This window comes from Gouania willdenowi, chromosome 14 (genome assembly GCF_900634775.1).
Source record: "Gouania willdenowi chromosome 14, fGouWil2.1, whole genome shotgun sequence".
In the NCBI taxonomy this organism is placed as follows: domain Eukaryota; kingdom Metazoa; phylum Chordata; class Actinopteri; order Blenniiformes; family Gobiesocidae; genus Gouania; species Gouania willdenowi.
In genome coordinates, this window is record NC_041057.1 from 27,989,167 (window position 1) to 28,101,052 (window position 111,886).

General features: G+C 37.7%; 5 protein-coding genes across 12 annotated transcripts; 2 read left to right on the forward strand and 3 right to left on the reverse strand.

Annotated features, from left to right (window-relative positions):
- Positions 1-10,450: 10,450 nt before the first annotated feature.
- nherf4b (NHERF family PDZ scaffold protein 4b) lies at positions 10,451-17,749 on the reverse strand. Of its 4 annotated transcripts, XR_003675499.1 has the most exons (12): positions 17,679-17,749; positions 16,613-16,640; positions 15,114-15,172; positions 14,822-15,033; positions 14,517-14,718; positions 14,295-14,431; positions 12,486-12,687; positions 12,218-12,414; positions 11,971-12,150; positions 11,679-11,900; positions 11,508-11,602; positions 10,451-11,192 (listed from the first exon to the last, which is right to left on the reverse strand). XR_003675499.1 is itself a non-coding variant. In XM_028466678.1 (11 exons), exons 1-11 carry the CDS (start codon positions 17,692-17,694, stop codon positions 11,579-11,581), a joined length of 1,476 nt encoding a protein of 491 aa, XP_028322479.1. In that variant the 5' UTR covers positions 17,695-17,749; the 3' UTR covers positions 11,311-11,578. The 4 variants fall into 4 exon arrangements, 3 of the variants coding, with proteins under 3 accessions (XP_028322479.1, XP_028322478.1, XP_028322480.1); XM_028466678.1 differs by lacking the exon at positions 10,451-11,192 and having other exon boundaries at positions 11,311-11,602; positions 11,679-11,897; XM_028466677.1 differs by lacking the exon at positions 10,451-11,192 and having other exon boundaries at positions 11,311-11,602.
- A 14,426-nt stretch (positions 17,750-32,175) lies between these two features.
- On the forward strand, positions 32,176-81,057 carry LOC114475167 (clathrin heavy chain 1-like). 4 transcript variants are annotated; one of them, XM_028465798.1, is made up of 32 exons: positions 32,177-32,495; positions 47,215-47,422; positions 47,810-47,812; positions 51,033-51,301; positions 52,635-52,796; positions 52,900-53,013; positions 53,637-53,810; positions 55,758-55,955; positions 56,096-56,296; positions 58,247-58,399; positions 58,503-58,625; positions 59,572-59,709; positions 59,801-59,965; positions 60,060-60,240; positions 61,745-61,908; positions 63,660-63,785; positions 63,864-64,006; positions 65,422-65,656; positions 65,735-65,857; positions 65,971-66,116; positions 66,206-66,389; positions 66,469-66,661; positions 67,610-67,767; positions 67,845-68,117; positions 69,779-70,096; positions 71,394-71,525; positions 71,615-71,725; positions 71,805-71,975; positions 72,797-73,018; positions 74,296-74,316; positions 76,521-76,596; positions 79,888-81,057. In XM_028465798.1, exons 1-32 carry the CDS (start codon positions 32,454-32,456, stop codon positions 80,019-80,021), a joined length of 5,061 nt encoding a protein of 1,686 aa, XP_028321599.1. In that variant the 5' UTR covers positions 32,177-32,453; the 3' UTR covers positions 80,022-81,057. The 4 variants fall into 4 exon arrangements, with proteins under 4 accessions (XP_028321600.1, XP_028321599.1, XP_028321601.1 ...); XM_028465799.1 differs by lacking the exon at positions 47,810-47,812 and having other exon boundaries at positions 32,176-32,495; XM_028465800.1 differs by lacking the exon at positions 74,296-74,316.
- A 3,218-nt stretch (positions 81,058-84,275) lies between these two features.
- Positions 84,276-87,772, reverse strand: ptrh2 (peptidyl-tRNA hydrolase 2). Of its 2 annotated transcripts, XM_028466763.1 has the most exons (3): positions 87,687-87,772; positions 85,753-85,883; positions 84,276-84,976 (listed from the first exon to the last, which is right to left on the reverse strand). In XM_028466763.1, exon 3 carries the CDS (start codon positions 84,964-84,966, stop codon positions 84,451-84,453), a length of 516 nt encoding a protein of 171 aa, XP_028322564.1. In that variant the 5' UTR covers positions 84,967-84,976; positions 85,753-85,883; positions 87,687-87,772; the 3' UTR covers positions 84,276-84,450. The 2 variants fall into 2 exon arrangements, with proteins under 2 accessions (XP_028322564.1, XP_028322563.1); XM_028466762.1 differs by lacking the exon at positions 85,753-85,883 and having other exon boundaries at positions 87,687-87,757.
- A 635-nt stretch (positions 87,773-88,407) lies between these two features.
- Positions 88,408-93,213, forward strand: atp5l (ATP synthase, H+ transporting, mitochondrial F0 complex, subunit g). The gene is made up of 3 exons (XM_028466687.1): positions 88,408-88,568; positions 88,874-89,034; positions 93,034-93,213. The coding sequence occupies exons 1-3, from the start codon at positions 88,517-88,519 to the stop codon at positions 93,130-93,132; spliced, it is 312 nt and encodes a 103-aa protein (XP_028322488.1). The 5' UTR covers positions 88,408-88,516; the 3' UTR covers positions 93,133-93,213.
- Positions 93,214-98,687: 5,474 nt separating this feature from the next.
- ftr82 (finTRIM family, member 82) lies at positions 98,688-109,602 on the reverse strand. The gene is made up of 7 exons (XM_028466994.1): positions 109,007-109,602; positions 106,053-106,148; positions 105,729-105,962; positions 104,546-104,705; positions 104,397-104,453; positions 104,148-104,216; positions 98,688-102,045 (listed from the first exon to the last, which is right to left on the reverse strand). The coding sequence occupies exons 1-7, from the start codon at positions 109,595-109,597 to the stop codon at positions 101,525-101,527; spliced, it is 1,728 nt and encodes a 575-aa protein (XP_028322795.1). The 5' UTR covers positions 109,598-109,602; the 3' UTR covers positions 98,688-101,524.
- Between the last annotated feature and the right edge of the window lie 2,284 nt (positions 109,603-111,886).

The window sequence follows — 111,886 nt, forward strand, 5'->3', positions numbered from 1 at the left end:
AGGGACTGGTACCAACCCAGAGTGTGGCGGTGACTCTAATCTTTATTCTCAAGGAAAAATCAGTCCTTTACGTTGTTATTTTTCTCCTCTCCTCTCATTCTCATCTGTAGCCAGGCTTCACTGTGAGCTCATACAGGCTTCTGCATACATTGTGTGAAAAGCTGAAACTCAACAAAATTCCTGTTTATGCAGGTGAACACTTGCATTGTGTCTGATCTGCACTGGACCCAGCCTGTGATGTGAAACACCTTCCATGGAGCAAAGTGTGTTTCTAATCCCTTGTCGTAGCTCATGGAGCTCATGGTGATGTCCTTCAACTGGACTCAGCTGCAGAATCGCTATTCCAGTGATTATCAATACTCACATGGTGGGTCGGGATCCAAAAGTGGGTTTTGGTTCTGTACTGAGTGGGTTGCAGACAGCTGGTGAAAAATGAATTAAGTACTTAATGTCTTTGGACTTGTCTTTTATTTTGAAAGAAACTTTCATTTTGACAGACATGCTGTTAAAATTGCACAGGAAAATATATTAATTTATGTTTTAAAAAAAGATTATGTGTGTTTTCAACAGCTATTTTTGAAAAACTAAATTTGGTTGGTTGAATGAAAAAAAAAAGTGGATTGCGATTTAATGACTTTACACCACGCCTGATCTTTTGGGACATGCCTACAACAGTGCAAAGCGCTACTCTGACAAATCAGTTGCTGTGATAAAAAAAAAGCACAAAGCTGCACTTTAGGTCACCAAAATAGGGGCCATAGAGTCCATGCAGTGTGATTTCATCAACCCATGATGCTTTGAGGTAATTCAAGATGGCAGATGACAGACTCTTAACTGTAAATAAAGCTCACTTTAAAAGGCAAGAAAATGAATATGGTGCCTAATGAGGCTTTTTCTCAGGCGCATAGCATCTAATAAACACATTTAGAAGCTTTTAGGCTACACTTATAAAAAGAGTGGAGGGTTCCTTCAAGTAGTCACACTTTCAATCAGAGGAATCAAACACATTTTGATAGAGACCAGTGTGTTCTCAAGGGCCGCAGATTTCAGGTGTGAAAAAGAACAATTTCAAAATGTTTATAGCCTAGTTTGTCTCTTCACATTACTGCTACCGTATGTAAGGCACTTCTCTAAGCAATAAGTGACAGATATCAGTGTTGGATCTTCTTTTCAACATTTGATGATTTTTGTGACTAATTATTGTGCAATTTAGGGCAATTCTGTGCAATAAAATTGCAGGATTGTGACAATTATGATTAGATTGCTATTAAAAATAACTGCAGTCGTATGATTAAGGCACTGGAGAAAAGCGAGCCACTCCAAATACTGTGGAGTTTCATTACATTTATGAAGTTGAATTTACTGAGATATCTGCAATTAAATTATTTGGTCACTTACATAAACATTACATGTTAACAGAGTTTACTAATATCAGCAGTGATGCCATGCTCGATGTAGGCCTATTGATTGAAGAGTATAATGTGCTAAGACGTGAAGTTGATGGCTTGATATTTATTCTTAGTTTTCACCCAAAACACTTGATTTTTCTGTTTGCTGCACGTCTCTTTGTGAGTTCACCTTCAAAGCTGCTGTATAACATCTTGTGCCTCACCATTGTTTGCTGCAAGGATAAATGACAGGCCGTCACTGTGGCAACATGAGCAACTTTCACCAAATCTGAGACTGATACGAGTCCAAAACAAATACAGACTCACGCTAAAGCACCGCTAAAGCTCAGCTCCCACACACCAGCTGACTAGCTGCTATGTTTTCCTCCAACAGAATCTTGTCGATTGCTTGTGGCCCAATCAGTGCTGTGTGCGATTAGAAGACTTCTTAAATGAGCATGTTAAGGTTTCGTTTATTTAGTACCGTTATAGTGATAGCGTCTACAAGCAAAAATAGCAAAGTCATCAAATGCACTGTTCAAGAGAGCACGTTTTGAACACAAATACCATACAATATCAATGTTTTGTGTTCCATGAAAGTAAACACACTCCAAAAGCATACAAAATGACACACACAAGGAAAACCGAGTTACACAAATGACTCCAAAATTCCAAAACAACAACAAAACTACACAAAAAGACTCCAACACACAAAATGAGAAAAAAAAATAATACACAAAACAAAAAAAATACATAAAATGACTCCAAAGATAGACAAAATGACAGAAAAATATACCAAAGAACAATAAAAATTACTCCAAAAATGCAAAATGACAACAAAAATAACAAAAAATGACTCCTGAAACACACAAAATGACAAAAAATTATACCAAAAGACAATAAAAATGACTCCAAAAACCTAAAACGACAACAAAAATAACTCCTGAAACACACGAAATGACAGAAAAATACACAAAAAGACTACAAAAACACACAAAATGACAGAAAAATACACAAAACAACAGAAATACTCAAAATGACTCTAAAGACAGACAAAATGACAGAAAGATATACCAAAGGACAATAAGAATAACTCCAAAAACCCAAAACAACTAAAATACACCAAATGACCAAAAAAAAACTGACCACATCCTTTGTTTTTTCCTGTATTAATGCTCAGATTGGTCTTTATTCTAAATAGTGACATGAATATTGATAATGGATAATGTGGCCCTTGGATCAGACAGTTGTCCATCTCTGTGCTACATGTTGTTTACCCAGGAAAAAGACACTTCCAAGCCTGTGCTCACAGAGATTTAAGCGTCTCTCTTTGAGACACTGAGGTATGCACCTCACCATCTGCTAGAAGTGTCAGATGCACACGTCTGATACAGATCTTCTATTCTGTACGGTGGCTGAGAAGTGGAAAACACATTTACAAATGATTGCGACACTTTTACAAAAAGTCAAAACTAATTAACAAATATGGAAACACTTTTACAATTACAATGTGCCTTTGTAAATCTATCTCAACATTTGTAAAGAAGTTATTTGCTATTTGTACTTTTTTTTTTAAAGATAATTATGCATATTTGTTTACAAAATTGTAAATTTGTTGTGGCATTTGTAAAACTTTGCCCAAAGTTGGGCTTCTAAATGGATTATACATGGACACACCAATAAAAATAGTAGTAAGCCTGATTATTTAACAAATCTATGGTACTAAAGTACACATTACATATTCAATGTAATATAAAAATGTTACCTCTCAAAACAAGTGGGTGACAATCCACTAGGGCCAAACAGAAAGAAAAAACATATATTCAGTCACCTGGATAGCAAGAAGTTTAGAGAGTTGCTCTTAGCTTTCTCAGAAAATAATCTTAGACAAGAGTTCAAACCTCCTCTAAGCACCTCATTGCAGGTATCTGGATCAGTGATCCTGATCATGGTACCATGATCCATGACACTTGGAAGGCTTGGAAGAAATGTATATCCCCATTAATAACTATTACAGTAGGACCAAATGTATAGGTTCTGCCATTTTTAAGACAAATTGCAATGAAATACACAATCTGGTTCGTATCCAGGTGAAACTTGGTGGGATGATTAAGAAACATAACTGTGTCAAGTTTCATAAAAATCGGTCAATTATGACCCAAAATATGAGTTTTTGAACTGTTGCCAATGATGAGTTTTTTTTATTTTTTTAACTAATCCAGAATCAATATATTGATCCAGAGCCCCTCCTAAATTTAATGAACTCTTGCATTGACATAATCCTGCTAACAGACAAACAAACAAATAAACATTGGTAAAGGTATCAGCAAACATCATTGGTAGAAGCACTGAGTCATTGTTTCACTGGTTACTAAACAAATTATCTTTAAAAAAAAACACTGGAAACAAAGTTAAATAGGTCTAAACACGTGCCCTGCAAAAACATCCAGTTTAATGTGACCATGAAGGAAGGAGCCGTTTCATAACAGGCCCTGTGCTTGTGTAAGACACAGTAGCACTCTGCAATTGTGCAATACTCTCTCACCAAAACAGCCTGGACCTGTTGAGTAACACTGAAGAACGAGGGACAATAAGGAAACCTAACACTGGGTAAACACACACGCACACACACACACACACACACACGCCCTTCAGAAGGAAAACATTTAACATGTTATCAATACTGAAAATAAATACTACCTATACATTTACAACAAAATGGACCAATGTGACACTTTGCTGGATCGCAGAAAAATGACATTAAAACCACAGTTAAATTGAATTGAAATGTATTAGCTGTGTTAAAGTCTCACAAGGACAACAATACACATAGTTTAAGTCAGTGTTTCTCAAATGGGGGTACGTGTGCCCCCAGAGCTACACAATGGCACTACAGCGGGTACTTAAATTAAAAATATGGGGCACTATAATGAAAAAATGACAACAGAAACTCACAAAACAAGACAAAAATATACTGAATAATAAAAAGAACAAACAAACAACAACACATTACAAAATTAAACGAAAAACACACGCATTAAAAGAGAAAAATAGTTATTATTACCAGCAACACACAAAACGACAACAAAGACAAAATACACAAAAATAACAAACATAAGAAAATGACACCAAAAAACACACACACTGAGATAGAATAATTTAAATAATACCAACAACACAAAAAAGACAACAAAAACAGAACAAACAAACAACAACAAAATACACACTAGGGGGTATGATACGAAGTGGGATTACCTCTTATCGTGCTAACTTCCAGGATTTAATCAGTATATGCTGGACTACGAAGCTCGCTAACGTCTTACGTAGCTATATCACGGTAACTTAAGCTGAACGACTAGCCTGGTCGGGACCAGGTTTTGTTTTGGATAGGATCTTAGCGAGTACTAAAGCCCCGCCTCCTGACCAGTCAGTTCTCTTAGAAAACGACCTGCCCATTGTTAGAAGATCCTGGTTGGTGCAGATCTGACAGCTGCGTTTAGGAAAGAAAGATTATTAATAATAAATGCAATCCTTTCATTTACTGATGACATAATTTAGGAAAGTTATAGATTTATATCTGATGGACTGATCTATTGTCAGCTGATGAAGCCTGTGTTTTCTTATGCGCGGACGGGTGAAGTTATATTAATTAATTAATTCATTCATTCATTCATTCATACGCTAGTGAGGCTGACAGCATCAGCAGGAACATACTACAGTGAAACAATGTGCTCTCATCCCAGTGTGTGATCAATATGTCTACTTGAATAGAAAAACGTGTGTGCTGTAATAAAGGGAAACTGATCGAGCTGTTCGTTTCTCATCCCACCCAATGGATTAATATCATAAATAATCTCACGCTTTTACACATTCACAGAGTCAGCGATTCACTGCCAGCAATCCCTCCTGGTGTGCGCTGCACTAAAACTATTGCTTTTCGCTGTCATCATGGGTTTAAATTCATTATTCATTATTTGTTTAAGATGATAAGCTGTTCCTCCATTGTAAAGACGGCGGCTCTGCCAAGGAAAAAAAAAATGCATTTTCTCATGAAAATGCTAATGAGGATGCATGCTGAACATTGCATGAAGAAATGCAGAAGACATGAGGAAAACTGTTTAACAAGTTGTAAAACAAAAAAAACAAAAAATGAAAATGTTGATATGAGTTGAAACAATCCCTATACCATACCAGGAGTTCTGCTTCAAGTTGGTAGATTTTGGGATTTTCTTTCTTTGTAAATCACTTTTATTAAGGACTTTTGTTTTTTACTTTTGTTTAGTTTTATTTCTAATTTTTTTATTAAAATGTTGCCTACAGTGCATCAAAATGTTTGAATATAAAAAAGCAATATAAATATGTCCTTGCAAATTCTTGCTAAATACATTTTTAATGTTCATTTTAACAAATAATGACATTATTTTGCAGTCATTGCAAATTATATTTGGAAAATATCAGAATTGTATCTCAAAAACTGAATTTTCTACTGCAATTTTAATTTCATTCACATGCTAACAAGCGGAGTCAATGTCAGTTTTTCACTTATTTAATTCAAATCAATTCAACTTTATTTATGGAGCCGTTACAAACCTGCCTTTACACGCAAACAGCTGCTGTTTTGTTTTGTTATGAAATTTAGATGAGTTGGTTTATTTTGGAGGCCACACAAAATTACACTTAGGGCCATGTGTAGCCCCCAGACCACCAGTTGCCAAGCTTGTCTGATATATGTCTTATAGTATATCACTAACCAACCACAATAAAGGAAGTTAAGCAGTGAATTAAATCACTGCTGACATTTTTGATTGTCATATTTGGTGTATTTGATTCCCATTAAAACAACTCAAACTGAGTTGAAATGTATTTTAATTAAAGCTTTAATCTCTTTTCAGATTTTGCATTAACAAAGCTTGTTCATGTTCCATGCCAGGGGTGTCAAACTCATTTTAGTTCAGGGGCCAAATACGGAGCAGTTTATCTTAAGTGGGCCACAGATTTTAGGCAGGAAAATTAGTAATTTGAACCTTGTTGTGCTTTTAATTTGCACTTCTATGTATAAATAAATGATAAAATATGTACGGCACTGATAACATCATAGCAATAAGTGACACATACCAGTCCCTCCAGGATCTTCACTTTACATTTTTTAGATTTTGTGGCCACTTTGTATGTAAGTTGGGGAAAATTTGTGGAATCATTTGAAGAAAATTGCATGATTTCTTAAAAAAGTGGGTGTTATTTTAACAATTTGAGATTTAAATAACAATTGACTGCCATCTTGTGATATAAGCATGGGGAAAATGTGAGACCTGCTAATATCATGGAGTTTCATTAAATTTGTGTATTATTTTGGAGATATCTAGCCCAGATACCTACAACTGAATTAGTTGGTAATTTACACAATGATTCATGGTTTCCATTATTTTTTTTTAACCTTTTGCCGTGGGCTGATTTGATGCTCTAAAGAGCCGACTTTGGCCCCCGGCCCTTGTTTGTGTTTACATGTGATCTTACAGTATTGTACCTGACAATGATATTGTTAATAAATAACAACATTAGCCATTTTTACTGATATCAAATTTAAACCTGTCCAAATAAACTGAAATCATCTAAGACTTGATCATTTTCTCACTCTGCCAATAAAATCAACAATATTTAGTTGTCCCAGGTGTACAGTAACATGTATGCGCCTATTCATTGTTAAAGCCCTCAAATCTACTTATTCAGGAATGTTGAGTATATTACACTGGTCCAGAGCGCCATCCTGTGGTCTGCACAGAAACATGGAGATTTAAAGGTTGGGCTAAAGATGTAACTGTTATATAAAGACTCTTTTAAGACACTTTAACTGACCATGTCTTTATGAACAGTCCTATGGAAGTAATGCTCATTAGCTAGCAATTGACTTAAAGATACAGAAAAGTATAGAAAAGTTTATAATATTGTGTGTCCAGAGGCTTTTTTTAAATAAACTTTATTTGAGACTAATACAAGTAAACATGGGCATCTTTTATCACAGCGGAGGCCACAAAATTTGATTGTCGGCTCCAATGGTCACATTATCAACATTCATGTCAGCATTAGAATAAAGACCAAGTGGAGTAATAATACAAGATAGAACTAAGGGTTTGTGTGCTTTCCTTTTCTGTACTTTTTGTCATTTTGTATATTTTTCTCTCATCTTGTGTGTTTTTGTTGCCATTTTGTATATTGTTTCTATTATTTTTGTGTATTATTGTCCTTTTGTGTAATTTTTTGTAATTTTGTGGTTAGTTGGAGTCATTTTGTATATTTTTTGTCATTTTGTGAGTTTTTAGAGTTGTTTTGTGTATTTAATTTGGGCTACTGGTAGCCCGGGGATCACAAGTGATCATTGGTCTAATTTTGTGCTGACCTCCAAAGTAAACGCACAAATTGGCTCAAAAAATACACAAAAGGACAGCAAAAACCCACAAAGCGCACAATGAAGTTGGTGCCTTGATCTAATCTAACACTTTTTACTGAACCTCAACAACAGATGAATTGAAGAATATCATTTATGCAGGCGTCTGTATCCAGCTGACTGACAACCTTCAGGTCAACAGCACGGCTTACAAGGTAAGTAAATATTACTCCCCATCTCTTGACCAGAGCACAGCCACGTTTCACCTCAGTGGGTCCAAAGTAGTCTACACCAACCTGAGTGAAGGGCGGTTGATCTGATGTAACTCTTGCCTGCAACCTTTGCCTTTCGAATCTGAACCAAAACGGTACAAACCAATCATAAGACATTGTTGTAATTTAGGGCGGCATATCCGGATATGACGAAGGCAGAAGCGCCGAAGCAAAACTGGCGCATGCTCAGTTCCGGGATGAGAAACTAGCTGCGCTACCGCCATTAGCATAGCTCTGAATCAAAATAGAAAGATGTCGACGCAGGAGAATGGTTAACGTGCCCTTAACTCGCATACTCATGTTGCAAAAACGGCAAAAGTCACTCAACAACATAATGACCGCAGCAGTACTATCCCAAAAGAAAGTTTTCACCAGTGGAGCCTTGTTGTTGTTGTAGCAGCGTCTCTGCGGCGCATGCCGACGACGACATCATCATTTGTTGTGATTGGCTAAAACAAATCATGGTGGAGAGGCGCTTCGCACCAATCAGCTTCAAGCATTCTGTTCATGTCCCTCCCTGGTTCCGAAAGGATTCGCCAGACACAGACTCAGATTAATGTGGAGAACTCGAGTTAGAGGGAGGGGCTACACATCAATCTGGCTCTTGCCAGGTTACTTGCCTGTTGCCATTTGCAAAACACAGCTCTTGATAATTCTTCATACAAAAGAGTTGGCACCCGGGCATGACCATCCTCCTTGTCCTTCCTCCCACTTTCAGGATATTAGCATCAGCATCAATAAAAGGGTTCAGTTTATGAAGGGAGATTCCTCTTTTAACTTGTGTTCCTTGCTTGAGAGAGGCCATTTTGAAAGTGATGTCTCTGTTCATAGCTACTTATGGCCTTCACTGAAAGATTTGTGACTGTGGTTTTCCTTTATCTTGTCCAATCAAAGCACATTCATATTTCCTTTTAATCTGCAGAAGGAGATTCTTTAGGTTCTATCCAGGTAACACCTCTTCTCAGATTGTTCCATGATGAATAGGGGAGGCAGTAGTTCAGTCCGTAGGGACATGGGTTGGGAACCGGTTCAAGTCCAAAAATACGGAAGTTGTTCTGGTTGCTGGAGAGGTGCCAGGGCTTTTCTCGAGCACTGCTGAGGTGTCCTTGAGCAAGGCACCGAATCCCAACACTGCTCTGGTGCGCTCCCTTCATAGTAAATGTATCCCCACTCTCACATCTCTCCATTAATGCTTGTCCACAGGTCTTGTTTGTGCATGTGTGTGATTCGGGCCTATTTCCCGCTGGGATTAATAAAGTATTTCAAAATTCAAAAATAGTACTCAGTAAGCTTGCTTGTTTGAGTTTTTCTGCATGTGTGCTAACAGGGCTATTCACTACAGTATCTTTCGAACCTCTGAATCTTCTGGAAGGATTGAGTTTAGTTCTTTTGGATCACTTAGCCATTCTTTTTCAGGCGTTTCCAGAAACTTTGGTCCATGAAGCCAGGTCTTGGAACTGAAAAAGGGTTCAATCAATTCTCAGTCCTCAATATGCATCATCTGCTGGGTTGTGTTTCAAGTCTATAAACTTCCATTGACTCAGCTTTGACAGATTTTGGATCAACGAAATTATTTTAGCCATGAAAGTGCATTACCTTTTTGTCTTATTTTGAAGTTATTTTAGTACAGACTGGCTGTCAATCCAGAAGATGGATTATTGGAGCAGGATTTTCAGTTCTGAGGGACGCATTGTTTATTTGTGAAGCCAGTGTGGCAGCAGTGAGTTAGGGAGATAGTCATTGTCTTAAGTGGAGTGACAGTAACGTCATATTACAAATGTAACATTCACTTCTTTAGTTATTATGAGCCTCAGTTATCTTGCAGTTCCATAGCCTTGTTCACTTGCCTCACAGAGGTTGTGCATTTTTTTACTTAGCCGAAATTTTTGGGTTTCATACACCTGAGGGGTATTCCATAAAGTGGGTTATGTTCAAATTCTGAGTATGTTCGGGCTGAAATGAGTATCCCATTCCTAAAATGCTCTGTCAACGGGCAGCATCTCGTCCAGATTTATGGCATCACTTAATCACGCGAGAGCGCGAAGAGTAGAAACGGGCCGAAATTAAAAGTAAAAATATCACATAGCAGGTAATAAACAATATCGTGGCTTTAAAAACTATTCACCACACGCTCACGTTTAATCGAAGCACACTTGCTCGAACAATAAGCACTCTCTCGTGCTTCTCAGGTTTTATCAATAGACCGATTAATAAGAAATATTGTACAAAGGGTTGAAAACAATGTGTTTAAGGCATAAATATTCAGAGTAAAAGATTAACATGTGACATTCAGGGCCTGAAAAGTCCTGTGGTGACAATCTTTAATAAAACAAGACTTTGGAGCAGATTTTGGTGTGTGGACTTACTTTTCTGTCATTTGTTGTAAAGAAATAAATGCTTGAGTCTTATGGAGAATAACATTTTATTTCAAAGCTACGAGGTAGATTCAAGAGAAGGAAGAGTGTTTAGAGTATGCTGTGGTTGGCCCAAGTGTCTTATCTTTTGGAAATCAAAATATGGTCACCGTGAGGTTTTGTTTGACTTTGATCTTTAAAGTCTTAATGTGCATAGGAAAATCCCAAACATCACCAAAGAGAGGATCTTGGAGTATGTTGGCTAGCCTGTCAGTGAAAGCCACAAGGTCCTTCAGTCTTGCTCATGGGTTTCTCTGCTCCAAAATGTCACATGCTGCAGTTTTCCAACACTACCTTAGGAAGTTTTGATTCAATGAGCTTTAAAGGTCCCATATTGTGCTGCGTTCGATTGTCGTCGAAACGCGTAATGGTCTGGGTTGTCAATTTCGACCTCCGAAGTGAATGCGTTTAGTTAAGCAGTATAGCTAGTACTCTGCAAGGGTGAAAGAAAAGCATTTTAACCCTCTGTGTTTTGCCCGTAGCAAACTTAGCTTTACTTGTGTAGTTCCATTTCTGCCCACTAGGGTGCAATGTTGGCAAAAAATCTGTGAAATAATCCAATTTTCATTGATTGCTCATTATTAATGATAATTCACTTATGCTTAATTGTCTTGAAGATGCCATAGTGCAAGGGTGCCCACAGTTGGATCATGGAGCCCACTTGTCCTGCATGTTTTAGATGCTCCTGATTGTGAAGAGTGGCTCATTATCAGGTTTTGCATGTTGGAGCAGAGACCTTTAAAAAAAACGCACTGGATTACAAAACCCAAATAATCTAATTTAGACTAATCAGGTTTAAATGAGTTACTTTAGGTAAAATGTAACTGCTGGGCTGCTAACAAATCTCGACATCCTTAAAAATAGCATTGTCATCACATTTATTCTGCAAATCACACACTTGCAAAGAAAAATTGGCGATATCAGTATATCAAAGAACAGGCCCGTTTACTACTAAAGCACAATTCCATTAATATTTTACATATGCATTTTCTGGAGGAAAAAATCTGCAGATCAGCCAATTTATTTTAAGTTCAGTGAAAGTATCAATTACATTTAGTCAGAATGCCTTGTATGCTTCCTTTTGTAATTGTTTCTCTCAAGACGTGATTCATTTAAAAACCTTTAAAGGGCCGTGATTTCTTCATCCTGTGAACAAACAAGAGTAAAGATGAAATCGATGATAATTTAAGTTTCAAAACTAAATAGGCAGACGGTTTTCTACCTCGGGGTCAGGAGTACTACTGGGGGTAGAATTGTGCACGTTTTCCTTTTTGTCATCTTCAGTTCCATCCACAGCTAGCAATGACAGAGACGATGCCGTCTCTTTCATGACCTTCAACACATCCTCCAGGTGATCCTTCTCCACATTTTGTTCGTTCACTTCCATCACAACATCACTCACAGAAAGTCCAGCCTTCTCTGCAGAGCTCACTGTAACCACCTGCTGGCCATCATTAAGAGTCACGTCACTGGAATGAAGTTCTCTGGGATCAGAAGGAGGATCTCAGGCCTACCTTATGAATGAAAGTCCCAGAAGTCTGTGGCTCAGAGCCCAGGTCAAAGCCGAATCCCAAACTGCCTTTTTCGAGAGAGCCATCTTTTCCCTTTGCTAGCGACTGTTCAGCTGCAGATTCAGACGCTACATTTTCCTTCTCAGCTGTATCTTCACAAAAAAGCAAAGGGGACAAACCCAGCTGCAGAAAGAACACATGAATGAAAGGCAGGTCCTCAAATGACTCTCAAAAAGTTAGAAAGCCCCACCTTTATGTAAAAGTCCAGCCCCTGAAGACTGATTGTGGTGAGGGACACCCGTTCCCCACTCGTTCTCACTCTATTCACAATCTCATGATGTGTTAGATGCTCTGCCAGTTCTCCATTGACCTCCAGCAGCAACTCTCCATTCCTCATTCCGGCCTTCTCTGCAGAGCTGTCTTTTTCCACCGCCCGCAGGTAATGTACTAAAGAGCAGGAACACACTGGATCAGTCAATAATTCAGATAAGACATGTTTAAAGGGGCTGTGTTCTTACATTCACGTCCAGCTAAGGTCCTTTCCAGTCGCAGCAGGAAACCGTAGCCATCTGGAGCAGAAAGCAGGTGGAGCTTCCTCGATCTATGAGGCAGGTTATGAGGTACGGCCATTGAAGGCAGGATGGGCATCTTTTTTTCTATGTAGTTCTGCTCACTTTCACTTTCGATCACAAGGATGGTGAGGTCACTACATTTTTTCATCTATAAACCAAAACAGTAAGGGTCAACTTTAAAAGAAAAGAATAAGTGACCTGTTCTGTGTGCAGATTTGCATGATCATGTATAAAGTTGGAATTGCAGCTTGAACGTTTCTCTTTATTTCCACCTTTAACACTAATTTCTTGACATCAGAAATACTCCATGCATTGCAGGATCCAATTTGCTTTCGCTACAGCCACCAAAAAAAAAAAAAAGTTCAAAGACGAAAGAAAGAAGAATCATTAAGTGTATAATTACTGTAAGTAAAAGACTGATTGACGTGTGAATGAATGAGGTTGTGAGTGGGTGAATGAGCCGATATTGTGAAGAAACTTGGGAATATTAGTGGTCATAAAGCACTATATAGGCAAGGCAAATTTGTTTAGTGCATTTCATACACAAGGCAACTCAATGTGCTTTACATCAAAAAGTGCAACAAAAACATTCAACGGCTTAAAAATCAATAAAATTTTAAATCATCAGTAAAAACTTTTAAAATCAGCAATAAACAACAGTAACAATATGACCAAAAATGTATAAATAACGTCAATTGACCATTTTACCGTCATTTACTGTGTTTGCTGAAAAAAAAGTGACTTCATCGCAGTTGAATTGCTGGTACAAGCGGCTGAAACTATAGTTTTCTTCATAGGGACGCTGGGCGCTCCCTTAGAGATAGGGTGAGAAGCTAAGTCATCCGAGAGGAGCTCGGAGTAGAGCCGCTGCTCCTCCGTATTAAGAGTCAGATAACGTGACTTGGGAACCTGGTTACAATTCCACCCTGGGGTGTTTACAGCACATCCCTCTGGAAGGAGACCCTGAGGAAGACACAGGACACACTGGAGAGACCATGGCCTGGGAATGCTTCACGATCCCCCGAAAAGAGCTGGACGAAGTGGCAGGGGAGAGGGAAGTCTGGGACTCACCGTTAAGGATGCTCACCCCACAACCAGACCACAGATAAACAGCAGAAAATGGCTTCAATGCATTTCTGGTAAATTCATGGACAGAAAGTGGCAGGAAAATAGCCAATATTTATTTTATGGGTTTACATGGAAAGACCTGAATCTAGCTGGAACATAAAACTTGGGAGATGATATGTCATAGGGAACACCAGCAAGAAACTATAACAAAAAACGGTATCAGCCAAATTCCCATCCTTCCAGTCTGGCGAAGAAACAAGAAATCACAGTAAGAATGAAGTAAAGATTTCTATGGATTTGTCTACGAGACTTATATAATGCAATGCAACTTTTCAGACAATGTAGCGTTTACGGTGCAGATGAAAAATGTTTCAGTGGCATTGCCAACCTTTTTACATCTTACTTTTCAAGCAAATGATCTTCAAATTATTGATCTAATAGACCTGTTTTTATCTGGTAAGTTGTGTGTTCAACAGCTTTAAACTGTGTGCAATTGAAACTCTCAAAATTAATTCGGGGTTCAGTAACATCATTAAAAACAATGACATGTTTTAAAGTTCAGGGCATTCGTTCTTTTTGGTAATCGTTTTAATATTTGGATGTTAATTTTTAGATAAAAATCACAACAAAAATATTGTTAATATTCTATTCAGTATTTAGGGTTTCAAAAGCCACTGAAATACTAACCATTGTGCAGAGCGCTGCGTGAGACAGATCAGCAACTGTTGCCCCATTCATCCACACCAGGTGATCTCCTTTACAAACCCCAGCTTTATCAGCTGCCCCACCTGGAACCACGTTCGCAGAGAACCGCCCTTTCTCTCCTACAGGACAGACAGAAGAGGGAGACACTTAATACCGCCAACAGTCAACCAATCTAATCGCAGTGTTAACATTCGTGTCTTTTACCCTGCAATGCTGTAAAGTTAAGGCCCAGCCCAGATGAGGAATCCCTGGTGATGTGGCAGAGTCTGGGTGCTGTGCAACCCTTGCCCCATGATGTGGTCAGACTGCAAAGGTCCTGACCTTGGGACACAGCCATGTCATACGCACTCACATCCAGCACCAACAAACACAGCTGGTTTCCACTCAGGTTTATCAACCTTGCTACCTGACAAAACATTTTTATTAGATGAAAACCAAAGCTCTTTTCAGGTTTACGGGATTGTTTTTTTTTTTAAAAAAAAAATAATAAAAAAAAAACTGAATCTCACCTCTGAGTGGGAAATATTATTAACATGGTACTTGTTGACCTCCAGCAGCCTATCTCCATCTTGAAGGCCACTTTTCTGTGCGATTCCCCCTGATGCCAAATTTCTGATTATGTGTCCTTGTTGTCCCACTTCTTCGTGCAGCTTAAAGCCATAGGACTGTTTTTCCTCCCGTTTAAGAACACACAGACGAAGGCTGGACGCCATCACGGGGTCTGAGTCAGAGCAGATCACCATTAGCATTATAAAGACAAGAGTTAAACTGATGGCGAGTTGATTACAATCAACATGATACCTTCTGATATGACCATCACAGGGTTGATGATGCCTTCTTTAGGATTAAATGTAAATTTCCTGGAAAAGGTGGAAAGAAACATTTGAATATACAAATATGAGCCATGTTAACTTTTTCTATTTTGTTTTTTGGTCAAACAAGTGCTATTTTCTCCACTTTTCTAAGCAGATCTTTTGTAAACATCGAAACTTTTCAGTTCCTGTGCATTGCTGACATTTGTCTTGACAACCAATTGAGCAATGATTTGATAGTTTGTTGAAGCATAAATCCTACAGACGTTTCACAGTAACACAACGCTCAGAAATGCTAACATTGTGAGGTTTGGAAAGCTATCATTACCATTTTTTATACTTAAAATTAAGAAATGCTTGGATTTTTGAAAGGTTGTGCACAGTGTTCCGTAACCTTACTTCCTGATGCAGTTTTAAACTGCAAGACAACTTTGATTCCCATTCTACTGTCAGTTTTAAAGTTTCAGACCATCTTAAAACAAATTCCATCAAGTTCTTTTTTAAACATGTTAAGGTTTCATTTATTCAGACAACTGTTTTCCAGGAAATTTACTTTGATTTGCTGACATGTCTCAATTTTAACTTCCAGTCTACCTCACAGGCATCTGCTGATCGCTTTGATACATCCTTGACTTCCGCGTAATAATTTCCGTAAATAGTGCAAATCTACCATGATTTCCTGACATGTTTTGACTGCCAACCCGCCAGTTTTTTTCCGAAGCATCTGCTGATTGCTTTGATGTTTAATGCCTCTGAAGAAGACTGGCAGTTGACAATCAAAGCATGTCAGGAAAGTAAATTTCAGTTGTCTGAATAAATAAAACATTAACATATTGTTCAACAAGAAAACAAAAACAACTTGCTGGAACTATTGAGTGGAAGTAAAGTAAACATTAAAGTAATCAGCAGACGCCTCTGAAGACAACTGGCAGGAAATCAAAGTAAATTTCCTGAGTAAATGAAACCGTAGCATATTACAGCTTAAAACTAGAGATTTATTGGGATGTTTGGACCCATTTTCTTTCCAATAGTAAAACACACAGTGACTTAAAATAAGCACCGATAACTTGCTTTTGGTTGTTATTATGCTGACAATACATTTCTCTGCACACATTATCTGAGGCACAAAGTCTTGAAGATTACATGTTCCAAAAGTCAGCACAATGACTCAAGCAGAAGGTTTTTCCAACTCCCACCATATCTTTTTTTTTTTTTTTTTTCTTACCCAGTTTTCAATGATTCACTGCTCTGCATGCTACTACGTCCAACAACACAGAAAACATTCAGGTACAGAAAGCTTTTCAGCTTTATCCTGGATCTGCTGAGGAGCCACTAATTCAAAGCAGGTGTGTGGAAACATGCAGAACAGCGTCAACCAATCAGGACACATGTTGTGTCCCAATCAGGTTTGTCACTATTCTTGGTCACTTTATTTCACTGGAACGCTAAATGCTGAACTCATAATAAAACATTATTGAACAGACTTACTTTTGTAAACCGTTGGCTTCCGCCACACCTGAAAAACATTACATTATGATTGGTTAAGTTGGAAAATAACACCCTCGATGATACATGTACACACCATACCAATAACACACAGCTTTGATCAAATTTTAAAGCACAACAGCTCATATATACCAATACCACGATCTAATTTTAGACTTACAGCTCCGAGAACCTTTGTGTTGATCAATCAATACATCTGCTTCAGAGTCAAGGAACTGTCTTCATTTATCAGCAGGGGTGCAATAAAGCTGTAACTTCATGATCTTTGGTCTTTGTCCTCTCCAAAAAAGGGAGGGAGATATAATTTCAAGCAATCTGTGTGTGTTCATATACTGTATATGATAGAAGTAGGATGATAGAATAGATAATATTGGGCTCACGATTACAAAACAATTTGATGTTTTTAGGAAAGAAAAAAAGACCCCAAAAAATGAAGTTGGAAAAATAACCATGATTTTATTTAACTTTAACTCTGGACATTACACACTTACTTTGAATATGACCTTTTCAGCACACTATATATATATATATATATATATATAAAGTTCAGCATGCTTGTACACTATACTGTAAAGCGCTTTGAGTGTCTATGATCGAGTGCTATATAAAATCCAATGCATTATTATTGTTGTCTCTGATATACCTGTATAAAGAAAGTAAATGTATATGAAAATTTCAATATATATATATATATATATATATATATATATATATATATATATATATATATATGGGAGTTTGTATAATACAGTTTATAAGAAAAGTTTGAATATATAAGTGAAAGTCTACATATTTTCTTGTATATATTCAAACTTTTTAATATATATGTGAAAGTTTAAATATGCCTCTGTATTGTATATATATATATATATATATATATATATATATATATATATATATATTATACTGTATTGTATATATATATATATGTATATATATATATATATATATATATATATAAATATATATATACAAATTGAACTACATGCGTAGAAGAGTTATAATAGTGTTTATTTACACAGGAAAAACAAACAAACAAATGAATTACCTGTATTTGATGGCATGTTCTCTTTGCATCGGTGAAGTCTGAAAACTGGTACAGTCCTTGTTTTTCTAGATCTTTATGTGGTCACAGAGAGACTCCTCCTCAGGGTTAATGTGTAATCCGTGTGTAACATTTTGAGAACTCATATCTGATATGATGCATGTTCCTGTACACTGACTGTAGCAGATAAAAGGATTGTTCTATACTGTATGTCTTGTTTAGGTGGTAACAATGGTGTGTGGTTGAGTGCAGAATAAGTCATTACCAGAGTCATGACGTACTGTTTTAAAAGTGGATGAAGCTTTGTGACCAGTTATATTACAGGCTGACAAAAAAAAAAGAGAGAAATAGAAGGAAAAGACCCTCTCAGGAATAAAAAAAATGCTAAGATATGTCACGTGTTTCCAATTACCTTCAATAAACGTTAATAAGTTAAAATTTAGAGACAGCATTAGTAACTGGCAGCCTGGTGGGCCGACATGTGGCATTTGGTGTAATTTTCGTAATAACCCCCATAACATACAAAACAACAACAAAACACAAAAAACAACAGCAAAAATACACGCACACAAAAAAAAAATCCAAAACACAACAAAAATGCACAAAATATTCGCAAAACACACAAGACAACTACTACACAAATGACCAAAGATATATAGAAATCAACAACAGAAATGCACCAAATGACACCAAAAACACACATAAGGAGAACAAAAACACACTGAGGTGTTAATGACTCCAGAAAAAAAGCAGAAAAGACTGAAAAAAGAGAAACAACGAACACAATTACACAATGACAAAAAGTATACAAAAGAACTAAAAAAATATACAAAAAGAACTAAAAAAATATACAAAAAGAAAATAAAAACATACCAAAATGATACAAAAGAACACAGTAAGACAAAAATACTGAACAAAATGTCTTACAAAACACAAAAGGCGACTACGAAAAATACAGAAAATGAGAGAAAATATAGAAAATAACAACAAAAACACAAAAACTCTATTGGCTCTTTCCATATTAATGCTGAGATTGGTCATTATTCTAAATACTGACATGACATTTTAATAAAAACAGTTTCTATACTGTTTGTGGGAAAAGTGCTGTTTTGTTTATGTAGTAAAAGTGCGTGAGTGAGTGAGTGAACGTGTTTTTTAGAATGTGAACTCATTTATGATTTTTTATTATCTCAACCAACAAAATTCACATGCATATAAGTTACAAAAGTGTAAGAAAACAAAAGCAAAATTAAACTAAACTTTATCGTCAAAATACTACAAGTAACATGAAATATCAATGTATTAAATCAACATTATAAAGAAAAATAAATACAATTTGAAATGTACAAATACAAGACAAGGTGACAAAAGCTGGATTTTCATTAAAGACTATATGTACAGTGTGTGTGTGTGCGTGTGTTTACCATGATGTCAGTAGCTCCAGTCAGGGATTGGTTCAGAGCTCCTACTTTACCCTAAATTGTTGGTTCTCAACTGATTGGACTTTGACTCAGAGGGGGATGTTATTCATTCCAACAGAGTTAAATAAAAGGTGGTGTAGTGAGATTATTTATCATAATTACATTTTACCAATATTAGCTACAGAGTCTGATTTTGTAGTTTTTTATTCCCTGTAATTTATGACTAATAAACAAAACACAAAATCTGTCAAATTTTGTTTTCATCTCAGACCACCCGCCGTAAATAAATAAATAAATAAATAAATAAATAAATAAATAAAGTGATTATAGCTGCAATGGTCGGGCCAGGAAACTTTAATAAATAAGGCCTTGACTTATATTGTGCTTTTATTAAAAAGTCTGAGCTCATTCACACACCAATGGGACAGAGCTGTTGTGCAAAATGCTAGTTGACCATTCAATGCCTTGCCCAAAAAGACTTTGAAATAAAGCCTTGGGATTGAACCCATAACCTCGCTATCAGAAAACAGCCCCTCTACCAACGGAGTCATGGTCACCCATGGAATATGATTTATAGACAGTGAAGCAATAAGAAAAAAGGTGGCATGATTTGTCAAAAAATCTATTAGCCAAACACAATTTATTTACTATTATTACTATTTTATGATGGAACATCCTCTATATCAGTGGTTCTCAAACTGAGGTACATGAGCACATTGCAGGGGGTACTCGGATAGATTTAACAAATGATTAAAAACTGGCTTTTTTTGAGCAAATTCACCACAAACTACCAGTAATATTGCTCATTAAATTACTATATTTTCTTGTAATTTTTTTAAACAGGATGATTTTATGCTGTAGAGGCCAATTTATCACACTTCTGACAATAGGAGACAATAAGTAGCTACATTTTACAAAGGAGACTATTTATTCACTATTGAAGTTATCACATATAAGTTACATGATATATTCTTTTCAAATACTTTACACTTCGCACACATTGTTTTAAATTTGTAGATTAAGGCTTAGGAAACCATTGTTTGAGACACATTTAGGGGTTTATGAGAGCCCGCTGTTCCACAAATAAAAAGGCATATGAAATTATGGAGATGGTGCTTTTGATATGAAGAGGGGGTACACATGATTTTGACAAAAATGCAAAGGGGGGTACATGGGACAAAAAAGATTGGGAACCACTGCTCTATGTCACTGAGTTAATTAGCACATGGAAATGTCACTTCTAGCTTCAATAATTGACTAAGCCAGTCACCAGTGTGCAAAACAGCAGCTGTTAGCGTTTAAAGGCAGATTTCAAACTGTCTGGTAAAAATTCAGTTATTAAGACAAAAAGTAAAGAAAATCCCATATTGCATCTGGGCAGCAAGGAGATTAACATTTCTTTAGTGAAAAACTGACGTTCAAAACGGCCATTGGTGTTTTTGCATTGACTGCAATTGTTGGATGAGAGCAAAATTCAAAATGCTGGGGGAAAAAAATTCAGTATTTGGGATATTTTCCAAATATTATCTACAATGACTCTAAGAATTTGTTAATTTTATGAATGAACATTGAAATCGTATTTTGGGAGAATGTTCAGGTATGTTAACATCGCCGTTTACAGTCAAATGTTAATACACTGTAGGCAACATTTTTCATACATCAACAATCTGTGTGGATGGTTTGTGTAGATGAGCTGTAGCAAGTTTGGTGTTACTTGAGCAAAAATTATGAGGAGAATTTTTTGTTATGAAAACTGTAATTTGCAATATGTTTAAATGAATCCACGTTTCTTCAGTATTGGGGATACATTTTGGTGAAAGTTGCAAATGTTTAGCACATATGTTTGATTTGTTGTGAATCTACAAAGTGTTCAACTTTAGAGGCAAGCTGTACTTTACCACCTTTAGGACTATTGGACTGATTTTGTGGCGTATATCCCATAGTGAGACATCAAACCAATATGAAAGAGAACAACAGGTTACTGGGAACTTTTGCTGCCTAGCTCCTAATAAAAATAAACTGCAATTCAAAAATACTATATTTACTTTCTCAGTATCCAAGAGATGGGCACCTGTTCAATCACAGTGAGGGCCACAAAACTGTATTATATGATCTGAGGGCCACATTATCAATATTAATGTAAACTGTTAAAATATTGACCAATCAGAGCATTAATACAGTATTTCTTGTGTTATTTTTTGTCATTTTTTGTTGTCATTTTGTGTACTTTGGTAGGTGTTTTGTATATTTTTTGTCATTGCATGCATTATTTTATCATTACGTTATTACGTTATCTCATATTATATATTTCTTTTGTCATGTTGTGTATTTTAATTTTTACATTTTTGTCAATTAGTGTAATTTTTTGCTGTCATTTTTTCTTTATTCTACTGCCATGCTGTGTATTTTCCATATTGTTTTGTGTATTATTATCAATTACTTAATATATTTTTGCTGTCATTTGGTCTTTTTTGTTGTTGTCGTTTACTGTTATTCTGTGCACTTTCATTTGTATCCTTTTTGTCATTGCGTTCATTATTTTCTGATGATGTTATTTTGTTATTATTATGTCATATCATGTATATTTGATGTTGTTTTGTATTTTTTTCTGTCATTCTGTGTATTTCTTTTCTAGTTTTTTTTTTTTTGTCAATTTGTGTTTGTCTGTTTTTCTTTTTTTCATTTTGTTGTCAATTTGTGTATTTTTGTTGTTATTTTTCTTTCTTCTTCTGTCATGCTGCTGTGTATTTTCCATATTGTTATGTGTATTTTTTTTTTAATTTCATGTATTTTTTGTTGTCATTTGTGGTTTTCTGTTGTCATTTTGTTTTTGTTTTTTGTCATTTTGGTAGACATTTTGTATACCTTTCTAACATTCTGTGTCAACACAGTGCTCTGATAAACTTTAGTAACAAAGTACTGCCTCCTACTGTTGAAATGAGAATAAATGTTACTCTGCTGCATAAAGAAATCCTCAAATTTAAGTGGAGCATTGCACTTTTTTTTCACTTCTTTGTCATCGAAATGAACGTTTAGGTTTCGGCCCACCACCAGTTATGAACCCTGGCTTTAAATCCATTGGTTCTGACATAAATGCACTTGTAACCCACTACACTTACACCAGCAAAAGAACAAAGGCTCTCACAGTTACTTGGTAATGTCACATGAGAGATCAAAGGACGGGAGCAATTCACAGCACATGATTGCAGAGTTTATGTGAAAAGTAAATGATAACACAAGGAACAAATGTTGTGTGCCTTTGGTAAAAGCATTCACGTAACTTGAGTAAATAAAAGACAATCTGGGTTTTACTGGTGTTGGTACAGCGGAGGTGAAAGTAACGCATTACAAGTACTCACGTTACTGTAATTGAGTTGCTTTTATAAGTACTTTGAGTATATTTCTAAATCAGTCATTTTACTTGTACTTCAGTATGTTTTAAAAGAAGTAAAGTCACTTGTTACATTTCCACACCCAACCATTACTGAGTAAATTATTATTTTGCATCACATCATAGCCGACCAATCAGATTAAACCTAATGCACCGAGCTAAAACAACATTGAATGGAGATTATTTTCTCAGTTTTAAAGTTTATAAATGTAGCTGTGCTTGGAGCCTGGGAATTATTATCCCCGCCACAAAGTGTGAAGGAGGATATAGGCTTGAGCTCCGTCCGTCCGTCCGTTTGTCCGTGCGTCCGTCCGTCTGCGTTAAAGGGGACAGCTTTTCTCAGGAACCGTTAAAGATACAATAACCAAATTCGGTGTGTGGCTTCAGGGTATCAATACTTTGATGGAGTTCGAAAATGAGAAGCACATAATTATTTTTTCCAGAGTTATTGCCCTTCTTTACTTTCAATCTATTCATCTATCTATCTATCTATCTATCTATCTATCTATCTATCTATCTATCTATCTATCTGTCTGTCTGTCTGTCTGTCTGTCTGTCTGTCTGTCTGTCTGTCTGTCTGTCTGTCTGTCTGTCTGTCTGTCTATCTATCTGTCTGTCTGTCTGTCTGTCTGTCTGTCTGTCTGTCTGTCTGTCTGTCTGTCTGTCTGTCTGTCTGTCTATCTAGCTATCTATCTATCTATCTATCTATCTATCTATCTATCTATCTATCTGTCTGTCTGTCTGTCTGTCTGTCTGTCTGTCTGTCTGTCTATCTATCTATCTATTATCTATCTATCTATTTACAATAATTGAGCTACTTTTTTACTTGTGCTTGAGTATTTTATGTATGACTTACTTGTACTTGAGAACAATTTCAATCAAGTAACAGTACGTCTACTTGAGTAGAATATATCAGTGCTCTTAACACCAGGGGTCACCAACATGGTGCCCATGGCTCTAGTCACCAATGAGTTCCTTCTAAAATCTGATTTATTTTCCAGGATTCAAACTCACAAATATAAATACAGATTACAGCTGCTGAACTATGCTCCAGTCATTCATTCTCCTGCCAAAATATTTTTCAAAAACCAAAGGTAGATTTTCATAAAATATGACAATTGTTCAATTTGACATGTTTCACGATTAGTTAAGTAGTTTTTAGTGGTTAATAGAATAGAAACATCTATGAAATGTAATGAAAATGAAACAATTGGATAAATTAGGAGAAATAAAGTGTTTCATGTTGACACCTCAACATTTCCTAACTTTTTAAGTTACTGCTAGCCTCCCTTATTATCTGACCCTCTAATTAAAGTGAAACCACGAACATTTAATATTTAAGATGTGCTTTTTTAACTGGACTATCCAGTATCTATGAAGTATCTCACAGTTACAGTAAGGTTGGTGACCCCTGCTCTACACCTTCGTGGTACAGTATATTTGACATCATTCCTACCTCTTTAAAAAAAGCAGAAAGATGGATGAAAAAGGGGGCGCATGGTGGCTTAGTGGTTAGCACGTCCGCCTCACAGCAAGAAGGTTCTGGATTGAAGCCCTGGGGTGGACACCTGGGTCCTTTCTGTGTGGAGTTTGCATGTTCTCCCCGTGCTGCGTGGGTTTCTTCCTCCAACAATCCAAAAACATGACTGTAAGGTTGATTGGGGTCTCTCTAAAATTGCCCTTAGGAGTGAATGAGAGTGAGTGGTTGTCTGTCTGTGTTGCCCTGCGATGGACTGGCGCCCTGTCCAGGGTGTACCCCCGCCCAGCGCCCAATGAATGCCGGAGATTGGCACCGGCAGACCCCCGCGACCCTGTAAAACAGGAGCATTGGGTTTGAAAATGGATGGATGGATGGATGAAAAAGGGAAGCAGAGGAAAGGCTAAGAGAGAGAGAGAGAGAGAAAGAGAGAGAGAGAGAGAGAGAGAGAGAGAGAGAGAGAGCAGAGAAGCTGAAGGACTTTTCAATCAGAGTTCCGGTTCCCTAGAGGAATCCTAAAGGAAGACAGAGCTCCATCTGTGCTCACATCCATGCCAAAAAGCACTCTTGCAGTTTGAAAATTTGCATAGGAGACGGTTATCTATTAGTAAACCTTAGCACAAGACTGAAGTCCAAACATGGCTGCTTGTTTGTTGACCTCACCTACAGTATACTCTGCATTACGTTGAAGGGTAAAGATAGAAAAAAACCCTAACCCTAACCCCAGCAGGTCAGTGGGACACACTGACATGAAGGCCACTCTTTAATAGTCTCTCACACACACACACACACACACACACACACACACACACACACACACACACACACACACACACACACACGCACACACACCCACACACACACACACACACACACACACACACACACACACACACACACACACACACACACACACACACACACACACACACACACACACACACGTGCCTTTCTGTGGCTGTCAGTCTCGGGGCTCTCTTGAAACCATGGCAACCACAAAGTGAATGGTCTATTGAGGTCGGCCTCTACCACACACTATCACACCTATTGGTCAGAAAGTACACAAAGTACACAAAAACACACACAAAATTTTTTTTAAAAGTACACAAAAAATACTAAAAATACATAAAATTAGTCATAAAACATAAAATGACAACAATGACAGACCCAACAACAAACAAAACGATTACTCACTCAAAACAACAGTGCATTACAGAATAGCTCCAGACTGTTAAGAAAATTACGCAAAATACAGAAAACAGCAAGAAATATACAGAAAGCGACCCCAAAAACACACAAATTGACAACAAAACTGCAGAAAATAACAGAAAAATACAAAAAATTACAGCAAGATCATAAAAAATAAGAAAAACACACAAAATGACTAAAAATTGACAGAACATTAAAACCACAGACGAAGACAAATCCATTTTCCCTCCTGTATTAATTTTCTGATTGGTCAATTTTGTAAATGCTGACATTAATTTTAATCATGTGGCCCTGGGATCAGATACAAAATCATTTTTTGTGAAAAGTTACACATACATCAGTTCAGTGGTTCCCAAACTTGTCGTAACCCCATTTTTATATCATAAATTTATGGAAGACCATTCCTACCTGTAAAAACATCAACAACAAAAATAGGAACATTTTAATAATGATAATAATAATAATAAAATATTTTAAGTCCATTATAAGCCTATATTGATCTTTATAGACCTATATAGGCCTATATAGGCTATATAGACCTTTATATACCTTTATAGGCCTTTATAGACCTTTATAGGCCTTTATAGACCTTTCCTTTATAGGCCTGTATAGACCTTTATAGACCTTTATATACCTTTATAGACCTTTATAGGCCTTTATAGACCTTTCCTTTATAGGCCAGTATAGACCATTATCGACCTTTATATACCTTTATAGACCTTTATAGACCTTTATAGACCTGCATAGACCTTTATATACCTTTATAGACCTTTATATACCTTTATAGGCCTGTATAGGCTAATATAGACCTTTATAGACCTTTATATACCTTTATTGACCTTTATAGGCTTTAATAGACCTGTATAGACCTTTATTGACCTTTATAGACCTTTATAGACCTTTATAGACCTTTATTGACCTTTATAGGCCTTTATAGACCTGTATAGACCTTTATAGGCCTTTATAGACCTTTATAGACCTGTATAGTTATGTATAGCCTATATAGACCTTTAAAGACCTGTATAGGTTAATATAGACCTTTATAGACCTGTATAGACCTTTATAGATCGTTATAGCCCTGTATAGGCCTTTATAGGCTTTTATAGACCTTTATAGACCTGTATAGTTCTGTATAGGCCTATATAGACATTTAAAGACCTTTATAGGCCTTTATAGACCTTTATAAACCTGTGTAGGCTAATATAGACCTTTATAGACCTGTATAGACCTTTATAAACCTGTATAGGCTAATATAGACCTTTATAGACCTGTATAGACCTTTATAGACCTTTATAGGTCTTTATAGACCTTTACAGACATGTGTAGACCTTCATAGACTTTTATAGACCTGTATAGACCTTTATAGACCTTTATGAATCTTTATAGCCTCGTATAGGCCTGTATAGGCCTATATAGACCTTTATAGACCTTTACAGACATGTGTAGACCTTCATAGACATGTATAGATCTTTATATACCTTTATAGGCTTTTATAGATCTCTATAGACCTGTATAATTCTGTATAGGCCTATATAGACTTATATACAGTAGACCTTTATAGACCTTTATAGGTCTTTATAGCCTTGTATAGACCTTTAAAGACCTGTATAGTTCTGTATAGGCCTATATAGACCTTTATATATCTTTATAGGCCTTTCTAGACCTGTATAGACCTTTATAGACATGTATAGACCTTTATAGATCTTTATAGGCCTGTATAGGCCTGCATAGGCCTATATAGACCTTTATAGACCTATATAGATCTTCAAAAAGTAGAATTATTTCACCATGAGTTCACATCTCCAACATTAGTCTTTACAACACATCCTTTTCAACAATAATTCATTTTTGTCTTAAAATGATCAACGGACATTGTGAAACTACAAAAAATTAAATGACCAGAAAACAATCACATCAGGCCAACCTATCAGAATAAAGGTAATGCACCGCACAAAACAGCATTGAATGCTGGGTATTTTCTCGGTTCAGCCTGAGAATTGTTTTTATTTTGAATTGAATTCATTGGTGTTATTTATTTATTTTTTTTAAATTTACATTTTGAGAAACCTTTAATTTTATAAAGATTCATTTGTGGAAAATTAAGTTCCAATTGTGCAAGATTTGGTCTCTTCCATTTATACATGACATGTTTACTGTATGTAAGTGAACCTTGGCAAGATTTATTACTAAAAATAAACGTGGAGGTAGAAAGTAACTAGTAACTTTTATTTGATTACAATTTCAATCAAAATAAAGTTTGTCTTCTCGAAGTATAAGTGTTGAAGGGATACAATTGTAAATAGTATATATATGTAGTACACTAGGTGTATATTATATGAAGATTATATGTATAGTACTAGATTATAAGGGGTAGGATCATATACGTTTATACTTCCTCCTACTTCTTTTCGAACATGTACAGGTTTCAAGAACAGGATTTTGTATCATGTGTTCTCTCCTTGCTTTGTTTGATTTATTAAAAAAAAAACAAAAAAAAAAAAAAACATTTAATTTTTTTTTTAATTATTATCATTATTTTTTTCATTCCGGTAGATACACTGCTGTTGTGTTCATGTTCGAAATTAAATCAAATCAAGTAACAGTACTTCTACTTGAGTAGGATATATCAGTACTTTTTACACCTCTGGTATTAAGTTGGAGTTCAGATATTTTTCTTTTTAAGAGTTAATGTGTTGGTTTTTTATGAAAGGACAAGATAAAATATTAAAAGAATAAACCATACTCTAACATCAATAATGCAATCAGTTACTCCTAGGAGAAACTGGTTCTTTAAGTTTAAAGTGTTTTTGCAAACACAACTTGAGGACATTACTGCATGGCTCTGGCATCACAATGTGTGATTGACCAATACTCTGTAGTCATTTCCATGCAATCTCTCTTTCCTCACAACTCATTAGTGCTGGCTCAACAAAATGCGTTCTCTGCAGTAGGGTCAAGTCTTAACAGAGATGACTTTCCCAGAATGCAGCTTGTACATTGAGCAACAGAATACATCCTTTGTCAACTGGAAATTGTGGATGTAAAAAGGGGAAATGGACCATTGAACGTGCCTCTTGACAGATTTCGAAGTAATTTGGAGTCACTCTCCTTCAATAATTCATCCTTCAAACATTCTTATCTGACTGAAGGCCTATATTGTACACACATGGGAAATAAATGTATCTGTGAAGGACTTGTAGCATGTGCAGTTTTGGCATGCATTATGTGTTTGTATAAGACTAAACCTGATGAACAAATAAACATGCATATGGATGGTACATGGATTGGTCGGAGGGATATTTCTTGTGTGAATGTCAGTCCAAAACATGTGTTTTTTCACAACTAAAAAAAATATTGTCCAATAGTTTCTGTGGAGGATAAACAAAAAGAGCATGCTTCAGTGTCAAAGTTAAATATTTTATGTACACAACCTCCAATATATATGATGAATGAATGAGTACAAAGTTGTTTTTTTTATTTATTGAGCAGGTACAGATACAAACACAAAGGAACATTTCACATTAATACAGATTATAGACAAAGTTGATTGACAAAACAAAAGACAAAAACAAAAGAACCAACAGGCAATACAATGTACTAACAATCAAACAACAGATTGGGCAATTGAAAAATATCAATTTTTGTCAAAAAATGAATTAAGTCGACTCACATTTCTGCCATGAAGAAGAGATAAAGTTTAAACTCGTTCCTGCAGTGGGTAAAATTAGGCTAGGATTTAATGAAACAACATTTAATATAGTATTTTCCTAACAAAACAATATTATTCACACTAAAATCAATCTTCTTGTTATAAACAAACAAGCCAAATTTCACATCGGATACAGTGAACATATTTAGTTGAATCCCTTTAGATTGAAGCCAATTCTGAAAATCGCTCCAAAAACTCTCCACTATGTCATGGGGTAGGGTAAATAAAATTGAAGCCGCGAGCAGCGTCGTAGGGTCCAAGGAGTAGCCAGGGTCGGTAACCCCTGCGTATCAAATATGAGACTGTTTCCTATTATGGCGTGCAAAATGGTGCCAGTCGCAAAAAAACCCAGTATGAAAGGGAAAACCAGTTAAAAATCACTCTCAGTGAATCAACTTGTGTATCTAATATGAAGCAGTTTGAACTTTACATTTGAGAGTTAATATCTGTAAATTTGATGCGAATCCATTGAAAAATAGCCAAGATACAGCATTTAGAATGTGATGGGGAAGGGTTTTCCAGTGACATTAATGTTTTTTCTTTATTAGCGACCTGCTCCCATCTTATAAGTCAACATGACATATGGTCTTTCCGATAGAGCTGTTTGCGTCGGACGCCACTAAAAGCTGCGCCCTCTGAGAACGCAAAGCATGATGGTTAATTTTGACATTGAGTCGTGTTTAGGGATGGACAGTCAACATGTGTATCAAATATGAAGCAGTTTGAACTTTGCATTTGAGAGTTATATCGAAACACCATTACCCAAGATGGCCGACTTCCTGTTTGGTTTTGGGCGGAGTCATAATGTAACTTTTTGTTCATCTTGGGGTCAAGAATACATGCAAATTTGATGCCAATCCATTGAAAAAAAGCCAAGATACAGCATTTAGAATGTGATGGCGAAGAATTTTCCAGTGACATTAAAGGCCCCTCCCACTGATCACAGAACGTTTTTTCTTCATCAGCTGCTCCCATCTTATAAGATTCATCCAACACTATTTTGAAAAGCTAGAGCTGTTAGCGTCGGACGCCTCTAAAAGCAGCGCCCTCTAAGAACAGAAAGACATGATGGGTGGTTTTAACATTGATTCTTGTTTAGGGCTGGACAACCATCATGTGTGTCAAATATGAGGCAGTTTGAACTTTGCATATTAGAGTTAAATGTATTTTTCTATAATGGCGTGCCATTGCTAACAGTGAACATGACCGTAAATGGCGCCAGTCGAAAACGCAAGGCATGGTGGTAAATATTTCAAGGCAGTCATGAATAGGCTTGGGCAAATGTCATTTGTGTGAAATTTAAAGCTTATTTATTTTTTTGAAATTGTGGCGTGCTTCAGAAATTAGCATTGCAACTTTGCGGCGGCGCCACGACCAAACCGTTAGAGATACGCAAATTCTTCCGATTATTTTAAATCTTCAGTGGGTCCTGTGTTCTGGCCAAGTTTGAAGTGAATCGGATGGAGCGCCTCAGACTAGTTTGTGCAAATATGTTTTGCCATTTTTGACCTTTGACTCAAGATGGCTGTCTTCCTGTTTGGTTTTGGGCATGGGTCATGAGGTAAGATTTTGTTCTCTTGGGGTCATGAATACATGTGGCGAATTTCGTATAAATCTGGCAAACCTGTCGGTCGTGCGGTTCCATCGTGTTTTTGGTGTCTATAATCCGTACTGTGTGCGCATTTTTTTGCGTTTTTTTTCATTGCACTAAAATATCTAATTGTTCAGCAGGCCTGAGGTGCGTGCACAATTAGGTGAGACTTTGGTCATGCTCAGGGGCAAAACCGAAAATACCCAAGAAAAGCAACAACAATATCTAGGTTCCTATGGCCAGTATGGCCTTTGGACCCTAATTAATCTATCTATTAAGCAAGGAATCTCTCTCTGTCTGTCTGTCTGTGTGTTTCTCAAATATCTCTGTGGATCAGAATGCCATGAGACTTTCAACATGGCTGCTGCTTGGTTCAAGGGTGTGCAACATTGTATTTGTTTAGATTGCAATGATATTGTTAATAAATTATTCTGCGGATCAGGATCAGACTGACCTGAGAGTTTCAACATGGCTGCTGCTTGGTTCAAGGGTGTGCCACGTTGGATTTGTTTGGACTGCAATTTACAAATTCCATGTGCATCTAAACTGACTGTTGTGGACAAATGACACTAAACGAGTCCACACCGAGTCCGTTCCGGTCTGAGGAGATCCGGATCCATGAGGACAACAAACTTTCACAGCAAACCTAAATGTCCCTGACGTCCCACCTTCAAACGCAACCTCAATTTGCCATCCATGAAAAAGCTACTTAACCTCCCACTTTTGTATAGCAATAGATACTTCTACGGGCACTGCACTAGTAATCTTAAACTGAAGTTCTTTCACTTTGGGCAAAACTGAATAAACTAAGTATTTGCATCTTACCTTCTTCCATTTGTCAATTTTAAAGTCTTTGAGGATGAAATCTGTTTTAGCAGAGTTAGTGGAACAGGAACTCAAAAAACAATTTCTTATAATTTTGTTGTTACATGTAAGTTACAAAATCCAACATAATTGATATAAAGCCATCTTAATTTAGGGATAATTTTGTAATATATTGTATCTTCTTTAATCATATTTTTAAGTGACAGTGGAATAGCCATTACAATCTGGTTCCATTTTTATGAATACAACTGATCTGAATTTTTTTCCACAGAAATCAGTGCATTGTAGAATATTTGCGTCATCATCCATTTGGTGGGAGATGTGCCAGACTCCTTAACTTCACCATTCATTCATAAAAACTGATCTTCTGCTCACTGAAATATATCTATTGTTCTCGATTAGTGTGCTGTGTGATGTGAAAATGTGTTTGGAAAATAAACTTGTAAAAATCTGAGAGTTTGACTTGCATCTTGTTAATATCATAATAATATTCCAGAAGATACAGAAGAGGACGAACGTGGGTGAATGAATGAGTACAAAGTGAATGGAGGAACAACATGATTGACTGCCTGACATTTAGAGTGATCTGATTGGCTGGAAGAACAAGTGTACGGCCACTCCGCAGGGCGCAGGAATGACGTTAATTTACACAGACGAATGATGTGGCAAAAATCAAGGGGCGATCTCAAAAGAAGTAGTCCCCCTTATTCATACTTGTATTCGCATATGTATTAAAGTTGATACAAGACATTCGCATTTCATCATTTCATGTATATGTGTGATTTAAAAGTTCCCATACGAATAGAAATTCAATGTTACATACCGCACTTTTAAGAAAGTGTAGCTCGTATCCCTCCGCCTGGTTGAGTGCACTTTCATTTCCGGGATGTTTTCTCTGCTGACCAGCCTCCTCCGCCATTGCAGGTCCGGGGAGTCGGTGCAGTGGCAGTCAGCCGTGAGCCTGAGAAACACCGCGTAGAAACACTTTAAAGGGACAATATAAAGTACAGTCACGCCGGCGACTTGCTTAAAGCAAATATTAGAGTCACCCCATTGATTAGAGTAGAGATTTCCTCACTGTCTGGTGTGTTTCGGAGAGCAGCAGGCGTAGTTTGTTAGCATTACTGACACCGGAGGAGAGTGAGAGGAACCGCCATGGCTCAGATCCTGCCGATTCGATTTCAGGAGCACCTGCAGGTATGTAGATGAATGAACGGTTCATTTGTTTGTTAAAGTTTGTCAACCACACACGTTTGCGGTGGGATTAGCACACAGTATAAAGACTGTCCCCTTCCACAAATGTTTGATTGCTAACCGGCTAAGTTAGCTTCGCTGACTAGCTTGTCAGGGTTGATGACGTTTATCTGGGCTAGCATCTATAGCCTCCTTGCTAAGGCCGTGAACAGTCTGTTTGACGATTTTAATACTATAAAGTACATGGACAGAAAGCATGAATATATTGATTAAGGTTGCAATATTCACCATGATGGTAGTTTTGTATTGGAACTTCATTGGATGCGTTTATTTTTAGTGTATGTTGAAACAGCGACAGACACTGCTGTCAGAATGTCCACTCAGGGATAAGAAAGACAGTTTAAATATGTGAGTAGTAAGTAGTTAAAACTCAACATTCTCATGTGGTCTTTACACGTAAAAAAATACGTTGCTAATATAGTTATTGACCTCGTTTCCTGTATAATTTAGTGGCACTGCAAATTTCATCGCATACATTCAATGATTAACGTGAAAAGTTAAACTAAAGCCCACATACAGCCCAGGATTGATCTCTTGAGCCAGATCAAAAACACAGCCGTATCAAATTACATCAGTTCATTTAATTAGTGTTTAGACACTTAATAATTTATTTAGCGTTTTAATAGCGAAAAATTGATATTATTTTTATTTATTTATTTATTTATTTTTACCTCTATTTAAAATTGTCTTATGAAAACAATATAAATATTTGAAATAATGATGTTAAAAATTGTCGTAATGTATTTATTACATTTGAAGTTATTGGGTTAATTTATTTTATTGGGATAATGTTTATTTAAAGCTTCATTTTGCTCTGTAAACTGTCAATATATTGTTTGTCTTAAAGTAGTGTAGTAAAAAAAAAAAATTTTTTTTTCCTTAATCGTGATTACAATATTGATTAAAAAAAATAAATAAAAATAATCGTGATGATTATCATTTTGACTATAGTCGTGCAGCCTAATTATAGCTAGATGCTATTGTGTAGTATTAATTCTGGTTTACATGTACATGTATCTGCAGCTATTTCAGTTTCATAATAACAGGTATGGGTGAATAATAAAATATTATTTTATTACACTCTGCACATTCCAGTCTTGATAGCAGAAACCATTCATTTATCTCCAGCCATTTACTTGTTGAAGTGACTTATCCCGTTTCTAATCATTCTGCAGCTGTATAATCGTTGGCCTGGCTGTGTTAGGTATTTTGGTCAATCTTAATGATAGACAGCAATGCTATGACAGAAGTGGTGTTTCTTATTCTGTATTTTTGCTGTAACAAAACTAATGGAGAATATAACCTGACCAAAACCCAGAGATAGAAGTAATTTGTGTCGTGCAATACAAATAAAAAATAACAGAATCCTGAAATTTTGACCAAAAATTATTGAAATGGTTATTTCAATGCGTAACATTGTTAGAGCAAACATATCAGCAGCAGAATAAATACAAATTAGATGAAGCCTTAAAGCATGTCTTTCACTTTTAGGAAATGTGTTGATCAATTTACTTGATGAATGTAGATTATGGAAATTTTTGTCTGGTCCATTTCGATAATATTTGTGTATATTAGCGATACTTCTTTTTCACTTCCGATATAATACCGATATTGCAACCTTGAGTATCTGCCAATTCCGATACAATATCAGCACGAATTATACATACTTTTATTACTTATTTTATAGTGTGGAATGTTAGAAAAGGCTTGATCAAGTGATGTTACTCAGAGAACAATAGTCAGCAACAGTAGGTATGAGAAAAACTGACCCATTTATTATTAACCAATTGGTTACATAAATTTTAACTTTCAACATAATATCAACAGTATTCTACTAGGAATGTGCGTTATTTTATCGTTTATGATTTATTGTCAAAATCATTCTCACCGGTAAGAATTTGTCATCCCAAGGTATGAACGATAAATTCCCATGTCGGAAATTATCGAGGGCCACGGGCCATTTGTCCCTCAATTTCGCCAAGAATGCCCCCCCAAAAAAACCGTGTTTCACGGGCCGAAACTGCCCCTGTTTGTTGTCAACTTATTATTCTCTGGAGCAGAACGTTGTTTACGGAAGCTCTGACGTGCCCCGCCACCGCCCCCTTCACTTACCGCCGTCTGTCTGTGTGAGTGCTCGTCTCAGCTACCTGAAGCTGACGTGCTGCGATACATCATGGACCACTACTTGGTTAAAACCAGACAACCATCCAACAAAGGGAACCGATTCAAGTTCTTCCGTCAGATACAGCCAAAGCTCCACAAACACGGGGACAGAGATGAACCTGTAGGAACGATTATGAACTGGAAACTCAACTAAAGCTAACTATGCTAAGCTAACCCACCAACAAACAGACTGAGCTAAGAGCTAATGCTAACCACTCCAAATACGGAACTGACCAAATAAAAAGAACACATCTTACTGTCATAAAGCCACAGAGAGCCATCGATTTGTTTATGGTCAGATTTAACACTTGTATGGAAGGATAAAAGCTAAACATGTCACACGTTGTGTGAAATAAATGTTAGCAAAAATAATGTCACTATTAATCCGTCCCAATTTGTGAAACGCAATATTTTTTAATTATATTTCACGTGTTCACAGACAAAGCTGGTCTCATTAGACTAATGTAACTATTGGGATTATTACACCTAAATATACTGAATGATTAAATCATCAGCTTGATCTGGTTTAATTATAGGAAATCAGAGTTATTTATCAATCATGACTTTATGAAACTCATTATCAGATAAATGAAACAAGATTTATCAGCAGTAAAAACACTAATGGAGTTATTTGTGCTTTTAATGTGCTTTTTTTTTTTTTTTTTAGAAAATAATTTTATTTCAAGTGAGGAAATAAATGAATTACATACAATAACACTAATAGAGTGACCCACATGCATAAATAAATTCTATAAAATATCAGCTCATGAACTCTTTGTCAGCAGCTATTTTAGCCTTTTTAAATGTGTCTAATGTTGATGTATTAACATTTATTTGTGTTTGTAAGAACCTGTTTACACTAAGTTGTGATTTAAAAAAAAAAAAAAAAAATTAATAGTTTTTATTTACTGTGATTTTTATTGTTATCGTGATAAATACCAGAAATTATTGGGATAGTTTTTTTGGTCAATATTGCCCATCCCTATATTCTACAATTGAATAAAAATATATCGGAGATTTTAGATGCAGTCCGATAAAACCGATATTTGTTTTCTGGCTGATATCCTACCGATATCCGATATCAATATTGGATTGGGACACCCCTAGTGTGTATATGTATATGTATATATATATGTATATATATATATATAAACTGAAGCCTCCCATTCTCCCAGTTTTCCATTTAATTTTTGCTTCATCAGCTTTCCCTAATTAGATGTTACCAGCTATTAAAGTTTAAACTTCCTGAAATAGTTCCTTGCAACGGTGGTTTCCCATTCTCTTGATTTGATTCCATTTATTGAGGTCTCGATTTGATACAAATCGATTCTCGATTATCGATTTTATTTTTTAAATTATTGCTGTTAGATTAGATACACTTTATGAATCCCTTTTGAAGGCTCCATCAGGGAAATTATATAATAAATGATGAAATATTTGTCTTTTCTTTTATTTAACACCTCACTGTACCTTCAATACTATAGCATTTTTGAGTGATTCCAATTACTATTTTTTTTGTTTTTGTTTTAAATTACGTCTTTCACTGTTACAAAAAAATGCCAAAATGTTATTTATTCATTGATTTTATTCTCCATATAACAAAGGTTCAGATGTTTTGGAACTTTCTGTAGTTGCAGGACAGTTGTGTAATACCTTGAATTTTTATGACAACTTACATGGAAATAGACCCATCTTTCAGCAGTTTATATTTACACACCCCCTGTGGCTAGTACAGACTGGATGGTTTAGTGAGATCAGCACTGAGAAGACGATCAAACTTGACTATTTAGACAAAGTAAAAGTTATAACAAGGTTGAAGGTGAAGCCGGCGTGCCGGGACCATAAAACCCACAACACGGTGTGGTGTTATGACAATGAATGTTGTATGACAGGCGGCGAAAGGAGGACCTCCCTGGTGTGTATTACAATTTTGAAATGTAAATAATTGACCTTAAGAACTTTAAGAATCAATTGATAATTGTCAATGACAAAATTGTGATTATTTGATTGTAGATTTTTATTCACTTGTGCCAAATGTGATTCATTGTGTTTAAGGGTACATGTACCAGCCATATGTATAATGTAAAATGTGTTTCGTGTATCACAGATGAACAAAGTCTGTCCACTTATTTGATAAAAGCACTTTTGTATTTGTTCCAGCAAGATTAATTTTGTCTTGTTTTTGAACAGTATGTTAAGTTGCGGTTTCATTTATCTACACAAGGTTTTACAGGATTTTTTTATTTGCCGACATGTCAACTGGCAGTTTTCGTCAGAGGTGTTCCGCTGATTGCCTTTAATGGTTCCTTTTAGGCTTTACACAATCAGGATTTTCGGGTCGATCACCGATCGGTGACTTTAAAAAAAACAATCTCCGATCAGATGAATTCAGGTTGTTTTTTTTGTTTTTTTTTTAGGTATTGACCAAATTCCTTTGGTACCTCCCGATACAGATTCACGGAAAATCAAACGCAACCATGTTTCGGAACCTAAATGCAGCCTTTTGACTGTCAGGGAGTGGAAGAATTTCCATGCAGGACTTGAACATAACATTTCTTGTCATTGTGTGGGTGCGTGACCCTTTAACTGCTCGACCACTGTGTGCAGTGAGGAAACCGTTTTTGAGTGATTGGCAAAATAAACGTTGCAGCTGTTTATAATCGGATATCCATGTCATACTCAATGACTGCTGTGATTTCCTCCACAGTTTCTTTATTATTGTTTTAATTATTGAAATCCTTGGCCACTGACAGTGATTACAACTGAATAACTTAAAGAGCTCTCAACATAAAAGAAGCGATAAAATATAAAACGGTTTAAAAAACTAACAAATTTCAAGAAGTAATAAGAACAACAAAATTCAACAATTCCTTTAAAGGGTATGTGTAGCACATTTTAATTGAGAGCTCTATAAATTAAATGCATCATATAGAATATTTTTGGGGTTTTGTCAGGTTGTTTTCTTTCACATTTTTTGAGCAGCCAGGAGTTAAATAAACGTGCCATTTCCTCAAACATGCTTGCTGCCATGTTGCAAGTCAGACTTGTATTAGATAAATGACACACTCCGTGATCAGAAAACATGGTGATTCCGGTCACTTTAATGGAGCCACCATCAGCTGCTGGCTTTAGTGCCTGATGGTGTAAACGTGGGCTTTAGCCACTGCAATGAGCAGAACCAGGGATTGTCCACCACCCACTATGTAGTGGCTGTTATGGAAAATCCTGTGACCAAACTAGCTATTGATAACATGTTGGTTGTGTTGCTACTGGGTGTTGAAACTTTAGCATTTTGCACTGTGCCTGTTTTTGGTGCACGTCTGCAGCCTCAAACCCGTAATGCTTCCAAATGACAGACGGGCTGTTTTTCTTGGTGGTTAAATCCTCTACCTCCGCTTGTGGTTTCGCTAGAGCCGTTCAAAACAGTTTAAAAATCACAAAGAGCAGGTAAATACTGATTAGTTTGACATGTCCACAAAACATATGAGAGACCTGACCAAAGCCAGACGGGACCCGACGGGTCCTGCAAGCAGGACCATCGAGCAGAGGAGGACAGCCTTGAAGCCATCCACTGTTGATACAATCCTTTTCCAGCTCAAGAACATGGACTAGTTTTAGTTTTGATAAATAGATCCGCTGGGTCTCTTGTGCGCACTTTACGCCTGTTTGTGTTTAAGTTTGTTTGTTTCCCCTTGTGCAGATTGTTTGTTTATGAGAGCGGGCTTCTCACTAAAACAAATGTAAATGCAATTTGTACGTGGAGGAAAACAAATTGTTTTAACTGCTGGGCTCGGATATAATATCTAAATGCCTGTCGGGCTTGGACGAAAAAATGCAGCCCAATCTGCACTCTAGTATCATGCCGCTTCTGATTGGTGAGCTTGGTAGAATAGTTGACAACAGATCCTGGGATAGCTGGTCAAAAAATGTTTTGCCAAACAAAGGGACACATGTCACTAACTTAAAATGTATGTTTTTAAGGGTAGTCTAATTTTCCTACCTTAACGCCTGTGGTTTGACACTTTTGTAAATATCGCAAGTCTTTGCTACAAGCTACGTATACAAGTTCATCATATTCATACTGTGTCGAATCGATGCTGCAATGGTTGGTCATGTTTGGTAATTCACAGGACAGTTCTTTAATATCAATAGGAGTAATTTTCTTTGTGACTCATTAAGCAATGACTGTTTATGTTGGGCATTGAATGGACATAATCATTCAGGAGTTTGGATGTTTCCTCTCTCTCTCTCTCTCTCTTCTGCAGCTGCATCCTCTGTCATCCGGTCAACTTGCATAGCTTGCATTTTTATACATCATCCATTTAAAGTTTATAGTCGTAAGTTTTTTGTGGACACCTGTTTAAAGACCTTCAATGCTTGAAGGTCAGTTCCAATGTCTGCTTATGAATATTACATTTTCGTGCATGTAGGCGTTTAATTATACTTGTAGTAGTGATTATGTTAGCTGGTGTTTATTGATGCGGTTATAATTGGCATGAGGGCTCAGGGCATAGCACTGTTATGCAGCTACATCTGTGTCACATGGTGCTATTGAGCACATTATTCTGAGACGGCTGCACTAGTGGAGAATTCAACACCAGGAAACTGAGACTGCCTAATGTTAAATGAATGAGTGAGCACAGGAATCGGTGTCAGGGAGTTGAGTATATGTAAACCTAAATAACTGTGTGCAGCCCAGTGTGGAAATAAGTTTACAAACCTGAGTACATGTGCTGTTGGAGATTTGTAAAGATAATTTCTATTTGTCTGCACACATGGGAAAATATACTTCACATATCCCTTGGTTTTTAAAATTATTTACCAAGTATAACCAATAGCTAACCATTGGCTGGTGATGTGTTTCCCACAAGGATTTCAATTTGAGTTTCTTCAAAGCGTGTAAATATACAGCACGAGTTTACCCATGATTAAGGCATTTCAGATGTAAATATATAGTTATCATTGAGGGATGTTACTTTTGTAAAACAAAATGGATTAGTTTGTTGTGAAAACAACTTGTAAAAGAAAGCCTTTGCTTATGATGTAGACACAGGGAAACCAGTAATTAAAGCTGTCTAATCCAACTAAACATTCAGTGTTTCAGTTGGCTTTAAAGTAGGTAGTTGCCCCCTGAGAAAAGATCTACTTTAACAAGCAACAAATATACAACTACATTGTCACTATGGGAGATGCAGTTTAGAGTATTTCTGTCCTTTGCTGTTTAAATACCATCTTTACCTGCTGCACTTTGAACCGCACCAGTAAAAGAGCAGCTGATGCCTCGTGACATGCTTTAGAGGAGGATACGGATCAGCTGAACTGATGGCTTTCTGCAGCACTGTCTAAATGTGAGATAAGGCAGAGAAAAGGGAAACGACAATGTCACAGCTACCTCAGCAAATCCTGCTCCGGAGTGGAGATAGACGAACAACTCTTCCATCTTTCTCTCATCTCTTTTTTATCTGACCGTAAAAAGAGGGCCTGTTGGCCCTCTGCTGGTCACATGTCCATGACGGCAGTGAAAAAGGCCTGTTATTTCAGTCCTGGTGGACAATGGGCTCCCGCTTTCCTGTTGTGGGGTGTCGCATTAAGGCGCTGCAAGCCTCAGCACATTACATAGCACATCCTTCCCTGCACTACCTTGAACTTTGCATGTGTTGGAGAAACTTATTTTCTGCTGAGCAAGAGGTTTTTTTCTGAAGAAAAAAACCTCAACTGATGCTTAGCATTACTTTTTTCATTTATTGGATAGTTATTCTATCATGTAAAATTAAACATCAGCTTTGCTGGGAGATACCTTGTTGGAATTAAACTGTGACCAGTTCTGCTGATCAGTACATTTTCTCCTGAACTTGGTGACATGACTTTAGCATTTCACTGAAAATGGCCCAAAACTGCATTTTCGGTTTTTGGCCGAAACACTTTTCTCACCGAAACATTGATGTTGTGATGACTAGGCTTTACACTGATCTGATACGCTATATCAGATCGGCCGATATTTGGCATTTTATGCAATTAATGTGATTGGCTGTAATGTCTTAATTCGCCGATCCGATCAATGACATCATTGTTGCGATTAAACTTTCTGTATATGTTCCCATTGCATTGTTTTATCCGTCACATTTACACCGAAGTTGTTTGCTTTACGTGACACGGCTTTATTTTACTCACATTTGTACACAAAGGTGAAAACCTATGAGCAAACGGTAAAAATGTCTTGGTTGGAACTTGGAGCGAAGCAGCTGAGCGCCGTACTTCTTTCCCAGTCTACTGGCTCTGAAAGCAGGGACAGCATCTGCTGTCCTAGAGCAGAGTGATGCACTCCCGTTTACTTCAATCTGCTCTGGTCACAGACGCTCCCTCACACCGTTTGATTTTTTGTTTTTTTTACTTTACTTCATATGATCGGATTGGTGATTAATTTTTTTTTTAAACTCACTAATTGGTGATCGGCCCAAAAATCCTGATCGTGTAAAACAGTGGTCGCCAACCCGTTGATCGCGATCAACTGGTAGATCTTTGAGGCATTTCCTGTAGATCGCTTCTCCAGTGTATGAAGTGTGTGACTGCTGGGAAACCTCATCCACACAGTTGCTCAGATCAGAGAGGACACAGCCACAGCATGACAGCAGTGATGAACTGTTCATTAGTTCACCGATTTAAAGGGTAAACAATTAGATAAGATGGTATTTTCCTCATGAGCGCCGAATATTTGCAGTGTATGACCCGGGATTTCCACTGGATGCGTAACTGCACCAAAGCTGCTCCGCTGCGTAACTTCAGCTCAATCTGCAGTCCAGCAATCCCCAACGCCTGCGGTTTTACTGCGCATCTGTTGCAGCAAGCAGAGGGCAGCAAGGACTCAAGATCTCGCTAATTCACGTGTAATCGCACAATACATATGTGTGATTCAACCATGGATAAATGCAATATTTATATGTGAAATATGATTTTAAAAGTGCTTGGATCGGGCCAACCATGGTATCAACGGAAAGGGCTGGTCCCCCCTGAGTCCGAATATGTGCTTGGTTTTTGGGTAGAGTAGTATTTATTTTTTTGAAAATGTGGCATCAGTGGATAGGTTCTATTCCCCTGAATCCGAATATATGCTTGCTTTTAGGACAGAGTCTGAAATGGGCCCGTTGGAGGTCCTGAAAGGTCTGTGTTTTCCCCCTTGAATTTATCCGAATTATTTAGAAAACAATCCAGATATTTTATTCTGTGTGTAACCTGCTGCAGCGCAGCTCCAGCATCCAGCAAAAATAGAAGTGCAGAGGGCAGCAGCATGACTCAGCAGTGATGATGCTGTGCTGGAGCAAATGAAACATTGGAAATGTATAATAATCGCAAAAAATAAATAAAAAAATAAATAAAAAAATCACACAAATACATTATGGCTGAATAATGTTCACTTTTGCGAGCGCACTTTTTTTGTCTGTTTCTGTCGATTAAGAATACAATGGTTTAAAAAACAATAGCTGCCCATTTAGATGCCTGAACAAAACCACCGGAACTCAAATGAAACATAGGACATGTATAATAATCGCAAAAAAAATAAAATAAAAATGTACACTAATACAATATGGCTGATAAATGTTTCTGTTGATCCAATCCTTGTATTTTTTCAGCGTAACAGGCACATTAAATTGACCAATAGGATCAAATGATACGGCCAGTTACAGATAGCATTTTGGGTTCACTATTTTTGATGTCGGCATTTCATGTATTTCAAATAAAGTTAGCCTGATTTAAAAACGCGTGGAAGTACAATCAGTTTTTATTTTTACACTTCATTGGGTAGATCTTGTTGTCACCAAGGTGGAGGTCAGGGATCTTTGGCTTGAAAAGGTTGGAGACCACTGGGGTAAAGCCTAGTGATGGCGCAAGTAAACCTCAGTTAGCGTGCACGCTTGTCTGGAAACTGGCCAACTTTTTCGCGGAGCAGCTGTATTTCAATACACCTGATCACTAAAGCAATTTCTAAGCAGAAATGATGGAGCACATAAGTGTGCTTTATATTTCTGTCATGTCGTCGCTGTAGTTACGTGTCACCCTCTAACACGGACCTCTACATCATGACGCGTGGCTGCACATCTGCACCTTGAATCCTGTTTCAGAGTCTGTCGATGCACATTTCACAAAGATCTTCCGATCTTCATCACGACTGTACTTGGTCAGCATTATAAAGATCATTTCTTGGATGGGATTAAACTTGCGCGCAAAAGAAATTATGCATGTTGCAATCATAGCACACAGAGCGAGTGCTTCTCCAAGGACAGGCTTGAAAAAAAAAATGAAACAGCAAAGCTGCTTTTCGTCAAGGAACTTCAATGCACTGTGTTTTAATGAGATAATTTAATGTTGGAATGTCATTACTAGATAAATATTTTCATATTTTTAATTGATTTATTATTGGAAGCATTAATATTAATGTATACAATTTAGGGATGTAACGATTCACTCACGATACTGGGTTCACGATACGATTCTCTCACGATTTATTTTACAAAATGGGACTGTAGACAAAATTTTTTTTTTGGGAAAAAAACTAGAAAATACTGTTATTTTTTCTTTTATATTTAATTGTCAAAAGAATCCCTTGATAAACTATTCAAAACAATGCAATTTAACTAAAAATAAATCTTGAAATAAATAAAGGAATAATAGAAATGAAAATGAAGCCAATTAATTTAAATTCTGGTTCTATAATAAACAATGCAAAACTGCATCATAGTTCTTTCTCTTTTTAAAAGTGCAACTGAAAATGTATTTTGTGCCTTAACAGTTGGACTTTAAAAAAAAAAACCGTGATTACACTGATTTACGTCATATTTGTTTGGACCAGCAGAGGGCGCTGGTAACACAGTTGTCGGTTGGCATGCAGAAATTCTTGCAGTGAAGAAGAGAAGCTATGCTAGCAGACGGAGCTAATAGAAAAATGTGACTTTTACAGATATTCAAGTAATATTACAGATATTCTTTTGGTGCTAAAGGGGCAATGAATCATTTATTAACATATTTAAGAGTAGAAGGCGGCCAGAAAGAAAGTATTAGCAGACTCCGCCCGCCGCCTACACTTGTGGATAGCGACCTCTGCAGGTTAAAAAAAGTACTGCGATTCAATTTTCAGAAAATCGATATCAACCGTGATACCTATGAATCGATTTTTAACTGCCTCACTTTTAATCGTTACATCCCTAATACAATTCGATGTTTTAATTTTAATGAGGTTAGTACACATTTATACCTATAAATGCAACAAGTGTATAATTGTTATGTTTGGGTTTTTGGCCGTGGTTTTCACATTTTGCTTTTTTGGTAAGAATTTTCATTTCGGTGCATCCCTGATTTGAATAATTTCTATGCAAGAGCACTCTGCTAATCACGACTGGGGAAAAATGGTTGAAAAATAGTTGTAGCTGCTTTAGCACTAGCATAGCTTTAACAGTTTGAGCCAAGCATTACTACTAGCTGTGAAGTTTCTTTTCATTACATATCACACACATAAATTTAATACCTTTAGAAACTGTGATTTCCCATACGAGAGACTTTTATCTCATTATCAGGACTTCCTGTATATCTCCTTGAACTGGAACTAAAGTGTTATGCTAACACGACTGATTGCTGTATAACATTGGCCACATGTCCTCAATGAAATATCATTTAATAGATTATAAATTGCAGAGTATGTGTTTGACCTAGGTTGGTGTGAAAGCTACTTCACTCCCTTTGAGGAAACCGGATTGAGTCAACTCAAGGCTTGTAGTGTGGGAATTGAAGTGACTAATATTTTCCTCATTCAGGCTTAGTAAACCAAGGCTAGCTTGGCTAGGCTAAGTGGCATTTCCACATGTTTTGTTGCTACTCTGGTTTTACCTGCTTTTATTCAAAATCTAGCTCAATGATAGAACTGCTGTGCTATATCAGTACTGTGACACTCTGACGTTTCTATGTCAAACTAGTTTTACAGTCCAAGCTGTGGCGTGCAGTGTTTACTCACATTTCATCATTTTCTTTTATAAACAATTGTATTATGTCTTGCTATTTCTAGAAAGGCTTCTCGCTGATTTCAGAGTCGATGGCAGAGTAAGAGCGACTGAGAACAGAAAGGAATGTGTGTAAATCATTTTACTGGAGTGTTGTGTAATAGAAGAAGGAAAGCTTCCTGTTCTGCCTCGTGTGTAACTATGCATATCGTAGCCTGGTTTACACACATTAGAGAAGAGGTTTGAATCATTTCACGTTTTAGAACCGATGTGGGCAGCTGGCAGCTAATTTACTGCAGCCTTTGAAGTAAACACACACAATGACTTCAAAAGCACACATTACCTGTAAAAAACATACAAAATTATGGAAAAATTCACAAAAGGACAACAATAATAAACAAAGGAAAATAAAAATACACAAAATGATAAATATACACCACATTACCAGGGTTGAGGTCAATCTGTTGCTGTTGCAATCGTAATTGAATTGGAATTTAGTCAAGATAAGTTATTTTGAAAGTACCACGGAAATTCCAAAACATTTTGCAAAACAGGTCTATGGCTTGCTCAAATAAGTAGTTAACAAATATTAAAATATGCTTCATGTTAAGTTTTCCCACTTCCTGCCAGTGAATTTTCCCAATCATACACGTGATACGAATTAGAAGAGTTGGGGGTTAGAGTAGGATATAATAGAATTTTTTTGAATAGGGACGATTGAATTTTACAGAGTAACAATACTGTGAATATAACTGATGTTCTGGACAAAGAATTTATAGATATTGCTAAATTCAAACTATTGTCCCGAGCTGGGCTTTTACATAAGACATTATAATAAATGCACTGAAATTTAAATGTAAAACTACATTGTGTACACACAAAAACGCATACAATCATCACAAGGCTATATGAATAAAAGTTAGTAAAATTGTAATTGGATTTAGAAATTGAGAATGTAATTGTAATGAACTTTCAGGGGAAAAATGGTTATTGTATTCATAATTGAATTGTAATTGAACATGGATAATTGAAAACGTATACCAACCTTGGTTTTCTCATTTTTGGTTTTGGTCAAGAATATTCAGATTAGTGCGTCTGTAGTTTTAAGTAACTATGAAGTTATCACGATAGATTGACAAATGCTCACGCGTAAGAAACAAATGAACACACTTGTAGTGAAAAAAGTGGTTATTTATTTTTATGTTTTTGTATGGCACTGTAAACTGATGGTTTGTGACTCAAACACTTATTCAGTGCAGGCTGTGTTTCTTTGTGTGTTGTCTGGATAAATGATGCCTCAGTAAACAAGGTTTCCGTAGAGAACAATGACAGCGATTGGAAAGCTAAAGCTGCAATGATGTCATTGTGTGATGTCAGCCATCACAGGGGAAAAAAAGGCAATCAATACCTCCGATTAGTGAACAGCTGTTTCCTTATAGTGAGTAGTAACACTGTTAAGTCATGATCACAATGTCATTGAGAAAGATGCAACACACGCACACGCACACACACACACAAAGAATGTGGGTGGGACACGGCTGTGAGGAGGGTGTGTCCTTTCTTTATCATAAGGTGTTGCAGTTTCGTTGGAACTGTTTTTTTATAGATTAGAACTGAAAAATGATCAAATGTGATCCTGACTTTTATCTGTTTTATTTGTTCAGTTAAACTTTGTACATTGTATTAAACAATATGTGGCAAAGATAGTCTTTTTGACAGATAAAAAATAAACTGTACATGAATAATATAAACTATTGTGAACAGGAAAAAAAACAAACACACTCAATAACCTGTATGTAAAAGCTTTTATTTTCTTGACCAAATTTAAAGTTGATATGACTAAAACTTGTTCTTATCAATTGTCTGTGTCCGCCTTTAGTCATTTTATTATATTATTTTGTCTTTTTTATGAATGGTAAAATATCCTGGCTAATAGTGGTGAAATAACTGATGCATCTTTACGTCCATTTATTTTTGTCTAATCATTACGATCTGGAGTGATGTCATCAGGATCATTTAACTTAGGATAATTTAAATTAAGTTTACCAAAACTTAATCAAAAAACCTGCTTGGAGTAAACCATTGATCCCTGAAGGGAAATTGTCATCTTTATGACATTATAAATGATGGAGCAAAAATCAAGGAGCAGTCAGAATATTCCATGTCACTTCAACTTACTGTATATCTAGTTTATATTTGTAGATGGTTTTAAATTACACTTTTAATTTTTGACTTACATTTTTGTTTAATTATGATTTTCTTTTTTAATTGTTGTTTATTTTGTTTCCTCAAAGGAGGCTATAATTTTCTGAAAAAATTGATAAATATTCTGGGGGAAAAACATTATTAAAAATAAAATATTACGGAATTTTGAAAAAATAAAATGTAATAATAAATAAAATTGATTTTATAGGGCCCTAGGCTCTGGTGCTATGATGCAGAATCGAAGCAAAATGACCTTAGCCATTATAGATAATTATTACATTCATGATGTCTTTCCTTTTTTGTGTTAGCTCCAAAGTTTAGGGATCAACCCAGCCAACATTGGCTTCAGTACCCTGACCATGGAGTCGGATAAATTCATCTGTATCCGGGAGAAGGTTGGCGAGCAATCCCAGGTGGTAATCATTGACCTGGCCGATCCCAACACACCCATCCGCAGGCCCATCTCAGCTGACAGCGCCATCATGAATCCAGCCAGCAAAGTAATTGCACTCAAAGGTAGGATTGTCTATTCTACTCTATACTGCAATTTTGTAAACAAGACATTTCATTAAAATGTTTTTTTTTCCAAATATATTTTTCTTTTTTCTCTTTTTTTTAATGAGAAGAGGCTTACAGCATTTATTTTATTTAGCAAAGCCACACTAGTATGACAGTGTTTAACTTGTCAATACATATCCAGCTACACTAGATTTTTAGTTGAGTTTTTTTTTTTTTTTTTTTTAAACAAACCAACATTCCAAACATTTGTCATGTAAATAAGGAGATTAGCCAGATTTTTCATTATTTTTGTCCAGCATCCATGATTGCTTTGACTTTTTTGTTGTTCTTTTGTTGTCGTTTGTTTGTTCTTTTTTTCTTTACTGCTTTCTTATGTGTTTGCAGACGGTGAGTTAAAATTTACCTACTTCATTGTGGAAGTAAAATCCTGTTTTCAAAATGTTAGAGCAAATTGCAGTGCATTGATACTGTGTTAATGAGTAAATGAAAGATGACAAAACAGAACCATCATGTGTTTGCTTAGTTAGTCTTGGTGCCAGGTTTGAATATTTTTGTTGAATTTGACCAAATCTCTCAATATTACAAGCATTTTCTAAATAAATGCTGCTGAACATAATTGTTTAACAGGATTTGTCTTTCATAGCCTTAAAGCTTGCTGGCATTCCATCATTTCGTTATGTGTTTAAATAATAAAGAACTTATTGAACATGTAATAATACGATGGGTATCAAGATTGCTTTTTTAATTCATATTTCCACCCATTTTCATTTAAAATTCCTGTCTTTTGTCCCTCTCAAGTTATAATTGCCCAAAGCTTGTTTTCACTTGCCAGTGCTGCTCATTGTGTGTTCATTCATTTTGAAATTTTGAAACAAAGCAATTTTCTCAACCCAAGTAGCAACCTACAGACTTTGGTGGTGTTGGAAATCTTTGTGGAGTGAATTTATTCCACAAGAGGAAAGGTGTTTGATCAGGTTTAGAAGACCTTTGTTTGATTGTTGGTGTTTGGTTTTGTGCCAATATCCCAGCCAGTGAAGTAACATGTTTGAGGTATATACTGTCGACTATAAGTATGATTAGGATGGTGAGCGTTCTTCCCACTGAAAGATACTTCCAAGTTTCCCAAGATGAATTTGGAACCTACTGTACAACGATAAAAACATAAAGCACACTGAGGCTAAATATCTGTTGATTCTCCTACTTGAAAGTTTTGAGAACATTTCAAGTGAGAAAGTGACAGAGTAGAATATCAACATGTGCTCATTTGATGCATAAAAGTCACTTATACTCATTTTATTCCAACATTTTGGAGAGTTTCAGAGACTTTTCATTGTGCTACTGAACAAGCTTCTGGTTAGCTTCAAAACAAGAGCCCTATTTACTAAAGAGTTAAAAAACTAATGGAAGATGAGAAGAGATGCTTTTATTTTGACAAGGGGATGTTTGATATTTAGCTTGAAGCCAGTCCCAGGACCATTTTACATTCTACTCGCAATGCATCATAGGATGGTTGAGTATAACTAGTGTGCCCACCGTGCACACACAAATATCCCCAAATAGTATACATCCCTGTATTTCTCACATACTCAATATTTTCATACTATCTAATGTGAATGCACTACATACTAATTGTGACATACTAATAGGGCTGGGCAATATATTGAAGTCTAAGATATATTGGGATTTTTATTTTGGCGATATAGAAAATTACAATATTGATATATTTTTATTTTATATCTTATTTTGTATTTAAATACTCATTTTAGATGCTGCTGCTTTTACTGCTTCTCAGAACAGCATGAAAAGCTCAGTTAGATGGATTTCTGAGTGTGTCCTAACCCAGACTTTCCTCTAAACAAGCTACACTACAGAACTCACTCACACATCCTGTCCATAGCATACATATTGTGCAGTTGTTTAATAAATGTGCCTTTGTGGCATTTTGCTTCAGCAAATTTAATCTCAAAATGTCTTTCTGGTAAGACTTTGAGATGAAAATATCAAGATTTATATTGAATATCGCCATTTTGAGAAAAAATATTGAGACACGAATTTTGGTCAATATTGTCCAACCCTATTATGAGTAGTATGAGTTATATGTTAGTATGCGATTTTGAACACAGCCCATGTCTGAAACTGCCACTGTATCAGCAACACTTTAGCACCAACATGAATCAGGGACCTGGGCACCTCTCCAGCATGTTTTAGCTGCTTTACCGGGTGCACCACAGCTGATTGTAATGGTTGCTTGTTAGCAGGCAGGATGTTTACTGGGATAAAGACGTCCAAATCCATGCCTCTAAGAACAGCTGCCGTACATTGTTGCATAGTTATCATTTGTCATTGTAAATGAGTTTTATGATATAACTTCCTCTGAGTATATTTGCATGAGCAAAAAGCTTAAAACTCATTGAAGTCTGTTTGAGATCGGCTTAGTGTGTAATTGTCTCTTTATATTTATTGTGATTGGTTCTGGAGTTATGTAGCGTAAGATCAGCTTATTCCACCTTCACCCCTACACCTGTCCTATAAATTGAGATGAGCTTTAACCATTTCACTTAACATCTAAAGGACGAATTATTGTGCGCTTCCATCTCTGACTACTAATCCTGAGCCAGTTTTAAAAATCTCTTTGCCTGCTTTTTCTAATTTCTGTGGTCGATTATCCACTCTGCTTAGCGAACTTGTTTCCAGTAGCTTACTGATGACAGACTTTTAAATTTACTGCTGATGCATTTGATTTTTTTATTTAGTTGATTATTTATTGAGCGAAGAAGTCGCACTGCTTCTTAATACAACTTAAGCTCTCAATTAACCAACACCAATTAAATGCAACACAGGTGAGTGATTTTTTTTATACTAAACATTTCGTTTCTTACATAGATTATGATTCTGATGTTGACTGTCCTCAAATCTAGACAATCGGCAACAATCTGTAAAAGGCACTATTTTAACTTGCAGTTCGGCCAAATGTGCTGAAAATCCTTCTTTAGTGTTTGAATTAGTCTCGGTTCAAATTCGTTAAGCTGCTTTTGTTGGGATTTAACTTTTTGTGGTTTTTGTGTTTCGTCTGCTTTGTTTTCTTTTAATGATGCCTGTAAATTTGGTTGAACTTCTCAAAAGATGCAGAATGGAACACAAATTGCCCATGAGTGATAACCAGATCACTGAGACATTGAGATATGTGTATTTTGATGATTATTGTTGAAGAGCAAAGCTGATCAATGGATATGTTGTGGGCTGGCGTTTTAGTGCAGGTCACTGTTTCCTATTAGATTAGCTTACTGGTCTATGATTGGTTTGCTCCAAAAGCCACTTGTCTATTTTCCATGCAGGGGTATTAGGCTGCTCTCCTAGGTTGGCATTGACATCACACTCTCACATTTTCTCTCTCTATCACGACTCTCTCCCACTGCCGCATGTTTGGTTTCCACCGTCTCTAAGTCAGTCATGGCGTCGTCGCCTGGTGACTTCTGTGGCATGACGACAATTTGCTTTTCAATCTCCTGTCTGTCGTAGAACTTTAGGTGTGCGTATGTGCACTTGTAAGAAACAATAACATTCTTCTGTCCTGGTCCCTGCCTTTTCCTTCCTCCTACTTTTCCAGCCGCCAAAACACTTCAGATCTTTAACATCGAGATGAAGAGCAAGATGAAGGCACACACTATGACGGACGACGTCACCTTCTGGAAGTGGATCTCCCTCAACACTGTAGCACTCGTGACTGACAACGCAGTGTACCATTGGAGCATGGAGGGTGACTCCAGTCCTGTGAAAGTGTTTGACCGCCACTCTAGCCTGGCAGGGTGTCAAATCATCAACTACCGCACTGACGCTAAACAGAAGTGGCTGCTGCTCATTGGAATCTCAGCTCAGGTAGTTCAAGGAACTAGTGAGGGTTGGGTCCAAATGTGAGTTTTTAGTTTACGCTCCTTACCTGGTCGCTGTGAGACTTCTTTTAGTGCTTTTAGAAAGTTAACATTCTTGTCTTAAAAAAAAAAAATATATATATATATATAAATTAACAAATAAAGTGTCAGTCCTGGTCTCACCCCAGGCGTGAGATGACCGAAAATTATAAATACTATAGAAATCTATTCACGAGCCATTAAATCAGTGTTTTTTTTTTTTTTTTTTCAACCTTGGGGTCACCCTGAGGTTAAATGGGGTCTCCTTACATTTTGGAAATATTAAAATAGATTTTTGAAATTATTACTTTTTTAATTTAAACACAATCTGAAACAACTGTATTTCTATACTTTCACTTTGTGAAATATAAATGGAGTTCAACTAAAATGCAATTTTCTGAGCAAAATCTTGCAGTCGGACAAAGGGGGGACTTAATAAAGTTTGAGAACCACTGACCTATATTGATATATTTTTTATTTCATATAGCTTATTTTTATTAGCGTTTTAGAAGATGGATTTCTGAGTGCATCCTAACCCAGGCCTCTCTACAGAACTCACTCAGACGTGCTGGCCCTTAGAGGAGAAAAACTTTTTGTTAATAAATGTACCTGTATGACATTTTGCATCAGCAAATTTAACCTAGAATTCTCTTTCTGGTCAGACTTTATTGAGTTTAAAATATCAAGATCCATATTGTATATGGCCATTTTGAGGAAAAAATATAGAAATGTGAATTTTGGTCCATATTGCCAAGCCGTAATTTAGAAGATGTTACACTATTTTATAGCTTGATGTTTTCATAATATGTAAAAACAAAAAAACAAGTATACAACTAACAAATCAATGCAGATGAATTGCAGGAGTCTTAACCAGCTTTGGTGAAAGACTACTAGTAATATGTGACAATGTTAACAGGTTCAGTAAAAAATGTTTGGTTTTGTGTAAATATTTTAAGATGTGTTGGAAAATGATAGTGAAATAAATGTCATCATCTTAACTGCTTTGCATTAAAACAGACCTAAATTTACAATTTCATTTAGCAGACACTTTTATCCAAACCTGTGACCCTCGATTACAAGCCCGCTTCCCACCACTGTTACGCCACCATTGCCCTCATTTAGGTATTTTATTTATTTATAAATAATTTTTTTATGGGTCAAATTGGATTGTAGGTTTGACACCCTGGATTTTTGATCATATTAACATAATGTTCATCTTCTAGCTTTGACATTTTTATTTGCCAGGAATGTGAGAAAATATGCCCATTCCTATATATTATATTGTTGCCTTTTTCTTTAAGCAAAATCGAGTTGTGGGAGCCATGCAGTTGTACTCAGTGGACAGAAAGGTGTCTCAGCCCATCGAAGGTCACGCTGCCAGCTTTGCCCAGTTCAAAATGGAGGGAAACTCTGAAGAGTCGACTCTCTTCTGTTTTGCTGTCAGAGGCCAGGCTGGGGGGAAGGTAACTTACGCTAGTAGCATTCAATAAAAATGTTGAGGCCCAGTTTTGAGTGTCATAATCCACAAAGTTTGGACTTAAGAAATGTTTCTATTCTTCCACTTAGCTTCACATTATTGAAGTGGGAACACCACCGACTGGTAACCAGCCATTTCCAAAGAAAGCAGTGGATGTCTTCTTTCCACCAGAGGCCCAAAACGACTTTCCTGTGGCCATGCAGGTAAGTTTACATTTATAAATAGGAGCAAATGATAGCACTTGATCAAACTTGCCCCATAGTTTTGTTAATGATGATATAAACATTGATGTTAATGTTGAGAATTTTAAAATATTCCCTATACATTAGATTAGTATCTTTATTATTACAAAAAAAAAAAATTTTCAATCTAAAAAAGTGTTATTTTGAATTTTTGTTTCTCAATTTTTATTTTTTTTTATTTTTTTTTGCATTCACACATTTTTTCTTTGATTGATTGATTTTTTTTTCTTTATTGAATAATGAACACAAATGTACAGCCCTTAATATGACCAAATGCAAAAAAGATGACTTCAATAAAAAAGACTTTCACTCAAAGACAAAGTGTTCAATTTTTTTTTTGCATTTCAACACTTCTTTTCTTTGATTTAAAATATTTATTTTTGATTGATGTAACCTTTTTTTAGATTGAATAAGACACAAAGCTACCTCCATAGAAATCAAGGCTTTTCTGTTAATGCGAAAGTTTGTTTAAATGTTAAAAAAAAAGTCAAATTTCTTTATTAAGTTTTCTTCTAAATACCTCTTCTAAATATCTCCTTTCTTTTAAATGTCAAGTTTTTTTGTTTTATTTTCTTTTTTCACAGATCAGCTCCAAGCAGGATGTTGTTTTCCTGATCACCAAATATGGTTACATCCACCTGTATGACTTAGAAACGGGCACTTGCATCTACATGAACCGTATCAGTGGAGAGACCATCTTCGTCACTGCTCCTCATGAAGCCACCTCAGGAATCATTGGGGTCAACAGAAAGGGACAGGTAAGAGGGCCAACATCAATAACCATTATAGAATCCTCAGTCTTAATTACGCTACAAGGAATCCTCCATTGTTTGATTTTAGGCTTTAATAACTGCGTCGATCCAAACATCAAGAATCAGCTTTTGGACCTTGTTGTTTTGTCTAGCAGGCCTCAGCCCAATGGCATTAAAGAATAATTACTGTGTCATATTTCACTTGGAACCAGAGGGCTTGTATCTTACTGCGTCAGTAAGGCTGAACCAGAAGGCAGTACTAGATGCAGCCAGCTGATGAATAGTGTTTCATTGAAACCATGCACTGCATGAATAAGTTAGCGTAGAGAGGAAACTGATATGAGACGGAGACAGATTCTGATGTATGCCAGGGACAGTGTGGTTTGTGCACACAAAAGCAAACTCTAAAGCAGATAATACAACCATGTGCAGACCTTTGAATGATACCTGCTGAATGAGTTGGTAATATGATACTGAGGCATGTATTACATAAAAGGGAGACACATTTGATAAAGCTGATATCGTCTGAATATAAATATTGGCTTGTTTTTGGTTTTGCGCACCAGTTTTAATAGTAGAGCATGTTCAGTCATTGGAGCTGTTGCGTTTGTCTGTTCAACATGCTGTAAAGCCACACAGTGGTCTTACCTGTCATCTACAGGAACCATTGTGTCACTGCCCCTTGCTTTATTAGAGTACCTGTACAAGTGTTGGTATCTTATTTTCTGGTCCATTAGCATCACTTTGATTGTTGGTACAATCCTCTAAGTAGTCTCGGTTGATGTCAGGTTTTTGAGTCACCCTGTAATATTAGTGCCATACATGTCTGTGCTGCAGACGTCATAGTGAAGGGGGAGAGAGACCCTCCTCCTCTCAGCACATGATTTGAAGTGGGAAGCACAGCCTGGTGCCCTCAATAGGCTTAGTGCTGCTCCTTTAAGAAAACCACCCTCCACTTTATTTTTGAGTCATCAGCATGAACCAAGTGCATGAATGAATGAGTTTGGTTAAAGTTTTATTTTTTCTTTTAATACTTTGTTCCTCAAGTATTTACACCTTATAGACACAGCCTGTTTATCCCTGCTCTGTTGTCTAACACAACAATGCAATCTTTACTGTCTTCGTTTTTTCTTCTATCAATTTCTATATTTTTTGGCAACAATATCGCACACAAAAGCCACAGAAGGACTCACCCAAAAGTCCTTCTATCGTCAGGGTTTGTGGGTCTTTAACAGTGTATGATTTACTTGCTAACTTCAGCCATCAGAGCATCAGCCATGCACTTTTTAAGGGAGGGTAAAGGTCCCTTAGGAAAGCTTTTCTTCTCTGCTTCATTGTCTACTGTGAAACCACAGAGTTGGAACTGTCGCCCCCTGTAGTCACAGTTTTTTTTTTTTTTGGGTCACAACTGTTTTTCTTTGATAAACAAGAGATTAACATTGACATCTTAAACTTTTACTGATTATTTAGAGCAACCAAAAGCAGCACATTTTGACTGAAGAAGCTGCTAAAAAGCAGGCTGAATGCTTCACTCCAATAAAAAACAATGAAATGTTTACAGGCAGTGGGGTCGTGTGACATCATCAATCCCATGATTTCAAGATGGCAGAACACAGGCTCTATAACTGTAAAGTAGGCAATAAAATGAATATGGTGCATAATAATGCATTTTGTTAGGCATAGATCTTCTAATAAGTACATTTTAAAGATTTTAGGCCAAACTTGTCAAAAATAGTGCAGGATCCATTTAAGATCAAACAAGGTTAGTTAAAAGAAATGTCTGATAAGTGCCCATTTTGTAATTTCTGACATGAGACAATGTAATGAAATGTTAATTTGTGTATTTTTTATCTGTTTCACATGTAACACATTGCATTTGGCAGTGTTTATTGCAGCTATTCAGGGCTTCACCAATCTTGGGTGTCAGTTAAATAATGAACTGATCATCAACAGGTGCTGTCTGTGTGCGTGGAAGAGGAGAACATCATTCCCTACATCACCAATGTTCTTCAGAATCCAGACCTGGCTCTACGCTTGGCTGTGCGCAACAACCTAGCAGGAGGAGAGGAGCTCTTTGCTCGCAAGTTTAACAACCTGTTTGCATCTGGTAACTACTCTGAGGCTGCCAAGGTTGCTGCTAACGCCCCAAAGGTACTTGACCGGTCAATGCAGTTTCTTTAAAGTTAAAGTTCCTGATATCTGTAGCACTTATCAGCTTTTTTAGATTTCTCTAGACTTTGTGTCCTTGGTTCATGTCTTTTTAAACTTATGTTTACCTTTTGTGTTCGCAGGGTATCTTGCGCACCCAGGACACGATCCGTCGCTTTCAGGGCGTTCCCAACCAGCCAGGACAGACATCCCCGCTGCTGCAGTACTTTGGCATTCTCTTAGACCAGGGCCAACTCAACAAGTTTGAGTCACTGGAGCTCTGCAGGCCCGTCCTCCAGCAGGGACGAAAGCAGCTTTTGGAGAAATGGCTCAAGGAAGATAAGGTATCCTAGTTTGCTTTTGCCTCTGCTAATTTTAATAAGGATCTTCCGGTTCTGCCTGTTTTTGTTTGCACAAAATAATGATTGTATGGCACAATTTAGTATGCAAGGAAACTGAAAATAGCTCCACACTTAAACTGATCAAAATCATGATAAAATGGCTTGACCAAAAAACTAATTTCCTTCAATCTTGTTCTAAAACTTCTTAACCTATTTCTTGGATGTTCTAAAGCAGGGTTTCATAAATGAGGATACAGCAATACAGGGGGTACTTGAGAGAGAGAGTATTAGAATTTATAGGGTTTTTGGTTAAAAATGATAATCATATTAAAAATGACTAGCAACACACAAAACGACAAAGACACGGTAAATGAGAAAAATACACAAGATCACTGCAAAATACACAAAAATAACAGAAACATTCAAAATGACATAAACAACCACACGACACCAAAAACACACACTGAGAATAATTTAAACTAGAACTGCAAGCAGTTATGAAAGGGGGCCATGCCATCCCGCACAACTCGGTCCACAGGATATGAAGTTTTGGGAGATGTGATTTAAAATGTGAAAGTTACAGGCCGAAATGCGTTTGCACCCATTATAGCAATGGCGCAATTTTTGGTATGGGTGATCTGTGTGCTCTTCTATATCTACCCTGTAAATTTCACAGCCCTCAACATAATATTTAAGCTGAAATAAAGGTTTGTTTATTTATGGTATGTTGTAATAAGCCACACCCATTTTGCCCAATCGCGATGAACTTTGAGATATGGCCTCAGGAGCGACCCAAGGTCATACCCACCATATTTGGTAAAAATTGGTCTTGACATTTAAGAGATATAAATATTCCATATTTGCAGTGCACCATAGTGACCTATATTATTCAAATTTGATGCATACCCCCACAGTCACATGCCAACCAAGGATCTCAGATGTGGTGGTGTTTGCATTTATTTTGTCCGACAAATGCACCAATTCGCATTTTTATAGCAAGCTAGAAAACTTCACGCGTTAATTTGCACATATTTTGCCCAAAAAAAATTATTCGCTGAACTTTAGATCAGGTCCAACTGAAGACTCTACATGCCAAGTTTCACGCTGATTGAACCAAACCCCAAAGAGGAGTTTGAAAAAGTTTTGTGATTTTGCTCCCACAAAAGTTTAGGCAGAAATTGGCGTGGCCTAGCCCAGGTGATTCAGTGCTATTCAAGGAATCTGTGGATATGAAGTTTTTGAATGTGCAACAAACGGTGTGTGAGTTATAGGCCAAAACGCGTTGACCTTTGTTATAGCACCACCTTCTGGCGGATATGTGAGTTGTCCCCTTGGGGTCCTGGACCCACCTTCCAATGGGCACCACCCTCCTTTGCACGGTTTAGCCTGCAGCACCACTTTTACAGAGTAAAATAAAATGTAACTATAATCGGAACGAATACAATAGGGTTCCTAGCACTGCTGGTCCTAGGAAGTTCCCTGGCACCGTGGGCTTGGCCCCCTAATAAAACCAACAACACACAAAAACACACAAAAAAGGAGAAACATATACTGAATAATAAAAAGAACAAACAAAATGACAGAAAACAAAATGATGATAGACATGATCTTGACTAGAACATAAATTGAGAATACAAGGATCAGTCTTAGTCCACATCAAGAGAGAGATGACCGTAAATGATAAAAACTATAGAAATAAATCTATTCAGGATGAACTAAATACGGTTTAATTCCACTTATTTACAAAATGAGATTCTATAAATTGTGTGTTATCTCTCATTTGTTCCATCATTACGCTCTACAGTTGTTTGTTCACACAATTCTAAACAAAATTTGTTAGTCAGACAAAGGGGGTACTTGCAATCAAAAGTTAAAGGGGGTACTTAAACCAAAAAAGTTTGAGAATCACTGTCCTAAAGTGAGCAATCTTATGGTACTTGTGCTATATTATAGTTGGAGTGCTCAGAAGAACTGGGTGACTTGGTGAAGGCTGTGGATCCCACTCTGGCTCTCAGTGTCTACCTGAGGGCCAATGTTCCCAACAAGGTGATTCAGTGCTTTGCTGAGACTGGTCAATTCCCCAAGATTGTCCTGTATGCCAAGAAGGTACGTGTCCTAGAATACAGTGTTCCATGATTAATTACTTCACTGTGCTCATGGTAGCACTTTTGAATACACTCAATCTAAACTTCTATTGTGTTGCTTTCAGGTGGGCTATACTCCAGACTGGATCTTCCTTCTCAGGAATGTGATGCGTATCAGCCCAGAACAAGGACTACAGTTTGCTCAGATGCTGGTTCAGGATGAGGAGCCACTGGCGGACACCACTCAGGTCAGAGGTCTCCAAAATGAGGAAATGCGTTGTTCCTCTGCGCAAACTGTCAACTGCTGACAGGGTTTGATGTGTTGTCTAAAGTGCTGTATTAGCAGGCAGTCAGGAATTTACAAACCCATGTAATATTTTAATTAGAGCTGGGACTTTAACGCGTTAATTGCAATTAATTATAAAGTAACAACGCACTTTTTTTGCACTCGAAACAGCACGGAATCTTTCTAGTTTCACAAATTTCGAATTCAAACAAAATGAATTGGCTTCATCAGTTGGTCTGTTTATTTCATGCCACAGATATTCTAACTATTTTGCACTGTATCCAGTTCTCTGGAATATTCTGTACTAAGTGCTTTTTTTATTTTAATACACAAAAACACATTTGTTTTCGAAACTTTGCAAAACATCAGTAAAAGCATGGATATAGCATACTTAAATTTAAGTTTGTGCTTTGAACAATGCAATCATAATATTCTTTATTCATATTGTACGTTATGTTAGCACTCAATGATTAAAATAATAAACACTATTTTGTTGTTTAAGCTCATTTATTGTTTTCGTCATATACCAAACTCCATTTAAATTGGAAAAACATAGCTTTTTTGTCAAATATTATGTGATTAAGTTAGATTAAGCAAGATTAATCAATTACTGTCTTTAATGAATTGGTTTTGTTTAAAAAATCTCGTCCCACCACCATTTTTAATACAAACCATTCAAAGTTTAACCCAACACTTTAACTAGAGAGAGAGAGAAAATTAAAAATGTGTTTGTGTCGGGGAAACTATAAAAAGTTGAAGGTGGGTTTATTGCGTTAAAAGGGAGCTGTTGTATAGACATGCCATTGAAGCTGTATGGCACTGTTTCAATTACTGTATAAAAGGCAGTAATTTTTAATTAATTTCTCTTACACATCAGTTTCATGTGAGTGTCTCTTCTCTTACTGTAGATCGTGGATGTATTCATGGAGTACAACCTGATCCAGCAGTGCACATCGTTTCTTTTGGATGCCCTGAAGAACAACAGACCGTCAGAGGGACCCCTGCAGACACGCCTCCTGGAGATGAACCTCATGCATGCTCCTCAGGTGGGTTTTTTTTTTCTATTTTAGCCTGTTTAACACTGTGAATGTAACCTGTATCATGTTCTCAAATGTTTATATTGCTACATTGTTACAGGTTGCTGATGCTATTCTTGGCAACCAAATGTTCACCAACTATGACCGGGCTCACATTGCCCAGTTGTGTGAGAAAGCTGGGCTCCTGCAAAGGGCATTGGAGCACTACACCGACCTGTACGACATCAAACGTGCTGTGGTGCACACACACCTGCTCAACCCAGAGGTAGGCCTTGGTTTCCTAATGTAACCCAATTAAAACTATTTATCATTGTAGTTGTGGTTTAAAAAGTAATCTTTCATTCATGTATCACCCGCAGTGGCTGGTGAACTTCTTTGGCTCTCTGTCTGTGGAAGACTCCCTTGAGTGCCTGAGGGCCATGTTGTCAGCCAACATCCGTCAGAACCTGCAGATCTCGGTCCAGGTGGCCTCCAAGTACCATGAGCAGCTCTCCACCCAAGCGCTCATTGAGCTCTTTGAGTCTTTCAAGAGCTTTGAAGGTGAGACCAGGCTCATAGCTGCTCTTCCTGTGAACTGTTGGGAAGACGACATTTACTTTTTGTTTTTAATGCAGCGCCAAAAGTTTTGGTGCACATTAGAAAGTGGAGTCCAGGGGCGTCAAACTCATTTTAGATCGGGGCCAAGTACGGAACAGTTTGATCTCTAGCGGACCACAGATTCTTTCTGGGAAAACTAGTAATTTCAAGATTATTCTGCCCTAGTTTGCACTTCTACGTATACATAAAATACAAAATATTTAAGAAACTGATCATACCCAAGCAACAAGTGACAGATATCAGTCCCAACAGGATCTTTACTTTAAGTTTCCTAGATTTTGAGACCAATTTCTATTTAATTAAGGGAAATGTAATAGTTTGAGGAAAATTAAAGGATTGTGTAAGAAAAATGAGTTTTTTTCATCAGTTTAAAGTTAAAAATAACTGCAATCATGCAATATAAGCCCTGGGAAAACTACGATAACATGCAAATATTGTTGAGTTTCATTTACAAAATGTTTAATGTTTTCTGTCATTTTTACTTTCTCTTGCCGGCCGAATTGGATGCTCCAAAGGGCCGGATTTGGTCCCCAGACCTTTAGTTTGACACATATGGTTTAGACAGTCAGCAGATAGCATTTGTTTATGCTGCATTTTTCAGTGCACATCCCATATGTACCCTAAATATTAATCAATCGTATTTCCCGGACCAGAGAATGGAAAAATCAATTGAATTTTCAAAACCTCTCAGTGATGGACCAATGTAGGTGTTTTGATTTTACAATTAAATGGTGCAGAAACGATACAGTGATCGTGTAAGAGAGACTTCGGGCCTTGACAAACTTTTTTCTTTCTTTTTTAACCAATAAAATATTTTTTTGATTCATTGTTGGAGCCCGCGCCCTCCAACTAGGGCAGGGCAATAGATCGAGATTCAAGATATATTGATATTGAGTTTTCTATTTTGACGATATAGAAAATGACAATATCGCCTATATCGAGATATATCTATATTTTTTTTTAACTTGTTTTTATTTATACAATCACACAGTACAAATCACATCAAACAAGTATTTAATATTATTTATATAGAATACAGTCAAACAGTGTCCCTCTTTACAATGTTTTCATATTTCTCAGATATTTATTTTATAGCTTATTTTGTACTAAAATACTCGTAGGAGTAGCTGCTTTCCTTACTTCTCAGACCAGCATGAAAAGCAGTTGGGTGGATCACTGAGTGCATCCTAATGCAGACCTTCCTCTAAACAAGCCACACTACAGAACTCACTCACACGTGCTGTCCCTTATAGGAGAAAAAGACTAAAGTGGCACATATTGTGCAGTTATTTGTTAATAAATGTGCCTGTGTCATTTTGCATCAGCAACTTTAACCCAGAAAAGTCTTTCTAGTAAGACTTTTTGGAGTTAAAAATTTTAAGAAAAAATTTTGGTCCATATCGCCCAGCCCTACCTCCAACTAACTTTGTGCGTCTCAACCTCACAGGTTTATTCTACTTCCTGGGCTCTATCGTGAACTTCAGTCAGGATCCTGAAGTCCACTTCAAGTACATCCAGGCCGCCTGCAAGACGGGTCAGATCAAAGAGGTGGAGCGGATCTGCAGAGAGAGCAACTGCTACGATCCAGAACGTGTTAAGAACTTCCTCAAGGTAAAACATGATTATTACAGAATCATGTAGTTCTTTTGTCCTTCTCTGTTTTTTGACTTTCCTTCTACTTTAAAAAAATGTTTTAGTGTGTTTTTATTTAAAACTCAGAATAAAAGCTGGAACCTTTCTACCTTTCTAATCTGCAGTATTTTGCTTGTCTTGCTTTTTAATGTAAAACAGCCGTTTGGATGGCAGACAATTATTCTTTGTGCTTTTCCTTTTTTGTCTCTGTAATGGCAGGACATGTATCAGGTAAATCAACCTCTTTTTCCACATAGGATGTTTCTCCTTTTTTATCCGTTCCTCCCTTTAAGTCCTGGAATAGAAACTGGGATGTGTATGAATGTGTGTATGTTTATACACTAAAGTCCATACACCTTTGTGAATGCAGCCAGTGCTTTCTGACCTTTAATGAAGTCAAAGTCCTCCACTGGACATGTTTAGATGTGTTTTTGGTGTGTGTGTGTGTGTATTGTATTGTGGCAAAGTGTGAACATTTTAGTGTTTAAAGGTGTATTTAGGAACCAGAAAGATTTGTCCATAGTGTGTAGCACTGGAACTTCCCAGTTTGTACTGGTGTTCTGGTGTACTAGTGCTTCTACCCTGTAGAGACTTGATGCCAACTATATTCACATTTTGATTTGATTTTTATTTATCTCAAACAAGCACAAATCAAACGGTATATGTAATCGAGAAAAGTTAAAAAGGTACAATGTGATGAATGTATATTACCTGTCCAGTACTCTATAGCTGATCAAAAAAGTTTTCTAGTGACTTTTAAATTGTTATAATGTTGAGCACATTTTGATGTCCTTGCCTAGTTTATTCCATAATTTAACACCATAAACAGAGATGCACATACTTTTTAGAGTTGAATGGATGGTAGGTAGGCTGTTTAAAATTATAATTTCCTCTTAAAATGCATGTTCCCTCCCTAAACATGAACATTTTTTAATGTTTTTTGGTAATATCTTATCCCATAAATTATATAAAATCTGACCCGTTTTAAATTGAACTATGTCCGAGAATTTTAAATGACCTGATTTTAAGAACGGTGGCTTTGTATGAGCAAGGTACCCAGCATGATCAACTAACCTTATGGTTCTTTTTTGTAAAGTAAAGTGCTTTTGTATTTATTTCCCCAAACCTCAAAGCAATAGGACAGATATGGATCAATTAATGTCTGGGACAAAATTATAGTGAAATTACAGTGCAGTGAATTCTCATCTAATTTGGGGTTTTACCAAGTATTCCAACATTTTTGGACACTTTAGAGCGCAAATATTTGATATGAGATTTCTAGCAGAGCTTCTGATCAATTAAATCTCTAAGAAACGTAGTTTAATTTACTCCTTTAATTTCCACATTTTCAATTGTTAAACCTCCTCCCCAATTTGTCGATTTCCAAATGTCATGAACTTGGTTTTGAATATTAGACATATTAAACATATGTTGGACATATTCAAACTAAATCCTGGGGAATTATGGACTGGTGTGAATCTGTAATCTGTCAGAGGGGGAACATATATTTAGATGTTAAGTGACTAGTTGGAAAGCTCATGTAACCGAAAGTTGTATAATTTATTACATTTTCAGTGAGTTAGTAACGGGCAGAGTTATGTTTATAGGTTTATGTTTAATAAAATTAAAAGATCCACTTCTTTTGCAACAGGTTTGATGAATATTTTGACTGATAGATTATAATTTGCTTGATTGAATCGAATGACCTCAATCCACTCTGTGACACACAGGAGGCAAAACTCACTGATCAGCTGCCACTCATCATCGTTTGTGACCGCTTCGACTTTGTCCACGATCTGGTCCTCTACCTGTATCGCAACAACCTGCAGAAGTACATTGAGATCTACGTACAGAAGGTGAAGACTCATTTCAAACACGTATCGCTCCTCGTTGGCTTTGTATGTAACAAATGCTTACCTGTTTATTTATTCCAGGTGAACCCGAGCCGTCTGCCTGTGGTGGTCGGAGGTCTTTTAGATGTGGACTGTTCTGAGGATGTGATCAAAAGTCTGATCCTCGTCGTCAGGGGACAGTTTTCCACTGATGAGCTGGTCGCTGAGGTGGAGAAAAGAAACAGGTGCTGCTTTACTTCGATTTCATGTTGTTCTTCAAGGGCTGGGACTTTAACGCAGTATTTGGCATTAATCAATCACATAAAATTATTGCACTAAAAATAAAAGTTAAGAAAACGTAGCTAATCGCTTTTTGCACTCCCAACAGTGCAGAACCATTCGCATTTCACCAGTTCCCGGTATCAATCAATCAATATCCTTTATCTAACCAGGTAAAAAACTCATTGAGATATAAAACCCTTTTTTACAAGACCTGGCCAAGATGGCAGCACCAAAATACCCCCCAAAAAACAGAACGGTTACAGAAAACACACACATACACAAAAAAAATGTGGTCATACAATATTAGAGAGCAAGAGTGAGGTATACATGTTTAGATTTAGCAGATTGAGCTTATTTCTTTTTTTATTTAATTGTCTTGAATTCCCCTTAAAGTTAAAAGATGTCAATTTTAAGTCTTTCTGCACATACCCATAATACTGATGCACAGACTACAACACAAGAAACGGGAGAACCAGTGGAGAAGTCATTGCAGTGCTTCATGGGTGTTAATTTTAGTTTAAATATAATCACCGGATGGAAAACAAAAGCCCTGCTTTTCTAACCTCTGCTACCACTTCAATGCTAAACATGTAGCAGCAAGCACGGACACTCGGACAGTGCGAGCTGCTACATGCTCTGTTCAGGCAGTTTCTTTATTCCACAATGGACAAGATGACAGGGTTCAGAGCCAAAATGAGTAAGTCCATGAGTGACAAATGAACAAAGTCAGTGGATAAATGATTGTAGTGGACAGTCAACCACTCTTGGTGGTAGAGGATGTGGGCGGGGCTAGAAGTGCTGCTACAGATAGCATCGTCTAACCCAACTTATTAACTGCTATGTTGAAAGACTATTTCAAACTAAATTCATCAGCTTCATCAGTTGCTCAGTTTATTTCATGCCACAGATATTCTAACTATTTTACACTGTTCCTTCTCCACTTCTCTGGAATGTTCTTTACTAAATGTAATTTTTTTATTTTAATACACAAAAACACATTTGTTTAAGAAAGTTTAAAAAAAACAAAAAAATCTGAAAACAATGAATATAGCTTACTTAAATTTAGGTTTGTGCTTTGTGAGCAATGCAATCATAATATTCTTTATTCATATTGCACATTGTTATAATATAAAAATAATAAACACTGTTGTTGTTTAAGCTAATTTATTGTTTTCATTGATTCAGTCATATACCAAAATCTTTTTAAATTGGAAAAATGTTGCTTCTCTTGTCAAATATTGTTAGGCCATTAATTTAGGTAATTAAATACAAAGTGTAATTAATTAAATTATTTTTTTAAATTGGGTCCCACTGCTATTTTCATCATTACAGCCAAAGTGGTGACCTCCTTTCTTGTTTCTAAACATTTATTTTGCAGACTAAAGCTGCTGCTGCCATGGCTTGAGTCTCGTATCCACGAAGGCTGTGAGGAGCCCGCCACCCACAACGCCCTGGCCAAGATCTACATAGACAGCAACAACAACCCCGAACGCTTCCTCAGGGAAAACCCTTACTATGACAGCCGTGTGGTGGGAAAGTATTGTGAGAAGAGAGACCCTCACCTGGCCTGCGTGGCTTATGAGAGAGGACAGTGTGACCAGGAACTGATCAATGTGAGCTTTGGAACCAATTTTTGACTAGTTTGTATCATGTTTGATGTGTACTCGGAATAACTGTGACTTTGATTATAGGTCTGCAATGAGAACTCCCTCTTCAAGAGCTTGTCCCGTTACCTAGTCCGACGCAAAGACCCAGACCTGTGGGCCAGCGTGTTGCTTGAGAGCAACCCCTTCAGACGACCACTGATTGATCAGGTATAGACCACGAGCCACCGTGAACACGAACACACACAGACACAGACACACACACACACACACACAGAGCGGTAGGGTTGTCATTGTTTAAACAAAGTTGTCTTTGCTCAAAGGTTGTGCAGACCGCGCTGTCAGAGACCCAGGACCCAGAGGAGGTCTCAGTAACGGTCAAAGCGTTCATGACGGCCGACTTGCCCAATGAACTCATTGAGCTGCTGGAGAAGATTGTGTTGGACAACTCTGTGTTCAGTGAACACCGGTGCTGAAAGTTCACCTGCTCACATTAAATCTGTTGCTCACCTTTAACACAAGGATTGATCTTACTGTGTTTGTGTTGCTGTGTTACAGAAATCTGCAGAACCTGTTGATTCTCACAGCAATCAAAGCCGACCGCACCCGTGTCATGGAGTACATCAGCAGACTGGACAACTACGACGCTCCCGACATTGCAAACATCGCCATCAGCAACGAGCTGTTTGAGGAAGCCTTTGCCATTTTCAAGAAGTTTGATGTAAACACTTCTGCTGTGCAGGTACGTCCTCATCTCTTCAACCCTTCAACCATAAAATCACTGAAGAGAGTTCATCAGTCTCTACTCACTCTTTCCTCAGGTGCTGATTGAGCACATTGGCAATTTGGACCGGGCTTATGAATTTGCAGAGCGCTGCAACGAGCCAGCCGTGTGGAGCCAGCTGGCTAAAGCTCAGCTACAGAAGGAGCTGGTGAAGGAGGCTATTGACTCTTACATTAAAGCAGATGATCCCTCTGCATACATGGAGGTGGTGCAGGCTGCAGATAAGAGCGGTAAGGATACACGCTAAGTAGAAGTGTGCCAATACATCAATTATTAAATTCATCGCAATTTGAGACTTAACTGTTCAATAACTATTCATAAATGTTAAAAAATGATTGTTTTTCATAATAACGAAATGACAGGAACACACATTTGTCTCTGCACATACTTGCTGTCGCATGATTTAATAATTAATTGTGTTCTTTTATCCATCCACTGTTAATTTAAAAACCCAAATTCCACAAGTGTTATAGGGGCTGATATTGTAGGTTTTATGTTTTTAAAGCTGCTTTGATTGTTACTTTCTTGTGGGAATTATGCTGCTCATTGAGGATTTTGTTTGAAAGTCTATTTATTTTTACTGAGTAAGCTAGCTTTTGTGTTGTTCAGATCGTATTATCTGAATAAGCCATTATTATAGTTCTTTTTATATTGTTATATTTATTTATTTTGTAATAGGAGTACTGGTGGATTTGGTGATTTGACATAAATAAAAGATAATAGTGATACATTTGCTTTGTTACTTTAATTAATGGATACCGACACTTAAACCGTCTTTAAAAGTATGAAATTGCTACAAAGTGAGGAAATAAAGAAATCCTGAATGAGGAGAAAAAAAGATGCATCGGAAATTGTGACAATGGAATTGTGAGGCTCCATAGGTGGCACACCGCTCATGTTAAGATTTTACATGAAAACTTTGTCTGGGATTTTCGTTTTCTTTGTATACAGCAGAGAGGAAGAATGTCATCTGACTAGTGACTGTGTATTAATGCTATTTATCCTGAGCAAAGTGTTGATAAAAACTAATACCAGAGGCTTTTTTGTAGGAAAATGGATGAAACTAGCGTAAGAATTTTAGACCCAAATTTTATTGATGGCAATTTCCCACATTCACAAAGAAGATCTCACTACGACATAATAAGACTTGATGAGAAATTCTTGTCGATGTGTTCCAGGGAACTGGGAAGACCTGGTTAAATTCCTACAGATGGCTCGTAAGAAGGCCCGTGAATCATATGTGGAGACGGAACTGATCTTTGCTTTGGCTAAAACCAATCGCCTGGCTGAACTGGAGGAGTTCATCAATGGACCAAACAATGCTCACATCCAACAGGTGAGCCTCGCTTCAACCAAACGCTCTCTGTAACTTTAGGCTTTAGGCCCTGTGCTCAACCTTCATGTCTTTTTCAGGTGGGAGACCGCTGCTACGACGAGAAGATGTACGAGGCGGCTAAACTGCTCTACAACAACGTGTCCAATTTTGGCCGTCTGGCGTCCACTCTGGTCCATCTGGGAGAGTACCAGGCGGCTGTGGACGGAGCCCGTAAGGCCAACAGCACTCGCACCTGGAAGGAGGTGTGCTTCGCCTGTGTGGACGGAAAGGAGTTCAGGCTGGCTCAGATGTGTGGTCTTCACATTGTGGTGCACGCTGACGAGCTGGAGGAGCTGATCAACTACTACCAGGTGGGAAAGGGTTCAACCCAGATATTTATACCAATTCTTCCATGTTTCATAACCACTTATCTGCTCTATCGGTACTTAGAGCCAGGGTTGGGATCAATTCTAATTGTGTAATCGATAATTAATTACAATTGACGTGATTATAATTGTAATACAGAAAAATTTATTTTTGTTGTAATCGTAATTGAAATATAAATGACTTCATACATTTGACTTTGTAATTGTAATTCTATAAAAACTGTCAATTACAATTTCATTAAACTCAAAACTGGGGAACCATGTTGCTCTTCTATGGCTTACACATACGTAATTAGCAATCAATAAAATGCGTTGCATCAACTTGTTACGGCAAGATTTGCGGTTGACCTCATTTGGAGACATGATTTATTGCTCTGGTTGAATGATGGAGTCCAGTCGGAGCATTGATGATTTTATAAAAAAGTTTATTCTAAAACTAAGTAAAAAAAAAAAAAGACAAAGATGGAACAAAAGTAGTGACCGTCCGAATTGGACGTCCGAAAGCAGAGCCGCTCCCTCTAACAGTTTCAGCTTAAGGTTTTATACAGATAAGAAAAAGGTCCCTGAGAGAAAAAAGGGAGGGAGTCAGATGCTCCCACAGTGGAAAAGTTTGAGGATGATGAAGACGTGTATAATTATGAGGAAGATCTGGCGCCACTCCTATCTCCTTGATAGTGTGTGCGCTCGTGTATATCTGCATGTGAGCAGAGACTCTGGCCTTGGCAGAGACTTTGTGTTGCACTGAGTACAATACGATCTGTTTAATCATGATTCAGCTGTTCAAAAGTGTAAAGAGTAATGGAGTCATCATGTATTAAAACATGACAAATTGTACACATGAACATACATTTGACGATATGATGATGAATATAAAAATGGCCATAACAAACTCTTCCCACTATCTGTTAGTTTTCTTCAGAACAATTTCACTATTTAATTTTAATTTTCAAAAAAAAATCTAATGGTATAGTGACACAAAAAAAGCTCAGACGCCCACACCAAAAATATTAAAAACAATATTTTAATTGATAAGGAAGCCAAACAAGGTAACCAAGAGATGAAAAGCAACTTGGATGATAGATAATATTTTTTTTTGTGAATTTTACAGCTGATTTAAGACATTAGTCAAAACTGATTCATTACCATTGGAGATGCTAACCTAAAGCTAACGCAACAGGAAGGTTATGTTTTATGGAGTTATTTATTTAACACTCAGTAATTGTGATTAATTAAATTTGAGCTTTAGTAATTGAAAGTCACTTACAATTATGTTCTCAGAGAAAAATTACAATTCTTATTTTAATTATAATTAGAAACAATGCTGGTCACCGTAATCATAATAGAGTTGTAATTGAACATGGATAATTGATGACATAATTGCAATTGAAAACTTCCACAGTGAATTTATAGACTATAAACTTAACAAAGATGTTTTTGAATTGTGGAAAGACAATGAAGTGTTTCAGAGAACATGCAAACTCCACACATGAAGAAAAACACTACTTTTGTAGGTGTGATGCAACTTTGCAAACCACTACTCTTGTTGGTACATGGCGAGACAGAATTAGTCCATCATCAAATGCACCCTCATACATTTGGTTGATCCTGCAGATAAGTCACATTTTGCTCTGATTGTGTGGTTTCAGGACCGTGGTTACTTTGAGGAGTTGATCACCATGCTGGAGGCCGCCCTGGGCTTGGAGCGCGCTCACATGGGCATGTTCACTGAGCTCGCCATCCTTTACTCAAAGTTCAAGCCTCAGAAGATGAGAGAGCACCTGGAGCTTTTCTGGTCCAGAGTCAACATCCCAAAGGTCCTGAGAGCAGCCGAGCAGGCCCACTTGTGGGGCGAACTGGTCTTCCTCTACGACAAGTACGAGGAGTTCGACAACGCTATCATCACCATGATGAACCACCCCACAGACGCGTGGAAGGAGAGCCAGTTCAAAGACATCATCACCAAGGTCAATAATGAAGACTTAAACCACTAGCTTCCTTTAGAAATGTATTGCTTGTGTTGTTTTGATCTAATGTCACGATAACCCATAAATCTGCTGGAGACAATACTTTTTTTTTTAAATCTGATGAAGGCATAGTGTTGCTAATGCAAGTTAATGTTAATGCTAGCTAATAGTAAGGTTAATGTTGGGCATATGCTAGGTTAATGTTAATGATAGTAATGCTAATGCTAGTTAATGTAATGTTAATGCTAGTTTAATTTAATGCTAGGTCAATGCTAATGCTAGTTATGACCAAGTTAATGCTAGCTGATGTTAGATTAATGTTAATGCTAGGCTAATGCTATGTGAATTTTAAGTTAATGCTATGTTAATGTTAGGTTATTGCTAGCTAATGTTTGGTTAATGCTAATTCTAGGTTAATATAATGCGAATGCTAGGTTAATAATAATGCTAGTTAATACTAATTTAATGCTAGGCTAAAGCTAATGCTGGGTGAATGCTCGTTAATACTAATCTAATGCTATGTTAAAGTTAGGTTAATGCTAGGTTGATGCTAGCTCATTTTAATGTTAGGCAATGATCCATTCCTGTAAAAAAAGATGTAAAGGGTTAAAATTGCCTCTCGGAAGTTTATTTTGATTTCCTCTGTAAACTATCTCGTTGACATTGTCAAAAAAGTTTTGTGCATTGCATTGTGGGATGTGGTGTCTCGTAGACGGATGCATAGAAGTATGTTTTACTATATTTTTACCATTATTTCTTGTTTTCCTGCAAAAACTCTGTCAAAGTGACATCCTAACATATTTCTAGTGTTTTTATAAACTGAAAGTTGCAGGAAAACACTAGTAGATTTTTATTTTGGGGTTTAGACGGAAATCAAAGTGGAATATCTCGTGGAATGAGGTGATATCACGTGGAATATATGGAACTAAAAATGCTGTCAAGTGAATCACTGTCCTCAATGTCAGTAGAAACAACCCACAATGCAGTGCATAAAAACTTTTCCGACAGTCAGTAAGACTTTTCACGGTGCAGATGAAAACACGCTTTTTAGTGGCAATTTCAAGCTTTTACATTTTTTTTGAACAAATGATCTTTGATTTATTGATATGTGGCCTACATTATGTCTTTATCTTATAAAAATGATCTTGTCCAGCAGCTTTTAGGTGTAACTTTGATTTATTTCTGATTCCTTCTTGTACCATTTTGTAATTGTATGTAATTTAAACATGGCATACCATTGCAGTAGGTTTTTTTTGGTTTTGCTTCCTGTGACTTAACAGTTGTTTTTTGTCTGTAGGTAGCCAATGTAGAGCTGTACTACAAAGCCATTCAGTTCTATCTGGAATTCAAGCCCTTGTTACTGAACGATTTACTCATCGTGCTTTCACCCAGACTGGACCACTCGCGTGCCGTCAACTTCTTCACCAAGGTGTGCATTAATCCGTCTCAAATTATATGATTGACTACAGAATTTGCAGGTGATTTAAACTGAGTGAGCACTAAACACTTCTGTTGCAGGTAAAGCAGCTGCCCCTGGTCAAACCATACCTACGATCAGTACAGAACCACAACAACAAATCAGTCAATGAAGCACTTAACAACCTCTTCATCACAGAGGAGGATTACCAGGTATGGATATCCGTTGAAAAATGTATGTAATGAAAGAAAGGAAGAACACCTCGCTCAGGTGTTTTTCACTGCTTTTTAGGCACTGAGGACATCAATAGATGCCTACGACAACTTTGACAACATCTCATTGGCTCAGCGCATGGAGAAGCATGAGCTGATTGAGTTCAGGAGAATCGCTGCCTACCTCTTTAAGGGGAACAACCGCTGGAAGCAGAGCGTGGAGCTCTGCAAGAAGGACAAGCTCTACAAGGTGTGTGTTTGAAGTGTGTCAATGACTGGCAATTAGGGATGGGCGAAAAGACTAAAAAATGTATCCTGACAATTTCTGATATTTATCACAGTAATAATAAAAATGACTATAAATATAAACAATAAATGAATACATCATCACTAGAATCTGCTTTAGTAATAGCATTTACACATTAAAAAAGGCTTCAATAGCTGCTGACTCAATTAGCTTATGGGCTGATATTTTTGGAATATTTTTGTGCATGTGGGTCAATTTTAGTGTTATTGTTTTAAATGAATTTCTTTCCTCATTTATAATGAAATTCCGTCAACGTGTTTGTGGGAACTTTGGGTGGATCTATATGTCTGGTCTTAACCTAGTAGCGGTCCATGATGTATCGCAGCACGGCAGCTTCAGGTAGTTCTGTGACGAGCAGCGCTGTCTGTGTGTGAGAAGTGGGAGCAGTGGCAGCAGTGTGCACCAGTACTCTAGAGAATAATAAGTTGACAAAAAACATTTGGCCTGTGGAACAAGGTTTTTAGGGGCATTCTTGGCTAAATTGAGGCCAAATGCCTGTGGCCCTTGCTAATTTCAGACACTGCCCACACTTGCATACGTCTTTCGAGTGTGTCGCGCACTTACAGGCGTCATCAATGAGAATTTATCGTTTCTGTCGTGGGATGACATATTCTTACCGGTGGGAATGTTTTTGATGATATATCGTGAACGAAAACTCATTCTTACTGGCAATCATTCTTTAGTGTGCTTAACCCAGCTGCTCAAGCTTTAAATCCACGTGTTGCACCTGTTTCTAAACCCAGTGACTTTCCTCTGTCCTGCAGGATGCCATGCAGTATGCGTCAGAGTCCAAAGACACAGAGTTGGCCGAGGAGCTACTGTCCTGGTTCCTGCAGGAGAACAAAAAGGAGTGTTTTGCCGCCTGCCTGTTCACCTGCTATGACCTCCTGCGGCCCGACGTGGTGCTGGAGACGGCCTGGAGGCACAACATCATGGACTTCTCAATGCCATACTTCATTCAGGTCATGAGAGAGTACCTTAGCAAGGTGGGTGAAGCACAGAAATCCCAGAGAACATAAGAAACAATCCTCCCCTGGTTTCCTTCCAAGGACTTTGTAGTAGGGCTGCACGATTATGGACAAATTAATAATCACCATTATTTGGATCAATATTGTAATCACCATTATTAATTATTATTCATCCTGTTTGGGAAAACATCCGTATTTTTATTTAACTGCCTTTTAAAAAACTTTGTGTTCAGTTTAGAGTACAAAGGAAAAGCTTTAAACAAGAATAATGATGAATACAAAAATGTACCCAATAATTTACTATAGGATAACTTAAAGCTGCTCGATTATAGAAAAAATAATAATCACGATTGTTTTAGTCATAATTGAAAACATGATTATTTGTCAACCACAAAGTTATTTATTTTTTGTACAAAAAAGCATAAAATATATTCTTTAAACATGAATAAAATCCTTCAAACACTAAAATCAAGTCCCGTATGTTCACTTTTGCGCAAAACAAAACACTTCTTGCACGTGAAGTCTTTGCTCAAGGTCTTCATCAAACCCAAAGTGTTCCCATATATGAGAATATATGGGATGCATTTCTCCAGCCATGTTTCAAGACCACTAGCAACAACTTTCCTCGTGTTAGCCTGCAGGCTAGCTTTAGCTTTGAGAGGGGCGGAGGGGCTTGCATTGGATTAAACTTAAAGTTAGTATTAATAATCTGTGTTCCAAGCTTTATTATTTGTAGATGTTTGAAATCGTGGAAGTTTGTTTTATTTAGCAAATAAAACATGTAATATAAAATAAAAAATATATAATTATTTTTAATAATTTTTTTCTCGATTCTGTTATTTTTGAAGTCGTAATAAAATTTTAATTAATTGCACAGCTCTAGGATAACTATATATGCAAGAAACACCAGCCTGTTTATTATTTTCTGTGTTTGTCTATTGGACACGGACAGAGAAGCACCATTGGCTTTAGCCTTGATGCATTTATTGTATTTGAGTTTGTGATGTTTTTTCAGGTAATTAAACAGATTAGTTGTTTTATACCTGCATCACAATTCTAACTCTACTGTACTCTTTACATATGACTTTTTCTTGTTAAACATCACTTGCCCTGAACCTGAACAAGTCCAGACTAGGGATGCTCAGGTTAATTTAATCATGGAAGCCAAAATCGTAATCACGATTAAAATTTAATCAATTGTGCAGCCCTACTTTGTAGATTTCCGTGAGTCCAGTGAAACATTCCAAACATGTGTAAACCCTCCACGTGTAGTTTTTGCACCTCTTCTCTTTCAGGTTGATGCAGTTAAAGAACAGGTGAAAGTCAAACTGTCTTGGCTCTAGTGTTAGTTGGAAAGATTGCAGCCCCATGTGTGCATGGTGTTAATGTGGAAACAGCCATGTGGTGAAAGGACGTGCATTGTGTTATAGAACCTGCCTGAGAATGGAGGAAGTGACGCAACTAAGCACTGCATTGTTAAATAGTTCATATAAAATACTTACAACACAAAGGATAATTTTTAAAATAGTGAATTTGTTTGGTTTTAATCAGTCCCTCCAGAAATTTGCAATGTTGTGATTGCAACTAAAAATTCAGCCAATCTCTCTGAATTCTGCATGGCCGCCCAAAAATGTCCAATCACCGCAACCATCACACAATTTTGACTAATCTGACTAAGCTCAAAGCCTTCTGCCCCGGTAGGTCATCATGTACGTCTACACACTTCTAAAATGTCAAAACGTTCTTATTTACTAATGAATATTAGACCTAAACATCAAGATTTGCGTGAAGGTGGAGGTCAATTGTTTTGCGCCGTGTGCAATACTGTGGTGAAACAAATGAAAGTCATCACTTGACTGGGACTTTCCTCCATCTAAACATGCTTCAGAGAACATTAGAAATACAACTATCAGTCACGACAAGTAACCATGACTGAAGAAGAGTCATTCAGATCTTCATCTAATAGTGGAAATATAGGTACAGTAATAAAGGATGGACTGTAGTTTGTGTGTTTGCAAAATGTCACTGAGGGATACAGAGGTGATTTTATACCTAATATGTGTAAACTGATCTGTTTTTGGCAGCTACAGTAATTATCAGTTCATATTTGATCGACAGACAGTATTTATAAAATATGCTCTTTTTATTTCTGTACACATCAGTGAAGATTGTGCAGGTTGTTACCTGCACTGTAGTAAACGTTGCCCTTTCAAAGGGTTGCAATCCTGCATTGTGGAGATTCTAACAGGAAAAGTAACATTATTTGATTATGAGAACTTAAACAGCTCGTGGTGGAGAAAATCGATTATCACAATTTTATTATTGACGATTATGAATGAATTCTTACATTTCCTAGGATCAATTATTTACATTTTTAAAATGTAATACAAACCAGGCGGGTCCTCCTTTTCCACCTGTCATGCAGCGTTTAACCACAAGACGGGCGCCAGGGGGAGTAACCTGTTCTCCGGATGCCGGCGCATCCGCCACAAGGTGCTGTGAGGTGTTACTTAAAAGAATAGTCAAATAATTCAACAGCTGACTGATGTTAAATAGAAGATTAATAAAAAATCCAATCGATAATCATTAATAACTGAGAATCGATTTGTAATAGAATCGAATGAGTCAATGTACCATCCCTATAAACAACCAGTTATTCTAGGTTTAATATTTTCTGGACTGATGACCTTTCAAATGTGATTAAAATTATCCTTACATTGTTAAATTGTGAAAATGATTCCTTTTCTGTGTTGTTATGGAAGAATTCAAAGGCAATTAGTTGCTTTTCCAACAATAAACATGCAAAGTTATGGTAAACAATAAAGCCTAAAAATATGCAACATTTGCAGCAAATTCTTGAAAAAGCTACTGTAAAATCGGGTGTTTTTGGCAACAAAAATGGCAGAAATTTGGCGTGAAATCCTGGAAGGACTGAATAAGTGAATGATTGCTGGTGGTTGAGAAGAGTTCAGCTCATGTTCTACGACTGCTGGTTTGATGCCTGTAGCTTTGGTGATGAAAGGTGCATGTGGAAGACTTTAACCTGCCTCAGGTGTTCCTCCTCTAACTAAGCTAAAAGTAGAGCAGCGTTGAAGTAGAAAACATAACAGCACAAATACTGTATGGCATGTTGGTCCCTTTGTTCATGTACTGCCTGCTCAAGTACATTTAACTGCTGCTACATTTTATGATAAATAAATGTTCGTTATCTTTTTTACTCCCTACTTTGCAGCTTTTCTACGTGTCGCTCACAAAACGGCAACAGATGTTGAAAAGAGTTTAAATGTGCAAAGTTTTCTTCCTTTATTTTATTGTTCAGACCAAAAATTGTCAGTGTCTTTTTTTCCAAACACCAACGTTTTCTAAAGTCTGCTTCACTTTTCTTATCTTTGAAATCTGCACATGCAGTTATGTCCGTTACGACTTTGCTGTTTGAGTATAACTTTGAAGCACAAGGTTGTTTTTCTGGTCTGACACACCCTGTGTTTGTTCTAAATGTACACATTTCTCTCCACTGCAGGTAGATAAACTAGAAACCTCAGAGTCGGTAAGGAAAGAAGAAGAGCAGGCGACAGAGACGCAACCCATTGTCTACGGTAATCATTCTCACCTGTCATCCGTTTCTCACCACCTTAGCCATACCAGAGGAAAAGGAATGTTGTCCCTGAGTGGAATCCTTCACATCTGCACACGTTAACCCTTTAAGCACCAAAGTCCAACATTTTAAGAAGGAGCATTTCTTGATAAAACGGTAAATTAAAATACAATGGTCAATTTTTTTGCTCCTTTGTACATAATTGCAAACACCTTTTAGTTTCCATTAAAAAAAAAAGCCATCTAGAGCTTGTTTTTGTTTTTTTAACCGAGTTATAAAACCAACTGTGAATCCACACTTTGAGCATTTGGGTGAACTTCTGATTCAATTCAACTGTATTTATAATATAGCACTAATTACAACAATATATGTTAAGGTTTCATTTAGTCAGACAACGTTCTTTTCCGTAAATGTGAGCTCCTGACATGTTTCAACTGTCGACTGCCAGTCTTCCTCAGATGTGATTGCTTTGATATATCCCTACGAGTTCTTTCATAAGGAAAACATCAAAACATCTTCTGAAGGCTTTCATGTGTCCTTATGAGTTTGACGGTGTATGAGGGCCACATTAAAATAAAGAGATTAAAGCTGTAATATTTTGAGATTAAAGTCGTATTTTTTTTTTTAGAATACTCATCATTTTATGAGAATAAAGCTGTATCTTTAATAACTCGTAATGGTATAGCGCTGAGAATTCTTTGTTGAAGTGAAAGCAACTAACACAAATGGCCCTGAGGTGAACCACTTCCATCCAGTTCCTACATAAAAGAGGCTTTTTGCTCCAAATCAGTCATGTGCAAAGTGTTTTAAAGTCCTTAAAGTGATAACAGTGGTGATGATGGGCCTAAAGGCTCAGTATTTCACCATGTGTAAAACCTAAAGAGAAATATAATCTCACTAAATGCTCGAGTGACCGCATCACACACAAGATCCTGTTTGTATTTCAATTTTATTCTTATAAAAGTATGACTTTATTCTCAAAATATTACAACTTTAATTTTGTAGTGCTCGGATTTGTTCAAATATTGATTATGGCCCTAATATGCAGTCGTAAGATTTTGTATTTTTCTCAACATATCTATTGTAGAAACGCGATATCAATATTGTATCGACCGCGATTCCCAGCCTTACTGTATATACCGTATTTTGCTGCGTATAGGGTGCTATTTTTTTTCTTTAAAGTTCAGTGTGCGGCCAATGTGACAGTGTGCTTTAGGTGTGAATTCTTTAGTCAGTCACACACGTGTCCAGTGAAAGCTGGTGTCTGGAGGCATAATACTGTATTACTGACCGTCACCCTCTACAGCAGAATGACTGAACTGTAACAGTCACTGAACATCACGGTGAACTGAACGTTCAGAAACCAGCTTCTTATAATGTGGGGAAAGTGATGCTCTTACAGCTTTAATAACTCAGGACGGAGGCATCATGGTCCGTATGCAGGACGGGGTCCGATTGTGGAGGGCAAATTGCGTGGGAGCGAGTCACGGCAGAAATCATACATCTGTTGAATATTTGTTTTTATTTATATATAAAATATGAAAAAAGTCCATATATATCGACCCGATATGTCAGTCGACTTCTATGGCGCGTATGCAGCGAATAAAAAGTACATTATGGTTAAGATCTCATCCAGACAGCATGTGCAGACAAAGTTTAAAAAAAAGAAGAAAAAAAAGATCTCATCCAGTTTTTAATAGTAGGAATTAATAAATGCCATAAAGTTGTCAAATCACTGCATTAGGTTTATGAGGAGCAATTACACACAGGACTGTGACAGGCTGATGTAACTGACACACACACACGGGGGCACACACACAGAGTGCTGAAACACTCTGGGTAAAGTAATCAGCCGGTTTATGATAGAAAGAAACAAACAGCATAAAGTTGCCAAATCACCACGTCATTTGGCATTAACGAGGCTGAGCACGGGAGCAGAGGGTGTGGTGTGTATCAGTCTGGTTCCAGTAAAACGTGACCATAAAAAGCTGTAAATGGACAGATATGCAGACGCAGGGCAGTGAGGAGGAGGCTTTATGTGTAGATGGAAACTCATCGATTGAAACTGATCATAATACAGTAGTCCCTCGTTTATTGCAGGGGTTATGTTCTAAAAATAACGCGCAACAGGTGAAATCCGCAAAGTAGTCAGCTTTATTTTTTACAATTATTATACATATACATTTTATAATATACAATATATAATATACATTTTAAGGCTTTAAAACCCCTCCCCACACACTTCATACACTTTTCTCAGACAGACGTCATCATTGTGGGTTTTGTCGGGGAGAAAACTTGCAAACATACAGCACTTCAGAGTGCGCAGGATCTAAAAATGTCCCCATTCGCCTCATATGTGAGTTTGAAGCGAAGCCCCACCCCCCACCAGCAACACATCCAACTCAGTGAGATTCACTGCCTGCTGAAGTGAGGAGCTGTACTCCTTTTTCTCCTCTCATAAAAAATAAATCACCAGTGAAAAAAGCCGGTGTGATTAACGGCTAATGCTATCCTAGCTCAGTGCTACAGATAGAGCTTTTACCTGCTACCACCACCTCCTCACTGATTCTCCTCCACGCCAAATCTGTCCTGGTCCGGTTCCGGTTATAAAGACCGTGTCCTACAGCTCCAGGTGGTCACACACAGCTTCTACTCCATGATTGAATGGGTGAACAGACGGTGTCCGTGTTGACAGCCTGACGTCATCATCAACAAATGACGGGCGGATTGGGCCGCATCGCCGCACAGGAAAGATTTTGCATCTGGACCGCGTCTATCCATTGACTTTGTATGTAATCTGGACGTATGGACATTTTGTGACGCATCCTGTGTGAACGCAGCTGCCAATCATGACGCAGAACACAATGCACATTCATACACTGTAAAAAAAAAATGCATGCGAAATTGCGCTGTAAAAAAAATCTGGGAAACACCAAGGCCGCGAAAGGTGAACTGCGTTATAGCGAGGGACTACTGTACACGGAAACCTCAGTTAACATGAGTACATCTGCCTGCCTACCCGCTCGTTCTGATTGACCGAGTCTTTTGAAGGACACCCTCATCAGCCAATAGGGTGTGGCCTATGTCACAGAGCAGCCTTTCCGTGGATTTTTTTTTTTTAAATTGCGAAATTATTGGAATGCGCCAATAAAGCAGTGCGTTTAATAGCCCAAAAAAAATCCGGTACATACAAGCACTAATAAGCTCCTTTTTTACTTTTTTTCAAACAATAAATCATAAAAGTGATTAATCTCTGATTAACTGTGTGTGTGTGTTTTGTGTTGTGCAGGCGCTCCTCAGCTGATGCTGACAGCAGGTCCCAGTGTCCCTGTCCCCCCCCAGCAGGCCTACGGCTATGGTTACCAGGCACCTGCTGGTTACGCCCAGCCAGCCGTTCAGCCAGGCTTTGGTTATGGAATGTAAAGGTCCGGAGCTCCGTCTCCTCCACCTCCTCCTACGGTCCTTCACCTCACCATCACACATTCTGCTCCCAGCAGAGGGCAGGGATAACGCAACGTTTGGGGTTTACTTTTTTTTTTTTTATTTTCTTTCCATATTTTTAAAAGAAGTGCTATGAAGGACTCTTGTTTGAATCACAAAGATTAATTTTCTCTCACATTCCGATTTGATTGGATTAATTTTCTTCATGCCTATTTTATTTGAAATGCTAAATGGTTTATGTAAAGCAGTGGGGGCTCGTGGGAAGAGCTAGTCCTCTTCTCCGTTTAAAAACAAAGGTCTATCGTGAAGCGTTTGATTTGCACTCTGTAGTGAGAAAAAAAATAATGTAGACCCTCCTCCTCCTTTTCATGTGTGTGAGCAGCTTCTTCTTCTTTTGTCTGACTGTAAAATGCATTTATTATTGTATATTAAGACACAAGAACTTGCAACATTTTTCCAGAAAACGAGCACCTCCATGACCGCAATCCTCAAACACTATGTCATAGCAGTCACACTTTACAATCTGAGGGCTGTTCAAGGAGTGTTTCACCTCCGATTTACAGGGAAGTTTGATTCTTTCCTGCAAAGCCTATGCAGAACTCTCCGATCAAAGTCACTCTGATGAAACGACGTTGACGCGCACACGTCTCTGCGACCGTGGGACCACGTGGCCTCAGGAGGAAGTGCAGAGCCGGGTGTTTAGCGCTAACACACTGCTAACACGCTGCCGTTTGTTCCTGCTGGGGTTCATTGACATGTACACCAGAGATTAGTCACTCATTCCCGCTCAGAAACACTCGCAGCTTGTGTTGCTCATTTGAAAGTTTCAACAAAGACGAGTGTGTGTGTGTATACAGCAAAATCAGTCATATACACCTTTGAATTTATATTATCTAAATTACCTTTTAGATTTAAATCGTGCACTTAAAAGTACTCAACTGTGCACATGGAGGATTCTAATGAATTAAACAGCAATTTTGTTTTTCCACTTAATAAATAAATGCTTCTTGTTTGTCAAGAACAGTGTGGTTTGTGTGTGTGAGAGACTGTTGTGCGCTACAGCCTTGAAGTAGAAAATGTTTAGTCAGAATGCATTAAATTAGGGATAATGATGTGTGTAACCATGTGGTGATAAAATAATGGCCTTGAAGCTACAAAGAGTGAAACCAACTCCTGATAAAGAGTTTCTGTTGGAACAAAAGCTCAATGTGCCTCAGTTTAAAACCACTGCAGGTCTCACATTTGATTCAGGCATAATTTTACCAATAGAGCAGGGGTTCTCAACCTTGGAATTAAGGCCGTTTGGTTTCGTAAGACACTGGAAGACGGTCTTCAGATGTCATCAAGAAAACAAGAATATTTTTTGAACATTTTGAGCAAATTTTTTGACTATTTTCATCACTTTTTCTTGCCATGTTTTTTGCTCCGTTTAATGCATTTTTGCTAATTTACATTGCTGCCACTTCATCAAATTTGAAAGGCTTTTTTGCACATTTCTTCCACTTTCAAGACATTTTTGGCACTTATAAATCCTTTCCACCACTTTTCCCACCTAATGTCATATTTTGAGCCTTTATTGTCACTTGTAACCTATTTTCACCATATTTCATGTTTATTTTTTAATATTTTAACCACATTCACGATTTGTCCTGTCCGTTATTTGCTAGTTTCAACTGATTGTTCCAATATTGACTATTTGAGCCCTTTTTTTTTTACTACTTTTTTTGGCCACTCTAGTTGGCAACTTTTAACCAATTTCTGTGTTTTTTTAAAAAATCATTACACCACCTTTATTTTTTTTAAACAATTTTTGGCCACTTTTAACCCATTTTATTTCTGATTAAAACAAGGATTTATATCTCTAAGATGACTAGTATATACTATGGTGCATATAAACTTCCTGGATAACAGTGGCTATTATTCAAATCAATAAATAAATGTGGTTATCACAGATTCATAGAATAGACCATCATTTTACTGACTTTATGGATAAACCCCAAAAATCTCTCCCCTTTATTCCTCCTTATAGATGACCCTGTCTCCACGTGACTGATCTTCAGTGTTCATGTGCGTGTTCAACAACCTTCAGGTACAGTGGGGGTCCCTGGAACCTTTATTTTGGGCATCGTGGGCTGAAAAGGTTGAGAATAATTGTAATAGAGGATTCTGTGTCTCTGACTTAGTGGAAAGGCTTTCAGGTGGCTCTTTGTTTGTGCTCCAGTAGACCTATACAGAGGAAGGTCCATAAAGACCAGGATAGTTCTTTAGTCCGGTGTGGTACAGTTATATTGGTCTGCACAAATCTGACCTCGACTTTTGGGTTGAATTAAAAATGGATAAATTGAGTTAGACCTTCCTGTCTAACATCTGTCAGCTAGAAGAGATTCATGGAGAACAAATCTCCATGAATTCGAAGACAGAGGAGTAAATACTAAAAGTGGTGGAAAAAAAATACAAAATAAACTTAGATTTATAACGCGGAAGTCATGGACAAAAATGTGTCTACGGATTGGACGTTTGACATTCAAAATGTGTCAGATCAAAGTAAACTTCCTGAAAAAAAGTTGGGAAATATAGACCACAATTCATATCTTGATATATTTTCTAAAAATGGTGATACCATATAAAAATCCATATTTTTAACTCAGTCTGACCAGAAACACAACTCTGAGTTAAATTTGTTGATGCACAATGAAACATTACCTTATGTTCTATTTCTCGTGTTGAAAGAAAGATCAATAATCAGAATTTATCAATATTTAAGAATCAGTTTGAAATTGAATTGAAGCCTCAATAATCAGAATGGAATCAGAAAGTTGATTAACCAGCCCTGGTAAATAGAACATAAAGGCAGCAGTGTGACTTAATTGTATAACAGCACCATCTACTGGTGAAAGATAGAAAGATAAACTAAAGCATCATTTTTCACATCAAATTGTTCTTATATTTTCTGTCTAAAACTGTTCAATATGCTAAATATGTTTGCTGTTGTATTTTAGACACTGCTGTTCCTGTGGGAGTGGCCTTAAACGCAAATACACAAAACGACTCCAAACACAGTCACACACAATTACTATAAATAAATAAATAACTATCACAAGACAAAAAAAACAAACAAACAAGACAGCCATCAACATTCTCCACCAGATTGATTCTCAGAACTCTCAACCTTTTCCTAAATGTCCTAAATCTAAGAACTTAAATGTATACATGAGAGAATATTATCACATCAGAATACAAAAATTACTATTTTAAGTGGTTTCTAAGAAAAGCTGTCCCCTCTGAAGATACCTCAGAGTAAAAACGAGTTCTGATGAACTACGGCCAGGCCCAAATAGCACGCACCACGTTCCCGAGAATTTAGTGAAATGACTCGGTTCCACCAAGTAAAACAAATGAAACAGTGCGACTTATAATCGTAATCTACGTTGAATTGCCTTTGAAACAATATATCACACGACTATGTTCCGATAAATTTAGAAATGACCGGAAAAAGGTAATTTTTAAAAAGTCTCCTCGACGGTGTTGACATCCGCTCATAGAATATCAATGTGAAATTACAGCCCGATTCAGTGGGCCCCACATGGCACATACGAAGTAATGGTCCCCATTCATATATTGGTATGTATCAATGATTCGGTACCACCAACTGTCACAATATTTGACTCGCAAATAAATAAGAAATCAACACTTTTTTTTCCTTTTGGGGCCCCTTGGGGGGAAAAACAATAATTGCGTGCTTCTCATTTTCAAACTCCATCAAGATATTGATACCCTGAAGCCACACACTGAATTTGGTTATCCTATCGTAAATGGTTTCTGAGAAAATCTGTCCCCTTAAACTCGGACAGAGCTCAAACCTATATCCCCCTTCCACTGGCAAGGGATAATAATCAGAAACCCCACAAGACGACAAAAATACCACTAAAATTACAAATCATTCAAAAAGGAAACAAAACAAACATCCACAAAATGAAAAATACTATACAAAACTAATATTCACACGCCTTGAAAAAGACACAAAATGACAACAAAAATGCCTTTTTCTTTCCTGTATTAATGCTTAGATTATTCATTACTTGATCATGTGACCCTCGCATAATTGTTTTCAGAGAAACAACTACAGTATCTGTATTGATAATATTCAGAATTAGCTCTAAACACACACACACGGAGGGTGAAATAAAGTTCACAGCCACACAGATGTTGCTGTGTAAATGCACATTCACTGAACTGTTTGATGATGAAGTTGTTCTTTATTTTCCACAGTCCATTTTTTATTCTGATCCAGATGTTTTTTCTGTTTCTGAGGATCAGAAACTGTTGGTTAACGTGTAATTTGATGGTGTTTAACCATCACAGGAAGGATGTGTGTCTGTTGTAGAAAAATATAAAGTCACCATCAGTAGTTCTAGTAGAGCTTTAATTCTCCAGTGACGCTGTCGACCAGGTCCGCGGGGCCGGGGCCGACGCCCAGAACGGTGCGTGACCCGGCAGCAATCTGAGTCCTTCCTGCGTCCTGGATCAGGCTCACAGGAAGCCCCACTTCTTTGGCCCGGCTGAGCAGGTCGATCAGGGTGTCTTCATCAGGGGCCTTCACCACCACCTTGGGCTGGCCACAGTACTCCCACTGTTTCAGCAGCTCTGGGTTCCTGCGTTGGACCTGCTTATACGCCGACACCGCAGCGTGAGAGCACTGTGCCGCCACCTTCCCCTTCCCCATCTTCAAGTCGTTTCTCACCACCAGGATCATTTTGAACTCGCCCCCCTCACCCATCACGTTGGCTTCGCCCAGGCCGCCTCCCATGGCTGTCATCAGGCTCTTAGACGAGGGGCTGAAGCGTCCTCTGAGGTGCCATCCCAGGAGAAGCCCACACCCCAGACCTGCTAGTACACCCAGGCCCAGAGGAGCAGACACCAAATCCATCCTGATAACACTGGAACCACACACAGGAGAACACATGTTTACTTCTTACGTTTATTCACGCAGAAAAATCACGTTGAGAAAATAATGCTTAGTAAGGCAAGATCAGGGGTTTCAATGAACTCATTTCAGTTCAGGGGCCAAATACGAATCTGATCTCAATGGGCCACAGATTACAGGGTGGAGAACATGCAAGTTCAACATTAATGTGCTATAGTTTGCACTACCATGTAGAATTCATTAAGTATTTAAAGCACCAACAAGGCCTCATTTGTACGTACTGCGTACGTACAAATGAGCAAAGTTTGGGATTTATAAAAAAAAAAAACCTGGCGAGATAATGTGCGCACCTCCACAGCAGCTCTGACCCCGCCGTACGCACAAAATCATGAGAAACCCGAAACTCCGACGCCAACAGGAGAAGGATAAAATTAATAACAGCTCTGTGAAATTTTATTTATTTATTCAGTTTATTTCCGACATGGTTTCATTCACAGAAGTTTTGTTAGTCTTTTTTTTTTTCTACATTAATTAATAGAATTTGTGTGAAATAAATGAACACATTTTCACAACACATTATTTGAAGGATGCATTTGCAAAAACGAAGGAGATAAAAATGATACTGACGCCCGCAGTGAGGGAGTGACGTGCGTGCGCCTACAAATAGTTTTACATGAATAATAATAATTGGAATGAAAATCACATGATCATTGTGCATAACTGGCGATCAATTGGCTACAACACCTGTAGCTGTTACAAAAAGGAACACTCTAATGTGTAAAGACGCACAGTGGCTTATCTGGCACTGCTGGAGGACGAGGTGCACGGGATACACCGGAGGGAGAGGATCTTCAAAGACCAGCCAGATCTGTGAGCCTGAGCTCCGCCCCTTTCCTCCACCTGTTGAACAGACGTTCTTCCTATGGAGAGTGACCCACATGTTCTCCTCCGCTTTCATGTGTGATTGTTTATTTTTCACCTGTCACAGTCTGATGAGGCAACGCAACGTGATCTGCCTTTCTATCATTCCTAATGTTCACTGTCACCACATTACCCTCTCCTGCGTGTGTCCACCTCAACAATTAATACCTCACATTGAGTGCAATTTGTTTTGTTTTTTTGCTCGTGAAATTCGTATTAATGAAAATTCATTTAGGGCGTTCACCGGACCTTTTATGGGCACCAAATGGGCAGAGCAAAGTGTTTCTTCACATGTGCCGACATTCGAGTTGATTGGGATTTAGAAACGGAAACAGGCGTGGGACGTACGTGCGCTCCCTCGTTTATAAATTGTAAAAAAAAAAGATTTGTACACACTTCCTGGTTTTTAGCGTACGCCAGCTGAAGTGTGCTTAGCTAGGCACACTTTTAAATGAGGCCCCCGGGCAATATATCGAGATTCAAGATACATTGAGATATCTATTTTGTCAATTTATAAAATTACAATATTGCGTATAACAGTGGTGTCAAACTCATTTTAGTTTAAGTGCCAAATATAAAGTAGTTTGATCCCAAGTGGGCCGCAGATTTTAGGCAAATTTTGTGAGCAATTTTAATTTAATTTGGGGAAAATGTAACATAATTTGAGGAAAATTAAGTTCTTTGATCAATTTGAGATGTAAAATGACTACAGTCATGTAATAAAAGCATGGGAAAATTGCACATCACCAAATATTGTGGCGTTTCATTGAATTTGTGTATTTGGAAGGGCTGAGAATTACTGAAACAACTGAATTATTTGGGAATTTTCACAATGATTTGTTTTTTTCTGTCTTTATTTACTTTCTCCTGCAGGCCGGATTAGATTGTCTAAAAGGCCAAATATGGCCCCCGGGCCTTGAGTTTGAAACTTGTGGCCTATAACGATTATTTACTATCTTATTTTGTATTTAAATATTTGTTTCAGGAGTTTTATTTCTCAGAACAGCGTGAAAAGCTCAGTTAGATGAATTTCTGAGTGTGTCCCAACCCAGACCTTTCCCTAAACAAGCCACACTACAAAACTCACTCACACATGCTGTCCCTTAGAGAAAAAGACTTGTCACATATGGTGCAGCTGTTTGTTAATAAATGTGCCTGTGCGGCATTTTGCATCAGCAAATTCAACCCAGAAATGTCATTCTGCTAAGACTGTAATGAGTTAGAATGATCAAAATTATTTTTACAAATTGACATTAATAATGACTCATGTGATGTAAGCATAGGAAAACTGTGATCCCTGCAAATATTGAGGAGTGTCATTTTTACTTTCTCCTGCGAGCCAAACTTGGGCCGCGGGCCTTAAGTTTCACATTAGTCGCCAAGACAGTCAGGAGCTCCAACAAAACCAACATGATATCAGAAATATGAAAGTACCAGTTACTAAAAAGATCAATGTTTAATGACGCACATCATTATCTGTTTACCTCTGTTTAGACTACTTTAACACCTTTGTCTTCAACATACGGATAGCTATAACAGTAGCTACAAGCTAACACCTGTGGAGGCTAAGTGTTATTATTAATAGTAAACACTCCACTCAACAGTTTTCTCAATATTTCTAAATTCACCCTTTCATGGTTTGTCAAAGGTAACTTTATAAGCTAACACGCTAACCGACTCATTCTGCATGTGAAACTATTCCAGTCAGCTTCTTGGTCAAAAAAAAAAACTTACTACAATAAATATTCTAGTGATTAATAACAAGATAATACCAAAAAAAGAAAGAAAAAACCAGCTCGTACCTGCGGATCACAAAACAGTTACACACGCTCTCAGCAGGAAGTCTTTCTTCTTCTTCTTTTTCAGAACTTCCGGCGGTTTCCAAACAACTATGATGTGCATTTCCGCCTCCACTGGTCCGGAGTGAAATATAATACAATACAATACAATACAATACAATACAATACAATACAATACAATACAACATATTTGAATATAATATAATATAATATAATATAATATAATATAATATAATATAATATAAACTATATCAAACATTGGCAACTTTTATCACCGAGGGATCCAAAAACATCTGATCCGGCCGGCCATGTTATAGAATAATAACCAATTTAAACATGAATAAAGGAAAGAAGAAAGGTTTCTGTATGTGTTTTTGATTTGTTTGTTTTTGTCATCCTATTGAGTCTTTTTATGCGATTCTCAGTGTTTTTGTAAAATGTTCTCTTATTTTGTGAATATTTTTCATCTATTGTCATTGTTTTTTTGTTTTTTTGGAGGGGTTAACTCAAATTTTAAGTGTTTTGTTTACCTATTGTGTATTTTTGTGTAATTGTGTGTGTTTTTTTGAGTCATTTTGTGTATATTCATTTAAATATCATGATATCTTGTCGCACGATATATCGGCCCAGCTTTACCAGTTAACCATGCCTGATTTACCTGATATACCCTTATGGCCACACGATGGCAGCAGTTAGCACAAATGCCTGCAGTCGATCATAGAATTCAAGGGTGTTTCTGTTCAGGCAGTGCGTTGGCCAGCTGCTGTCTTGTTGGGGTCCTTCTGGAGGTGACATTCACGTTGCTAGCTTGAAGCTCACAGAAACCCTCCGAAATGGCTCAAGCTGTGCAGAAATTAGTGGCTAAAGTCCCCACTTTGCTCGGAGGTGAGTTTATATGTCATTTGTTCCCAGTAGTTTCTCTGTAATGTGAAGGGTTGAGGTGATACAATAGTTACTAAAGCTAGCAGGTATGTTGTCCGATGTCTAGCAAAGTTAATGAAATAATCTTCGTTTTCTACATTCAGAAGTTCATTTCTTTAATTTTTCATATATGTGTTGGATCCAGATGACAAAGTGCATTTTGAAACTTTGTTTTTTTGCATTAATATTCCTCCGTAAACGGAAGAAGCTAGGTAGCTAATGCTAATAGCCGGTCAGGATTATTGATGTATTGTCTTTTCTCTTCTCAGCCGCTGTCACCTATTCCAAACCTCGGTTAGCGACCTTCTGGTACTACGCCCGCGTGGAGCTCGTCCCCCCTTCGCCCGCTGAGATTCCCAAGGCCATCGAAGGAGCCACGAACCTTATCAAAGGTTTTCAGACAGGAAAACTCGGGCAAACCACAGTCAAGGTACGTGTGGAGCTCAGTATACGCACTACATGACAGAAATATACACAACAACAACAACACTACCCTTATAACTCCAAAGACACAAAAAATGATGCAACAACTACAAAAAAAGCACAAAAGTGACAACAAAAACAGTCAAAATGACATAAAAAATGCACAGAAATACTAAAAAAAAAAAAAAAACACACAAAATTGCAGCAAAGACAGAAAATCACAACAAACTGTGTTAATCACCGGGGATACTAACCCTTTACCCCCAATTTCCACTGGATGCGGATCCGCTGCGTTACGTCTCCACCACACCACCGGACCTGATAGGTTTTCACTTTAGCCTATACGTTCATTTCCACCGGGTCCGGTGTCATGTACTGAGTTTACTTCCATACTGAGATTATAATCTTAACTCTAACATAAGCCATTATACAAATAAAACACGTGTTCGTTCAGTTTGAAAACAAAAATTTATAATATTATTTAAGCAAAAATTCATTTTTTGGTAGTGTGGATGCACAAATACAATCTCAGTACGATGTGCACTCAGTACATGACACCGGTGCGCTGCATATCTGCTCCGTCCCAGCTCCGACAGTCCGGAGCCCTCCAGCAGAGATACGCAGGACTTCTATTTCTGGCTGATGCCGGAGCACGACGCAACAATTCAGCACAGAGCAAAGGCAGTCAAACAGGAAGTTAAGCACATATTAAATATTAAAACATCCGGTTACTTTTCAAAATGAAACACATTATATTTCATCATATCTCTTCTCTGTTGGCTGTAGCTAAAAATATGGCTAGGAGAGCAATTCTATCCATAGGTGACGGTGGTTCACACTCCAACAAAGTTTTTATTAAATTTTAGAATACTGTAGATATTATGTAACCAATTGGTTAATAATGAATGGGTCAATTTTTCTTATTTATCTTTATTAATTTGTTTTCTCTCTTTATTTATTTATTTATTTTTTTCAAATTATTTTATTCAATCTATTTCCCTGGCTTTGTTAACCACATAAATGCCGGTCTATCTGTACAGTAGTCCTTCGTTTATCGCGGGGGTTACGTTCTAAAAATAAGTCGCAATAGGCGAAATCCGTGGTGTTCAGCTTTATTTTTTACAATTATTATACATGTTTTAAGGCTATAAAACCTCTCACCACACACTTTATACACTTTTCTCAGTCAGGAATTCACATTTCTCTCTTATTTAAACACTCTAAAAGTTCAAGCCTTCGTAGATTTTAAAACAAACCTGTTTTCAAACGTACAGCACTTCTGAGTCACACTGCTAGCGATCAGATATTGATGCCGAACGCATTCAGAGTCTTTGTTGAAGATGACGTCACGTCAACACGGACACCGGTCTGTTCATCCATTCAACCATGGAGACTGGACTAAGAAGGATTAGGCGTGGAGGAGAATCAGTGAGGAGGTGGTAGTAGCAGGTAAAAGTTATCTCTGTAGCACTGAGCAAGGATAGCATTAGCCACTAATCACACCGGCTTTTTTGACTGGTGGTTTATGTTTATGAGAGGGGAAAAAGGAGTACAGCTCCTCACTTCAGCAGGCAGTGAAACTCAACGAGTTGGATGTGTCGCTGGTGGGTGAACGCAGTATTAGTCAAAACGCAGAACACAATGCGCGTTCATACGCTGTCAAAAAATGCTTCCAAAATTGCACTAAAAACAATCTGCGAAATACCGAGGCCACGAAAGGTGAACCGCGATATAGCGAGGGACTGCTGTACTTGTTTGTGAATATTGCTGCTCCTTATTAATGTATGTCAGTGTAATTTACTATTAAAAAAAAATCATGATATTATGTAAATATCGTGAGAACTCCTCGATCTTGTGGCGTCAACCGGAGTGCACCGTGGCACACTCAAAATGCAACCGGTGGGGATTGCCGGACAGCGGAGCCAAAACGTGGCAGAGCAGAGACGTATCCTGTGGAAACCCCGGGTCACACACAAACCTTTCAGGTCCAACAGGTGGATGATATGATCAGGGCTGCTACGGTCTGTTTAGGATTTAATCAATTTTGTAAAATGATATGTCACATCAATGAAACCTAAAGTTGTCATGTGGTGATTGTGAATCGTGTTGAGCATGTTTTTACAAAAATGAAGGTTAGGGTTTTCGGCAGGAAGTTTGAACACCCCCCACCCCCTTCTCTGAGGGCTAAATTTAAGTTGTTCTTTTTGTTACATTTCTTTAAAGCCAAAAGTTATTTCTTTTGAATTGGTGAATAACTTTCTATTCAAAGACTTTTGAAATTTAAATGAGGACTGTTATGGACAAACCCCTTCCCCCACACACACTTGTTCATTTTATATTTATTTATTGTTGTATTCAGTTGATAGTTTTTGAAGCACACCGTTTATATTGGACTATGATTATGGGTTACAGAGAGGAAGATGCACATGGTGGTTTTAATCGGGCAGAAAAAAATACCTAAAGAAAGACTGTCTCTTTAAACCCGAACACGTTTCAATGCAACAGTATTCATATAAGTGCGCACGCATGTAGAATCAGGAGTGTGACGATTTCTCGATTCTGCGATATATCGCGATATACCTTTTTTTTTTTCCCCCAAAACCTTTTGTGCTTTTTCACTAAAATGTGCAGGTAAGTCTTCACAGAAATTTTGTCACTGTTGTTGAAGGAACCAATTTATTGTTTACTGGAATATTGCACTATAATGATGTCACTGGTAAGAAAGACCCTATTGGAGATACTTATTCATTTACATTGTTATGTTGACACTTATTTACAGAAATGTTGCACTAAAATAATGTCACTGTTCATAGGACACTTTTTCAATTTATTGTTTTTCAGAGATATAAAATAAAAATTGTATTTTTTCACTTAATCTTTTTTTTCTTATGTCATAGATTATTGTAGATTAATTTCTGACCAATCTATCGATAATCGCAGGATCGTCATATCATAAGATAATTGTTATCGTGAGCTTTGTATCGCGTATCGTGAGGTACCCAGAGGTTCCCACCCATATGTAGAATGTTCCGCTGTGAGTTATAAACATGAGGAGCAGCTTCATGTGTCGCTACACGCTACTTCCCTATTGAAGCTCTGTTTATATTGGACCAAGCGGAGGATCACACAGGCAACATTGGGGACAGCTAAGTGGCTGCAGCGGTCCTCGGGGCCTTCAGGTAAAGACGGGAGTGTCTGAGCAAATTGCCTGTATTAAATAGATGTATGTGTGTCTCGGTTATGCAGATTAAAAACGAGTATCTTTGATAAAACCTGCCAGGGAGCAGGACGGACAATGTTGCCATGGTAACAGACTCGGAGAAGAACATACCTCGAACATACTCAGTTTGAACATAACCCGCTTTATGGAATACCCTCAGAACTACGTCTGAAGCAGAGCGCCTGGTTTTATAGTGCGCGCGCGCACACACACGCACGCTCCTGTGTCCAACAACCCGCTGAAACAGACAAATATCCGCTAATAAAGAGAAAGTATAAGGACCGCGTCACTCTGCTCTTTTATCAGACTCTCCCTTCACCTCTGTGCACAAATGCAAGTGAAATACTTACAATATAGAGCTGCTTCTAGTTGGTGCATTATTTTAAAAACAAAACAAACACTAGTTGTAGTTCAGGGTTTTCATGATGAAGAAATTTGTGAAACAAATGTTGCTACAATACAAACGGTTAGATGTTGGTTTGATATATCTGTTCAAGTTTGTTGTTAATATTATTATTATTATTATAAGAAATGAAATTGGAACATTTTGAGATTTTATGATTTACAATTTATTACCACACAAAAGTACCACATGAATAGTATCAGTAAATGTGAAAGGTACCCATCCCTACACCACTTGACTTTTAAAAGGTTTTAAGAAATGTAACCTTTTGTAAATGTTAATTCTACATTTTATTGCTCTTCAGAAATGTTTGAAAATGAAAGCAAATGCCTGGTGAGGTGAGGTTTGTTTTTACAGCTTGTTTGAACTGTGTGTGCTGACAGGAAGCTCTGAGGAATGGACTCGTGGCCACTGAGATTCTGATGTGGTTCTACATTGGAGAGTGCATCGGTAAAGGAGGAATCATTGGCTACGATGTCTGATCGTTGATTGTCACTCACTCTTTTCTTTGCTCAACTTTCTGCCACAGTCCATGAAAATAATAAATGTCTATCGTTGAAATATTCTGTCTGCATTTCTTTTCTGCTTCCAGGTATTCACAGGATTACCTGTGCTTAAAAAGCTCACAGAAAAAAAACGACCATTTTACTTCCTCTGTTTCATCCTCCATATTTAAATGAAACCATAACATATTAGGCTTGGGAGGTATCCAAATTTTGATACCGCCTCCCTATTTTACCGTGGTATACGGTATTACCGTGACTAATTAAAAAACGTAAGATGTATGACGTAAGGCTCAGGGTGCGTTCACACCAAACGTGACTGTGCGTGTTTGTCTGTCTGTCTCTGTGTGTCTGTCTACGGAGCCGCGTGACAGCGGAAAGAATTGATCGCTTCTTTTCCTTCTCACTCCGGCCGTATGTTTACACTTAACAGCGCCGGTTTTATGGTTTAAATTATCAAATTCCGGAGTTACTAAAGGATGAGTTCACTCAGAATGGCTTGTTCAAGAAGTTAAAGCTGCAGTTTGTAGAATCATCTCACTGCTCCGTTTTTTTTTTTTTAAACCGAAACTGAGCCTCCCTTACCGGTATATTTTCTGAACACTCTTAGTGACTTTTTTTCTCAATATGGACAAGTGACAAATGGACTTCATCAAGTGTTATTGGAGATTTTTATGGTATTTTAGAGACTGACATGAATGTACGCATCACTGCTGCTGTCAGCTCCTCTCCACCATAAGCTCACAGAGGCAGCTGGGATCTCTGACTGCCGCTCTGAGCGAACCATCACTCCGCTTCCAGACCTTGAATAAGCTTCTCTTGGTTTACTGTTCTCACTCTCTCTCTAATGTGTGTGTGTGTGGTGGACCCTGCGCAGTCACGGGGAAGTGCATTGAATTTTTATTTTTTTTAATGACTTGAAACTGATACCGTTGCTATTTTTATGACCCCACGGTATACGGTATTACCGCCCAAGCTTATAACATTAAAAAAGTTGGAAAAACTTGTAACTGGAATTATTATGCGTAAGTCAATGGCACATCAAAGCAATCAGCAGATGCCTCTGAAGAAGACCAATAATAAAATAATAATCAAAGTAAATTTCCTGAAAAAAAGTTTTCAGAATAAAGGAAACCTTAACATATTACTCAAAAAGGAACTTTCTGGAATTAATACCAGTTTTTACTCAATTTAGGAAAATTTTGTGAATTAATTTGAGGGAAATTACAGGATATAGAAAAATTTAAAATTCTTTCAACAATTTGATTTTAAGTGAACTACCGTCATATGAACAGAGGTGGGGAAATATCAGCGATTATCTATTGTCTAAGGCAGTTAATAAAAGCAAAATTTCCACCTGTTTATCATTTTGAAATAAACAATTTTTTTTTATGTGACCCAGAATCATTAAAAACACGACGTGATGTTAAACTGTCCTTTGTGCCAAAAGATGGTAATCACATGAGGTTTACCATTTGACAGTGGTGTGGGAGCTGTGTCTCAGATATGGGATAGATGTCATTTGGGACACAGTAGTATTCCTTTGAATCAGGGTGTTTTGGCCTTTTTAACACTAGACATTTTCATCAAAGGTGGCCAGCTACAGGGTGATTAAGCCAGTGCTTGCGTCCTTTCCCACTCTTATGTGTGCAGCTTTGGGCCACTTCACTCTCGATCTGTGCCCTTTGATCTCTTCTTTCGGAGTTCTCGAGCTACTCTTTGATCTTTATCCCTAGGTGATATTTATATTTTGTTATAATTCAGATTTGAACATTGTTTTAAGTGAAGTTTGGTGAAAGTGAAGTTTGGTGAAAGACAGGAAAGTATGTATTGCATATTTGGGGTAAAAATGTGTAACATTTCACCGGATAACACTTCCTCTAAAATCTGCAAGTCCACAAAGTTCCATATTTGTAAAATGTTGTAACGGGGAGTCAAATCCAGCACAGATTTATGCTGTAGTCTGTGAAATACGTTTTCTTTTCTCTCCAAATCCCGTGTTTTCCACATTTATTTTTTATAATTCCGTTTTTTCAGAATATATTAGTTTTTAACTCCTATGAGGAAACAAAACAAACACTAATTAAAAAAGAAAAACATAATTAAACCAAAATATATGTAAAAAAATAATAAATTAATTTAAACTGCGTAGCATACAATTAAAAGGTAGATATAAGTTGTTTCATTATTTATATGTCAGACGTATTTGAGCAGCATTTATGTCAACGAATTTCCCATCAGGGATCAGAATTCCTTTATTAATCCCAGGGGGAAATTGATCAATGGTTTAATGAATCTGATCAGGTTTATTGATTCAATTTTGAAAAACTTAATTTAAATTAACCTAAATTAAATTATCCTTATGACATCATTCCAGACCGTGATTAAACAAAAACAAATGGACGCAAGGATGCATCAGTTATTTCATCACTAGGGGTCAGAATATTTTACAGTATCAGCCTTTTCACACTCACTGTGGTTCAGTTCTCACACATGAGGTCAAAGGTCGAAAGGTATAAACTCTCCATAGATGACAGTGTAACAGCGAGTCTGACAGATTTAGATCATTTTTTCTTCGTTGGAGAATTTATTCTTTGACAAAACAATTGCAGAAATGTGATATATTGTGAGTTAGTTGCTAAAGCTAATGCTGCACACAAGCTAAAAAGTCTGCTTTCAACAGTGTTTTCAACAGTGTTTCACTGATCAGCCTGTCCATCATGTGCACTTCCTTCACATTTGTAAAATAATAACTTAATAAAAATAATCATGGACCTGGTTAGTGAATGGTGGACCTTTTCAAAATGAGAACTCATACTGTGCTTTTCACACTCGGAAATCTCGCTTTACGATCAATAATAATACATTTATATTCATAAGCACTTTTCAAAAACTCAAAAACACTTTACAGTTGTTAAAACAACTACAAAAGACAAAAACATTATGAGAAAAAACTACTAATAGAGCAATTACAGGAATAGGAAGCAGAGGAGGTCGGTTGCTTTGATACTGCTTTTCTTACCGGGTTTTACAAAAGTGCTCGGATATGTGTATCATTGATGAGAATCCAAATTTCACCTGCTGGAGACCCAGGTAGTCGGTGTTTGCGTCAACCAGGGGTCACCTGTGTGGAAGCAAGGGCAGTCCCCTTGCTGATGAGCTGCTTTCATCGGTTTTTAAAAGTGCTCACATTGGCCGTAAGTGACATCAACAGAAAACCCTGGACACCTTCTCAAGTCTAAATATGTGTCGTAATAATATGAATAATAAAAAACTAATGATTTCTGGAATAACATTACAAACGCTGTTAGGTTAGAATTATCAACAGAGGGAACGAGCTTGTTTACTTTTTTATACCTACGGTGCACCTAATGGCGGTCCCCGGAAACATTTCCCCATAACAAACGTTCTTTGCCTCTCGGTGACGGCATTTCATCCACGTTCCTTAAATTAATGCGTTCAACAGTGAATTCCGTTTTCATTGGTCGATTCCATTTGCTATTCCTTTAAAGGTGCAGTCTGCAATTCTTATAAAAGTGACTTTTTGTCATATTTGCTAATGATGTCACTATGTATGGACAGCTTTACCTCAAACTAGTAGTTTGTGTGAAAAAAACAGACTCATTAAGCCCCGCCCCCTGCTGCTGACACTGTTGCTGCTGCTGCTGAAGTGTGCGCACATAGAGATAGAGAGAAGCACTGCAGTAATATGCTTTTAACAGAGCATGTTATGTTGCTGTCTGGCTAACGTTAGCTTGTAGAGCTCCTCTGAGGGAGGGACTTTGGAAAGTTCGGAGACAGGGTAAGAGAGCAGCAGGAAGGGAGGGAGAGAGAGGGATCTGAAAGTCGCGGACTGCACCTTTAAGGTGGATTTTGTAGGGCCCTAAGTCTGCCTATTTGGTTTAATTTTGGATTGATTGATAATACTTTTATAATCCCAGAGGGAAAATTCAGTTTCCGTTACATCCCGACCAAGAAACATGACAAGACAATGACATATGGAACGGGAGAACAGTAGAGCAGCCAGCAGCGGGTGGCGCGTCGTTTCTTAGATGGATGCCATGGAAGCAAAGCAAGCGCTTGCATATCTTATGCGACCTTGAATCTTTTTTGGGAGTGCTTTTGCTTTTCAACGCTTACTTACCGCTTTAATGCTGTTTTTGCTCAAAGTAATGCAGACCTTCTCCATAATGGCCGACACCAGGGCCTCTCTTCAAGGTGGAGAAATCACAACATTTGCTGCACTGGCAAACATCTGATCAAAATTTTTGTTTTAAAATCTGGTGGAACTTGTTAATGGTGAACTTTTTCTTCACAGGATGATCTAAGAGACCTACAGTACTTTCACTAAAGCAGACACTTTGAGAACCTGCACAAACATAACACCCTGTTTCTTCTGGACACTGATGTTGTAAATCCCATGCCTCATTTCCCTTAGTTTGCTCTTGGCGTGTCATGTTAGCAAAGAATCTTTTGCTTATGCGGCTGAAATGAGCTTGTAAGTAAGGATGAGTCTCCCATGTCCTTTTTGTTGCGTCTGTCATATTTTTTTATGTCTTCCTTATCATAGAACTAAGAGGCGTGGTTAAGCTATTTGATGAAATTCACATGTTCATCTTCCTTTTCTGAAGTGAAAAGATTAATTTGCCTCCTTCAGGAGTTTTCAAGACTGCGATGGAGACTTTGGGCACATCTGATTTGATGTCATTCTTTTCATTCGAGCCTATAACATGTTCCTTCTTGATTTTTCCCATCTCTGTGGAGGTTGTGACATTTATCTCTCCCTCTGTGACTGAACCTTCCTCTTTAATCCCCTCATCCTTGTCCTGTGTTAGCACTTCCACTGTGTCTGTGGTTGGTTGAGGTGTTAGTGAAGGTGTATCCTGACAGTTCCCAGGAAACAAAGTGTCTCTCATTCCGTCCCAGTCGTCATCTTTTTCTAATGTTTCCTTCAATTCAAAGCATTGGCCTACAGAAGACTTCTGAGCCTTTGTCTCAGTGGAGTCTTCATCACATGACGCTAACTCACTGTCTTGTGTTAGCACCTCTGTTGTGTCTGTGGTTGTTTGAGGTGTTGGTGAAGTTTAGTCCTGACCTGAGACAAGTTCTCTTGGATCTTATTACTGTAAAGTTACATTAGGTGAAGTGTTATTTATTTGCAGTGTATATTATAAAAGTGTTTTTTTTTTTTTAAATAAATTATTTCTTTTCATATTGACTTTTATTGGCAATTGGAAATTAGTGAAAGGACGAAAACATTCTTAAAAAGTTTATTCTATTATTTTTATCTAAACAGAATACATGTAACTATAAAAGAACAGCATAGAATTAATTATAAAACATGTTTTTATTCATCCAAACACAATACATATCATAATAAAAGAACAGCATAGATTCAATTATAAAACACACATGTTTTTTTGTTTGAACCTCTCCTGCCTTGTATATTGAGCAGTTGTACATTTTTCCTTAAGAAAAAGAGCCGTTCAGCACTCGTCAAACAACACTAGCTTTGAACACTAGCTTTGAAATGGAATCAACAATCTCAGCACGGCAGAAGTAGCAAAAATCACAGCAGAACTACCAAAAATTCATTTTCCGTTAGTGTGCATGCTCATAATCGATCTCAGTATGAGGTAAAATCAGACCGTGACACCAGGTCTGTTGTGGTGGATTTGAGGAATGAGATGGAGTCTAGCTTTAGGGTTGCTGGTCAGATGCGGACACAGGGTTCTTTTGGTCAAAGATTTTTGGTCTGGGATTCGGAGGTCAACTGGCTTTTAGTGTGTGTGGGTCAGTGGATCTGCTGCTGCTCAGTGCTCTCATTGTTATGTATGTTGCTGATAGCAGTAATCAAAACAAAGCAGAGTCTTCTCAGACAGAGGCCTTGGTGTGTACTATCAGTGTACAATGGTAGCTGGCCTGGAGAAAGTTCTGTAATTACATATCAAGGTCCCACTAGTCCTGGCTCTGGGCCTGTCCTCTGGTGGGTGCCCGCTGGCTGCCTGGCTAGCGTGGTGCATGTTGTCCTCCTGGTGGGGGTCTCAGCTCCTCTGCTGGGGTCTTGGGTGGGGGTGGCCCCTGGCCTTCCTCTGGGGGGGCTTGATGTTAGGACGTGGCTGTGTGGGAGGTAATATTGGTGGGGGTCTGAGGGCAGGGCGCTGGCTGAGTCCGCGGCTCTGGTGGCTCGCTCATGGATGCTGGGGGGATGAGCGGAAGCATTAGCTCAGTGGGGTGTCTGGGGAGGGGCCCGGGCCTCCTTGGTTCCCAGAGGGTGCTGCCTGCTTGGCTGACCCTGCAGGTTCCCTGCTTGCAGTTTTAATTTTGTTTGTTTCCTTTTGTTTACTATTAACAAGTTGTAGTTTAGAAGTTGTGCTATATTCATATTTACCTGCTTAACCCATATGTATAGTTTTCTAAAACTTTATTCATCACATAACTCTTGTTTACTTTTTTTAATATAACATTATTTTGACTGCAGGACCTTCATTTTTTCATGCAATAATAAATGTTTCGTTGCACCACTACCCACCAGCAGGCGCCGACATAGATTTAGGGCCCCATTGGGTTAAGGAGGGAATAAAGTTAATGAGAATAGAATAAAGTTATCATTTTCTTTATATATCCATATCTACAGATGTACTGTAGATACACAGTGCAGTTCCCTCATTTCACAAATAATTGATAACTTCATCTTTTGACGCTGGGCTTCAAGGCGGACGTGCTAACCACTGCCACTGTGCTCATACACCATATTATTATCAACTATTAACAAACTGTATTTAAGAAAATGTGACTATTCCAGAGTAGAAATCACAAGGATTTGGAGGAAATCACCTTTTTCTTTTTTCCTAATGATAGAATGACTTCATTCTCATAATATTATAATTTTATTCTCATAATATTATAATTTTATTCTCATAATATTATCACTTATTCTCTTATTACAAGTTATTTTTTTGTAATATCACTATTCTCGTAATAAAACAAATTCATCCTCGTAATATTATGTCTTTATTCTCGTAATGTTGTCACTTTATTCTGCAAGAAAATTTGACTATTCTGGAGTCGAAATCACACACATTTGAAGGAAATCACCACATTCTTTTTTCTCTATAATATAATCACTGTATTCTTGCAAAATTATCAATTTATCATTGTAATATCATCACTTTATTCTCATATTACAAGTTTTTTGTAATATATTATCACGTTATTCTCGCATTATCACTTTATTCTTGAAATATTATGACTTTATTCTCATAATATTATCAATTTATTCTTGCAATATCATCACTTTGTTCTTGTATTACACATTTTTTGTAATACCACTTTATTCTCCCAAATATTATCAATTTATTCTTACAATACTATAATTTCATTCTTTCAATATTATCACTTTATTCTCATAATATTATTTATTCAATCTCATAATAATTTAGGTTTATTATCGTAATTTTGTCACTTTCTTCTTTTGGTCTTGAAAAAAAACCATAACTCAGTGTGGCTCTAAAACACTGTCATTAAATCAGGTTCCATTTAAACTGTGGTTTAATGTTGGACTCACTTGCAGTCCAGTATGAAGGACATTTTATTGGATTTATGTTGTTTTTAATATTCTAAATCAGCATTCCTGAAATTTTCCCCAAGTAGCCATAGTGTTGACTAAAATTGTGCTGTGGAATCTGAAGTAGTTTTAAGCCATTAATCAAAGCAGCTGAGTTCATTAAATAGTTGTTTATTACAAACTACCAGGGAATAGCTTCATTACAAAACCAGTCTTTTCTGGAAGGGAATTACAGTCTTGTTTTCTAGACAAACATACGCGATAAATAAAGGTTAGTCCAAGTGAAAAAAAAAAAAAAAAAAGCTGTCAACATTATCAAAACATGATATAGTGAAATAAAAATAAATCCATCTGATGGAAAGAGATCATAATTACTGGTATATGTTAGTGAACTAATCATAATACGGGTGCACTTTATTTTTGACATTTATGCAATGTAGTGACATGTTATTTTAATAACTAAATACATCACACCCATTATGAAGTAATACCTGGGTGTGAATGGAAGCATGTGTTTGCAGAGACTCTTTTAGTATTTTACAAATAAAATCCAGCACCTGGTAAACGTTGATAACACTTGTGTTGATAATTGTAAGTGTGTGATCGTTCAGTGATCACGTGCCTCATAAAGAAATGATGAATGTGGGATTCACAGCCATTCAAAACAACCTGAAGAGAAAACAGAACAGGCGTATTTTGAAGGAGCATTTCTCTGTGGTTTCATAACACGAACAGACGTTTCTCCGAAAGCAAAGCCTTACACTGAGTGGAGCGATCATACACGGTACTGTTCATTTGTAAAATTCATTTGATGTTGCAGATCTTGACTGAAGTTCCCACGCCAAAGCCTGGATAGAGAGGCTCAACAAACGTGGTTTCAAACCTGTGCAGGAGGCTCATGGTGTTACTGATGCTGTAAAAGGCCAGCACGCCTGCGGTGTGGTCCAAGTACACGCCTATCCGTGGCGAGTGGGGACCGCTCACAGGCTTGTCCACCCTGTTGTGCCAGGCGGAGTAACCCGAGTCGGAGCACAGGAGGCTCCAGGACTTGTCGTTGTACCCCAGCAGGCACAGCGACCCTTTGCCCTTTCGGCTGATGCTTTTGTAGGCCACGCCGATGGAGAACTCACCGCTCCACTCGATCTCCCAGTAAAAACGACCTCCGGATAAGGCCTCGCGACAGAGAACCTGTGCGAAGCTGTCGAAGCGGTCGGGGTTGTCTCCGTAGGACTGATGGTCCCTGGTGCGGGTGACTTTCCTGTTGTTGTCAGAGATGTAAAGCTCCTTGTAGGCTGTGTTGGGGTCCAGTTTGAGCTGGAAGAAGTCTGAGGAAAGACAAGAAACCATTTCAGATCATGGTCTTCCTGGTAAGCTTAGGGTGCATTCATACCGACGGATCCTAGAGCGGTCAAAACACTCTCGAATCCATCGGTGTGAATGTACCCTAGGATTTGCGTCCTCTGATAGTCCGCCTCGTTTGGGTCAGTGTGAACACGCAAACGAAGCCTAGAGCGGATCAAACAGTTTTAGAGTGGATGTTTTTACTTGTCTCTGAGCGTTTCCAATTTAAGGGTGCTTTCACATGTATAGTCCAGTGGACTCTCTGCGGTTCAGGTGGTGAATCTGCAACATCTCTGCATTTCAATTTGGTCTGGTTCGTGTTCACACTGCTCTTTGCCAAGTGCACCAAACTTTCAAAACAACATCACATGGGCAAACCAGTCACTTGCTTATTGGACAGAATAATTCAGCCTACTTCTTCTTCACCTGAGTGAAATACTGTCAACACTCAGATGAAGAAGAAGAAAACAACACAGAAAAAATGGAGTAGCGCCAAATCTTTCAATGTCACATCCTTATTTTGGTCTCACTTCCTATATTTGGTCCAGGTTTGCTTTCTCACATCATAAAAATTGCACCAGCCTTCCCACACCTTACAGCGGACCAGACTTTACTTGTTTGGTCCGCACCAGATTTCTAATGATCTTTCACACCATCGCAAACAAACCGGACTATGCAAGGAAACGGAGCCTAGTGCGGACCAATGAGGTATGTGTAGAAGCAACCTAAGCCTAGAGCGATTATGAGCACCGTGAGCACAACTGTTCTCAGAGCGGATCAAACACAGGTGATCAGTAACCTTAAAACCACCAAAAGCAAAGCAACTTGTTGCTGCTCCATTGTTGAATGTTGTGAAAGAACAAATGGAGAAGGAAGCACACTGTTAAGCCCGATGTATGCTATGGCATCAGGTCGACACATATCTCTCTACGTTGACGTAGACCCCTACGCCGTAACCCTACATGCGCCCCCCAAAAGGCGATGTGGTCTGTAAGGGTTGTGATTGGTCCACCACAAACCTCACCTCCAGTCATTGCCTTTTCCAGTAAACAGAGAGAAAACCAAGATGGACAAAAAGCGCCAGTGTTTTATTATTCTCTTCCATGGCTGCAGCACGTAAAGCACCGCCAAACGGAGTCCATTCACAGACAAAAGGTGTGCGTTTACTGTTATTATCGCTGCTCTGCCTCAACTCCACACCTACTGTGTGTGTGTGTGTGTGTGTGTGTGTGTGTGTGTGTGTGTGTGTGTGTGTGTGTGTGTGTGTGTGTGTCATTAACAGCAAACAATGAGCGACATTCTGCGGAGGCTGCCAGAGGAGCAGTCAGACATGACGTTATGTTTAAAGTCTATAGTTCCATACACTTTTATACTTTGTTTGCATGTTGCATATGTTTATATTGAAGAATAAAGCACACTTTTAAAACCGTTCTCATGTTTGTGTCCAACAATTACACACATGGATAGAAGGTAATTTTAAGACGCTTAAAAAACATAAAACATTGTTTACTGTGACTGAAAGTGATAAAAAAAGGGCCTTTTAATGCTCCTCTGAAACCACACACACTGCAACGTCCTAGCCGAATGGCGGCCAATTGCATAGCGATACGTTCCCTCGGCGCAAATGATGCAGTAGCATTAATCAGGTTTTAAGCACTCGCTTTGACGTGTAGATGAGAGCCTCTTCTTCAGGTTTCTGTTTTTCTGCCCAGAGAAGTCTCTACTCCAGTAACGGTGCCCTCAAGTGGTTAGCTCATGTAACTGCACCAGAGGCTGTTTGGAGCGGATCAGAGGTGTCGCTCTGAACGTAAACCAAGCCAAACCAAGGTGTTAAAACCATTCGGACCAAGTCTGGGACTAAACCGATGTGAAAGGAGCCTCGTAACAGTGGCCTGACTTCTTGGTGTTGAAAATCTTTTATAAATAACTACTTTGTGACTGATTTGAGGTCTGTAAAAGCCCTCATGTGTTTAAAACAAAGGAGTAATTGTTAAACATTGATTTGAATGCAGGCACTCAGGACACAGTGTGTCAGTAGTTGTTGGGAGTTATCAAGGACAGATAAAGTGAAAGAACCCATACTTACATTTGACAAAGTCAGCTCTGCTCTTTGGCTCTGGAGGAGGAGCGCTATCCACTGTTATTATTTCTTTGCCTGAAACAGAGACGAGACACTGAGTGAACCAAACAAGTCTTTAATGCTCCTGTTGATGCACTTTGCTGGTGTCTGTGACTGAAAGGTGGATGATGCAACCCCACTGTGGTTCACCACGACAGTCTATGGCCTCCATGTGATCATCGCCTCTAAACAATGATTAACCTTGAAGAGCCTCACCTCTGCTCCTTCTGTCTAATGTTCGACTCTCCGTGGTGTAGACGGGAACCTCATTCACTGCAAACAAAAGAAAATCACATTCAAACTCTCATCTGGTTCATCTGGTGCTATATTTAGAATAGATGTGTGCACTGCTGCTGAAGTCACACCTGACTTGGAGATCTTCTGCAGTTCTTCTCTGCCAAACTCCTCCAGACGTTCCTTTATCGCCGCCACAGCTTTCCTGACTCCCGCAAACGAGAAGTCGGGGTTCACGGTCACTCTGGGAATGAATCCGTCGTCAGTGGGAGTGCAGAGGTAGTTGAAGTTCTGACGGGAGAGGGAGGATTGACACTTAGAATGCAAGTTTTTAAATAAAATGTATTATTTTTAATACATCTCATCTGATTTTTTTCATGATTGTACTTTATTATTATTATTATTATTATTATTATTATTATTGTTGTTTATATTATGAGTATTATAATGTTAATATCATATTTATGTTTGTGTGTGTATATATTGTAAATATGTGCGCTTATGTTATTGCTGTTTATTAAATATTGATAATATAATTAATATTATTATACTTAAACATATATCATATTTGTGTTTGCGTGTGTAAATATTGTAAATATTTGCACTTATATTATTGCTGTTGTTTTTTAAATAATTTATAGTGTTGTTATTATTATTAATATTGTCATTGCTATTTATCATCATAATTATTATTATTATACTTAATATTATATTATATTTATGTTAGTGTGTGTGTGTGTGTAAATATTGTAAATATGTACTCTTTTGTTATTGCTGTTGTTTTTAAATTGTTGATAGTATTATTAATATTATTATATTTAATGTTATATTTATGTTTGTCTGTAAATATTGTAAATATGTGTACTTATATTATTGCTGTTATTATTAATATTATTATTATACTAAATGTTATATCTTATTTATGTTTGTGTGTGTAAATATTGTAAATATGTGCTTTTATTTTGTTGCTTTAAAAAACTAAATAAACTATAATTATTATTCTACTCTTGTTATTGATGTTTTATTTTTTTGTGCTATCTTTTATTCTTCTTCTTTCCCCACTGTGGGACAAATAAAGTTCTATTTTATCTTGTTTAAGATGAGAATGTGTATCAAAGACTCATTATAAATGATTATTGACCACTTGTTTGCAAGTGGTCAATGAAAATGAAAATGTCAATGTTTTTGTGCATATATTAATGTAAAATCATGCATTTCAGCTTCTGTATCTGTTTAAATAGACGATGTTGTGAGGCTCTGATCAGGAGGTTTGACTGGAACAGATGAATGTGTGTATGATGTGTGTGTGTTCACCTGCAGAAAGTGGATGTGGTCCTCGGTGCTGTACAGCTGTTTGAGTCCAGACTCCTTCTTCTTCAGCTCGTCGATCTCCTGCTCCAGCCTCTCCACCAAAGCCTCGGCCTGGTTGAACGCCGACTTCTCGTTGATTCCGATCAGCTTGCTGACCTCTGACCTCATCCTCTCGATGGAGCGGATCATGTCCTCGAACATCTTCTGGCTCTCCACCATGGCTCTCTGAGCTGAGTTCTGCAGGGAACGCTCCAGGTGTCAGTGCTCACTCTGACAAACCTTTTGAGGATGTTTTTTTTTGTTTTGTTTTACCAACTGATCCTTTACCTTTAGTGAATCCACAGCAGTCTTCAGCTCCTCCAGCTCCTTCACCCTTTCCTGATGTTTCTGTCTGATCTCAGCTTGGGAGATTCCCAGGAGTTTCTGCAGATTAAAGGAGGAAGACAATGATTTCACTGTCTAAACTCCCACTCCCACAGCAGCACTGGTTCTCATCCATCACATCCCAGTTAGCTTTTCCTCTTTTTTACTGAGCACTGTAAAGAGTACTGATATATCTACTCGAGTAGAAGTACTGTTACATGACTGAAATTGTACTGAAGGACAAGTAAGTCATACAAGTAAAAATTAGCGCAATTAAATAGTACTCAAAGTAAAAGTTACGGTAACATATTATACATAAAGGCTGACATTACACTGTCACTATTATGACATGACACCTGTCATTAGCATGAATAAGGTGTTATTAAGGTGTCGTTTGTTACCCTAACCCCACGAGATCCCTCCACCTAACCCAAAAAATGCCAACATAGCTCCAAAGGTGTCATAATTTATTGAATGACACTGCTCTCATGACACCTTTTTCATGCTCATGCTAATGACAGTGTAATGTCAGCCTTATATAAAACTTAAAGTAAAGTGTAACCGAAGTAACAGTTACTTTCACCTTCCATGTTTATTTTTTGTAATAAATCTTGTCACGTTCCCTTGCATACGCTAAACATCTCATGTATAAACTTAAACAGAGGTGAAAGTAACAGATTACAAATACTCACATTACTGTAATTGAGTTGCTTTTATGGGTACTTGTACTTTTTTGAGTATATTTGCAAATCAGTAATTTTACTTGTACTTAAGTGTTATTTAAAAGAAGTAAAGTAATTTGTTACATTTCTACACCCAACCATTACTGAGTAAATGATATATTTTCCATATGTTCTTAATCGTGTAATTTCAGATCAATGCACAGCCACTTTCTTTGGTTCAGGTTGTGGTTTCTACCTGTTATGTTGTTGTTATCCACACGGCACTGTTTGAGAGTTCATTAATGTAGCTATACTTAAAGCCTGAGAATTTGTTTTAATTTTTAATTGAATTCATTGGTGTTATTTTATTTAAAAAAAAAGCAATTGTACAATATGACAAACCTTTTATTTGATACAGATGCCTTAGTTGAAAATAAATGAAGTTCCAATTGTGGTAGATTTGGTCTCTTCCTTTTAAAGTTTATACATGAGATGTTTACTGTATGCAAGGGAACCGTGGCAAGATTTATTATCAAAAATAAACATGGAGGGTGAAAGTAACTAGTAACTTTTACTTAGTGTACTATTCAATTGAGATACTTTTTAACTTGTATTTGAGTATTTTATGTATGACTTACATGTACTTGAGTACAATTTCAATCACGTAACAGTACGTCTACTTGAGTAGATATATCAGTACTATTTACACCTCTGAACTTAAAAAGGAAGAGATGAAATCTTGCACAATTGGAACTTAATTTATTTTCAACAAAAGCATCTGTATAAAATAAAAGGTTTGTCAAAAGGTACAATTTTTTTTTAATAAAATAACACCAATTAAGTTAATTAAAATACTATATATAAGTATAGCTTAATTTATGAATTCTAAAACATTGCCACGCCAAATGTGCCATGTGGGTAACAACATAGGTAGAAAACTCCACCCGATCCATAGAAAATGGCTGAGATTTGATCAGCAATCACATGGAAAATACCCAGCATTCAATGCTGTTTTACGTTTAATCTGATTGGTCGACTATGGTGTGATGCATTTGATTGTTGACTGATCGTTTCATTTTTTGTAATTTCACACACACACAAAAAAACAAACAAATAGAGTAACAGTTTAAAACAGTAGAAAAATACCCATAAAAGCCACTCAGTTACAGAAGTGTGAGTACTTGTAATCTGTTCCTTTCACCGCTGGTGCTAACCATCAGGCTTCATCTTTAACTGGCCCAACATTCTTACTCATCAAGGCATGTCTGAGGAGGCCCTTGGTCGTAATGAAAGAACTCCTCCTGACAAAAATCTGAGCAGGAATTTAGGCCACGTCAGGAATGTGAGTGTACGCTGTCTGACTTCTGAGGAGTAGTTCAAGGTGCACACAGCGTTGACGGACAGAAAAAAAACACAGCTTTTTAATTCAGCTTTTTTACTCCAAGCCATTCTTCAAGATAAGCTCTAGGAATGTGGGGAATCTCAGGAGGGGGATTCAGCATGACGGGGGGGAGGGGAGGGGAGCAAGCGGGAGATGAAGGGAGATCAGGTTGTAAATCTTCAAACGAGAGACAGAGATTTCAGAGGAAGTACGTTGAATTATTATTACATGAAAACTCTGAAAGCACTCCCCACTCTGTCCTCGGACAGCTGGCCTTGCTCACACCAGTATCTGTGGGATTCTTATCTGCCCTGCATTGTTCGGCAGGCACTGATGGGTGAGTCATGTGACTGTGGTTACAACCACGGTGACTACACACCGAGGTGATGAGAGCCTTCCCTCCCCAGCATTCCTGCACACTCACTCCCACAGGTGGGAAAGAACAGGAAAAGATGGAAGTTTCTGTGTGTTTATCCCACAGCTGGATCACCACATTCCCTGGCCTGGATGGCTTTTCCTCTCCAGAGGTGAAACCTGAGAGACACGCCCCCCGACCCCCCTGTGCAGCTAATCAGAGAGCTGCGTTTGTTTTGGTGGCGGTGAATGCCTGCCAGGGTAGCTGATAGCGTCAGAGAAATGGGTCAAAGTACAAACTCCTGTTGTAGTTCTAGTCCAGGAATTAAGAGGGAAAACAGCTTTGTTTGCTCTCACTGGTGTTACTCTGTAATCTTTGTATTCCCAGTGTGAGAAAGAGAAGTTTCAGCTGCAATACATCATGAAAGAGACAAGAAACAAGAAACCAACCAATCCAGTCCTATTGAGTAGCAATTCTTTTGGAAAAAGTAGCAAAAGAGAAAGAAATGAGCGTGTCTTGCCTGTTTCTCTCCCCTCTCGGCCTCGGCAGAGACGATATCGTGGCCCCTGTGTTCACTGACTGTGCAGATGGCACAGATACACATCTGATCAGTCCGACAGAACAGCTCCAGGGACTTCTGGTGCTGAGGGCAGATCTTTCTGTCCAGGTTTCCCAACTCGTCCACCAGCTTGTGTCTTTTGAAGGTGGCCGACTCGTAGTGCGGCTTCAGGTGTTTGTCACAGTAAGACGCCAGACAGTTCAGACAGGACTTCACAGCCTTCAGTTTCTTTCCAGTGCAGAAGTCACACGGGACGTCGCTGGGCCCGGCGTAGCTGTTGCCCTGGGACGTGCTGAGGTTCAAGTTCAGCCCGCTCTTTTTGATCTTCTCAGCCACCATGCTCAAGGTGGCGTTGGGCCGCAGCACTGGCCTCTGGGTGAACGTGATCTTACACTGAGGACAGATGTAAATCCCTGTGTAGTCTGCCTCGTTCCAGTAGCCACTGATGCAGTTCATGCAGAAGCTGTGTCCACATGGGATGGCCACGGGGTCTCGGAGCAGGTTCACACACAGGGTGCAGTTGAAGTAGTCTGGAGAGTTTTGATCAGCCATTGTGATGGACTGGAAAAAACTCAGTCAAACCCGTGGAAACCGGCACACACACAGAGAGCGACACAGGCAGATACAGATTAGGTGGACTGTGTCTGAGAGCCCGCCCTCACGAGTATGGTGCAGCCTGCCAGAGACAGGACCTACTTGTATTTCTGAATTCCAGAGGTTATTGATTGAAAGCAGACAAGGCCCTCCCCCTGTGCCTGGAGTATAAGCAGCCCTGCCCTGTTCAGATAAGCAGGTTGAGTGAGTGAGAGAGAGAGAGGAGGGACGACAGCAGGAGGAGTGCAAGCCAGAGAATGAATGAAAAGTGGAGAAAACATTTCCTTTCAGCCTGTTGTCATTTCCTTTTTCTTGAAATGTTCTCATGTGGCTCATCAGTGGAAGCATAGCGCACACACACCTCGCCAGCTGTATTTCCACCTATTGTTGTCAGGCTGAATCAACCATTGTCTCAAACCGGCTCCAGTCCGACAAACATAAGTGCAGCCTAAGGTAGTGTAGGAATTCAAGGGACCACCCAATAAACAAACACAGAGCATTTGAAGAGAGCTTCAGTGTCACAACACACTTCTTTGCTGTTGCACCAAAACACATTTTCAAAGCCAAACTGGCTTCAGGGCGACATGTCAGAAAAAGCAGCTGCCGCTCATAGTTGTAGTATTTGCAATAGGGCGAGTCTAACCGGTTGGTTCACTCTCATATTATAGGCATTGTGTGTTTGAGTGCATGTGTGAGTGCGTGCGTGGAGGAAACGCAGGAAACACGTACAACAAACTGGGGAGAAAAAAAAACATCCAACCACTGACAGAAGCAGTATGTCGGACAAGTTTATAGGTGTGTTTGGTTCAAGTTAGGTTGCATTTTTTTAAAGCATAGTAAAGCACCACCTGAGCACCCGTCGAAGAGAAATATGGTGTAACCCTGTCTTTAGGGCCTGCTGACATCATTAACATCCCTTTAAGGCACACATTTCTACACTGTTAAATTAGCATTAACAACAAAAAAATTATATACATATATATATATTACATGCAGAACAGATTTCAATATTGTATTAGGATGAGAATAAATGATCAAATATCCAATGTATTTGTTAAGTTTGAAGGTAAGATCAGCTTTAAGAGGAGTGGCTCCACCTTTACTTTCTATCTCTCATCACAGGCAGTAGTTTCGACTCGCCATATTTGGTCAGGTTTCTGATAAGCCAGTTTTTCCTTCCTTCCTTTCCTCCAACAGAGCCCAGTGTGTTTACAGATTAACTACATGTTCACAGAGAGCAACACCACCAAGTGGACACAACACTCATACGTGTTTTAATTCAAGGAATATGAAGCCCAACATCATACACAAAGTACACAAATGCTCAAAATACACAACGACACACACAAAAATGACTCATAAAAGACAAAACTGACAACAAAGACAGACACAACAACTGCTTAAACAAACAAAATGACTACAGACACACACAAAACAACAACACAACACAAGACACAAACTGTTAACAAAATTACACATTTTCATTTTATTAAGATTCACATTAGCTTCTGAAATCTCAGTCGCTATTCTTCCTGGGGTCTCATCAAATTCATTATGCATTTCATACATTTTTCTTTTACACACACACACACACACACACACACCCACACACACACACACACGCACGCACACACACGCACACACACGTGGAAGCTCAATGTTCAAAAACAACATAGCACAGGTCTGTTTTTTTTCTTTCTTTTTTCCCCGACCTCTTTCTTATGTATTTGAAAAAATATTCAGCTATTGCATAATTCAGTTCTTAATAGTATGACAGGAAAATACAGAAAATGACAACAAAAATGCAGAAAATGACAGAAAAATATACAAAATTACACAAAGAACACAAAAAGTAACAAAAACACACAAAACCTCAAAACCACAGACAAATATAAAGACAAAACCATTTTTTCCCCGTATTAATGCTCAGATTGGTCATTATTTTAAATGTTGACATGAATGTTGATCATGTGGCCCTTGAATCGGATACAATCACGTTTTTGTGGCACGTCGCTGGGATAGAGTCTGGTACAAATGATCAACAAAACAATGTCACAACAGAACGGTTTAATTACAGAGCAGCGAGCTGCTTATCACACGCCTCTGTCCTCTTTGAGTGAAACTGCACAGTCATCCAAAGCCCAGCCCAAGTTCACAGTGGAGGTCAGTCTTCATTAAGGTGCAGTGAGCGCGCTCTCCTTAGGGGTGTGCACGAGGACACCATCACAGAAACACAGCGTGAGGAGG

What these genes read in the sequence shown, in the direction of transcription:
- nherf4b (XM_028466677.1), bottom strand. An exon ending in TAACTTTACAGCATTGCAGG is followed by an intron (nt 14,432 to 14,516) that starts GTAAAAGACACG and finishes TCTGTCCTGTAG; the next exon opens with GAGAGAAAGGGCGGTTCTCT. An exon ending in CTGGGACTTTCATTCATAAG is followed by an intron (nt 11,901 to 11,970) that starts GTAGGCCTGAGA and finishes AATGATGGCCAG; the next exon opens with CAGGTGGTTACAGTGAGCTC.
- LOC114475167 (XM_028465798.1), top strand. Translation starts at nt 32,454, where the DNA reads ATGGCTCAGATCCTGCCGATTCGATTTCAGGAGCACCTGCAG. An exon ending in GACGACCACTGATTGATCAG is followed by an intron (nt 65,858 to 65,970) that starts GTATAGACCACG and finishes CTTTGCTCAAAG; the next exon opens with GTTGTGCAGACCGCGCTGTC. An exon ending in TCTGTGTTCAGTGAACACCG is followed by an intron (nt 66,117 to 66,205) that starts GTGCTGAAAGTT and finishes GCTGTGTTACAG; the next exon opens with AAATCTGCAGAACCTGTTGA.
- ptrh2 (XM_028466763.1), bottom strand. Translation starts at nt 84,966, where the DNA reads ATGGATTTGGTGTCTGCTCCTCTGGGCCTGGGTGTACTAGCAGGTCTG.
- atp5l (XM_028466687.1), top strand. Translation starts at nt 88,517, where the DNA reads ATGGCTCAAGCTGTGCAGAAATTAGTGGCTAAAGTCCCCACTTTGCTC. An exon ending in AGTCCCCACTTTGCTCGGAG is followed by an intron (nt 88,569 to 88,873) that starts GTGAGTTTATAT and finishes TTCTCTTCTCAG; the next exon opens with CCGCTGTCACCTATTCCAAA. An exon ending in TCGGGCAAACCACAGTCAAG is followed by an intron (nt 89,035 to 93,033) that starts GTACGTGTGGAG and finishes GTGTGCTGACAG; the next exon opens with GAAGCTCTGAGGAATGGACT.
- ftr82 (XM_028466994.1), bottom strand. Translation starts at nt 109,597, where the DNA reads ATGGCTGATCAAAACTCTCCAGACTACTTCAACTGCACCCTGTGTGTG. An exon ending in ACCACATCCACTTTCTGCAG is followed by an intron (nt 104,706 to 105,728) that starts GTGAACACACAC and finishes CTCTCCCGTCAG; the next exon opens with AACTTCAACTACCTCTGCAC. An exon ending in CAGAGCTGACTTTGTCAAAT is followed by an intron (nt 102,046 to 104,147) that starts GTAAGTATGGGT and finishes GTCTTTCCTCAG; the next exon opens with ACTTCTTCCAGCTCAAACTG.